This window comes from Trachypithecus francoisi, unplaced genomic scaffold (genome assembly GCF_009764315.1).
Source record: "Trachypithecus francoisi isolate TF-2019V2 unplaced genomic scaffold, Tfra_2.0 Lachesis_group1, whole genome shotgun sequence".
Taxonomy (NCBI): domain Eukaryota; kingdom Metazoa; phylum Chordata; class Mammalia; order Primates; family Cercopithecidae; genus Trachypithecus; species Trachypithecus francoisi.
The window spans coordinates 87,752,664-87,896,842 of record NW_022681454.1 but is presented as its reverse complement, the minus strand read 5'-3'; the positions used below and the strand labels follow the sequence as shown (position 1 = coordinate 87,896,842).

Below are 144,179 nucleotides of genomic sequence, written 5' to 3'. Positions count from 1 at the left end.
GTTACACACTCATGGAAAAAGTAACCAGGACACTTCAGTCCGTGAAGAGGGCTCCACACTCCAGGCCTCTGCCTCTAAAATAAGCAACATGCAACAGGCGCTACTACAGACCTTCAAGTGTGCTGCCTAAGTCATATTTTCCTACAGTGAAAGAGCTTTTAAATAGAAAAGACAATCAGCACTGTTTTCCTAATTCACATATTGTTTCTGTGTTGGGTTTTTGTTTTTGTTTCGCCTTAGTCTCTCTCTGAATGTGGAATTCCAAATGAATAAACCATATATGTCTACCAGATATCATCACCAAAGCAACTAGAGCTGAACCACAAGTTTGCATTCAGGTTTAAAATATTCTAACATGATGAGAAGAAATGGTCCATCTTCTCCGAGAAGATCATAATGTTTTAGGGAAATGTCTAAGAAACAAATGACTGGAGTTGCTGGTATTTCAATGCAAATGAGAGAGGTACGTATTTAGAAGTGGCAGTGCTGAGAAAAAATTAGTCTAACGTAGATTTTATTTTGATTCCGTTGGTTTTGGAAAATTTCCCAGTATGAAACTATAAAACAAGTCCCATGAAAGTTGTTTTAAAAATTCAAATGTGTACAAGGTGACAAAATATATGCTATAATGTGACCTGTAGTTCAATTGGCAATTTTAGTCAGGACACAGAAAATAGAGCAGAGCCCAACAGGGAAAGAAAACATTGTTCCTTTGCAGGTCAGATAGCATGGTTGGAGGCCATAGGGAGGCCTAGAAGGGAAATGAAAATAGACAGCTCTGGAAGGATCAGCATTGCAAACCTGCACCAGCCTTGGCTGCAGTCACTAGCTAAATTGGCTACATGTCACAATGCCCAATCTGCATTTCCTTATAGGAGATGATGTTGATGATATCCCTCATTGAACAATGTGTGTTCTGATATTCCTCACAAGACCTTCTGTAATATCTTCCCTAAGTTCTCTCTACCAAAGTTATTGTGATCACCATGCATATAGCTGAGGTTTGAGAAGCTATGCTGTGAATGTAAAATATACTTCCTTCAGAGAAAGACTTTCCTTCATTATTCACTCATTCATTTGCTAAACACATATTTATTGATGTGCCTTCCATGTGCCAGTTACTGTTGAAGGGTCAGGCATACAGAAATTTATGCCACAAACACAGCTCTTGACATTCTGGCACTTCCTTTCTTGATGGAGAAGACAGATATTAAATATTAACATGTAAATAATATAATTCCAGACAATGAAACACCAGTGTCAAGAATCAGATCCAGGCAGGCAGTAGTGCAGCTCAGACTGGTTAACTCTTTCAAATTCCGTAGAAGCCTTGCGGTCTCCCAACTTGCTCTAGCATGGATTAGGTCTCATTGAGCTAACTTATACAGAGTATCCTGAATGTCGCTGCCAACCCTACAAAAGAGCTGACACAGAGTAGCAATAAAAGGCAGGGAAAACTGATGACAGTATGATCAGGGAAGGAGACAGGGTGACCAGGAATCATGCTAAGAAAATAGACAGTGGTGTTGTAGAGAGTGGAGGTTGTATTCTAAGTAGAGAGGTCAAGGAGGGCTTCTGAGGTACTGATACTTGAGAACAGAAGTCTCATGGTGCAAAACTCTGGAGGAAAACTGATAGAGGCAGAAGAATCCTGAGCCCAGATACAGTTTCAGGTAGTCAAGGAACTGTAAGAAAGTCAAGGAGTTTAAATTATGATGAGCAAGGAGAACCAGCAAAAGAAGACGAGATCAGAAGGCAGATCACATAGGATCTTGCACACCATGGTAAGAAGTGGGGTGTTAATTTTAAATGTAGTGGAATGCCTTGGAGGGCATTAAATTGGAGCAAGTTGATGTGAATCAAAATGGTTAAACTCTTCATATGAAGATGGCACAAAAAGAGGACATAACCAGCAATCATTTCTCTGTTGTAAGTTGACATCAGCCCTGGAAGTAGAGAAAATTAGAGCAGGGAGCAGGCAGATTATGCAAACAGGCGCTGTAGAAAAGATTTGAGAATTATCTGAAGCCAGTGACCTAGGTCAGGTGATAGAGCAGTATTATGGAACAGACATGCTTTTTCAAATATGTAGCACTCAGGGAAGATAATGGACTATCAACATGTCATGAAGTCTGCTGGGTCTTGTCAAACCTCCTGGCCATTGCTCACTCTTGCTGCTTTTTGTGGGAAGAAATGCCACCTCCAGAAAAGACTAGAAAAACATCTTTAGTAACTAGGATATGTTGGGATCAGAAACTGAAATGTTTAGATTGAAAGATGTTGATTCTCTGGTTACCTTCTGTAGTAGCTAGGGTGGAGTTTCCTTGGACCTTCCTTCAAGAGATACTGCTGCAAGTTTCTCTCCTGCTGCAGTCCTTCAGGGTCCCCTGCAGAGACCCCTCTCTCTCACCTACTGTCCCCAGGTAACCCCCAGCCAATGACATGCATGCTAGAGGTACTGAGACCTGCCAATTTCTACCCAATGTAAGACTCCTCTAATGGGTACTTTCTGCTCTAGAGAAACTGCCCAGTGGCTGGCCAAAATGCTCTCAGACCTGGCACCACATTCTGAACTCCTTTCTACCCAATTCTTCTCCCATCACCCTTTCCTTTCACAGGATTCAGATCTGAATTGCCCTGTAAAGGTTTTTCCTACTCCTGTTGCTGCTCCTCTTTATCTTTCATGGACAAAACTTATAATAAATCTCTCATATCCCTAACTCCATCTTGGCATCTGCTTCTCAGAGAACCTGACATGACACAGAAATTGACATGCTTCCACTAAAAGTTGGAAGTGGAATGTGAATTGCAAGCAGAAACATGGCCTTGTGGTGAAGAGCCCACATGCCCTGTCTTTTGTCCCAAAATTTTGACACAATTAGTCATACTAACAGGATAGAGGCACAAAGCCAAATGTTCTAGGAGCTATAGGAGCTCTTAGAAAACATGTTTGATACGTTCAAGGGGATATGAGAAAGAGGGGCCTCTTAGGGAAAGAATGAATTCATAAGAAGAGAAAGGCTTAAGATGAAAACAGTTGTGAAAAAGGAACTGAATACAATAAGAAAATAATATGAAAATCCCCCAAATACAGCAACAAATTTAAAGTCAGCATTGGTGGCAATCAAAAAACAAAACATTAAAGGTGGAAAACTGCATTAAATGATATTAACATCCAAATTAATAGATAAAATAAAATAAGAGGAAAAACAAAGAAGCCAACGTATAAATCATGAATATTACTAAAGACCAAATATGAGAAATGGAAATGTAATAATAGTAAATAAGGAAATCTTTGCTGAACTGAATGGAAGCCTGTGTAGGTACAATGAAAACTTTCATTGTGTTCCATGGAAAATTAATTTTAAAATACATATATTATAGCAATTTTAATTTCAAGGATAAAGAAAAAGGTTAACAATCACCCAACCAAGGGGGAAAAAGAGAGATTTACCTACAAAGCACAAAAATTAGGCTGGCTTCAATATGTGTGGTAGTTAATCACCATACAAAATATAATTACTTTTACTGGTAATTAAATAAATTTGTAGCAAATAGCAAAGTTTTATGTTTCCTTATGTTTTTAATGATGGAAAGGAATATGTTAAGTATTTTCAAAACTACTCTTGAAAGTAGATTTTGTGACAAAATATTTTGGATTAATTTGGTTTCATTCATCAACATTTCACTTAATAATTTTACTTCTGGCAATCACATCTAATGAAATAATGTGATATACAAACAAATATTTAGGCATAAAGATGTTCATTAACTTGTTCTAGTAAAAATGGAAGCAATGTCAACATCCAAAATAAAGAAAACTTTAAATAAATGATAATACATGATTACAATGGAATACTTTGCAGCTTTTAAAATAATATTCATAAGAAATTTAAATAATAAGGAAATGTTTTAATATTATAATCTAATGATAAGAGAGAAAGCAGGACGTAAAGCTATCTAGCTATCTATGTACAGGCCTACTTCAGAGATACAGTTAATTGAGTGCCAGGCCACTGAAATAAGGCAAATATTACAATAAAGTAAATCGTGCAAACTTTTTGGTTTCCCAGTGCATCTGAAAGTTGTGTTTACACTATACAATAGTCTATCAACTGTGCAATTATGTCTAAAACAACAATGTAAATATCTTAATTTAAAAATACTTTATTGCTAGAAATTGCTAAAGATCATCTGAGCCTTCAGAAAGTCATAAACTTTTGGCTGGTGGAGGGTCTTGTCTTGATGTTGATGGCTGCTGACTGATCAGGGCGGTGGTTACTGAAGGCTGGGGTAGCTGTGGCAATTTCTTAAAATACGACAATAAAGTTTGCTGCATCTATTGACTCTTCCTTTCATGAAAGATTTCTCTGTAGCTTGTGAGGCTGTTTGATAGCATTTTACCCACGGTAGAACTTCTCTCAAAATGGAGTCAATCCTCTCAAACTCTGCCACTGCTTTTTCAACAAAGGTTATATAATATTCTAAAGTCTTTTTCGTCATTTTAACAATGTTCATGGCATCTTCGCCCAGAGTAGATACTATTTCAAGAAACTACTTCCTTTGCTCATCCATAAGAAGCAACCCCTCATCTGTTGAAGTTTTGTCATAAGATTACAGCAATGCAGTCACATCTTCAGGCTCTACTACTAATTCTAGTTCTCTTACTGTTTCTGCCATATCTGCAATTACTTCCCTATCTTATGCCCCTCAAAATCATCCATGAGGGTTGGAACCAACTTCTTCTAAACTCCTGTTAATGCTGATATTTTGACTTCCTCTCATGAATGTTCTGAATGGCAACTAGAATGGTGAATAATTTCCCGAAGGTTTTGAAAGTACTTTGCCCAGATCAAACAGAGGAAACACTCGCTATGGAAACTACAGGTTTACAAATTGTATTTCTTAAATAAGAGAAACTGAATGTCAAAATTACTTCTTAATCCATGGACTGAAGAATGGATGTTCTGTTAGAAGGCATAAAACAGCTTTAATCTCCTTGTACCTCTCCATCAGAGCTCTTGTTTGACTAAGTGCCTTGTTAATGAGCAATAATATTTTGATAGGTATCTTTTTTTCCTGAGCAGTAGGTCTCAACAGTATGCTTAAAATATTCAGTAACCCACACTATGAACAGATGTGCTGTCACCCACACTTTGTTGTTCCCTTTATTGAGCATAGGTAGAGTAAATTATCACATAATTCTAAAGAGCCCTGGGATATTCAGAATGGTAAATGAGCACTGACTTCAACTTAAAGTCACCAGCTGCATTAGTCCTTAACAAGTGAATCGGCCTGTCCTTGGAAGCTTTGAAGCAAACCAGTGACTTCTCCTCTCTAGCTGTAAAAGTACTGCATGGCATCTTCTCCCAATAGAAGGCTGTTTTGTCTACACTGAAAGTCTGGTTTTTAGTGTAGCCACCTTCACCCATGATCTTAACTAGATCTTCTGATAACTTGACTGCAGCTTCTACATTACCTCTTGCTATTTCACCGGGTACTTTTGTGTTATACAGATGGCTTCTTTTTTTAATATTCATAAACTAACCCCTACTGGCTTCCAATTTTTCTTCTGCAGCTTCCTTACCTCTCTCAGCCTTCACAGAATTGAAGAGAGTTGGATTCTTGCTCTAGATTAGGCTTTGGCTTAAGAAAATGTGGCTGGTTTGATTTTCTATCCAGACACTCAAACTTCTCCATATCAGCAATAAAGTTGTTTTGCTTTATTATAAGTTCCTGTGTTCACTGAAATAGCACTTTTAATTTCCTTCAAGGACTCTACCTTTGTATTCACAACTGGATTATTTGGCACAAGAGACCTAGCTTTTGCCTGTCTCAGCTTTTGACATATCTTGCTCACTAAGCTTGCTCATCTCTAGCTTTTGAATTACAGTGCAAGACATGTGACTCTCCCTTTCACTTGAACACTCAGGGTTCATGATAAGGTTATTAATTGGCCTCATTTCAATATTGTTATGTCTCGGGGAATAGGAAGGCCCAAGGGATGATGGAGAAGTCAGAACACATACAACATTAGTCAATTAAGTTTGCAACTTTATATGGACATGGTTTGTGGTGTCCCAAAACAATTACAATAGTAACGTCAAAGATCACTGATCATAGATCACCATAACAGAGATAAAAATAATGAAAAAGTTTGAAACATTCCAAGAATTACCCGAATGTAACATGGACACAAAGTGAGCAAGTGCTGTTGGAAAAATGGTGCTAGTTTGCCATAAACTAGCTTGCCCATTGCGAGGTTGCCATAAACCTTTGAGTTGTAAAAATTACAGTATCTATGAGGTGCAATAAAGTGAAGTACAATATAACTTGATGTGCCTACATATGTAAGGATATTTGTGAGTGGGTAAGTACATATATATTTTATCAGTGATCATTAATCTTAATCACAGAAAAGTGTACATCAGAATGTTATCCGGCATAGGAACAATAACTTTTTTGTTTCCACATTTTTATGCTTTTCTGTACTCTCGAATTCTACTTCTAAAATAAGAATGTGCTCATTCTGTCATCAAAATTTAAAATTTTGTACTTATTTGTTTTTTTAAGTTCCTTGGATATTTCAGAAAAGATAATACTGAAGTAGAATTTTCAAAATTATAAGGTAGAGGTTGAATCTAGTGACCTGTGAGTTAGATTTAGACTACAGATCTGTTTTCGTTTCCTTCATGGTGTGTTTTTGTAAGTTGATTTTGTTCCCAATATTGAAATGTAGAAAATTTTTTAATAAAAATCCAGATATCTGTCCTTTCTAGAAAAATGAGAATATCTCATGATGCTTGGCCTGAATGCCCACAGGGCAGCCATCACTGCTGAGTAGCAGCTGGTCCCTTTAAATGGGGCATGAGCTTGTTTGACCCAGTCTGTTTTCCTCATTCATGTTACGTGCCCTGACCTTCATAAGCTTTCGACTTTGCTAGGAATGCTTTGGAATTGTAAAGCATTATCAGCACCACTGTATTCTACATAGTGAATGCCACCTCCTGGCCCTTGACTACCAAGCTCAGCTGTCTGACAGCCTGGAGTGGAGCACATTCCCTGCCATGAGGGCTTTGCGTGTAACAGGTGCATACTCCTCATCTCAAGACTTCCAAGCTGCTCTACCGTCTGTCTCTCTTCTCCAATGTCAGTGGTTGTTACATATCATCAACATAACCAGTCCTAATCGGTGGCTAAGTCACTCCATCATGGCTGGATTCCATTACTCTTTGCTTCCATTTCTTTACAATGTTTCATTTTTTGTTTCTTAAGCTTCCAATTTCTTCTGAAGTGCTTTTTGATTTTTATGTAGACTGGCTTTTATAGAGCATCCCAGCCCTTTAAAGCATTTTTCCTTCATATTAAACTGTCCAGTTACACTTTATTTATTTAGTCATTCATCAAATAGTAACAGCATAGTGTTAGGACATAGCAGTGGAAAGACAGACAAGCCCCTGCTGTCCCCAGCTCTGGTGCAGTTACATTTTATGGGAAAGGAAGACAGACAACTAAGAAGTGAACAAATTAAATAATTTCAGAGTGATACATATGCTATGAAAATAAAACAGTATGATATAAACTAAAGACTATTTTATATTAAATGGATAAGGAAGGTCTCTCTGAGATTGTCCCCTCTGAGTCGAATGACAAGAAGCAACAAGTCATTGGAAGACCTGGAAGGAGAACATTGCAAGATGAGAGAAGAGCCAGTATGAAGGCAGTAAACTAGGTGCTTGACTAAAAGCCAAAAAGAGAAACAGAAAGAGGTTGCTGTGGCTGAATCATCATGAAAGAGGAGGGGAGGAAGAGATGAGGCCAGTCAGCTGGGTAGGGCCAGTTCAAGAAGGTGGAGCCTTGCAGGTACTGTTAAGATATTTAGATTTTTCTTCTGAATGCAAGGGGAAGCCATTGGAGAGTTTGCAGAGAGGCCATTTTGGAGGCTGTAGCAATTGCTCCAGTGAGAAATGATGATGGTTTGGACCAAGGTGGTATTAATGGAATTCTTAAGATTAATGGGATTCTGAATCTTTAGATTTTTATCAGGTATAGTCATTTTCCCCTGAGTCTTCAAATGCTATCTACTCACTACCAACGAGATTTTTTTTTCTTAGCTATTAGTCTAGAAGTTGGGAAAGTTATGAAAGGCTGCATTTTGAAGAGCTTATGTTTCACTGTACTTGAGGGAATAAATTACTGCATTTCCTTGACTCTGAGATGCCATTTATTAAAGATGAGCCATTATTTTATGTACTACTAAGAAAAAATGTTACCAGTTAAACTATAATACAAGGCTTGCTGATTATACAAAAATTTTGTTTCACACTTATTGAAAGGATCCTTTTAGCATTATTTAGACGTAGGTTTATTTTTCACATTTCTGTTTTCACTTTTCTCCACATGCACTAAATTCTAATTGCAAAGCTAAAGTCCACTGTAATCTTTTTGGAGACATTAGCAATGGCAATTAAAATCAGCGTGTGTGATATCAATAATGCACATAACTCAATTGAAGTGGCTATGAAAATATGTAAATCTATTTCCGCATTCATGCACTTAAAGGCAATGATAGCCCATGCTAACTGCCCCCCCGACCAACAAGGATTGGAAAACACTTTTATTTGTAAGACACATCCTGATCTTGAAGACGTTAAAATGTAACTAAAATATGCATCTTATGATTGATGATGCAGTAGTAGTAGAAAATTTTCTTAATAAACAGAAATACAAATAGGGCTGAGATTGAGTCTCTTGATTTATTGCTGCTTCACTCTGCAATTTATCTTTCCAATAATCATAAAACTTGCATCTACCAAAAATTTAAAAAACACACCCACCCACAGACATAGTTGCATCATATTGTGTACATGCTTGTACACATATATTCACATAATAATTTAAAGTGTTCTAAAAATGTGAGGATAGATTGAAAAAATAAATTTCCTAGCTGGGCATGGTGACTCACACTTGTAATCCCAGCACTTTGGGAGGCTGAGGCGGGTGGATCGCCTGAGGATGGTAGTTTGAGACCAGCCTGGCCAACATAGTGAAATACAAAAAAATAGCTGGGCATCATGGTGGGCTAGCTGTAATTTCAGCTACTAGGGAGGCTGAGGCAGGAGAATCACTTGAACCCAGGACACAGAGATTGTAGTGAGCTGAGATCACACCATTACACTCCAGCCTGGGCGACAGAGCAAGACTTCAACTCAAAAAAAAAAAAAAAGAAAGAAAAAAGAAATTTCCCTTCTTCCTCTCTTAGTGCAATAGCCAGTTGAGCCCCCACTTCAATGTTTCACTCCATCATTTATCTGCTCTGGTTCCCAGGGCAGTTTTCTCTCTGGGATTGAGAGGATTATGGTTAAAATTTTTTTTATTAAGAAACAATTCTGTCACTAGGAGCCCAAGCAAGATTTTTGTTTGTTTGTTTTAAGGGAGCTTCCTCCAAAAAATGCTAGACATAATAAGAAGAAAGTTTTCCTTGATAGCTAAAGAGAAGTTCACTGAAAAAAGGAGTCCTATCTGCTGTCAGCACAAAGCTCTTTAATGTATATGGGAATATTGTTGTAAATTAAATTACATCCCTGAAAACGATACGTTCAAATCCTGACCCCCGTACCTGTGACCATGACCTATTTTGGAAATAGTGTCTGCAGATGTAATAAAATTAAGATGAGGCCATACTAGATTAAGGTGGATCTTGATTCAATGACTCCAGCAGTTGAATTTGGCCACAGAACCAGGGAGAAGGCCATGTGACTAGAGAGGCAGAGAAAGGAGTGAGGCATCTACTAATCAAGGAGCACAAAGGATGGTCGGCACCCACCAGAAGCCAAAAGTCAAGGGAGGATTTGCCCAGAACCTTCAGAGGAAGCGTGTCCCTACTGAAACCTTGATTTTGGATTTCTAGCCCTCAAAACTATGAGACAACAATTTTCTGTTGTTTTAAGCCATCTGAATTTGTGGTAGTTTGTTAAGGCAGCCCTAGGAAATTAATACAGACTGTAAAGAAAGTTCTTTGCACCCAGATGAGAAGCCCAGCTGGAGCTCTGGTAGCACGGACCGCAGCCCTTCCCATGTGGTCCAGAGGAGTTGGCAGCCATTGAGGGCAGTCACCCTAGAGGAGCAAAGCTACTACACGCACTGGAGCGCAAGACTTGCAGAATGACGGGAGGCCGCTTTAATCACGTAATGGGTGACTTGCTTCTCCTCTCCCTTCAGAACTGACCTGAAACGGCCTCTCCCCAAAGACAACTTCATGAACTACCTAATCTAAGTTATATTCCCCACTTTCTGAATTACTGGCCATTTTTGCACCTGACTTTTTACTTAGGGAGTTCGAAATTGTAACTTTTTTTTTCTTTTTCCTCTTCTAGACTGAACTCCATGAGAGTCTAGTCCACCATAGATCTCTAACACAAAGAAAAATGTCTGATAATTGCCTGTACTCACAAGGTATTTCTTGAGTGAATGAAGGTACCCATCCTTTGGGAGGATCTATCTGGAAGACACAAAAGGAAGGATCACTCTTTAGCCCTGTGTCTTGGAAGGCGAAGTTCTGCTATATATTCACAATATAATGGAGCCTAGAGAATATGCTGATCAGGTCCTGACTGCTTGGACCATTCCTGAAGTCCCTGGAGTTCACACTAATCTGACCCAAATCCTTTAGAAAGACACATACAAAGTGGATTGTGTTTAGCAGTGGGTGCTAAGGGGAGACAGAGTAGTGCCACGGAATGCCACAAAAAAAGGAAAATCTTTTGAGAACTAAAACATTTGGTACTATAATAATTATCTTCAACTGTAAAAGGCATAATTGTAGAGAATACAGTTGTTTCTATATTTTTTTCCTGTTTCCTCGGAGGGCAAAACAGATATCAATGAGTAGAATTTATAAGAAAGCAAAATTTGGAGGAATTTTCAAGCAGCTAGGTGTATGTAGATAATAAAGTTTGTATCATTAGTTATATTTCAGTTGCAGCTAAATCGTCTTTTATCAAGGGTAGTATTAAAAAAAGATACAAATATCTAATGAGAGATGGAGACTAGTTGGATTAAATAGTTGCAGAAATCCCTTCCAATCATGCAATTTATGCCTGTATGAAACTGGATACATAAAGCTTAAGTATATTTAGGTTATTTTACTTAAAAGTACCAATAAAATCTGAGTGAGGTTTTTTTTTGTTTGTTTTTTGGGTTTTTTTTTTTTTTTTTTTACTTTTATCACATTGTTTTCAAACTATTGGGAGTTTAGTACTAGCATTGTTTTTTTTTAGTACTTTTCTATACCTCCACTTATAAAATTTGATTACTTGCCTCTGCTAACACAATTTTAATAGAGTTCTTTTGCACCGTGCTGCTTTATTGTCAAACATATTATTAGATACTTACAAAGCACAAAGTGCTTCAGGTTCATTTTAGAGGCCACATTGAGGTCAGGAAGTAATCCACTTAATAAATGAAGCCTCACTGTAGTTTAATGACTTACAAACGTGGCTTAGCAAGTCTTAAGTGGGGCAGGGATTACAATCTGTGTCTGCAGATCTGCTCCACAACACAACCATTCTTTGCTTGGAAAGGAGGGAGTTTGGTTTCCTGACTTGCCAATTTCAGGAGCTTACCACAATGATAAAGTCTCAGGAAAGAATGGCAGGAAATTTTAATTTATCCATTTTAAGAGAGCACATCTGGAGGATACTAAAAGTAAATCTGTCACTTGGCAAAATAAGGAAATCAAGATGTTCTGAGAAATGATGACATTTCATCTAATGCAAACAAAATTACGGAATAAAAATGATGGATATCTTAATTATCTTGAAATGGAGAACACAATGAATTGTAGGAAAATAATAGATTGAAGATACATTCTTGTCTACATCCACATTATATTTCTTGGATGATGTGTCATTTATATAACCACACATTGGTTGCTGGAGACAACATTATAGAAATAGGTTTAATATTACTTGGAATTTTGACATCTAAGATTGGCTACAAACACACATCATCATTGGGCTTTCTCATGTCTCAATTTCCATTTAATTGGGAAGGGACTTAACTCATCTTCACCAAGCTGTGACTGCAATTGAATATATAAGTAATTGTATGGCGTATGAGGTGCACAGTGCTTTATTAATGGGGAGAGAAAATGGAGGTAGGCAATGGAGGGTCATAGAAATAAAATTTGTAAAAAGCCATCTACAAAGTTTACACTTATCAAAAATTTGATTCATGAATCATATCCTGGAGATTTTTTTTTCAAACAAAAGTTCCCCTGGTTATATACTGATTTGGATTTTTTTAAGTGCTGTCAATATGGAATCAAGTCCCTAACAGAGACAGCCCCTCAGTGCTGCCCTGAACAGCCACCAGGAAACAATTATGATGCCACTCCTACCCATCAGCTAACCCACAGCATCCATTATCTGATTGGTACATTTCAAACAAAATCAAACCTTGGTAATTCCGTCAAAATGATTTATCACATAGAAATGATGCTGAACCTACATGAGGTATTTTCATTGTCCCACAGCAATGCAGGTCTGCAGCAGTTACCACAGCTTTCTAGTAATGATCACAGCAGGCCCATGTCAGTGGTACACAAAAGGTTATTTTGTTGTCTTCAATTGCTAAGTGAGTTTCTTAGCTACTTATGGTTCTCTAGGACCGCAGAGTAAATCTTGGGGGTTGAAGCCATAGCTGATAAGACTGCTGAGTCATATTTGTGTTTATTTCAAAAGCAATTATAATGATTTATGCTTAGGAAGAAAATATAATAAAGGGAGACTCTCCCAGTTCTCCATCTCCTCACAACCATAAATTTTAATTGCCTGGTTTTTTTTATTCAAAATGCAATCAAAGAACCTACGTATTTTCTCAAAGCTGAGGGCACATATCAGAATCTAAAATAACATGCTAAAATATTTGCTGAGGCAGATCTTTGTTCTAAATACACAATTCAATAATGTGATTAGGTCAAGTTAATTAGCTAACCAGCAGCTCAGAAACAAAACCTTTAGTTGTCAAGCAGATTCTTCTTATGTGAATACTAAGCTATTGGAGCTATTTAAATTTTTGTTTAGAAATTCAAAATGGTTATTTTAAAGCTTCCACTTTGCTTGAGCCATTTATACTTGGGATAGAAGAGAAATATTAAAATCATATTTTAAAAATATGGTTGATTCATTTAGAGAATAATTATTGAGTGACAGATATTTTACAGAAATTTTTCTCCTTACAGTATTAACAATGAAAATGTAAACACCTTTGGGGTACTCACAATCTAAATACAACAGACATGAGAAATTCTAGAATAGAGGTCTTTCCATTGTCCCACAGGAGCATAGCATTATAAATGAAAAAGAAAAGTGTTGAATATAGTCTGCAAATGGAAGGAACTAGCCTTAAGCCTCCATTTGGAGCAAAGGTACCTCTATGTACACCCTATTCCAAGAACGCTTAGTGTTCATTGGTCTAACTCCTGGGTATTAGAAATTAGAAAAAAAGGAAAAAAAATTGCATTAAAATTCAAAAACTAAGAATATTTCTCAGCTTAGTTTTGAAAATAGAAAGATGATATTTTGAAAAGTTAAAGCAAAATCACTATAAATTTTGAAACAATATGAGGAAGATTTTGGAACATTTACCTAGATAATTTGGAGGAGTTAATTTGTTTTTGAAAAAAGTGATTTTAGCTATTCAACAGTAAAAATACTTATTGTTCTCAGTCCTCTGGAAACTACAAACTTATGACATAGTTTTTCAGTGCATAGAATGTACTATCTCACTGAATTCTGATGACAGCACAGAATGCAAGGAAAGTGATGTATCACTCAGTTCTAAACTGTTGACTAAGATGTCTGGCTTTATCTCTTTTCTTTCAAAAAAAATCATATTACAATGATATGACAAATACTCAGCAATCCTGTCAAAATGTGAAATGTGTCCTCAGCACATGAGAACAGAAAGATGTTTCTGATGAGAGTGAACTGATGGAGAAAGGCAACAGTGCTAAATCATTAAGTAATCCTAAGTTTAAAGGCAATGGGGCCTAAAAGAGTAGTTTTCTTGTTGGCTGGGCCAATGTTTCCAGAAGCTGACTCTCAGCAACTGGCCTTCAGCTAAGACCACATTTAGAGCCTATACAATGGGAGCCCGGGAGGGAATAGGGAATCAGGATTGCGCCCCAGGGGACTTCGTGCAGCCATAAGGACATTGGGAAGAGAGAAACAGGATTGTGCCTCAGGGGACTTAGTGCAGCCATAGGACATAAAGGTCCTGCACTTAGAAAATGCATAACAAGTATTCCCTGAAAGAAAGCTAACCTGGCCATGCTTTTGCTACATGCACACACATGTACACACACATACACACATATAGACAAGGAGTGAAGTCTCTTGTTGAATCTGTGTTCATTTCCAGGAAAACGTAAACTTTCCTTTGAATACTGAAATATTCTGCTGCCAACAGCAGTCCAAAATATTAACTATAGGTAGAAAAGACTAACAAATATTCAGCAATCGTTTCAGCAAACGCAAAGACATGAAAGAAAGCTAACAAAATGCACAAACAAAAGAACTAATGCCCTAAAGCAACCAAGGAGCATTTGAAAGTCAGCAAAACCAGTAACTTCTGAAAGATTCAAAAGGTTAATTTATCCATTAAGAATAAGGCTGCTAAGAGAAAGAAATTATCAAAATGATCAATAATTGGGAAAAATCGAAATGAAACACAGTTGAAAAATCAACCCTAGATATTGCCCCAGAATGTTATGCAAATAAATAGAAAAAAAAAAGCTAAATCATCATAAATATGAAAGAACAGTTAGAAGATGAAGATGATGCATGGAGTATAGGTCTAAGAATTCCAATGTCCATCAACCAGGTGCTTCTATGAAGGGATTGGGAGGAAAGGGAGAGAGATAGGGGAGAGGGAGAGGAAGACAGGGGAGGGGGAGAGGGAGAGAGAGAGAGAAAGCAAGAGAGAGAGACGGAGAGGGAAGAAAGACAGCAAGCAAGAAAGAAAGAGAGAGAGAGAGAAAGAAAAAGAAAGAAAGAAAGAAAGAAAGAAAGAAAGAAAGAAAGAAAGAAAGAAAGAAAGAAAAGAAAGAAAGAGAAAGAGAGAAAAGAAGAAAGAAAGAAGAAAAATAAGAACATATGTATTAAACTGTCCTATTCTTCCAAAAATACTCTAGGTCTATAGTTTTCATGGCTCCAACTACTGTGGTCAATTTTAGACTATCAAGTCAATTCTAAAATGTATATAGGAGAATAAAGGACAAGGAAAATAGGAAATGTTGAAGAAAATCAAAATATGGGCTTCTCTTTTCAGATATCAAGTCAAGGTGGAGCAATTAAGATAATTGTGGTCTAGGACAAGGAAAGACAAACGGTGCTGTGGAACCTGGAAGAGAGCCCAGAAGGCATTTAGGAAAGCTTGATGAATAACTAAAGTGGTACAAATCCATGGGGAAGGAATGAGCTAATCAATAAATGGTGCTGGGGTTAGCCAGATGGGAATCTACCTCACTTTTTACACAGATAAAAGCATTCCCATGTGAATTAAAAACTTAAATGTAAAAATCAAAACTTTAAACTAGTGAGTTCAGAAAATATTTGTAATGAGGATATTTTTTTAAAAATAGAAGGTACATATGCTCTAGGAGTGAGTGAAAATTGGTTCCACCTTTTTGAAGAGCAATCTGGCCATATTTATTTAATATCTATTATTAATGATTTCAATGAAATGTGTGCATATACCCAGCAATTCTATGTCTAGATATTTAGCCTAGGAAACCTAAAACATACTCTCAAGAAGACATAACAGGGTTATTTAAACAACAAAATACTAAATAAAATGAAACAAAGTTTAAAACTGAAACCTCAATCAAGAGGAGCATAAATAAATGATGGCAAATTTCAATCAAGTTCATAAATTGTGGCTTAATACCTCAAATACTATATAATAGGTATAAAAACAAGCTGTAAAAATAAGCTGGAGCTACTTAAAGCAACAAAAATAAATCTCAAAAAAAAGCAAGCTGCAAAATTCTGTAATAGTATAATACCACTTCTTAAAGTATACAAATACACAAAACAGGCCAGGTGCAGTGGCTCACACCTATAATCCCAGCACTTTGCGAGACCAAGGCGGACAGATCATAAGGTCAGGAGTTTGAGACCAGCCTGGCCAACATAGTGAAACCCCGTCTCTACTAAAAATACAAAAAATTAGTTGGGCGTGGTAGTGGGCGCCTGTAATCCCAGCTACTTAGGAGGCTGAGGCAGGAGAATCACTTGAAACCGGGAGGTGGAGGTTGCTGAGTCAAGGTTGTGTCAGTGCACTCCAGCCTGGGGGACAGTACGAGACTCTATATCAAAAAACAAAAAACAAAAAAAAACGACAACAACAAAACACAAAACAACGTCGTGTGTGTGTGTGTGTGTGTGTGTGTTTCAAAATACTTAAAACGGCGTGGGAAATAAAGCACAGCACTGCATGGTGACAGGGCGTGGGTAAAGCAGTAGGACCAGGGAGAGTTACACAGAGGCTTCAGCTATGTCTAATTTTTTTTCACATGTGTAAGAAATATGGCAAAAATCTCAAGATTTTATAAACCTGTTACATAATTACTCAAGTCTGTCTTTTATTTTTCTCCACATTTTTCTGTATGTTTAAAATGTTTCATAATAGTCAAATACTTCACAATTAACAAATACTAAGTACAATATGATTTTAAAATAAACGGTGAGCAAATACATCTGTAAAATGTGTAGTTAATTCCAAATAAGGGTTAATGCAAGATATTTGAAAAATTATTTACAATCTGAAGAGTCTAAGTGCCTTTCCTAGAGACACACAGCTGATAAATGGCAGAGCCACAATTTAAACTGAACTTCTCACGAGGACCTCTCTCCTCTGCTTTAAATACTAGAACAAAATATAGGAGCTAATTTAGAATACTGATTGCGGAGGACATCTTAAATAAGATATAATTCCCCAAAATCATAAAACCAAGCAATGCAAATACAATTATAAAATGCAAATAAATCATGGCAAAATACTTGCAACACATATTTCTGAAAGGATTAATCTTTAGAATACCTAAGGAGATTCAACTCAAAGAAAAAGATGACACAATGAGAAAGCAAAACATATGTAGAAGCAATTTACTTTTTTAAAATACCAAGAGACAAAAAAGGAGGAAATACTTCAAAATAAAAAATAATAAAAATAAATAACAAATAATAAAACAATATTAGAGTGGAAGATTTTGAACTGTCCCTCCATGCACTGCTGGCCAGAGTGTGGGGAAACACTTTCGTATATCATGGTTGAGACTTCAAAGCTGTAGGGTAATTTGGCAGGATCTTTCAAAACCATAAATGTGCAAATCTTATGTAATTCTAAAACAGTTTTCCTACATAAACTCAAAGCTGTATGTATAGTATTGTTTGAAATAATGAAAAATTGGAAGTATACAAATTACCCATCAATGGAAAATGGCTAAAATGTAGAGTACTCACACTGTGGAATATAGTGCAGTTATATACAGTTGTAGATACTATCTATATATAGTTATAATGACCTTTTGGTCAATGAGGAACCACACGTGCAATGGTGCACTCATTAGATTATAATGGAGCTTAAAAATTTCTAACACCTAGTGACATTGTAGCCATCGTAACATTGTAGCACAAGGCATTAGTCATTTGTTTGTGATAATGCTGGTGTAAACAAACCTACTGCACTGTCAATCATATAAAAGTATGGCAGTATAGTTATGTACAGTATATAGTGCTTGATAATGATAATAGATGACTGTATCACTGGTTTCTGTGTTTACTATACTACTCATTTTATTGTTATTTTAGCGTGTGTTTTACTCCTACTTCCTTATGGTTAACTGTAGCAGAGCCTTGGGCAGGCTCTTCAGGAGGTATCCAGAGAAAGGCACTGTTATCACAGGAGATGACAGCTCCATGGGTGTTATCGTCCCTGAAGACCTTCTGGTGGGACAAGATGTGGTGGTGGATGACAGCGACATTGATGATTCTGACCCTGTGTAGGCATAGGCCTGAACACATTAGTGTATGTTAATGTTTTAGTTTTTAGAGAAAAAAATTTTAAGGTTAAAAAATTTTTAAAGCTTATAGAATAAGATTGTGAAGAAAAAAGTATTTTGGACAGTTGTACAATATGTTCACAGTTTTTTGGGGTTTTTTTGTTTGTTTGTTTTTCTTTTTTGAGAGGGAGTCTCGCTCTGTCCGCCAGGCTGGAGTGCAGTGGCGTGATCTCGGCTCACTGCAAGCTCCGCCTCCCAGGTTCACGCCATTCTCCTGCCTCAGCCTCCCGAGTAGCTGGGACTACAGGCGCCCGCCACCATGCCCGGCTAACTGTTTTTTATTTTTAGTAGAGACGGGGTTTCACCGTGTTAGCCAGGATGGTCTCGATCACCCGATCTCGTGATCCGACCGCCTCGGCCTCCCAAAGTGCTGGGATTACAGGCGTGAGCCACTGCGCCCGGCCAATATGTTCGTATTTTAAGCTAAGTGTTATTGTAAGGGAGTCAAAAAGTTAAAAAATAATTTAAAAGTGTATAAAGTAAAAAAGTTATAGTAAGGTAAGGTTAATTTACTATTAAAGAAAAAAGTAATTTATGTAAATTTAGTGTAGCCTAGGTGTACAGTGTTTATATAGTCCAAATAGTGTACAAGAATGTCCTACGCCTTCACATTCACTCACCACTCACTCACTGACTCACCCAGAACAACTTCCAATCCTGCAAACTCCATTCATGGTAAGTGCCATATGCAGACGTGTTATTTTTAATTTTTTATACTACATATTTATAGTACCTTTTCTGTCTTTAGATATGTTTAAATACACAAGTATTTACCGCTGTGTTGCAGTTGCCTGCAGTATTCAGTACAGCAACATGCCATACAGGTTTATACAGCGTATAGCTTAGGCTACGTAATCTAGGCTTGTGTAAATACACTCTGTGATGCTCACACAATGACAAAATGTCCTAACAATGAATTGTTAGTGTATGTTCTCAGAATATATCCCTGTGTTAAGTGACACATGACTGCATATTACTTTATATTTTAAAACAATTTATTATATCTAAAAATAATGAGCTATGTACACTTGTACTGCCATGGAAAGGTCACCAAGAACAAAGAAAGTTAACTTAAAAATAACAAATTATTTTTGTTATTTTTATCAAATAACAATTTATTTATGATATCAAATAACAAGTTATTTATGATAATTCTATTACCTTTAAAAATGATTAAATTATGTTATATGTAACAACTGTAAAACACAATCATGATGACATATACATTACAATTTAATTCGCACACACATATATACATAAAAGTTATTTTAAGAAACAATACTATCACAAGAGTGATTAAGGGGATAAAAGGGAAAATAATAAAAGGACTTCAACATTTTACTGCATGTGTTTCTGTACTATATGAATGTTTTTTATAATGTATGATTTGAATTACTTTTTCATCAAAAATTATAAAACATCCAAAAAATAACTTTCATGCTATGATTATTGATAGTAAACAAATGCATACTTAGCATTTCATTTGGCTTTGCCTTTATAGACATAGCCTTAGTAAAAGAAGTATGTGGGAGAATATTGATGAAGCAGTGAGGTTCAGTTTGGTTTGATCGTGTGGCTCGTTATAGAATCCACTTTTTATTTTAATTTCCTTGGATATAATTAGGTGGGCAAATAAATGCTTTTTATGGCAATGTTGATAATCTGTAAACATTATTAAACACTTACACTGTACCCTTTAAAGGCATTACATAAATTATCTCAGCTATTCCTTACAAAAACCTCCTGTAATAGGCACTCATTTAATCCCCATTTTATAGACAAGAATACTAAATTTGGAAAGATCAGGTGCACTTGCAATTTGAACTCAGGCAGTCAGGCTCTAGGACTTGTTTTTGTAACTGATTACCCTCTAAAGCTCCTCAGACTCAAAGTCACATCTTCGTCTTTTTGTCTCTTCTGTACCATGTGTGCTGCCTTTAGAGCAGCTGGATATATTCAAGATTAAATCAGTGTGTTATCAAATCACTTAAATCCTCAAGTTTAATAGACTCTGACAAAATTCAGAATAAGCTGGCCATGCATGATATTACTAATTTACTTGCTATACCAATAATAATTATTCTTTGAATAGACTGTATGTTACTGAGTTAAGACATGCTGTCAATTGTTATTGTGGTATTCTTTTATGTTATTGACTACTCTAGCAGCCATACTTCATTTAGAGTGACAGTAAGTACTACCTAGCTTGTCTCTTTTGCTACAGTGCATCAATATTGATCCTTTTCCTAGCTCAACATTCTTTATGTGCCTGAATATTTACTGCTAGTCTTGACTGAAAGTACAATAAATGATAACATATATCAAACTCTAAAAAGTCACAAATTTTAGAAAAGACAAAAGTGTATTTGATTTAAAAGCCTTTATTTTGAGGATTTACCTCAAATGGCTTGTGATCTGAGTGTTAGTATCCTCTCTCTTCCATTGTTACTTTCTTCTAGCTTAAGTTGGGAAAGAGGAGGTTTGTCTAGTATTTGTTCCTGAACCATCTTCCAACCAGCTAGCTGCTCATCCTTAGCAGATGCTTCTCCCCACCTGTTCCAGCTTGCTGGGGCCACAGTTCATTCATTGATGGGTCTTCCTTGAACTTCTGAGCTATAATAGGATCTTCTTCATGGATATCAGGAGAGAAGTAAATATGAGGTGTACCTGGTGTTTAGTTGCTGACACATCCCTTTATTTTCCACATCGCCATCAAAACTTCATGGTGTACCAGAATTTACAGAAGGGTTAAGATAAGTACATTAAATTTGAATATTGCAAAGGAAAACATTTATAACTGTGCATGTGATCTGATTTTTATTTTTAGTAGTCCAAGAAATAAGCATCAAAAAGTTGCCTTTAACATTCAGTCTTTTGAGTATCTTACCACCTTGTTTTCCTGTCCTCAGGTCACCAGCATTGGAAAGAATGGCAGATGACATGTATTCTAAACCATTGTGAGGAAACTCACCCTGTACCCCAAAGTTGGTGTTGTTTTAAAATCTGCTTATACCAGCAGATAACACATGAAAGAGAGTTGTACTCAACAACACATTTCCCAGCATCATGATTATTTAGTTTGGACAAACCTCTGGGCTGGGAAAAGTGTCATGCGCATCCGTGTGAAGAGACCACCAAACAGGAGCAACGTGGCTGTTTATTTCACCTGGGTGCAGGCGGGCTGAGGCCGAAAAGAGAGTCAGCGAAGGGAGATAAGGGTGGGGCTGTTTTATAGGATTTGGGTAGGTAAAGGAAAATTATAGTCAAAGGGGGTTGTTCTCTGGCGGGCGGGAGTGGGGGTTACAAGGTGCTCAGTGGGGGAGATTTTTGAGCCAGGATGAGCCAGGAAAAGGAATTTCACAAGATAATATCATCGCTTAAGGCAAGGACCGGCCATTTTCACTTCTTTTGTGGTGGAATGTCATCGGTTAAGGTGAGGCAGGGCATTTGCACGTCTTTTGTGATTCTTCAGTTACTTCAGGCCATCTGGGCATATATGTGCAAGTCACAGGGGATGTGATGGCTTGGCTTGGGCTCAGAGGCCTGACATTCCTGCCTTCTTATATTAATAAGAAAAATAAAACAAAATAGTGTAAAGTGTTGGGGTGGCGAAAATTTTTGGGGGGTGGTATGGAGAGAGAATGGGTGATGTTTCTCAGGGCCACTTCAAGCGGGATTAGGGGCGGCGTGGGAACCTAGAGTAGGAGAGATTAAGCTAAACGAAGATTTCGTGGTAAGGGGTGATATTGTGGGGTCGTTAGAAGAAACATTTGTCATATTGAATGATTGGTGATGGCCTGGATACGGTTTTGGATGAATTGAGAAACTAAACGGAAGACACAAGGTCTGAATAAGAGAAGGAGAGAAAACAGGTATTAAAGGACTAAGAATTGGGAGGACCTAGGACGTCTAATTAGAGAGTGCTTAAGAAGGCTCAGCATAGCCTTGCTAGCAAAGGTTATTTATTTACTTTAAGAGGGAATTTAGAGTGGCGGTTTGGGATAGCACCAGGAGATATCAGCTGTGATGGCTTGGAGAAACAGTGTAAACCGGCAGTGTAAACACGAGCAGGGCATTTATGAGTAGTTGAGAATGGTGAATAGGAGTATGACTAGACAGAAGATAGTAGGGATGACAAGTTTTTTGGGCTGCAGTCCAAGTTGGTCTGGTGTCTGGAATGAGACTGAGACTTAATAAAAAGGAGTGTCCACGCAGGAACTCAAATGGGCTGTAACCTGTAGCATTCTAAGGACAGGCCTGAATTCTGAGAAAGGAAAGTGGTAAAAGTATTGTCTAGTCCTTTTTAAGTTGGTAACTGAGCTTGGTGAGGTGTGTTTTTAAAAGACCATTAGTCCATTCTACCTTTCCTGAAGATTGAGGACGGTAAAGGATATAAAGGTTTCACTGAATACCAAGAGCCTGAGAAACTGCTTAGGTGATTTGACTTTTAAAGGCTGGTCTGTTATCAGACTGTATAGAGGTAGGAAGGCCAAACCACAGAACTATGTCTGAAATGACTGCAGTGGCCTTCTCAGACCCTGTGGGAAAGGCCTCTACCCATCCAGTGAAAGTGTCTACCCAGACTAAGAGATATTTTAGTTTTCTGACTCCGGGCATGTGAGTAAAGTCAATTTGCGAGTCCTGGGCAGGGGCAAATCCCGATCTTGATGTGTAGGAAAGGGAGGGGGCCTGCATAGTCCCTGAGGGGTAGTAGAATAGCAGATGGAACACTGAGAAGTGATCTCCTTGAGGACAGATTTCTAGGATGGAAAGGAAATGAGAGGTTCTAAGAGACAGGCTAGTATCTTGTAACCTACATGGAAGAGGTTATGAAATGACGACAGAATAGAATGGGCCTGAGAGGCTGGAAGGAGATATTTTCCTTGGTCTAAGAACCATTTGCCTTGTGTGTGAAGAGATTGATAGGTGGAAGTTTCAGTGGGGGAGTAGGTGGGAGTGGCCGATGTGAAGGAGGAAAACTGCCATGAGGGATAGAAGTTGGAACGCTAGCTGCTTTTTTAGCTAACTTATCAGCTATCAACTTATCAGCATTGTCCTGAGCAATGGTTGGCGGAAGAAAATAGATTTTGGAAGTTATGAGAACTGTAGACAGTTGAACATAGTTTGTGATTTTTAGGGCCTCTAACAGTACTAAAGCAGTGGCAGCCGCTGCACGCAGACATGAGGGCTAGGCTTAAACAGTAAGGTCAAGAAAGGCTACAGTACACGGTCCCGGCTACAGTACGTGGTCAAGGCTCTTGTGTAAGAATCCTGTCCGCACTAACCATGCCTAGGAAGGAAAGGAGTTGTTTTGTAGAAGGGATTGGGGTTTGGGAGATTAGCCGGACATGATCAGCAGGGAGAGTAAGTGTGTATTTATGAGAATTATGCCGATAGGTAACAGATGAGGAAGAAATTTGGGCTTGATTGAAGTAATGGGGGCTGTCCGTGAGGCCTTACAGTAGTAGTACAGCCTAGGTAATTTGCTGAGCCTGATGGGTGTCAGGGTCAGTCCAAGTGAAAGCAAAGAGAGACTGGGATGAAGGGTGCAAAGGAATAGTAAAGAAAGTATGTTTAAGATCCAGAACAGAATACTGGGTTGTGGAAGGAGGTATTGAGGATAGGAGAGTATATGGGTTTGGCGCTACAGGGTGGATAGGCAAGACAATTTGGTTGATAAGGTACAGATCTTGAACTAACCTGTAAGCCTTGTCTGGTTTTAGGACAGGTAAAATGGGGGAATTGTAAGGGGAGTTTACAGGCTTTAAAAGGCTGTGCTCTAGCAGGCGAGTGATAACAGGCTTTAATCCTTTTAAAGCATGCTGTGGGATGGGATATTGGTGTTGAGTGGGGTAAGGGTGATTGGGTTTAATTAGATGGTAAGGGGTGACTGATCAGTCGCCAAGGAGAGGTATCCTATACTTGTAGGTTAAGGTGGGGGGATACGAGGGGAGGATGTGAAGGAGGCTTTGAACTGGGGGAAAAGGTAGCAATGAGGTGTGGCTGTAGCCCAGGAATAGTCAGGGAAGCAGATAATTTAAAATGTCTCGACCTAATAAGGGAGCTGGGCAGGTGGGGATAACTAAAAAGGAGTGTATAAAAGAATCTTGTCCAAGTTGGCACCAGAGTGGGGAGTTTTAAGAGGTTTAGCAGCCTGGCTGTCAATCCCACAACAGTTATGGAGGCAAGGGAAACAGGCCCTTGAAAAGAAGGTAATGTGGAGTGGTGATTAAGAAGGTGACAGACTTACCCTCCACTGTAAGAGTTACCCAAAGCGTCTGTGATTGTCCAGGAGGCTTCCGAGGCGATGGGGCAGCATCAGTCTTCAGCCGCTAAGCCGAGAAGATCTGGGAAGGGGTTAGCCAGAGAGCCTTGGGCCAGAGCTCCAGGGGCTCTGGGAGTGGCTGCCTGGCAAGTTGGACAGTCCAATTTCCAGTGGGGTCCCACTCAGATGGGACACGGCTTAGGAGGAATCCCGGGCTGCGGGCATTCCTTGGCCCGGCACTTGTAGCAAGCTCCTGGGGGAGGAGGTTCTGGAGGAACCCCTGGCAGCTGCGGTTCAGGCATTCGGAGTTGTTTGCTGGAGATGTGGCTGGGGTTTTTCTCACAGTGGAGCCAAGGAATTGCAACTCAGAAATAAGTTGCTACTTGGCTGCCTCTACTCTATTATTGTACACCTTGAAGACGAGGTTCATTAAGTCCTGTTGTGGGGTTTGAGGGCCGGAATTTAATTCTGGGGGTTTATTTAATGTCTGGAGCAGGTTGGGTAATAACATAAAATGCATATTAAGAATAAGACGGCCTTCTGATCTTTCAGGGTCTAGGGCTGAAAAGCGTCTCAGGGTTGCTGCTAAACGGGCCATGAACTGGGCTGGGTTTTTCATATTTGCTGAAAAAGAGCCTAAATACTAACTGATTTGGGAGAGGTCGGTTAAAGAAAAAGGAGCATTAACCTTGACTACGCCTTTAACTCTAGTCACTTTTTAAAGAGGAAATTGCTGGGCAGGTTTAATCATCAAATTCTCAAAGGTCAAGGACAAAGAGAGGGAAGATCCTAAAGGCAGCAAGAGAAAAGAAGCTAATAACATACAAAATAACATACATCAATTTACCTGGCAACAGAGTGCTCAACAGAAACCACATAGGCCAGGAGGGAGTAGAACAACGTTTTCAAAGTGCTGAAGCAAACAAACAAACAAAAAACTACCATGCAAGAATATCTTATCCAGACAAGCTATCTTTAAAATATAAAGGAGGTATAAAGTCTTTTCTAGATAAACAAAAGTTGAAAAACTCATACAACGCTCCATCTCATAAGAAATGCTAAAGGAAGTTCTTCAATCAGAAGGGAAAAAAATCCCTAATGCGTAAAAAGAAAACATTTGAAGGTAGAAAACCCACTGGAAAACAATATAGACAATCCCAGAATACTCTCATACTGTAATTATGGTGTGAAATCCACTTACAACTCTAGTAAGAAGCCTGTAAGACAAATCTATCAAAAACAATAACTACCGCAACCTATTAAGAAATAGACAGTATAAAAATATATAAATTGAGACTGGACACTAGCTCATGCCTGTAATCCCAGGACTCTGGGAGGCCAAGGCAGGGGGATTGCTTGAGGCCAGAAGGCCAAGACCAGCCTGGACAACATAACAAGACCCCATCTCTACAAAATATTAAAACATTAGTCAGATGTGGTAGAATGCACCCACTATAGTCCTAGTGACTCAGGAGACTGAAGTGGGAGAAACACTTGAGCCTTGGATTTACAGGCTTCAGTGAGCCATAATCACACCACTGCACTCCAGCCTGGATGACAGAGTGAGACCTTGTCTCAAAAAAAAAAAAAAAAAAGTAAATTGAGGTGACAAAAAGTCAAATGGATTGGGGAAGGACTGGGGTGCAGCTAAAGAATAAAATGTTGTTGCTTTTTGTTTGTACCCTTTTTTGTTATCTAAGATAAGTTGTTGTATTAGGCCATTTTTGTGTGGTTATACATAAATATTTGAGGCTGGGCAATTTGTATAGAGAATAAGTTTAATTGGCTCACAGTTCCGCAGACTGTACACGAAGCACAGTGCTGGCATTTGCTAAGCTTTTGATGAGGGCCTCATGAAGCCTACAGTCATGGCAGAGGGTGAAGGGGGAGCAGGCATATCACACAGGTGAGAGTAGGTGCAAGAGAAAGAGGGGAGAGGTGCTACACACTTTTAGACAATTAGATCTCACCTGAACTCAGAGTAACTCACTCATCTCCAAGGGGATGACACTAAGCCATTTATGAGGGATCTGTCCCCTTGATCTAGACATCTCCTACCAGGCCTTATGTTCAACACTGGGGATTATATTTCAACATGAGATTTGGAGAGGACAAATATGCAAAACATATCAATTGTCATTTCTTTAAAATAACTTGTTGTATCTATGAGATGGTTTCTATAAGCCACATAGTATTCACCATGCAAAATTCTATAATACATACTAAAAATGCAAACTAAATAAATTAAAACATACTTAGAAAGAAAATCACTTAACCACAAAAGATTTCAGTATGAAAGAAATGAAGGAAAAGACTCGAGTTAACAAAACAACCAGAAAATGAGGAATAAAATAGCAGTAGTAAGTTTTTCTTTTTTTTTTTGAGACGGAGTCTTGCTCTTTCGCCCGGGCTGGAGTGCAGTGGCCGGATCTCAGCTCACTGCAAGCTCCGCCTCCCGGGTTCACGCCATTCTCCTGCCTCAGCCTCCCGAGTAGCTGGGACTACAGGCGCCCGCCACCTCGCCCGGCTAGTTTTTTGTATTTTTTAGTAGAGACGGGGTTTCACCATGTTAGCCAGGATGGTCTCGATATCCTGACCTCGTGATCCGCCCGTCTCGGCCTCCCAAAGTGCTGGGATTACAGGCTTGAGCCACCGCGTTTTTCTTATCAAAGATAAGTATCACTTATCAACAATAACACTGAATATAAACAGAATGAATCCTCCAATTAAAATACATAAAGTAGATGAATGAATTAAGAAAAAAAAAAACCAATTATATGGTGCCTACAAGAAACTCACCTCACCTACAAAGACATGCGAACTAAAAGTGAAAGTATGGAAAAAGACATTCCATGCAAGTGGAAACCAAAAAAGAGCAGGAGTAGCTGTATTTATATCAGGTAAAATAGACGACAAGTCAAGGGATAGAAAAAGAGACAAAGATAGTAACTACATAATGATAAAAAGATCAATTTAGCAAGAGGATATAGCAATTATAAATATGTATGCATCCAACACCAGAGCTCCTAAGTATATAATGTAAACATTAATAGATCTAAAGGGAGAGACAGACTGCAATACAATAATAGTAAGGGTTTTCAACACCTCACTCTCAGTAAGAGACAGATCATCCATACAGAACATCAACAAAGAAACATCGGAGTTGAACTCCATACTAGACGAAAAAGGCCTCACTGACCTTTACAGAGCATCTTACCCAACTGCTGCAGAATACACATTGTTTTCATCAGCACATGGAATATTCTCTAGATTAGACAAAATTTTAGGCCACAAAATAAGTCTGAAAAAATTCAAAAAAGCAGAAATTATAGAAAGTATATTTTCTGACCACATTGGAATAAAGGTAGAAATCAACAAGAGGGACCTTAGAAATGACACAGGCACGTGGAAATTCAACAACATGCTTCTGAATCATCAATGAATCAATAAAGAAATTAAGAATGAAATTTAAAAAGCTTTTAAACAAATTAAAATGGAAATACAACATGCCAAAATCTATGGGATACAGCAAAAGCGGTATGGGGAGAGTAGTTTATAGCAATAAACACCTACATGAAGAAAGTTGAAATACCTTAAATAAACAACCTAACGATATACCTCAAGGAAACAGAAAAGCAAGCACAAACCAAACCCCAAGTTAGTAGAAGGAAAGAAATAATAAATACCAGAACAGAAATAAAAGAAATTGAGACTAAATAAACAATACAAATCAACAAAACAAAAAGTTGGTTTTTTGAAAAGATTAAATTGGCAAACCTTTAGCGAGACTAAGAAAAAAGGAAAACACCCAAATAAATAAAATCAAAAATGAAAAAGGAGACGTAAAAGCTGAGACCACAGAAATACATAGAACCAATGACTATTATGAACAGATATATGCCAACAAATTGGAAAACCTGGAAGAAATGGATAAATTTCTGGACACATACAACCTACCAAGATTGAACCATGAAGAAATTTTAAAACCTCAACAAACCTATATAACAAGTAACAAGAACTGAAGCTGTAATAAAAACTCTGTCGGCAATGCAAAGCCCAGGACATGATGGCTTCACTATTGAATTCTAACAAACACTTAAAGAAGAGTTAATATCAATTCTATTCAAACTCTTCAAAAAAAATTGAGAAGGGAATACTTCCAAATTCATTATATGTGGCCTGCATTACCCTAATACCAAAACCAGACAAAAACACAACACAAAAGAAAACTACAGGCCAATATCACTGATGAACACAGGTGCAAAAATCCTCAACAAAATACTAGCAAACCAATTCAAGAATACGTTAAAAAGATCATTCATTATGATCAAGTGGGATTCATCCCAGAGATGCAAGGATGTTTCAACATATGCAAATCAATAAATGGGAAACATCATGTTAACAGAAACAAGAACAAACCTTTATGGTTATTTCAATAGATGCTGGAAAAACATTTGATGAAATTCAACAACACTTTATGATAAAAACCCTCAACAAACTGGGCATAGAAAAAGCATACTGCAAAATAATTGAAGCCACATATGACAAGTCCACAGCCAACATAATACTGACAGGGAAAAATTGAATGTATTTTCTCTAAGGTCCGTACAAGACAAGGATGCCCACTTTCACCACTTTTATTCAACATAATACTGGAAGTCCCAGCCAGAGAAATTAGGCAAGAGAAAGTAAAGGACATCCAAGTTGGAAAAGAAGTCAAATTAGCCTTGTACACTGATGACATGACCTTATATTTAGAAATATGTACAGACTCCACAGGAAAACTGTCAGAACTGAAAAATTCAGCAAAGATACAGGATATAAATTCAACAAAACAAAAATCAGTAGCATTGATATAAACCAATAGCAAACAATCTAAAAATGAAATCAAGAAAGCAATACCAATATACAATAGCTACAAAGAATATAAAATACTTGGAATCAATTTAACCAAAGATGTGAAAGATCTATACAAGAAATACTATAAAAAACACTGTTGAAAGAAATTGAAGAGGATGCAAACTAATGAAAGATATTTCATGCTCATGGAATGGAAAATTAATATTGTTAAAATGACAATACTACCCAAAGTGATTTGCCAGTTCGATACAATTTCTATCAAAATACCAATGACATTCTTCACAGCAATAGAAAAATTAATCTTAAAATTTATATGTAAAAAAAACTACCTTGCCTAGCCAAAGGAATTCTGAGAAAAAAGAACAAAGCTGGAAACATCACACTACCTGACTTCAAAATATACTACAAAACTATAGTAACCAAATCATCATGATACTCACATAAAAACAGACACATAGGCTGATGGAACAGAATAGAAGATAAAGGAAATAATCAACAAAATGAAGAGACAACCCACAGAATGGGGGAAAAAATTGGCAAACTAGCCATCTGAAAAGGGATTCATAAATACTCAGAATCTATAAGGAGCTCAAAAAACTCAATAGCAAATAAGAAAATTCAATTATCACATGTACCCCAAAAAATGTACATCTAATAAGTGTCAATATAAATAAAGTAAATAAAAATTAAAACAAAGAGAAACAAACGCTGTATGTTCTCACTTATGTATGGAATCTAAAATAGTTGACCTTGCAGAAGTGGAGAGAGGAATGGTGGTTACTAGTGGCTGGGGGAAAGCTGGGGAAGATGTTGGTCAAAGGTTCCAAAATTTCAGTTAGATGAAAGGAGTAAGTTTAAGAGATCTATTGTACAACATGGTAACTAGAGTTAATAATAATGTATTGTATTCTTGAAAATTGGTGAGATCAATTTTAAGTGTTCTTACAACAACAGAAAAGATAACCGTATGTGGTAATGCATATGTTAATTAGCTCGATTTAGCTATTCCACAATGTATACATATATTAAAACATCATGTTGTACATAATAAATACACATCATTTGTATTTGTCAATTAAAAATAAAAAAATAAATTAATTTGGCCAGGCATGGGGGCTCATGCCTGTAATCCCAGCCAGAACTTTGGGAGGCCAAGACAGGCAGATCACTTGAGGCCAGGAGTTCAAGACGAGCCTAAGCAACATGACAAAACCCCATCTCTACAAAAAATACAAAATTAACCGAGTGTGGTGGTGTGCACCTGTAATCCCAGCTACCCGGGAGACTGAGGCACAAGAATCGCCTGAACTCAGGAGGCAGAGGTTTCAGTGAGCCAAGATTGTGTCACTGCACTCCAGCCTGGGCGACAGAGGGAGACTTGGTCTCAAAAACAATTAAAACTAAAATTAATTAATTAATTAATTAACATAACAATGTTTGCTCTGTCCTCCCCTCTTCTCAGCTTTTGAGTTGTTAATTGAAAAATCACAAATGCAAAATCATCCAGCCACTGGTTCCTAGAGAAAAAGCACTCACAGTTCCCATTTTTCTATCTCTCATCCCATTCCTATTTGCATATTACTCTCTGTAACAGAATGAAAAGTAAATATTTATAAGTGTTCTGTACAACACTGAGGATGGCAAGAAGGAGAGTGGTCCTTTCTTCTACCTAGAGGAATGAAAGATGGCTTGATCATGTCTTTCTAGTGTATAAAGGATGTGTGCTTTGGTTTGTTTAAATGATTGGCATTTTAAAAATCTATCCTTCTATATGTTGACTAAAATGTTTAATGAATTTTAATCTGTAATTTTCTCAAATTATTTTAATTCCTCAGATTTGCAGATGATATAGAATTAAACTCTCAAAATATCATTTTATATACATAAATACCTCTCTATGGAATTCAAGTTCAGTTATGAGTTTTGTCGAAGTAATTTTTTCTAACATTAATGTTAAACTCATAGATACTGTCAATGAATATAGAACAGTGACCTAATACCTGAATGGCATTTTTATATCCTAACTGAATAATTGCTGTAATCTACTCTTCCTCTGAATTCATCTACTTTCTTAACTTCCACAACTATTGCTATGCAGATAATTTTCTGCTGGAAATAATATAGGTATACACATTCCATTTTTTTCTTTTTCTGTTTCTTTTTCTTTTTTTTTTTTTTTTTTTTCTTTGAGACAGGGTCTTACTCTGTCACCCAGGCAGGATCTCCCAGACCCAAGTGATCCTTCCACCTCAGAATTTTGAGGACCTGGGACCACAGGCACATGCCATTGTGCGCAGCTTTATTTTTAAATTATTTGTAGAGATGGGGTCTTGTTGCCTAGGTTGATCTTGAACTCCTGGGCTCAAGTGATCCTCCTGCCTCAGCCTCCCAGTGTGCTGGGATTACAGGTATGAGCCACCGCATCCTGCCTCAATGTATAATGCATGGTATTTTGGAGATAATTAGAAATGTGTATTTCAGAGTAACTTATCTGCATATCTAAGAAGAGTTGAGGTTTCTAAGCAAAAACCCTATTATTTACAAATAAACATTTGAGGACAATAAATCAGGAAGGAAGACAAGCTCTCCATAACTTGAAGATTCTCATGTTCTAGCTACCAGGTAGGAATATGAGTAAACTCCATGAGGACAGGAGTCATTGTTGTACTTACCCATGTATTCTACCTGACTGGGAGAGGGCCCAGCACAGAATTGGTTAGCAATAAATACTTGTAGAATTAACGATTTAATTGATTAATTAATTAATTTAAGGTCCATATCTTTACTTTATATGTAGGGAATTACATGGACACTATTTGCCATTTAGCTTCCATATTACAGCGTAAGGTCTCATTTGCCGAATTACACACTATATTATCTAGGTCTTTGTCCTTCTTGTTCCCTCATACATAATTACGGGCAGATATTACAAGGCTGGAGGTAAGATCCTTGGGTAGAAAAGGGAGCAATTATAAAATTAGGAGAATTGGAGTCATTATGGTTTGAGGGTTGATTTGGGGACCATAAGAATCCTTTAATGTCTTGAACTTTTGGTATTTTTAATTCAACATTCACTAAGTAATTATAGAAACTTACTGTGTGCCAAGCACCACTTAGGCACTAAAAGCATAGCAATGATTAACACACATGAAGATTCTTCTTTCATTCATTTGCAGTTGGGAAGCAGGGAGACAGGTCAGTTTTCTTTAAAAAGGATAGAAAAAAGTGATTAATTGATTGATTAGTTGATTTCAGAAGTGATAAATGCCAGAAAGTAAACTTTAAATTGTCTGATGTACTGGAGAATGACAAGTGGAGCACACACATGTATACGTACGTACACGCACACACAAGAAAGGGAAGTCAGGGACTTCCTGAGGTAAAGCAGGATCTGCGATCTGAATGATGATGATGCCAGCAGTGGGAAGACATGGAACATGTTTTCCATGCAGAGAGTGAGTAACCTCAAAGGCTCCCAGACAGAAACGATCCTGGCAGGTTCAAGGATCTGATCCTATGCCAGCATAATCAGAGGATATCAAGCCAGAATGGATGAAGTAGTAGAGAATGAGATCAGAAATTAAGGGCATGTAGCCATGGAAATATTGTATTCCCAGTTCATTGGGAAGCCACTGAATATTTTAAAATTGGAAAGTAACACAGTCTGACATTTTTAAGAAGATCATATTAATTGTTTGTTTTGTTTTCCTGTTGGTGGTGTATCCTCTGCCTGGAAAATATCTTCAGCTCTAGAGACTTAAAGAGATGAGGCCAAGCTAAGAGAAAAGAAGAGCTGAAAAAAGACACTTGGGAGAGTTCCTTACTAGTTGAGAATTCCTAAGAATCATCAACAGGGCTTGTTTAAAATATAGATGCCTAGAACCTACTTCTAGGAGATTCTGATTCAGGGAGTCTCAAGCAAACCCAGGAATTAGCATTTTAATTAACAATTACCCCAGGTAATTCAGGTGTAACTGATTGACAGATCACTTTGGTTAAAGAATTAATTTTAACTGAAAAGAAAAGATTTAAGAGTCTTTTAGGTTGACCAACGCAGTTCAACATTAGAAGAAAATAGCAAGAATTCTGGGAAGGGGCTTTGTCTGGAAAACAACTATACCCCTGACTAGAATTGGATCTCCAATGGAAGTAAGTTTTTACATCTTCCTTCAAGAAAGAGAGAAATAAAAAAAGAAAGAGAGAGAACAGGAAGGATATACACTTGGTATGAATAAAGTCCAACCTTACCTGATGTTTTAACAGGACATCACAATAAAACGACATCCAGCACATTTTATTAAATGACTTCATTTCCTAATCTGCCCCACATATCCCATACTTCAATCCTTGCCCCAATTCTCTTCACAATTGTGCTTACATTTGCACTCCTCATTAAACTCTTGCTTCTTCTCCCTGAATCACAGCTAGTCTCATCTCTCATGGTTACAAATATTTGATTCCAGCTCTTGCATCTCTCTTTCAGCAGCACACAAAAAAAGCTACTGTGGATAATGAGCACCCTGACTCTCCCCAGATTTCAAACTGGCTCTTCTGACTCTTTTATACTTGAGAGGAGATAAAATGATAATAATAAGCCATTTTACACATGTGGTTGGGGATCACTTGCCTTTAAAACTGTACCCATTTCATTCTGCAACCTTGGTGGCAGAAATTGAAACTTGTCTCTTGACTCCTGAGAAAATAGATAGGGCTGGGCATGAGGCTCATTGTAGAATCCCATGTACTCACAATATGTGGTCTAAAAGAATGTTGTCCTGAGCATATGGCTTCAAGAGGGGATTATGAAATATTTTTCTACCCAAGGTATGAAGAAGTTATTCTTTAACTTTCACATTTAAATCTATAATTCACCCAAAATTGATTTGGGGTTGGTGTTAGAGAGAGATCAGCTAAATAGCCAATTAGTTCAGCACCACTTATTGAATGAAAAGCATTCTTCTGCCTATTGTACTTCTATCATTATCATATCATATCATAGTCACTATCATCGTTATCATCTTCATTATTTGTTTATAAACCTGTCTTCTCCACTAAACCAAGACACCTTTGAATAAGACCATGTTTTGTTTACCAGTTTTCCTCTGTACATAACACAACTGCCAGTTAAAAGCCAATGATCAATGACATGTTTATTTGATAAGTATGTCATGTCAATCTAAAATATAGGTAGAGATCATGTAAGAAATCACATGATTATTTTCAAAGTTCCGGCATCCTGTCTAGTATATCATTTTAAAGCTATTAACAGAGTGTGGCAGACAGTGAAACACTATTGAAGATCCACAGAGAACAGGAAAACTGCTAAAAGACTGGCAACAGCCTTGTTTTAATTTTTTTCACTGCATTCTTGTGAGTTTGATGTGGATTCTCAGAAATACAATCAAATGAATTTTAAGAACATAAAGAATGGAACAAAGAATTCTAGGAGCTTAACTGAGAACAAGTCATGACAGACTCAATTTAATTGCTCTTTTATAACACATTTAATTTGGTAAAGTAGGAAAATATAGTTTACGTATTTTAGAAACACACTTGATATGCCCTGTCCTGATATCTTAGTGAAATAATAACTGTGACTCCTGGACAATAAGTCTCTTTGAGGACAGAAACCATGACTTTTTACCTGAGTACTCTGCCTAGCCTCTAATACACTATAATAACTCACTGTTAATAAGTGATTTATAATACAGTTAAGATTATTCTTTTACAGCACAGTGCCTCTGTTGAGCATAAACTTGGACTCAGAACCTGCCTGTTTGATGAACTAGTAATCTATCCTATTTGCATGATTTGATGAGCATGGGGGTTTTTATTTGGGGCTGAAATGGAATGGAGAAGTCAAAGAAGAAATAAAGAAGAAAGATGAGGGGGACAGGGCTGGATAAGATAAGGTGACTCAGATCTACTTCTCTCTGGCTTGAGGAGCTAAATTCGTGCCCTGATGATGAGGAGAATTAAGGTCAGAAGGGTCAGGAGATGTTTTCATGAAAGTCACCTGAGACTGTGTGCATAAATGTTACTGCACTGGGTCCTCCAACTTTGTCATTGATCACTGAGGGGGATTTGGCAGTCTGTGGGCTCAGAGAAACCACCTTGGGGGATTCCTATAAAGAATACCAGCAGCAAAGGACGTGGTGATGTGACTCAATGAAGAACATGAGCCACCATGTGACACACCCTGACATCCCAGAAATAACTACTGATGACTTTACCAGGGGATGGAAGAAGTCCTTCAGTATCAAAGGCAGAGGCTAAGTCACTATAACTTGGAAAATAATACTAATGTGACTTCATTTTAACATGCTACTAAGACTTAGGGAAATTCTATAACTTGTAAGTACTAAATGAACATATATAAAAGTAGTGATTTATTAAAATCTAATCTATCTCAAATTCTTGGCATGCAATACTTTATTTAAACTTGTATAACCTTACTAAGTTTTATTAGCAATAAATTTAGTTGTTTTTGTCTGTCTGTTTTTCTGGATAAACATTGTAAGCATTTGCAAAGTTGATTTGTAATCCCATTTGAATATTTATTAGTATTACATTTGTATATATATTTATTTAGAAGAAAAAAATTGGCATATACAGACTCCTCATATATAGAGGAAGCCATGTTTCTCCAATTCTCTTCTAGGTGTATTGCCTATTCATTTAAAAAAATTAGTTTGCTTCATATAAGCCTTGCGGTATTTGATAAGTTTATTTCTATCTTATTTCAAGTATTTTGCCAATACCATGAATGAGCTCATCTTTCATTATATTTTCTAAATGTGAATTGTTGGAATAATCCACATTTATTGTTACGTAGTTTTCATACATATCATTTTACTAAACTTTATCATAATATTTTTTGACTTTAGTCATATGTACTTTCTAGGTATATCTTCCTATCTACAAATAAAAATAACGTTGTCTTCACTTTTCCAAAACGTATGCACAACTTGCTTCTATTTGAGTCTTACTACCTTAACCAGAACTTGCAGAACATTGATAAATGATCATGTGACTGTGAGAAGAATTATCTATCTTTAAACCCTTCCATGTGGTAAAATGGAAAGAATTTAGATGCTTCCTAACTCCTTTATAATTAAATTGAAGACAAGAGGAGAAACAATCCTAAAAGAAGGCTGGAAGGTGATAGGGAGACAAGCATATTTATGAATCTACATATGGGAAACTGAGAAAGAAGCTATAAGGGGCAAGCTGGGATCCAACGGCATTAGCATGAGTGAGTCTACAAGACTCATCCCTGCAAGCAGATCTTGGAAGAAGGAAGTAAAGAATGAATGTGAATGTAAGATACAGCTTCGTTGGTGAGATATAAAGATGAGGTGGCAGGTGGAGGGAAAGGAGGGAGTGGGCCATAAAAAACAAATTTTGTCTTCCTCACAATCTCACCTAGGATTAAGATTGAAATCATATGACAGATTGTATGGTGCTGGTTTTCAACGTTAGCCAGAGCAATGAGTTCATATATTTGATGTCTGTATTTCCATTCTGAAGTAAACAAAATTTCATTGTCATCATCTTAAGCATAATCAATTTAACCATTTTCTTGAGGAATTTGTGATAAGAATAAATATGAGGTCTTCGAGTCAAAGTAACAAATATTTGGAGAGAGATGGAATGATGTTTTTCCACAAGAATTGCCTAAAAGAGGAGAGTTAATTAGAATTGACTACCTTCCTAGTCATATTGAGATGTCAAACTTGCAGATGGAACCAGTACCCTAGATTCTGATGAGGTTGAGATTTCTCTTCTGACAGAGAAAAGGCTTTGAAGGTTCAGGAAGATGCTCCCCACAATTGGTACATTCCCAACTGATGATGGAAACCTCTTGACAGAAAATGCTGTTTTCCAGCAGATGCTTTTCGTTCAGAGAATTAAACTTTAGAGAGCAGGGGGTGGGGTACCAGGAACAATGAGTGGAAAGACTGTGTCCTTGGAAGCAAAACATCAGCTCGAATCATAGCCTACCCCTTATCACACCATATTGTTTGAGTGGTAACAAAACTCTACAAACCTTCGTTTACTCACCAGTAAAATAAAACTATGCATATAATAGGTGGTTGTAAAGATGAAGTTAACATATATATATATATGTTTCAGTTAACATATATACATATATGTTTCATTGCCTGACACCTGGCACTTTTGAAGGAAATTTTAAATATTGGTTCTCCTTCATTATTATTTGTGTGGCATTTTGAAATATGTTATTACTTTATTTACTGCTCCTTTTTCCATCTTTGCTCATGATCTTTCTCCTTTTAGCCAGCAGTGCCTATTGCCTCAGAGAAGTTTAGTATCTTTATAGCTGGGATGCATGCAGAAGCTAAAAATCCATGTTCATTTCTAGACTTCCAAAATAGGCACTTGAAGTCCATCTCAGGAACAATAGTCCTGAAATCAGGGCTTTTGAATGTAACTACTTAGTCTTTGAGATAGAAAAGAATGTTCTAAATCCCAAAAGCTTCTTTTTAAATATCAGAGAACAAAGCTTGAAGGCCTGACCACATTGTTTTCACTATAAGTCATAGGCCAGAAAAGAGGAAGAATATATGGTACAAGTGCATGTCCTACAGTGAGGTGATTATAAGTGAAAACATACACACTTTGTATTCCAAGTAGTTTGCATATATGAACTCATTCATCCTTATAGCAATCTTTTGTACAGATAAGAAAACTGAAGCTCAGAGAGGTTAAGTAATTTACTCAAGATTATACAGCTTGTAATTGATAGTGCTGGTATTTGACCCCTTTGATTTATCACCATTTTGTGCTCTTAAAAATTACACCACAGTGCTATAAAAACTGGTCCTGAAGTTGGGAAGAGGTGCTTGGAGAGTGTTGGTAGGAATAAGATTGGTCTGCCTTCTGAGAGCCAAACACTTGGAGGGGGTAGATCAACAAATTTCCAGACATGTTTAGCAATTCCAAAGCAAAGGAGGCTGGGTCAAGATGGCCTCACACTTATAAAATGTTCCATATGGTGCAAGTGTCTCTTTCTTGGTCATCATGATGTGATTACTTTGTGGTACTAAGGAAATGTTTCTGATTCTCACTGAGTCTGATTCCAGGGACAGAAACTAAGTGCACAAGCCGACTTCAGAGCAGGGGTCACTTTCTTCATTCGTTCAACTGCCCTCTCTGCTCTGGAATTCTATTTTATATACTTCTCACAAGTCTGACACCTCTGTTCAATGTGTCTTGTCATTCTTGGTTAATAAAATTGGTCTTATGCCAAGTCAAGCATTCTCTCAAAACCTAGTTGTCCCATCTCATCATGTCTTCCTTTCATCACTGAATAAAGTGCAGCCCTGTTTAACCAAAAAAATAGATGACTCCACAAAGGCTCTCTGGGCCCACCTGCACCCCCACCAAGCACACGTGCACGCACACATCCTGACACTGGTGAGTGCTCTGACATGGAGTGTTTGTTCTGAAAGGGGCCTTGGAGTCGCATGCCCTCTGCTCCCCACGTTTCACATGCCCATGATGCCAGTGGGGCATCCTGAATGTCACTGAGGCATCCAGTGCTTCTGAAATTCAGAAATGGACAGAGGTGTGCTGAAATGCTCCTGCTCAGGGACCACTGACCAAGACATTTCTGGGATCTGGACACTGAGAATGCAGAATGAGCTGCCTCAGGCTGGGGTCCAGGGCCCCTCATGTCAGCACACAATGTTCACTGATCAAGGGACATACAGAAGGCCAGGTCAGGTCCATACAGCCTGAAGTGTATAGAATTTTAGGAGCCCACTTTAAGAAAAAAGTATACAAAATGATCAATATCATTCTAAGAATGAAAGTGAATATTTATTTATTTATTTATTTTGAGATGGAGTCTTGCTCTGTTGCACAAGCTGGAGTGCAGTGGCACCATCTCAGCTCACTGCAACCATCACCTCCCAGGACCAAGCAATTCTCCTCCTGCCTCAGCCACCCGAGTAGCTGAGATTACAGGCATGTGCTACAATATCTGGCTAGTTTTTGTATTTTTAGTAAAGATAGGGTTTCACCATGTTGGCCAGACTGGCCTCGAACTCCTGGCATCAAGCACTTCTCCCACCTCAGCCTCTCCAAGTGCTGAGATTACAGGCCTGAGCCACTGTGCCTTGCCAAAAGTGAATTGTTTTTTAAATTGAGAAAAAAAATGTAAGAAAGCTTACAAATACTACAAGTCTAACAAAATCTAGGTAATATTTTTATTAATTATTTGTTTATGCCTTAGTAAGACATTTTTCCTACATTTTGGACTGCATACTCTTTGATCACCTCGGCATAGGATAATTATTTTGTAATATTTTCTATAGAGAGGATAAAAAGGTAGATAATTCACATTTTCCTCAAGTATGCTAAACTTTTTTTATTATTGATAATTGGAAAGCATAAAACCCATGACTTCACACATAGATATACCTCTGTCCTACAAACACAGAAATTCTGAGTTCCATTTTGCATGATTTCCATCAGAAAAAATATATGTATGCATGACATTTACAAGTATATATGCTACATTTTTCAGTATATTCCTGGCCTGAGAAAACTTCTGTATATCCAGTTGTCAGTGAGAATTGAATCCTCTGTTACTATTTTACCCCTCAGATGACTGGAGGAAACTTCTATAGGCTTCTCCCAAGGCTTTTTCTCCTCCACTCCCAACACACTTCTGGTGCCAGGCATTCTAGGCAGTATATCCTGATACCACTCCAGGCCTGCACATTGTAAGTAGGTATAGCAAGTGACAGGAATATTTCTGGAAGCCATTATTACCAAAGGTTGTCCAGCATATAACTTAACCATTTGTGGAAGTGACTCCAAACCATATAAATATATCACAGTAAATACACACTGAGGGTATCCCCATGTCACCTTCCCCTTAAATGACCAATATTCCTACAGCCACTCGAAAGCCACTTTATACGGCGGACAGTTTTAGTGAAGGGGAAGTCAAGTGGTGAGCAACAGTGTCTCAATCAATTGCTGTTAAAGTGTTTTACTTTCATTAATGTGACAAAAACTATGACCATGTGAATCCATCCTTAAGGCCCTTTCTAAGAGCCTGCAAATGAGAAGCTCTGTAGTTTGAGCTTCATTAACCACATGGCAAATTCAACCCTGGGCATGAGACACCTCAGGGAATAGAAAGGACAAGAGGAGAGAGAGGATTAGGAGCCTTCCCCCTGGCTTCTCCATCCAGGGTCTGGATCTCATCCTGGGGAAGGGAAGGAAGCAGAAACACTGACTCACCCTGGAAAAGAAGAAGATTTAAACTGAAAATGACTGAGGAAACGTGGACGGGCAACTTCAACTTTTTCCTCATTCTTGACCAGAATCGGAGGTCTTATGGGTAAGGTGAGTTCAGGTACAGAAAATAAAACTACATTTCTGGATTTCTAAGCAATAACTTTAAGTAACCACCCCACTACATATGAAAATAAAATGACTGAAACAGGAAAAGCCAAAGAATATAACCCTCTGTTTTAACAGAATTGTGAGTTAATATGAACACTTAAAAAAGGAACAGATAACAGCTTGGATAGCTTTAAATAACTTTCTGTGATAACTTCTAAATCCCCAAGTTTCTATGTAACTTTGACAAAGACATGGACCCAGAATGAACTGATCTTATCTTGGTGTCACTATGGCACTGACTAGTGATGGCAAGGTCTGGAAATAACACCTGGTGTCTGCAAGGAAGTTTACCCCTATGTTGACCCTTTTCTCTGGGTTTGCCAGGAAGACAGACAGTTGCAGCAGGAACAAATTACTCCACCAAAAGATAATGTAAAACAGTAAATTTGGTTGATCACTGCTCTGGGCTAGATTGCATCCCTGCAAAATTCATATGGTAAAGTCTTAACCCCCGGCATCTCAAAATGTGACTATATTTTGAGATGAGGTTTTAAAAGAGGCAAATAGTTTAAAATAAGGTCATGTGGGTGGGCCTTAGTCCAACATGACTGGTGTGAAGAGGAGATTAGGGATGCAGACAGGCACAGAGGGAAGACCAGGTGAAGGCACAAGGAGAAGACAGACCAAGGAGGAAGACCTAGAAAGAAACCAATCCTACTGTCACCTTGATCTCAGATTTCTAGCCTGTAGAAGTATAAGGAAACACATTTCTGTGTCTCACTACCCAGTCTGTACTACTTTGTTAGGGAAGTCTAGTAAACTTATACAACCCCTAACTGGGGTCTGGGTAAAATGGAAGATTCATTTTATGCCCGTAAATGACCATGATTTTATAAAAGTTTAAAAAATCTCTTGTTCATATCTACCAATTTTTTCTTCATATCAGACAATCCTTTCTGGGCATTAGTAAGATCTTTTTTAAAAAAGGAAAATGTCCTAAATATTAACATGTCACAATAGGACTCATACCCTTGTTGTTGTGTGTTGTAAGCACACACTGAGGATCCTGGGGACTGGTAACAACTTCTGCGCAAAAAATTATTCTTCCTCTGTGATGTTTCTTGGTTTCTCTTGTAAGGGGAATTTAATATTTTTGCTCTTGAATTAAATACCTGAGCCTATATTTGGGATGGGGTGTGGTTGGCTGAATGAGTAATGCCCTCCCACTAAAGATGCCCACATTGTAATCCCCAGAACCTGTGGATATGTTACCTAACGTGGTAAAGAAACTTTGCAGATGGGCTTAAATTAAGGATGTTGAGATGGGAGATTACCCTGGACCGTCATTATGATATTATCACAAGGGTCCTTGTAAGTGAAAGAAAGAGGCAGGAGAGTCTGAGTAGGAGATGTGATGATGGAAGCAGAACTCAAACAGAGAAAGGTATTTGAAGATGCAGATAAGGGGATGGAGTGGGCAGGAAGTGCTGTGGATGGAGTGGGCAGGAAGTGGCCACGGCCAATGAACACAGTTGGAAAAGGCAAGGAAATCAATTTTTCTCTTCGAGCCTCCAGAAGGAGCACAGCCCTGCCAACTCATTTTAGACTTCTGACTCCTGAACTGTGAGATAATAACTCTGTGTTGTTTTGAGCCACCAAATTTGTGAAAATTTGTTACAGTCATAGGAACTAACACTCAGTGTGTACTGCAGGCTGCCCGCAGCCCTGAGCCCTTTCTTGACCCTGAGAACATCAGGATAAGGAACAGGAAGTGTGTCAAGACCTTCAGTTCCACTCTCTACTGAAACATAAATTAAGTTGTGTCATTATCTGCCCAATAACTGGCCCCCTCGGGGAGAATCCTGAGCAAATCTCACAGCACTTGAATCCATAGCACTTCCTGCCCACTCTGTCCCCTGATCTGCGTGGGCCTAGTCTCCATGCACACAGACTCACATCTTGACACCCACTCCAGCAGCCTGCTGCCCAGAGCATGTCTCAGGCCTTAGCAATCTTACTTTTCAGTAGGAGAAATTATTCTGTAAGAACTGGAATTGAGAAGAGAGATATATAGTTTCAGAATCATATGCCTCTTGGTTGATAAAATAAAACTGGATTTTGATGAAGAGTAGCAGTGATAGAACACCTCAAAAGGATGTGAATTTCATGTCAGCAACATTGTCAGTCCAACTTCACTTTGCCTTTGATTTATGTGAAAGAAAAATTAACCTCAGTCAGCATTGCTCTGTTTAAGACTTCTGGGGTTTTCCTCAGAGCTGAATCAATAAAGAAAGGCCTAATGGCTTCAGAGCAAATTGATAGAAGTTTTATTTCAAGTCTGACAATTAAAGCAAAGCCATTATAAGTGGTTTATTTACCCTCAAGGAAAACTTAGATATAGACATGTGGTGAGTTCAGACTGTTCTTCAGGAATGAGAAAGGCTGAGATTCATTAAAATAATAACCATAATGATAATGATAACTGCCATTCATCGGACATCAACTACAATGCCAGACACAGAAGTGCATTCCTTACAAGCATCATCTTGAGTCCTTGCAACAAATCCAAAAGGTAACTGATATTATCTTTACATATGAGAAACTTGAGATTAAATACTTTACTTAAAGTTGCACAGATAGAATATGGAAGGGTGTGTAATATTTACATGACAGATAAAAGTCACTTTGTTTTATTCACATGAATAATTTATAGTGTGCATTTTTCTAAAGACTACCTACTACTTCTGTTTTCTCTTACTTCTGCCACTTATATTTTCATCTTCAGATGTTACATGACTATGTGATGTTTCCCCAAAATTCCAAGAAGCAATGGTAGACATCTGTTGTTCTTGCCTATTTGGCATTCACACCCACTTCAGGTAATAAATAGCACCTCTGTGTACCCTCATTCCAGATGACTAAAGTGGGCCTACCCCATCTCCTGGCTCCAGAGCTGGGAATTTTAGTTAGGATTTTGGGTCTGGATTTTGACTGGGTCTAGCCAGTCAAAGAACTGTATTACCCTGGCACAAGGTGACTGTTTCCAAGATGATCCTATAACCTTGCAGGGTAAAATAATTGTTACCCAAACTTTTGATGGAATGCATAAGAAAAAGAATCTGTCTTTCCACTGGAATTACGCAAATGATGAGGCAAAAGCGCCTACAGACAAAGAGATAACCTACCTGAATTTGTAATTAGCACAGAGAAAAGGAGCACCAAGTGATGAAAAGAGGCAAATTCCTGAAGATCTGTTTGAACCCCTGGATCTACCTGTGCCTAAAGTCACCTAGACTTCTTCATTTAATGTCCTAATAAATATCTATTTTTTCTTTATCTCAATATATTAATCAAAAAATTCTAACATGGAGTATACTTTCCCTTTGAAGATGAAGGAAGTGGGCCATGAGTCAAAGAACGTGTGTCCTCTAGAAGCTGAGAATGACTTTCAGCAGGCAGGAAGAAAATGAGAACCTCAGTCCTCCAACCACAAGGAACTGCCAACAACCTGAGAACCATATTCTCCCCTGGAGCCTCCAAAAAGAAACAGACTGCTGGCATCTTGATTTTAGTCTAATGAGACCCACACCAGGCTTCTGACCAGCAAAATGTAAGATAACAAATTTGTGTTGTTTCAAGTCACTACATGTGTAGTGATTTGTTACAGAAGAAATAAAAAATTAATATGGATTTTAATCACTATATTTGTCTTGGAGAGTCTGGAGACTCAGACAATACCACCCAGAGTTCTTTTGGAAAGATTATCTGGGCTTTGGGGAAGGAAACTTTGGTCCTGAACTTCAGGTTGATGATGTTAGCACACTCATACCAAAAGGGAGGCTAGGAGGAGAGGCTGCAGAAGTACAATATAGAGAAGGTAGGGGTCTTAGGCTATCAAAATATGGCAAACATGTGCCCATTTTGTGTTACTCAGCAATCACTGGCGAGGAATATGTTTGCTGTGTTACTCTTGGGCTTTGGCAATTATGTTCGAAATTCCTAATGTGGTATTAGTAAAGAAAAAGCAGGACATTGGACCCTTAGAGGTCCAGAAAGCATTCATTGGTAATGGAAATACTTCCCTCCGACACTGTTGGTACCAACAGCAGAAGTTCTGATGGCAAGTCAAAGTATTGATAGGGAGAGAGAGCACCAAGACTACTGAATGGAAGTAGCAGCAGCAGCAATAACAGTGACTGGCCTGGGGTGATCTAAGCTGAGTTGTGGCAGCCACTGAGAAAGAACATGGGGTCCCCAGGGCCCACTCAGTGAGAGAAGAAGAAAAGAGAGTGCTGGGATCCCAGTGAGAATTCTGGAGAAGGGACGGGGAAGGTCAAGGAAATAACTATTGCAATTATTGTAGAAATTCTAAGTGTTCCCAAGGGCCCCACAGTCTGGCAATATAAGGGTTACCATGCACACTAGTTTATATCCACTGAGAATTCTCAGAATGTTCTAAATGAGCTTATGCCCCTTTCTTCAAGGATGTTGTTGCCCTCCGGATGATGCCTCAGAGGCCCTATCAAGGTCCCTCATTCAAGGCTCGTGATAATGATTTTATACTACAATAGCCAAACACCAAGGTTTAAAACACACGACTCACTTGGCTGATTTGACACAATGCAGAGAAGGCCTAGGTACTTCTGGCAAGATATTCCTTCTACTTATCCATTTACCTGGCTTCTGATGTCTTCTGAAGGCAATTAATCAGGGATTCTGAAGAGACTTAATCATAAATCTCTAAAGAAAGTACTTGAGAAAAAGAAATGGAGTTTATAAAGTGGATATCTCCAGAAAGATATTCTTTTCTTCATTCAAGGAAAGTTACATTTATTACTAAAGCACCCAAGTCAGCTTTCTTTCTTAAGTAAATCACTGTTTCTTTTGTTTCTTTTTTTGTAATGAGCTAAGTTTATACTTTTAAAATAAAAGGTGATGTCTTTAGAAAGTTTGTATTTTTGAAATCCTAAGAATAATTGAATTATTGATTTAACTTTTTAAGAATACCAGAACCCTATTTAAAGGTACTTCTGGCCCTGGTATGTGATCAGAAGCCTGTCGGGGGATGGGGGCAAGAGGAGGGAGAGCTTTAGGACAAATACCTCATGCATGCGGGGCTTAAAACTTAGATGACGGGTTGATAGGTGCAGCAAACCACCAGGGCACATATATACCTATGTGACAAACCTGCACTTTCTGCATATGTATCCCAGACTTAAAGTAAAATAAATAAATAAAAGGAACTTACAAATGAAATGCTCCTGGTTTTTCCCTGTATCATCAGCTTTAGCGCTTATTTTATGTAATCAGTCTGTAAGCTCCACGAGGACAGTTTTATTCATTGCTGTTATCTTCTAGAATTGTCAAATGTGTGAAGGTGAAACAGATAAACATTAGTATCAAATATAGCAACTTGAACAGGGGTTGGCAAGAGGCTAAGTATATTGGATAAACATATTGAATGGATGGCCCTTGTGTTAAGAAAAATTTCCAAGAAAATAATTTAAAAACCATCTTTCACCAAAGTGTTTAATAGGGGAAGCCTTTCCTATGTCAACCTTCCTATCATTAATAATGACTATGAAATTTCACTGGGTCCCTGGATGTGTTTTACGTACTTATAAACAGTAAAGCATTATCAAAAAAAAATAAAGACACTTCTAGCTATTCATACTTTGATATTATATGTGTCAAGACAGAAACAACAGAGAAATTAATAATTGTGTTAGAAAAAACCAAGAATTCCTTGGGACCTAAACATACTGTATACTGAGGAATCATAAGGAATTCATAAGGATAAATACTATGGTTTTAAAAGTCATAGCTTATCTGTTTTATTCACACATTCTTTTTCTTATTCATACACAGCTACAATGCCTCTACCCATTAATGACTCAATTGAGCTGATTGCAGATAATCTATAAAATGGAAGCTAGTGGTCTCTTGATATACACAACTTGGAAGAAAGGATTCTAGTTCATATTTCTTACAGCAGCCTGAGCTTGGGATATTTTGAAGAAGACAACGAAAAGAGTTTTTTCTACAAAGCTATATTTAGTTTTATTTGGTTATCTTCCTTGCTACTTAATTGAAATGTGAACAGAAGATAATTCGATTCCTTATTTACCAATAGATGTCTACCAAACAGAAAACAATGACAGGTCCTTCCCAAGCCACAGGGTTCTCTGAGTTGAGAAGGGCAGTTAATTGCATTCGCATAAATTATCCAGTGGTAAATAGCAATGCACAACCTTTCTTTGATCCCTAAGATTAGTTGTGCTTTGTGATTCTGAGAAGTAGCAATCAATAAGGCTAATAACATACAGTAACCCAATATGGGTTTTTCTGCTCTTTGCTTTTCTTAACAAGTAAGGGCTAGAATTTAAAGTGACATTAAACAAATGTTGCTCATTAAACTCTTGCAGTAGAGACAGATAAGAAACAATTCTGCAGAGAAATTCTGTTCTGTGAATTGCTTTGATTCCTGGGTTTATAAGAAGTCCTTTTATATGATGCCAGGAGATTGATTTTTAAAATATTTTAGGAGTCGTCATTTTCTTACCAGCCAGCCTTTCTTTCTACTTGTGAAGAGTTGCTAACAAAAACAATAAAACTACCACAGAACAATAAAAAAACAGGAATTTGGATTTCATGAAATCTCTAATTTCAGCTTTGGTTGCCTAATGGTGGAGAGAGTGTCTAAGATGACTCAGAGAATTCAAGAAGTGGAAAGGACATTGACATCATCTGCCCTGTGCTCTCCCCCCGACACCCCACAGGCCTACTCTCTGAGCAAAGAACTTGCCTTGTTTGCTCTTCACTGAACTTCATTACAAAAGACGAAGTCAAGGCCCAGAGAGTACGAGGTGACCATCATCACTCCACTGACTACTAAGACAACAGGACTTCTAACTTCCTGTTCAATTTTCATTTCCTGCATCTACGGTCCCTGGAGGATGCGAAGGGTCAGATCAAGAATACAAATAATGATGCTGATATAATGTTAGGACTAGAAGGAATGTAGACATCTAGTCCAACTCCCATATTTTTGGGGTGAAAAATATGAGACTCAGATAGACTGTGACTTGTCTGAGATCACATGCCTTGTCAGAGGAAAAGCAGAACTCAGTGGTACTGTCCCCCGACCACCATCACCATCAGTGGTCAACAGGCTCTATGTAGTGTGACCTGAAAAAGTGAGGCCAGCTCCAGGGACCTCACTGTCTCTGTCATTTTCTTGTGTCTCATAGAGTTCTCTGTAGGTGACTTTCTCCAAATGGAGTAAGGCAAACTATTTCAAAGGTCCAAATAATGAAAATCTGCAAGACATTCCTAAATTCCTTAACTTAATAATGTCATACAATTGACCTTTGGAAAAAAACACAGTAACCTGCCTGTCATGTCCCCCTGCCTATGGTACTTGAAGGAACAAAGCCATCTTCTGCCCTAACTTGGGGTTAAACCTCACAGTTACTTTGTAGATATCCCAACAGAAAATAGAAGTTATGATGTACCATTGGAGTACAACTCCAATAGGACACTTTTTAATTAAGATAGAAAACATGTCCCTGAGGAGAGGCAATTGTTTAATGGATCAAGAGAGGCAGACTGTTGCTTTTCGTTGTGAATTTTATTTAACCTATAGTCTACATTTTCAATAGGAAGAACAGTTAAATACACATTACTAGACTCTCAAACTTGGCAGGGCATTTGGGAGCCTTGGTGAGAAAAATATTAAGTAGATTTAATAGGGATAGCTTTATAATTGGGTACTAAAGACTACCCTTGTCACAGCCAAGCTCTTTAGGCTCCCTGCCACATTTACTTGATACCCCAGGATAAGTATATGTTTGCCACAATGCCTCTGGAAATTTTAATTCTTTCTTAATTCATTTACAAGCCCTGTTCTCTGCAAAGCAAATAATAATAACAATAACTGCTATTAAATGAGTTCCACCTATATGCTAGGCACTGGGCTGTGTGCTATTTCCAGTCTCACAAGAATAAGACCAGTCATAAGACCTACACAATAGGTCTTATGATGCGCCCTTTATAAGTGATAAGTCTCAGAAGTCCAGAATTTGCCCAAAGTCACACAGGTAAGGTAAAGACAGAGATTACTTCTACTTGTGTCTCAGTTGATTCAGGATCTTTACAGATTTCTCCTCTCTTCTAATCCTGTTTTGGCTTACAGTCCCCATCCTCTGGCTACATTACACCTAAATTGAAGGTTTGAAAATGACGTCCACCCTCAGAGAAATTGCTGTTGCTCTGGCCTTGGAGATAGCTTGCCTTCTTTTTATTGTTCAGGTTGAAATAACAAAGAGCTGGGGAAGTTGTGCGTTTCACTTAAGCTGCAGCCTACATTTTCAATAAGAAATACAGCAAAATCCACATTCCTAGACTCTCCAACTCAGCAGGGCATATGGGGACCCTGATGAGATAAGCATTTGAGTGGGTTGAAGAAGATGTTTGAGCAAAGGAAAACTTAGAGATTGAAGCTTGACACTCCTTAATCAGAATAATATTCAAATCCAAAAAAAAAGTGGAGCAAAAATAAGTACTAACTTTGGGATAGAGTGGGAGAAGGAAACAATAAGATTAAAAAGGTTTTAGAAATACGAAGTAAGATAGAAGGAATGTAGGAGGTGATGAGGGTAATAGTGTGGTTGGCAGGGTGGAGTTTTGGTATAATTTTAAGTGTATACCTAATAAGATTTAAACATGAGCTGTCAGAGGAGTCATTTCTAGGTTAGAATAAGGTATATACAGAGACTCAGGATCAGAGATTTATTACTGTCTCTTAACTCCTTTTAAAATATTACATAATTATGTGGATTCCCTCTGCTATAGAAATTGACCTACCCTTCACAATAACATAGAAGTTAATCTTGTCCATGGTTATTCAGCAATCTTGTAACATTGACACATTGCCCAAGAGAAATTAGGCCTTATGTTTTTAGTGAGATTAATCATTGAGTTGGTTCATATATTAAATCAGTGAAGAAATGGTATTTCTGAATCCAGTGCCTTTTCTCTCTGATTCTAGTGATGCATTAAACTGTTATCTTTACCCTTACAGGAGTGGGCCTATTGACTCTCAAAGGCAATTATAGATTGGAATGGACTAAAAGGTAAAGAGTACATGCATTGTAACCTATGAGTGAAAAACGTATAATGTCTGTTTCCTGGGTTTCAACTATTAAGCAACATATTAAAAAATATTGTTACTGTTCACTCTAACGTGTACAGGTTTCATTACTCTTGTAACCATGGATTTTTTTGTCTGTTGGTTTGTTTTGAGACAGGGTCTCATTTTGAGGCCCAGGCTGGAGTGCAGTGACACCACCACGGCTCACTGCAGCCTTGACCTCCCAGGCTCAAGGAATCCTTTCATCTCAGCCTCCTAAGTAGCTGGGACAACAGGCGTGTTCCACCACATCTGGCTAGTTTTTTTAAACTTTTTTATTTCTTGTAGAGACAAGGTTTTACCATATTGCCCAGGCTGGTCTGGAAACCCTGGGCTCAACCAATCCACCCGCCTCAGCCTCCCAAAGAGCTGGAATTACAGGTGTGAGCCACCGCATCCAGCCTGTAATTATAGTTTTTAAACTATGCATAGTTGTCAACAATGCTCTGAAATTGATATTTGCTATAGAGTGATAGATGATTAGATTAGATTAGATAGATAGATAGATAGATAGATAGATAGATAGATAGAAATGGATAGGCAGGCAAATGCATGCATTTGTGTAAGTCTCTGTGATATGTGCATATTTTATTATTTTGATCAAATTTTGATTAACTAAGATATATCTAGATTTTAGAATTTTTAAATACTCATCTCCAGGTTCATATCTGGCTATTTGTCATCTTTAGAAGTTTTTAGTATTAAAATCTCTTGTGAATTACAAAATTAGCCCATGTTGCAACAATCATGAAAAAAATATTCAAAAGAGAAAACAAATAAACACTCTTGCCCCTGTGTCCCTCCATGCCTACCTACCAACCATCCCTATCCTGAGACAACCTTTCTTGTCTTTTTACTTCTTTGCATAGTAATCAGCTCAGGTTTGGGAAAAGTCCATTTTTCTCAGTGCCCTGACAATTTTAATGCTATTTTGTATCCATTTTTTGACAGAAACATGTTACCTCACAGGTCCCAAAGGTTTACATGTACGCTCATAAAGTTCTGAAATTGAACAGCAAAGAGGTCCCTTTACAGTCTAGGAAGCCCCATGAAGCTTCCATTTCTGTCACAAGAGCAATAGAATGTAGGAAGAAATAGGTTCATCGGTTTTAAGTCTTCCTCCACTGACAATATAGAGGATGAGGAGACCAACTCTTACCATGGTTAAAATCTGGAGAGGGTCCTGAAAGAGAAAAAATTTATAAATCCTTTGATCTCATGGATCTTAACCTCTGTGGGTTAATAATGTCATTCAACCAGTCTGGAATAAAACATGTATTTCTTAACACTGCAAAGTAAGTACTCTGCACTCATTTATATGTTAGCAGGGTTTTTTTTTTTTTTAGATAAAAGTTGAAAAATACTGCTCCATGCCACATATATTTTCCTTTCCTTCCTGTTATTGATTATTTAGTTGCTGGACAATACACACACAGTCATTAAAAGTTCTACAGAAAATCAGTGTTATTTTACTGTTATCCCTTTGCATAATTTTCTCATTGTATTTTCCACAATGCCATTTCCAAGCTTTTTGCCCACTGTGAAGACTCTCCTTTAATAAGCCCTGAAGCATCTATTTGTACAGAGGCTTCTAAAAGTGCAGGTAAATATCTTTTAAATAACTTTAGGCTCTACATGAAATACCTGCAGGAAAGCCTAGAGATGACCACAGACAGTAAGATATTTGGCCAGATATTTAGAGAACGTACTTCACACAAGCAACAGTGACTGAGTTCAGTTGAGGATGCGAGGTAAATGTGACTGGATTCCTGTCATCAGGGGCTCACATCTATTGTTCTTGGCTTACGGAGAGTGCAACAATATAGCACTTGATATAAGTGGGGATTAAGGGTGAGTTGAGAAAGAATTAAGAAGACGATTCATATTTAAGAAAGTAATCTGAACAGGAGGTAACATGGCTGGGCATTATCGCATACATTAGCAGTTGGAAAATATTTTCTATAGAGGGCAAGATAGAAAATATTTTAGCCTTTGCAGTCCCTGTCATAACTACTCAACTCTGGTGAGTTCTAATTAAATTTCACTGACAAAAACAGGTGGCAGCTGGAGTTGGCCTGAGAGCCATAGTCTATTGACCCCTGACATAAATTATCACAGTTTCAAATTAGATGTCTGTTTAGAGGGTGATGCCATTAATAAAGAAGAAAATGGAAAGTAAGATAGGTTTCCTGAGGAAAAAAAAATGGGTTTGAAATTAATAAATGTTTTATTTAATATGAAAAAATATTTCCTGAGCTCTTCTAGGCATGAAATCCAGTGTCAAGGATAAGGAAGTAGACAAAATATGAGCTCCACTCTAACGAAACTTGCAATCTATCATACAATGTGGTAAGATTATAAGATTATATCATACTGCCATGGTTTTAAGGACATATCGTGTACTAGAGTAAGCAAGCCATGAACAGGGACTCAATGAAGCACCTCCATTCAAATCACTTTAGTCCACAAAGCCACTCATGATTCAGTGAGTTGGGGTGAGTAAGGCAGGTAGAAAAATATGGCAGTGAGTGCTGGCAAAGTGAGGATAGGAAGACTTGATGAGTTTTGAAGCATGCAGTTGGGAATGTGATGAGTAATCCAGGCAGATCAAGGCTAAATTGTTGTCAGTGGTGAAAATCATACTTATCCCCTTCAGTGGAGGAGTGGAAGTTGGAACAGGGCATAAAACTTTAAATGCAACAGTATCGTGGGGATATTGATGTTTTCGGTAAGCATATCATTTACTTTAAACAGGGTGTGTTCTGTGTTCCAAAATTTACCATTGTAGGAAGAGAAAAGGATGTGCCACTACGGTTTCCAGATATTAGTGTTCAATCAGAAGAGTTTCCCTACATGTCAATTTTGTGGTTTTGATGAAGGAAGGGAATATAACTATCCCATTCCTAGAGAAGTTGAAAGAAAAAGAGAAATGTCATTATAATTATCCAGTGCAATGATTTTAGTATTTGAAAAACATGTAGACTCAGAAAATATAATGAAAAATAGAGATAATATTTCTCCCATGTTCACATATATGAACAAAAATTGCATGTAAATCCAGAGAATCAAAAATCTATTAAAAACTATTAATTCCCTAAAAATTTGCATATGAGAGTTTGAGAAACTCCACCCACAGTATGTCAACTGGTTTTCATAGTTATCTCAGTTGATCTTCAGACAACAGACAACAGTTGACAGAGGTACCATGATCACTGCTGCGGAAAGATGAAACCAAGGGCCACAGAGACTAAAGAATTTGCTGGAGATCACCAGACAACAGTGTATTAGAGCTGAATCTCTGAACACCCTGATCCATAGCATAATGGAACTCACACTTGCCTTCATGCTATAGTGGTCTACCTGCAATCTGTGAGAAAGATAATGGAATCATTCTTCTATAAAACAATTTGTATGACATTTTAACTGAAGCTTTCCCAAAAAGAAAATACTTTCTTTGATCTTAAATATTGAAAAAGTGTGGTAGCCTAAACAGCATGCTCCCTTTCCCCAAAAATATCTATATTCTAATCCTCAGAGCCTGTGAATATGTTATTTTCCATTGCAAAAGACACTTTGCAATGTGATTAAGTTAGTGATCTTGTGATGAGGTTATCTGGGATTATTCCAGTGAGCCTGAATAACATCCCAAGGCTTCTTTATAAGAAGGACACAGGAAGGTCAGGCAGAAGAGAGGGTCATCTGATTATAGAAGCAGAGATTAGAGTGATGTAGTCACAAGCCAAGGAATACTAGCAGCCTCTAAAAGCTGGAAGAGACAAAGCACAGGTGCTTTCCTGGGGCCTCCTGAAGGAACCAGTCTTTCCAAACCCTCGATTTTAGCGCCATAGGCCTCATTCCAGAACTGTAAGAGAATAAATTTGTGCTGTTTTTAGCCACTAAGCTTCTAACTATGGTAACTGGAAATTAATACAAAAAGTAAAACCAAACTAAGTCATATTATTTAATATAATCAAATGCCTTTTTTTTTTTCTGAGCTCCGCAAGAGCAGGGAGTTTTGTATTCCAAGTACCTAGAAGACTGCCAGAAACAGAGTACATGCGCAATAAAAAATAAAATAAAGCACCCAATTATTGGTAGTGACATGGCACTTCATTTTAAATTTGCCAAAGACGGCCGGGCGCGGTGGCTTATGCCTGTCATCCCAGCACTTTGGGAGGCCAAGGCGGGTGGGTCACCTGAGGTCAGGAGTTTGAGATCAGCCTGACCAATATGGAGAAACCCTGTGTCTACTAAAAATACAAAATTAGCCAAGCATGGTGGCACATGCCTGTAATTCCAGCTACTCAGGAGGCTGAGGCAGGAGAATTGCTTGAACCCGGGAGGCGGAGGTTGCAGTGAGCCGAGATCACACCACTGCACTCCAGTCTGGGCAAAAGAGCAAAACTCTGGCTCCAAAAAAAAAAAAAAATTGCCAAAGACAGGCAAGTTTAAAATGCAGCTAGGGGACCATTTCCACAGGGAGAAAAAAGAAATGTTTTAAAATATTGTTGGGAACCACAAAAATAACTGTCTTAGCCACAGGTCTGCACCAAAAGATGAAGAGGCAGGGAAAGCATTATGCAAATTTTAAGGTGAATTTATTAATTAATGAGCCAAATTCTTCCATACACAAGTACTTTCTTCATACGATCTTTTTTTACTTAGAAAGGAGGTGATCCAACTTCAGTTCTAATAGATAACTATATTTTTCTTTTTCTGATTTGTTCTGATCATTCCTGCTATTCTTGTTGGAACTGGTCAGGAAAAGAATCTCGTAGAGGCAGTTGTGGGCAGAGGCTGCAGCTGAGAACCCTCGCAACCTGGAAGTTGATGTCTGCACCTCTCCACATCACTAAAACAAAGTAGGATGACCATCCCTCTTCTCTTTAAAACAAAAACTTTCAAATTGATCTTCTGTGGCCACTTTGCTTCCCTAGGGTTGTCTAATCTAGGGGATATAGGATAAAGAATGAAAAAAAAAAAATAAACTCAAGGGTCAGCTTTATTAAACACTTCTTTTTAAACCGTAATTATTCCAAAGCTTTATTAGTGAGGGCCCCCACATTTTGGTGCCTTAGTATAATTAACTGTATTATGTGCTTATACAAAGTCCAATGTAAATATTCCTAGTTAAGTGATCGGAGACCCAGGACTCCCCAGAGCCTTTAGGTCTTCTGTGGGATCCTGTGCATCTGGCAAGCAAACAGAAGAGAGAATCACACACAACACTTATATAAGTAAGTCTGAAAGTGATGCATTCCATTAGGCAGAAATATTTCATGTGTCTACATACCTAACTGCAAGGCATGCTGAGAAATACAGTATAGCTACCTAATTAGGAAGTAGAAAAAATAGCTTTGGTAAATTCAAAGACTTTGCATAAGCTAGCCACTTCTGCCAACTCATTTCCTGTTATTCGTCTACTCATTTAGGTTGCTCCAGACACTCTGGCCTCTTTGCTGATCCTTAAGCATACCAAACCATGGTCCTGCCTCAGAGCTTTTGTACAGGCTGTTCCTAGTATCTGCAATGCTCTTCCTCACTAGACAGTCACATGGCTTGCCCCTAACTTCATTCAGGTCTCTGCTCAAAACTGCCTGTTTAGAGAGGATTTCTTTAACCTCTTATCCCTCAATTTAAAATAGCACCCTGTCACTTGCCAGGCCCTGACCCTGCTTTTTTTCTTTTATGACATTTATTATTCTCTGACATTGTGGCATACATTTATTTGTATGTTCAGTTTTTATCTGTTTGCCACACTAGAGTTTAACTTCCAAAAGGTCAGAGATTTTTTATTGTTTCATTAATCATCATGTTTGCAGCACCTAGAACCTATTGCCCAGTACACAATAAAACACTCAGTAGGCATTTTATTTAATGAATTATGTTTCTTAACAAGCACTTCAAATATGTGCACATTGCAATGATTCTGTTTTCTGATGACCCAATCTTGAGCAGAGCTTGAATTACCCACTCTCTAAATTATCTCTGTTCATTCCACTTCCTCACCTCACTAACCCGTTTTTATCTTATATTTAAATCCTCATTTCAAGGATTCTCTCTTTTCCCAAAACTCTAGCTGCCCTGTACCCTATAGAGCCTCATGCATAACTCATGCTTGTTTGGAAATCTGCTACAAGACCAGGGCAAAGCTACATATTACTCAAATTTGCATCTTCATTGCCTAATATACTGTGCCTGGCATACTGTAGAATCTTATTAAACGTTTGCTAGTCAGAACTTTTCAATAATTTTTAAGGCTTCTTCTTGCTTCAGGAAATCAAGAAAAAAAAGTATGCAAACTTCCCTAAGCAGTTTCAGTGCAAATATAACAAAACATTATTTCCTCCATCATCTTCTGAATCACAAGAATACAAACAAAATTAATCCTTGAATCATGTGTAATTAAAACAATGGCTATTAGAGCTAGAATATTTGTTTTAAATAAGAAATGTGAGTGTGTGTTATAATTGTTAAGGGTTATATATGTACATCTTGGTACAATGAGTTTCCTTGAATAGTTGATGTACACAACTTTTTTGTATTATTTTTATAGATTTTAGAACATAACCTTATTTTAAATGACTGCAGAGATTTTAGTATTTGTTTCTATGAAACGGTGTTAGTTTTTAAACTCTGAATTATTTTATTATTGTATTCATGATCAGAGAAGACAGGCCTAATTACAACACTATTGCTATAGGGAAAAAGAACCCACTTCACACTGATATGCATTGTGATTCAACTTCTACAAACATGGGGATTTCCTATAGTAAATGGATAATTAGAGAGACAAGCCATTCCTTGAAATAACAAATTGAAATGATTTTCAATTAGATGATTAGAAAAATTAAGTGTTTTTGTTAACTAGACAAGCCTTTTTTGTATTTATCTTTCATGTGTATAAAAGATTTCCATAAAATCTGGTAGCATTTAGACAAATGCATCAGAGACACCTTCAATCTATATAGAATAAAACATATTATTTTTGTATCTAGATTTATGGATCCATATATATATATATATATATATATATTCTGTGTAATAGGCAACAGAAAAAATAGGATATAGAGAACCATTTTTTTTGAGGTTCCAAATTTCTTTGAGGTACCATTCTAGAAGATTTATTGGGTGAATCAGACTTCCCATCTTCTACAATCTAGAAGACACTACATTTGCAAAGAGCATAATTCAAGTCATACTGATTGAGTGGTCCAATTTCATTATAACCAGACAAACTTAACCAATCTGGGGCAAACTGAACACATTCATCAATCCATAAACATTATGCTTATGGCATGAGTTCATTCATTAACTCAGTCATTAACTGATATAATGGTGGTGCTGAATGCCAAATCACTGTTTATTCTTGCTTTGTTCTCACATCCATTACAGAAAACAAAATCTAGAACTATATTTTAGTTTTAATTTATTTTGCTTTATTTTTCTCTTGTTATGTGATACCACATGTTTCCACCAGAAATATTTATAGTTCTGCATTGAAAAAATAATATCCAATTTAATATATGGCAGATTAGACTTGTCAAGAAGAAAGAACAAGAGGCCAACTGGTTGGTTCATGGGCTATTTTAAGCAGGGTTCCTTGGGGATGTAGTACCTGTGCGAGGTTAACACAGGCCAGGTGTTTAGTTGTGTGGTTTGCTAAAGTCAATTCTATCAGTTCACTCCAAGTGTGATCACACTCTGGGGAAATTATTTAGACTGGAAAAACCTGTAAGAGAAGAACATGAAAACCGGAGTATCCATTTATTTATATAAGTTGACATTTTGGCAGGATAAGTGTCATTGATCAGGGTAATACAGCAGGGAAACTGAGTTAGAAATAAAAGGTTGCTCAGTGAGCTCAGCCTAAGTGTAATGGTAGTTAAGAATTCTTAAAAAGTATTCTGTCAGACTAAACTAGTTGTTCAAATATTTTTAAGCAGTTTTATTGAAATATAACTCACACACTATACAATTCACCTTTCTAATGTGTACAATTCAATGGCTTAGTTCATCCACAGGGTTGTGAAACCATTACCGTAATCTAATTTTAGAACATTTCATCTCCCCAACAAAAATCTCATACCCATTAGAAGTCAGTTCCCATTCCCTCTTTCCCTCAATCTTACTGCCCTAGGCAAACACCAATCTACTTTCTGTCCAATAGATCTGACTATTCTGGATATTTTATATTAATGGAATTCTGCAGTATGCGGTCTTTTGCGACTGGCTTTTTTTTTCTAACTTAGTGTAGTGATTTCAAGGTTCATCCATGCTATAGCATGTATCAATACTTTGTTTCTTTTAGTTCGGAACAAAATTCCATTTTATAAATATGCCACATTTTACTTATCCATTCATTCATCAGTTGGTAAATATTTGAGTTGGTTATTCTGTGTGGATATCAGTTATAATGTTGCCATGAACATTTATGTACAAGTTTTTGTATGGACATATGTTTTCATTTCTCGAGGGTATATACTCAGGATTGAATTGCTGGGTCATATGGTAACTGAAGTAGCTTCACCATTCTTCATGCCCATGAGTAATGTGTGAGTGCTCAGTTTCCCCATATCCTCACTAGCACTTGCTAGTTTCTGGTTTTTGATAATAGACATCTTAATGGGTATAAGGTGGTACTTTACACTTTATTATGGTTTTGATTTGCATTTCCCTGATGGCCAATGATATTGAGCATTATTTTATGTGCTTATTGGCCATTTTTATGTCTTCTTTACAGAAATGTCTGTTGTCTATTTTCAAACTGGAGCATATATTGATATCATTATTTCACTCTTTTGTTGACAAATTATATATATATACTGCATTTTATGTTTCCATTCATCAGTTGATGTCCTGAATAGAATAAAAAGGCGATGGAAAGACAAATGTGCTCTTGTCTTGAGCTGGAATATCCATCTTCTCCTCGCCTTGGACTTCAGCACTCCTGGTTCTTGGACCTTCGGGTTTGGATGGGAACTATGCCACCAGCTTTCCTGGGCCTCCAACTTACAGATGGCAGATCATGGGAGTGCCCAGCCTCCATATTCACGTGAGCCATCAACATCATACCTCTCTTTCATTATATCTCTGTATCTCCTAGTGGTTCTGTTTTTCTGCAGAACCCTGAATAACAAAAGTACTATGAGGAAAGGGAATTTCAGGAGGAGATAGGGTGGAGCACAAATAACAAATTCGTGTTGTTGTGAAACAATATATTAGTGTGTTATAAAAACTACTATTGCAGGAATGGAACATGTAAAATTAGGAGCCGCAAAAGATGAGGCAGTAGGACAAGGAGCGATTCGAGTATCTATTATCCAATCAGTTGAACAAGGCTATGTTAAGAGTATTCCAGATGGAGACAATCTAAACACTCAACAATAGGGCATTGATTAAACGTACAATGGAATACTAAGTATGGCCAAAAATTGATGCTGGAGAAGCCTTATTTAATAACAAATAGAAAGGGGTGGAGAGAGAAGAAGGGGAGGAAGGAAAGAAAAAAGCGAATAAGAGGGGAAGGGAGGCAGGGAGAAAGTAAGGAGTGAGGGAGCGAGCGAAGGAGGGAGAAAGGAGGTAATAAACAGGAGCCTGAGTTATACGCTTGCCATGATCTTCCAGAAATCCAGACACACTCAGGTAACATCAAAATGGACTTTAATGTGAGCCTTCAGTGTTTCTCCACTGATTTTCTGGGAAAGACACTGCTATGGGATGATCCTACAACCTGCCTTCCTTCTGCGTTACCAACACAAGCTCAGTTTTAATTGAGGTAGCAAGATGTCTAGCCTAGAAAAAGCAAGGCAACACCATGGCTGCATGCTTGGTGCTTATTTCCACAGCCTCCTTGAGTGATCTGGTGACCACCTTCTGGTCAATGGCTCGAGGGAAGGCAATGAGTTCTAGAAAATACATTTTCCTCCATGAAAGACAAATATATATAAATATATATATATAATATATATACACATATGTATAATGTTGTTTTCACTGAGATTCTGTTTCTTCCAGCTTTGTGTGCAGTTTGTAAAGATACGATTTTTAGGAAGATGGCAGCCTTCTTATAGTCATTCAGTGACAAGTCTATTTTGAGTCCAGTATTGGGCAGAAGGCAGAGATATAAAAGAATTAGAAGTGATGGTCCCTGTGCCCAGAGAACCTGTAATACCAAGTGTCAAGATGTGCACACACAAATTAACTTGAAAAAATTACAAAGCAACTTACAGTATTGCTCAGTGCCAAATAACTCAGAACCAATGGCAGCCCTCCAGAATCCACTGTTGGTAACTCTGTCCTGCCAATTCTTCTTGCCAATCCAGTTAAACTGATGAAGTTTTTAGGAAAGATGTGACATTTAGAGAAGATTCTAGTCTCAAATTCTTATATTTTAAAAATTCATTGCTGCTGCTGTTTAAACATCACTAACACTTTCACTTGGAAAGGAAGCACATTGTTCAAAAAGCACTGGGCTGGACATTGGATTTTAGTCTTCTTAAAGTCACTGAATAGCTGTAGGACATTGTAAAGGTTCACTTAAATATCTGGGATTTTGGTTCCCTAATTGGCAAACTGAGAGTAACAATTCAGTAACAAATATTACTGAGCATTTAATAAGTGTTGGACACTGTTTTAGGCAATAGAAATACAGCAATGAACTAAAGAGCCAAAGATCTCTATCCCACTGAAGGTAGACGTATAATAAGCAAATGTATACCAATCAAGCTGTAGTACTAAGTTCAACAGAAAAACATAAAGCAGGATAAGGAAGATAGAAAGTATGCCAGGTAAGTGTTGAGGGGAGCTGCTACTTTATATAGAACAGTCAAGAAAGTCTCTGATAAGAGGCTCGCATTTCCTTTCCCACGTTGGGTACATGTGGGTGTGTGTGTGTGTGTGTGTGTGTATGCACTCCCACATGCACTGGTCTGCTTGTCTAGGGGGAGAGAAGAGGAGGTTAAATGACTGAAAATACATAAAAAGCACTTAGTAAATTACTTGGCACTATGTGAACATAATGTATTATTACCATTGTTATCACTGTGGATTAAGTCTAAACTCCTTAGCTTGACATTTAAGATCCATACAACACAACCTTCCAATCTACGTTTCTAGTTTTGTCTCCATTCCCCTGGATAAACCTAACTTGCAAATGAAATGTTCACTTAATCTACCTCACTTGTCAATTAGCAACGTACCAGGTCAAGTCGCTTCTATTGTTTTTTCTGTTTAAATCCTTTATGATTTCATTTTTTATAAATTCTGTGTTCCCAATGAAATGACAAACTTCCATATATCAGTCTTTCTACAAATGCTTTGAGTACAAAAGGCATTCAATAGCATTTATTGATTTCGTTTGATGGACTCATTTAGTGTGTATCATCACTCTGGAAACTATGACCCTGTTTAGAATTTGGTGCTGTACTCAATTCTGCATGAGTTTTGAATCACCTTATTCATCATGGAACTGTGTACTGTTTGAGTTGAAGAATTTTTAAAACCTTTGTATTCCTAAAGAGGTCCTTTAATTGTATTCAGGATGTCCCTCAAGGATCATCTCAGAGTCAATCAGACCAAAAGCAGCTCTACATCTTATATGTCTTTTTCATGATCATAATCCTATGTATCCTTTTCATGATTTTTTTCATGACTTTGGGGTATTTCTTGCCAATACTGATTTGTTATTGTTGTATCTTGAATAACTTTCCTGTGTATTTTTGAGGTGTAAAAACTTCCCAGCAGTCTGAGAAATGAAACAGCGGAGAAGGATGAATAAGGTCTAGTAGAAACTACAGTGTAAGTACTAAATGTGGTTTTGATAGGCAGAATAATGACCCTCCCTAGTGATATCTACACTCTGGGACCTATGAATATGTTACTTTACACAACAAAAGGACTTTGCAGATGTGATTAAGAACATTGAAATGGGGAGATTACTCTGGGTTATCCAGGTGGACCCCATGTCATTACAAGGGTCCTTCCAGGAGGGGTGCAGGAGGATCAGAGTTGGAGGAGATGAGGCAAGAGAAGTAGAAGTTAGAGTTCTCCAATCAAGGAATGCAGGCAGCCTCTAGAAGCTGGAAAAGACAAGGAGGTAACAGGTGATCCCCCAGTCTCCAGAAAGAGTGCACAGCCTCTGCGGGCCTTTGATTTCAACTCTAAAAGATCCATTTTCAGACGTCTGACTTCCAGAACTGTTCGCTAATGAATTTGTATTTTATTCAGTTAGTGGTACTTTGTTGGTAGCAACAGGAAATGAATACAGTAACATAGTAAAAACAGCCCTAGACAGAGCTAGAGCTCGGTCACAATCTAGTACCTACAACACATATAATATATTCATTGCATAATCTCAGGAAAATCACCCTATCTCAGTTTCCTTTCCTGTAAAGTGAAATTATATCTGCCTTACAGTGTTGTATAAAGACAAATAAAATTATTCACATGAGCACTTTGTAAAGGGTTTCATCCTATACAAATGTTAGGACTAAAATTTTGGCTTAGTTTGCTTAATGAGGGGGAGAACTGGAATAAAGACATATGTGCTTAGCATATTTATGATATGAATACGATGATGACATAGATATTATGCCACAACCACTCCTGTAATAAAAATGTCCTTTGAGAAGCAGCCTAGTGTAGGGAAGATGACCCAGCTCCCTTCATCTTCAACCAAAATGAACATGGCTAGCCCGAGAACCCAGACGCAGCCTAAGAATCCTTCTTAACCCACCTTCAGGAAGCAGCTGTCAATTAACTACACCTGGCATAAAAGAAGAAACTTATTTAAAATCCCTGATCTAGTGGCTTAGAAAGTTTGATCTTTTGGCCAGTAGCATGGGCATTACATGGGCATTGCCTATCCTGAGCTGGGTGTGGCTCATGCCTGTAATTCCAGCACTTTGGGAGGCCGAGGCGGGGAGATCACCTGAGGTCAGGAGTTCCAGACCAGCCTGGCCAACGTGGAGAAACCCTGTCTCTACTAAAAATACAAAAAGTAGCCGGGCGTGATGGTGGGCGCTGTAATCCCAGCTACTTGGGAGACTGAGGCAGGAGAATCGCTTGACCCCGGGAGGCAGATCTTGCAGTGAGCCGAGATCGCGCCACTGCACTCCAGCCTAGGAGACAGAGTGAGTCTCCGTCTCAAAAAAAAAAAAGAAAGAAAGAAACTAAAGAAGCGTTTCCTCAGTGCCTACCCTAGACCTATTGAATCCCAATCAGCATTTTAACAAGACCCCCCAGGTGAGTGCTGTGTACTAGTTGAGAGGATATATTTTGGATTAGTTTGAATCCCAGCTGAGCAGGTTACTACTGTGTGACCTCAAGCAAAGTGTTTAGATCATCTAAGCCCGTTTCCTAGTCCACATAGTGAGGCACCTCAATGGGTTGTAGTAAGAATTAAAGAGGCTGAGGCTGTATGTAAGGCATTTTGCACAGAGCCTTCCAACAAATACCCAGTTAATAATGAAGCTCTTTTCTTCATATCATTTCGCACCATCTACAGCTGCTAACCATACTACACATCCATTCAGAATTCTGGAGCTGCTCAACAGGGACGATTTCCAAAGCCCATAAAGCCCTCCAAGCCCATGGGGTAGGGGGAAAGGGGTGGGGACGGGAACACTGTCAGCAGTGCCTCTCGGAATACGCAGGATACTGTCCATTTGGAAAACATATTACTCATCGGATGATCTTGCTTTCAGATCTTCACTGCACGTGGCTTTATTGGAAACCTTCTGCTAGAGTCTAGACTCAGCCATGGAGTCTGGTGACCTGTGGGAGGGAGCAAGGGCCAGAATGCCTGTTAAATCGCTCTGGGCCCCCAGCCCTCTTCCTTAATCCCTTCTTAACTTTCCATCTGTCTCTGGTCTCCAGGGGTGCAGAACCGCAACCCAACAGCCCTTTCCCAGCTCTCCGGCCCGGCGCTCAGCAGCCCAGGCTGCAACACTTTCCCCCAGGACCGGGAAGGCGGGGGAGGGGGTTTGGAGGGGGCGGAGCTCGGCCTCCTGCTGCCGCCGCTGCTGCTGCCGCCGCCGCCGCCGCCGCCGCCTGCAAAGCTGTCACCCCTCTCTCGGATGCTCAGGCTGGGCAGCGCTGGACAGATGGGTGCACCCCGGGCCTGACGGATGAACAGTAGGGCAAGTGAACTCTCACCTCCAAACTGGCTCTGCGCCCGGCTGGGGCGGCGGCGGCGGCGGCGTCTGCAGCCCCGCGGTGGGGGCAGCCCCCTCGGTCTCCGCCCGACTGCTGCGCGCCTCCTGTGCTCTTGGCATAGTAATTTCAGTTCCTGAACGCACGGAGCTCGCTCCGGGACCGGGCTGAGAAGGACCTCAGCTCGCGGGCCCGCCGGAGCCATCGGTGTGGCGCCGAGAGACGGTGCTTGGGATATGCGACGGGGAGCCCCCGCCACAGCGCAGGCAGTGGCCCCGCCGCGCCGCGGAGCCGGGAAGACCAGGTAGGAGACCCGCGGCCGTGGGAGAAGACGCCCCCTGCGCACCTACGCCCGGCGGCCAGCGCCGGGTACCGGAGCCTGGTGGTGTGCTCTGTAGGGATTCGGAAGGGATTCGATCCCACATTTTGCCCAGGGATCCTTTGCCTGTTGCTCTTGTCTCCGTCCCATCCTGCGCTCTAGGAGGGGCAGTCTTTCTGGCAGGTGATGAATTTCTCTGCAAGGTCATTGCTCTCTTAGGCTCTGGCTTTGAAGGTAAATGGGAGAAGACGCCTGCTGATCGTGGGCAGGGGGATTTATAATCAATCCGGTCTGCACACTGCGAATATTCGAATATGGGGTGTGCGTGCGTGTGTGTGTGTGTGTGTGTGTAACATTTATCTCATTTTCCTATGCTTATCCCCTTTAAGGTCAAAACACCATAGAAATATATATTAAATATGCATTTATGTATGTGTGTGTATACACATTCGTATATATATAGGTTTTCTTGAGGTAGGCAACAAGAAGAGGAAGGGCGGGCAGGGGTTGATAAAGGGAAATCGTTGTAGAGACCTGTTCACTAATAGAGGCGAACTTTGGAACCACATTAAATCAGGGTAGAGACTAGAGGCGATAAACAGTTCTTTCAAGATGGGCTTTAAAAGAGATCTGAAGGAGCCTGTCAGCCAACACACACAGAAGATCTTCATGCTCTCCAGGCAGATGGAGACGATGTAAGCAACATTTCAGACGCAACAATGGATAGTGAAAGAGGAAAAAAAGGAGAGGTACTTAATATGCCACTGGGAAGTGATTTTTGGGTGGTGGGAAGGCATCGAATCCAGACCAGGTTTCAAGGGCTTGCTGGAGGGGCGTTGGGAGAAATCACCGCTTGGGGTGTAGACAGTTCAAGGTTAAGATGATGTGAATGTCCACAAAGCAGCCGAGGAGGTGAGCAAAAGGCTTGAAGGGGGAGGGGAGAAACGGAGCTCTGAGCAGTCACTCAAGAAGCACCCACCTTTGAGTAAGGTGTCTTCTTCCTCTGGGTTAAAGCAGTACGTGGATATGCGCCATCTAAATATTTTCACAACACATTTGTTTAAAGATCCATTGGACTATGTTTTTATTTTGTTTTTGCAAGGTATCTGGGTCATGGTGGGACTGGAAGAAACTGAAGTGTTTACAACACCAGCAAGATTTGGGAGAGAGGGTTGATTAAGGCTTAGCTTCATGAAATATTTACACATCTCCTGCGTGGGCTTTTGTTTGCTCTTGTTGGTGCTGCTGCATATTTTACTTTGATAATGCTTTGAGTGTGCTTCTCCCGTATGTGCTTATTTTCCAGTTATAAACTACTCTTTCTTTTCCCATTGTGCTCACCATTGGCCTGCCCTGAGTAACAATTGTGGGAATAAAGGTACATGAGTCACAGCCCAAAGCAGAAAATCTCTGCTGCTATCTGCAAAAGACAGGAGTTTGCATTAGAGAATGTTCTTTTGAAATAGAAGCAGGAAGAACATTTTTCGAGTTTTTGTGTGTGTTTAACTTTTCAAGTTTTGTGTGTCTTTAATCAGGGGAATAGGTTATTGACTCAAAAGAGAAAAAAAATCCAGTAATTGCAATTGCAAGTCTAGATGTTATATGATTGAAATTTATTTTGGAAACAGTAGAGGAACTCATGGAGAGCTATGTACAGTGTATTGTGGTGTGGTGAGCCTTCACCTAATCACTAACTAGACTCCTACGAAAATGATTAGGACAAAATCACAAGTGCATCAGCTTCACATGGGAAGTAGAGGACTGAAGCGTTATATGAGTCAGATCAGTGTCAATTGGAGGGCAGGCTGGATTCCAGCAAGTTGTTTTGAAATTTGAGTGTTTTAATTGCCTCAAAAGAATTGCCCAATATGCTTAATTATTTGTTCCTGCAACATTTTCTTAATTATGCCTCAACATACTTAAAAGACTATATTTAGATCTAGCTATCCTTCACCGTTTGCATTTCCAGTGGCAAAATCTGCAGCCTGCAGGAAGCATGGAAATATTGGTCCTGGAATCACTAAATTATAAAATATTGGGCTCAGAGAAGCCACAGCTCATATTTGAGCTCTTTCATTGGCAGCTGCTCCTGCCCTTTATGCACTCATTTATTCACTTTTTCGTGAATATATGTTGATACATTCAACATATATTTAATCCTGGACTAAACATGGTCCTAGATTGTGGAACAGAAGAATAAACAAGACATAGTCTCAGCCTGCAAAACTTGGGAGGGACACTGCCAGCAACCGCTGGTGGAGTGCCCTGACGGGGTGCTGTGGAGGCCGGGGTAGAGGTGGAGAGAATAAGGAGAGTTTCCCATGGACCTGAAAGATGAGAGGACCTAGTCCAGTGAAGAGGAGAGGAAAGGACATTCTTGGCATGGGAACCAAAATAAGCAGAGACCAAGGAAAATACGCAGCTCCAGGTGGTTGAAAAATAGTGTGAGTACGTAAAGATGGCAAGATGAGAATGGAAAGGGCAGCAGGATCCACCTACAAACTGAAGTCCAAAAGGCCTGCCAACTCATCTGGTCAGTAAACCATTTTATCAGGGTGACTTAGGTGAATGCATTCATTTTAAGGATCTATGGTATTCAGATTACCCAAATTTATATTCTTCAAATATCTGAAAACTGTATTTACCTTAATTTACAATAGGCTGCTTAAACGGGGAAAAGTCTTAATTCTTTTTGGCTCAAATATTTCATCCACCAATGTCTACCACCTACTTTGCATATTAGAAAAATAAGAGAGAGAATGAGGGAGCAGAGGTTTGAATTTTATAGAAATGAGTTATAAAAACTCAAAGATTCTTACTTTTATGAGAATAGAGTTCAGGGGAAAAGAATTACAAATAGTATATATTCTAAGTATTTACATGTCCTAGATGACTCCAAAAGGCAAACGTATGATAGTGTAAAAAACAGACTGAACAAACAAGTAACTCAGAAACACACGCTAAAGAGACCCCAAAGGCCACAAACATTTTTAAAAATTATTTTTTAAATGAGAGAAATAGTTATAGTAATCCCATGGTAATCATTAAGTGCCCTTCAAGAATGGTGCTTTTCAAACCAACACACTGTGAAGTCAGTTTAGTGGGTCTGATCAGCATTTTTATTTTTGAAAAATAAAAGAGTGAAACAGAAGAGGAAGTATTGTTCATGAAATTCCTTAAATATATATACATATATGTGTGTATGTATGCACACCTGCATAATGGACTGTGATGTAAAATTTATACCTCATTATACATTATGTTCCAAAAAGTCTGAAAGCTCCTGCTTTATGTGATACAAAGAAGAGATGCTCCCAGTTTGCAAGATGCCAAGAGCCGACCAAGAGATCTGACAGATCTGATAGACAAGCATTTTCCGCAGTATTCTGAATAGCATAATTGCCTGATTGAGGAAGGCAAGACTTATGATTTACTGACTGCATGACAGTAAAGTCAAAGAGCAAGATCCTTGGGTACTGAATTAGTCTGGAAAGACTTTAAGGAGGAGGGGAACCTTGAGTTAGTTTATAAAAGACGGATGGATCTGGATGGGCAATAAGGAAGGGGTGCTGATTTTGTGTCTATAGAAGGAGGAAGCAAAGAATGAGTGGAGTAATGGCAGTTATATCGAAGAATCATTAAGAAAAGAAAAAATAAGTATCAAGTTGGGGAAAGAGAATTGCAGTAGAATTTCTGATGGACTGAAATATTACGTGAGTTACTTTTTAAAAAAGTAAAATTCATTGTGTATATTTAAGGTATACAACATGTTATAAGATATATACATTATGTGTATGTGTGTATATATATATATAGTAAAATGGTGACGTGTCTGTAGTGGAACCAAATAACATATACATCATCTTTTATATCTACTACTTTGTATCCTTTGACCTGGATGTCCCCTTTTCCTCCCTGACCATTTTCACCCTGGTAATCACTGTTTTAGTCTCTGTCTCTGTATATTTGATCTTTTTTGAATTGTTAATTATTTTATGACTAAGATCTATTTTCCTAATACTGCTACTTTAAGAAAATCTAGCCAGAGTGGCCATAATATCATAAATCTGCCATTCCCTGCCATCTTTTTATTTATTTTGCAGTAATTTACTGGTTAGGCCTTGTTCAGTTGAATCTTGCTGTTGAACTATTGACATTACGATATACACCACATTGTGGCGTGATTATTTCATTTCTCAGAATGCAACTACAATAGTTGGCACAGAAGGCTGAGGTGGTCATGTGAGGAACTGACAGGCTGTGAAGATGAACCAGATCGCTTGGTAGCCATGAGCTCCTGAAGGAAGGGCAGCATCTGCCATATTTTCTTTTCGTCAGTTGCTCTGTGACTTGTCCGTCTTCTTAGTTAGATATTTAAATATGTTTGTATGCATTTTTAGACATTTTATTCTTGTGTTTTGCTGTCCCCTAAAAGTTATTCTGAGGAAAACAGTTATTCTGAGGAAAAGTTAGAGAAGAAAACCTTTACTTGTGTTCCTGAACATTTTCTTGGTGGGCTTCATTCAGCTCTCACTGTCTTTTCTCTGGAATAGAACAATTTTGTGATATTGACACCCTTTTATATGAAGCTATACCTTTAAACAGAAGAACAGTGCCAGTTAAGTCAGAGATTCGTCTGCTTGAATTAGTTGGAGTGCAACCAAATATGGCACTTTGCTTTTAAAAAAAAAATTACTTGGACCTCTTTCTTGTCCATATCAGCGTGTTCAAATTAGTGATAAACTAACTTTTTTCACATAAGCATCAAGTCTGGAATAATAAAAACATTTAGAGTCTGCATTTGGATTGAAATTCTGAAATTACTGAATTTCAGGGAGAAAATGTATATACCCTTACAATTTAAATCACGTACTGTCTTGAATGCCAGTGAGAAAAGTTTTCACAGCTTTTTAACTGGGCATATTGGAGTTGGCAACATAGTAACAGCTTTCTAATTGTTCATGTCGGTAATTAAATTATTGGCTTTATTTTGAAGCTAGCAGCATAATCTGGGACCCCAATTATTATTACCAGGCAGTTATAAATGACCTTAATCTGAATCTGAATCTGGAGGTGGGGCTTAGAAATCTGTATTTTTATAAAGGTCCCAAAAGGATTCCAGTACCCAGATTTGGAAACCACTGCCTTTATTTACAAAGAAATAAAATGATTACAGATGAGTCCCAAGGAAGTTAATAACTGTTTCTAGTCACTAATAGAGCTGAAGCTGAAAATCCAGAACTCCTCTTTCTAATTCCCCATTAATTCTTGGCTAAGGGGAAAATGACCAGGACCTGAAGACAACGTCCAAGAGTCCTCTCCATGGTGAGGGAAGAGAATCAGTTACTATGCACCCCTTCCTCCAAAATTGAGAGTCAATTCAGTAAGTCTGCCTAAATGACAATGCCATGATCTCATCTCTGTCCCAAGGGTCTAGTGTAGCAGAAATATCGTGGGGATCAGCTGGGTGATCTAGGACAAGATAATGTATTGGCCTTACACACCAGATTCCATTTAAAATTTTTAATTCTTGGATCCTAAATAGTGTGGATACCAAGCCACCTCTAGAAGATTGGTTTAGTCAGGATTCACAGCCTTGTGACCCTTACAGAAGCAAGAGAACCCTAAAAAAAATTCTGGAGGCTAGAGAGTAAAAACTCAGTGTCAGGCATCTCCGGGGACCTCAGCATTGTTGCTAATTAAGTAATGGACAGATGGAGATCTATCTCCAAAGCTCCTTTGACAATCACGTTTGCATCTGTTAATTTTCTGGAGGAAAAAAGAGTTACAGATAATTTTTTTAAAACTTGAATTGCAAATAGTCCATCCAAGTGGGAGATCTGGTTTATGAAGAATAATCAGATGCTTTATGTTAATAGATTCTTGATTGTTTTTCAGAAATCAGTTGTTAATGATTTCTAAATAGCGTAAAATTAAAATAACCATATTTTGTCTATGGGAGACTCCTCTCTTTCTTTATAATGTATAACTTTGGTTAAATGAAATGCCTGAGGGAGTAAAGTGTTTGTGTGAACTATATTTTCTGAGTAATCAGAGCATTTTTTGTTTCAATTCTTGTTGACAGTTTTTCTAAAATGTAACAGCCTGCAAATATTATCAAGATTCAAAATTTTGCATTGCCTCTGTGTCTTTATTCTGAATTATGACTGTATAGGACAGATATGCTGAATAAAACACAGAAGTTTTTCTTGTATTTCTTCCTTTTTACTCTGTAATGTGAATGTGCTTTCTCAGCATACATTTTTTTAAAAAATTGTTGTTCAAAAATGCAAACGACATTTGACTTGTTGTGAGTTCCACTTTCTTGGAGCTTGCTCTCTGCTTTTGCCATGACATCACTTTGAAATGCTCATTCCTTCACTCCAAATTAGTTTCTCAATCCACTCAAAGCATGGCTTACAGCTCCATGATTGCAGCAAAACTTTCGTAATCCTTAAGACCTGTTTCTAATTTGTTTTATACGTAGCATGATTCTTAAATTTATACTTAGTCATATTGTTAATTAAGCATGCCTTTCTTTGAATTGTTCTACAAGGTATTTCTCCTTGAAAAATGCAGGTAAAAATGAAGCAGCTAACATTTTAATTGTTAATTAAAATTAAGAATTTTAAATTCCAGTAAAAATTTTAGTCGGGGCTAAAGTTAATAAATGCATGTTTGTTTTCACCTGCATCCTTGGTTGAGTAAAAATTGCTGATGACAAGTGGGTATGGATGATTGTTCTTATTTTCATGTCGAACATGTTCTGAAAACAGTCAGAGAGCAGAAGTCTATTATTGTCAGGGTAAGGGGCTGAACTCTGATTAAGTTAGTGAAAATGCACTTACAGTCTCCTTTCACATGAGGGACTGTCTACCCAAGTGGATTCTCAGAGTAGAAGAAAGCTTTGCTGTGAGCATCTGAGAGACCTGGTATACTTCACTTTACCTGTCTGGGCCTCAGATGTGGAGATGTACGTACCAAATCAGAATTGAAAATTGGCAGTCTGTGCGCCCAGCAGGAAAACTGTGACCTCCAGGTATTTATTTTTTAATTAAGCCAGTGTTTACACATCAGATCTATTATATAAAAAGAAATGAAGCCCTCACCCACATTCTCTAGGCTGGAGCTGAACAGCAATATATATGCTACTTCATTATTTTGCTGTAGTCCCCACTTCTCAATGTCTCACTGACATTGAGCATTTATAGAAGTCTCTTGTGCCTAACAGCTTCAATTCATTGTGTTACTACCTCAAACCTGTAGGTATTGAGTCTGTAAAGTCTGGACTACTTAGGTGTTCTCTAAGTACCATTGAGCTCCAAAATGCTATGACTATACTCATGAAATTGATGTGTCTACAAAGCCGAAAGGTAATGGCACCAAATATAGTTAACGCCCGTGAACCATAGTGAGGGTCTCAAAATTTTACAATATCAAAATATGTAGAGTCTATGAAAGTTTAATAAATTAAAATTGAGTTAACGTAGTCTGTTAAAGAATAACAGAGTTTTTCATCTGTGTACTTGCTTGCTTTTTACTGTACCACAAGTGGTGAATAAAAAATATTAGCAGTTTTAACAATAATGTAATTTATTTTTTCTTTACCATAAAGACCAGTGACTGAGATCTCACATTGGATTGCTTTATGTACTTTTAAATGCACCATATCTTTATCTTATGTATAATTTTTAACATATAGGCCAAACTTGCATAGCTTCCTGAAAGTCCAGAGTATATCTCAATCTTTCAAGTAATGCTGCATTTTATTTAGCAGGCCTGGCAGTTGAGATGAACTTTCACGAGTAGTATCAACTCGTGCCCCAGCTTGTATTTCTGTATAGCCTAGAAATGTTCAGTTATTGATTGCAGTAGGCAGTGTTTGCAACCCCTCTCTGAGGCTAGGCAGATCACTGCACAGTCTGGCCACTTGTGCTATGTTAATATGGCTAAAAAATGAGATGACTGCATCGGGGTTGATTTATTCATGTTGCAAACAAAGACAAATGCCCTTTTGAGGCAACAAGATGGAAAACTCAGGCAGATCTCTTCCATAGGGAAAGCTGTCTTCATAGCGCTCTGAAATCTCTCATGCCTTCTCAACTTCTGCTGCCACTTTCCTTCCTCATGCACACTTCGCGGCATACCACCCCCACTTCGTGCCTCCTACTTTATTTCTAAAAACATCCCCTCATCTAATTATTAATCCTAAAGTGCCGGTGCTTCAGCAACTTCACTTAAAGACAGTGCCGAGAATAGTACCGATCGAAACTAACAGAGGACACAGTGCCACACTGACTCTACGCTTTCTTTGGAGAGAGTGGCATTTCCTTATAGAATGGTGACCGTGTTTAAGTATCAGGCATCCTGTCACCTAAAATGAATTGATAATATATAAAAGACCATAGGTGTTAAAAGTCTTTAGAGTTAAAGTTATTTTTCTGACAGTGCCATTTAAAACACAAATTTAGTTCACTGAAATGTTTATGTTCTTTTATGAAGAAACTGTTCTGCTATTCCCCTGGTGGCTATTTTGATGTTTAGAACTACAATGATAGGTTTTTAAAAAATCCTCCCTGTGGGGTTTGTGGCTTTTGAGTGATGAAATCTGAGTCTCCGAGAGGGAGGGGAAACGATAATAACCTGAGCTGGACTGGATTGAGGGCATGTCAGCTCCTTTTACTTTGCAAATTGAATCAAAGCTTTCCTCCAACTGAAATAGGAATTTATTTAGGAGGTGAGAGATAGAATGTGAAATGGGGTTGGCAGAAGGCGCTGGTTTAAGAAAGGTGAATTCTTTGGATCATTTAATAAATCTGTATCGAGCACTTTATGTGTGTGTGTGTGTGTGTGTGTGTGTGTGTGTGTATCCCTGTTCTGTGTGCTAGGGACTCAAAATTGAATAATACATAGTCTGAACTCTCAAATAATTCCCAGATGATGGGAATAAGCTTAGTAATAAATGTAGTTCAACAAAATTAGAATGAGCTGTTTTCCTGGTCATGATCTCAGAGAATTCCCCTGGTAGCCTAACAACCTGGGTCCCTCCTCTGTCCTAACCAAGAAGCCCTGTACCTCTTTCTTCCTTCCTGTATGCTGAGCAATTCAGCTTCATTTCCGTTCCTCTTCACAGCTTCACCACCTGCTTGCCACACCTGGGTTCCTTTCCTCCCTGCCAGGCTAACTTGAAAAGTATACATCTTTCCCATACTCCACTTCCTTAATGTTGTAGAAAATAAAGTCACAGACACGTGCATTTTTGACTTAATTCTGTTAAAAACAACTAAGTAGCAGAGGGTAGCAGAAGTGACAAAAATGGAACAGATAGAAGATGTAGAATTCTTATTAAGAGTCTGCTGGTCTGTGTACTACAAGAAATTTCTTTCTCCTGAGGATACCAGAACCTCAGTGTAACTTCATTTCCATTTTTTTTCCTATTCAAGAAAATATCCACACATGCCAGTGAGATGAGTGAGAGTGACATTATTATAGAAATAACTTGATTTTTGAGGTTAATATAATTCATTAGAGAAAACGGCTCTAAATTATACTTTAATAATTTGCTGTCATTGGTACTTTATCATTGCTCATAAACTCTTTGTGATATACGAGTGTATTTTAAGACTGTTTAAGGGCCACTGTTTTAGATAATTGCTTAGACTCTCAGGAAGCTCTTCCACCATTGGGGAATGATCTTGAGTCAGATCAGTATTGGAGAATGTACCCATTCCAATGGTACTGTAAATACCCAGCTGTTTACATAGCTACTCTGTGAAATACCCCATGCCTTCTTGCTATCTTTTTATCCTGAGGAGGTGCTCACCACTCTCCATTGGTCTCCCTCTCCAGGGCTTCAACTTTGGAAGTTTAAGTGGTAATTCATGCCTCTGGAATGCCTAGTAAGTGATTCCATCTCTGTTCCCCGACTGGGAGGAAAGCCTCCTTTGCTTTGGAGCACAGAGAATGGTGGTGTAGGGGAAATAAAATAAATGGAGCATCCATTGTAGAATTAATGATGATGAGTGGAAAAGAATGAAACACCAGCTAAACACATGCAGAAAGAGGGTTTAAAATTCATTAAAGAAGGAACAAGAAACAAAACAAACAAAAAAACACTTGAGGCACTTTGCCATCTTGATTCTAGAGCATAAGAGAACCCTAACACGTGTATCCATATATATCCATCTACTTTCCAAAGGAAATGGGTGAGGGTTAGACTGTAGATATGTAAAAATCCTTCAAAATTTTATTCTTCAGGCTTATCTGCCACTGGCATCTTGCTAAAACTACTTCTCCTTTAAAGAAATCTCTGAGGTTTGTACTATTAAATAATAGCACATTAATAATTCCCCATTCTAGAGATGAGGAAATAGATAACTTGCCCAAAGTCCCACAGATGGTAATGGAGCTGTGTGAATTCAGTTGTCCAACTTCAAAGGCCATGAGCCTCACCACTATGCTGCACTGCAGGACTCTGTTGGTGATGCAAATCACAGTGGGTCAAAATGTAAGGACTCAGTATGATTTTATGAACTTCTGTCTTCTATCTTGGATTTCATCTTGTATTGCTTAAAAAACAAATGTGAAACTTCTAAATCAGCAATAAGACATTAAAAAAAAACAGGATGAGTTCAAGGACAGGTATTTTAGGTTAAAATTTTATAGAGCATCGCATAGGTGATAAAATTGGCAAACATAACTTTTTATCAAGATACCAGGTAACACATGTGTTCAGCAAACAACATTTCTTTGTTTCTCAAAAGAAAAACCAATTGCTTTTCTTATGACACATGTGCGTGCACACCCACACACATACATACATACACACACACACACACACACACACAAACAAGAAAAAACAAACATGTGTCTTTGTTTAACTGCCTATGGACTTTGGACCTAGAAACTATTTATAGAACTAGTGTTTCCGTGATTGATGTTTTAATCATAGACATTCATTTACTTATGAAAGTTAAGCGATTCCTTATTATAGCTTACAGCTAAGTGTTCTCATTGCAAATGGAATGGAAAAAAAAAAAAGGTAATCTACGCACAGGAGGCCCATTTGAGACAAATTCCTTCTTAAAACTATAGTTATAACGAATTAATGGTACTTGGTAGGAGGAGGACCTGTCTATCCCTTTGGAAGGTGAAAATCCAATAACTGAAAAAAGCCATGATTTCTGCCTTAGTTTTTTAGTTCCTTAATAAGCGATTGATTTTTTTTTTCTAGTAAAAGAAAATGGACAGAAGTCACCTAGAGGCATTAGTCTTATAACTGGATCCTTTCAATCATTCTGGAATGTCTTTACCACCTCATGTCATTTCAGAATTCAAACTCTTTGTTTCCAGAGGTAACACAGTAGAGGGCACTGCTTTTCAAAGTGCAGATTTCCGGCAGCGACCTGTGAGAGGATCTCAGGTAGTATACAGACTTCCTTTTGATTTTAATACTTATGAATTTATTTAAATGTAGAAATATGTTCAGAACACATTTCAAAATATATTTTTAAAAATTTTTGCTATGAAAAATAATATAACCAATACATCAAACCTGTAATTTCACATATATTATTTTTTAGGACAAGGTTAATGTTTTCAACCAGTGCACTAGTTAAAGTCAATTTAATGGAAAATTGAGTAAAAGAAAAAATGGTTTAGATAGGAAGCACATGAGGCTAAAACCATGAAATGGGTACACAAATGTCACAGTCCCTGAGAGTGGTACCTGAAGTCATCTCATTGCCCACGGCACCTCAGGTTCTCTCTAGAAATGAGAGGGCTGGTCCAGAAATCCCTAAGATCAATTCTAGCTCGGATGCCCCACCACTTGTTTTTTTAAATCTTGCTTGTTTTCTTCTTCATTCATGGGCTTATTTTCTGAATTTTAGGCCCCTTCTGCTATTGTTGGAACCCAAACGGGCCCTTCTTATCTCCCCCTCTTCATTATCACCAAGCATGTATGCCTTCATTCATTAACACATGTAGTCATTTAGCCCTATACCCTAGGGAGAGCTTATGGGCTAGGTAATGTGGGCATGCAAGAAAGCTACAGAGTTCTAGACCTCTGACTTCTGGGTAAAATGAGTATATTTGTCTATGTTTCACATTGAAGTTAGAGCACTTGAATGAAAGGCCTGGACTTCTGCCATCATCTTGTCTTTGTAGTTCTTGGACAACTAAGAGATCTTCAATGGAAGGCCCCTTCATTGATAAAATGCATTATCAAGGCTCATGTTACAAATTTAAAATGTATGTTGAGGTACATATGAGTGCATAATGTGTGAGAATGGAAAAAAGGGGGTTCTACATTTCATAGCTAGAAATGTCTAATTCTTGGGTCATTTTGAATACAAAAGGAAAAAATTAGTACTTTCGTTATTTTGGAGTAGCTGTTAATACATCTTTGTTAGAAATCTTTATAAGTCTGAGTCATATGAGGAATTTTAACACTTGTCAGTTTTTTGGGCTTTTTGTAAACATCAGCTACATTGAGAGGGGAATCAAGTTTCAATAGTGCTTATTGCTTTTTCATATAATTAAACTCCAAACACGTGGTTAAGGTACATGATTATTTTTCCTTGAGAATTTGTCCTTAAGAAACATTGTTAAGATGTTTTACAGCATTTGAATGTGGTGAGTATAAATTGTCACAAACGTTTATGTGCTGTCAATGGAACTGTTTTATGCTTGCCAGCAATTCATAAGATTTTGCTATAGTGGTGAAAAGGATATAGCAGTGGTTTCCTGCTGGAGTTTCTATATAATAGTGAGAAAAGCATCAGAGGATGTAGTTGGTTGTGGTTGTTTGCTCATACCCTGCTGCTCTTTTCTTTTTTGTAAAAAACAGGAAGCTGAAATGTGTTCTTTACTTAGTTCAATTGATGTTTAATAAGGGCTTATCTGTGTGCCAGTATGGGAGGATGTAAAAATGAGAAGATGCATCTCTGCCTTTAAAGACCATAAAATCTTCAGAAATTATATAAAACATTAGGAATTTAAGTAAAAAGTTCGAAGTGCTTCATGGCAGTATTTGTTTATTCTCAATGCACATACATTATGATAAAAATTGATTAACTGAAATTGGTTTCAAATTTCTTTCTTAGAGGAGGTGGGTCTCATTTTGTTGGCAAGGCTGGTCTTAAACTCCTGGGTCAACTGATCCTCCCACCTTTGCCTACCAAAGTGCTGAGATTACAAATGTGAGCCACCATGCCCATCCTGTTATCAAAATGTTAATGTTTAGATTTCATCATGAGTGATATAACTTTCCAAGTGTCACATTAAAACATATTTCAAAGAAACAGCTAATTCACTCAGGTAGTTTTTAACTCATTTTTACACTGAAGTTCAAATTAATTGTTAGTTTTTCTGTATTCTCTGGTTATGGAGCAGACTCCAAATTCCTCAGCTTACCAGTTTCGAGAGGAATTGTGTGAAAGAGCATATTCCAAATCCCTATTCCCAAAACAAGAGAGAATAAAATAACATACTTAGGCTCAGTACATTAGTGCTATTTCATTTGACAGTATCATACATTTTAAAAAAAGAAAGGCATGCACAAAAGAATATTTGTAACCCAGTACGTATTCTGAATAGAAATGATTTAATGGAATCCCTATCACTTAGAGAAGCAGAACCACTATGGTAATATGGAATAATGGATTTAGTTTCAGTTTTAGACCTTGCACAGTTGTGGGAGCTTTGCAGTTGCTTTCACATCTGGTATGGAGCTAAAGTCATCATAGGTTAGCAGAGCTGGCAATTGGGAAGAAAAGCTGAATTTGAAGTAGAGCTGAGCAAGGGCAAACTAGAACCTACAGGAGAAAATGAAACCCATAAAGATAAACTGGAACTTGTATTTGACTCATACTTCTCCATCCTCAATGACCCTGACTTGAACAGCCTGAAAGGGACTGGCACTCTTCACTGCAAAGCCATTCGTGCACCTGGCCCAGAAACCAAAAGAGGAGATCTGTGGGGAACCAAAGGTCCGGCAGCCTGGCTGCTGCCTGACATGGACAAGGTGAACTGGGAGGTCAGTGAGCTGCACTTGTTGACTACACTGACCTTCAGGCAAGAATGCTGTTGTTTCACTTTTACCTTCCAAAGGTCACACAAATTTCCCTTGTAGCCAACTGGAATGAAGAACGATTTAGGAAAGGGAATTCTGGGAATGAGTTTCCATCAGATCTAGACAGTGATACAAAACCAACACAGAGGATGCTAGCCCATAAAAGGAGAAATGTTTGCAGTCAGGAAATCCCTTACTTTTAGTTCTCCAAGAAACCTTCCAACTGAAGGATAACTAATCCATGCTGCTCATGAACTGTGTTTAAGAAGTTTTCTTCTGTAGACTTCTATAGACTTATGCAAATTTTCTTCTTTACACAACTAGAACTTGTTGGTTTACTTCCATTCAAAAACTGAAGTTTCAAAAGAAGTAGATATTAATGTAAAGAAATTCCAAGATTCATGTCATTTACCACTGAACTCATCTCTCTAAAGTATGCATCATCCTGTGATATAAAAGTTAATGAGATTAACTCCCATGTGGCTGGTTGATGTAGTGACAAACTTATTTTCTGCCACAATAGATTCTAATCTCCATTTTTAGATTTCTGTAGATGCTACAGAAAGTTTACATAATATAAGGTTACAGAAAAATGAAAGTTCAGTTAAGAAGTTGCCTCCCCCATGTTTCTTTTATTTATTGTTTTGTTTTGAGTCTCTTGCTTGTAAGGATGTATGAATTGGTGCTGTATGAAGTGGTGAGCTTACCAATGGTGGAAGCCAGATGCTATAGTCAGGATTCTTTCAATAAATGGGAGGTTGGCCTCTGTATCTTCTGAGAACCTTTCCATTTTCAAGATTCTTTGAGTCTTCATCAGTGACTCTCAACCTCTTTTTTGCCCCAACTCACTTGACAAATGGTATGTACAGATCAGGTCCCCTCTGTAATTCCAATTCCTTCTCTCTCGCCTAAAAAACACATTGAAATATATGTGATCTAATTTGTGAAGTTAATTAATTAATAATTCTTAATTTCTTACTTAAGTACCAGTGATAGCAATCTTGTCTTCTGTATAAGCACAAGAAATTTGTTACACAAATATTTCACAATCCCAAATATATTTCCAATTTAGCCCTTGGTAAAGCAAGAAAACAGAAATCTGTTTTTTCAGACATATAAATGAAAATGGAAAAATTCATGAAAAGGGAAGGAAGTATACAGTTTTATTAAAATTCTTTTGGTGTTCCACAATTGACAAAATTAGCCAATGCTAGGTTAGCCTTTGGATGTATTAATTATGTCACTGTATGTATTAAGCTAATCTGATCACACAGAAGCATTTATTTAAGTAGCATGTGTTATTTGCAAAACCCTGCACTTGGGATGGGGTGGCAGAGCTTCATGTATACAAAGATGACTTACCCACAAAGAAACCTTTAGTCTAGCGGGAGAGCTAATACAAATAACCAAATGAAGGGAGAGGAGGAAAAACTGAATGTGGGCTGAGTATCAAAGTAGAAATATTTTGGTTCTAAAAAGATGAAATGTTAAAATTCCATCCCACGCTATATACTAAGAATGGCAGAGAAAAAGCAAAAAAAGCCGGGCGTGATGGCTCATGCCTGTAATCCCAGCACTTTGGGAGGCTGAGACAGGCGGATTACCTGAGGTCAGGAGTTCGAGACCAGCCTGAACAACATGGAGAAACCCCGTCTCTACTAAAAATACAAAATTAGCTGGGCATGGTGGCGCATGCCTATAATCCCAGCTACTTGGAAGGCTGAGGCAGGAGAATCACTTGAACCTGGGAGGCAGAGGTTGAGGTGAGCCGAGATCGTGCCACTGCACTCCAGCCTGGGCAACAGAGCGAAACTCTGTCTCAAATAAATAAATAAATAAACCATATACTAAAAAGAAAAAAAAAAAGCCCTGACAGTACCAAGTGTTGGTAAGGATGTGAAGCAACTGGAATGCTACTATGTTACTAGTGAGAATACAAAATATGGTAGAGAAACCATGGAAGATATTTTGGCAGTTTCTTATAAAGTTAAACATTCACTTACTATATGACCACTCTTATTTAGCTAAGTGATGAGAAAACCTATGGTAACATAAAAACCTATTTATAGTGGCTTTATTCATAATATCCAAAAATAGGAAATAACTCAAAAGTCCCTCAACTAGTAAATGAATAAACAAACAGTGGCACATTCATGCAGTGAAACAATGTCCAGAAATAAAAAGGAACAAAGTATTGATATGCACAATAACAGGGATGAATATCAAGTACATTATGCTAATTAAAGAAGCCAGACTGAAACAGCTAGGTGTTTTTATATTTATGTGACATTCTGGAGAAAACAAAACTATACAGGTGGAGAAAGAGGTCCGCATTAAAGGTGAGGAGAGTTTGACTACAAAGTATCATGAAGGGGAATTTCTTGGTGGGGGACAGTGGAAATTATTCTGTCTTGATTGTGGTGGTGGTTACACAGAAGCTTTTGTCAAAACTCATAGACCTGTACACCAAAAAAGAGTAAATATAACCGAATGTAACTTGTGTTAATTCTTAAAGAAAAAAAACCAGTCCCAAATCATGGTCAGGAATATAGCGAATTCCTAGTTCTGAGGTCAGAAAAGCAGGCATATGGAGGAGATGTTAATCCTGCTCTCTGTTTATTGACACAGAAAAGTGTACTCTCTGAACAGATTTGCACTCTGATATCCAGAAATCTTGGGTTAGTTTCTGTCTCAAACGTCTCTTTAAATGGATGGAGGCAAGTATCATGGGACCCTGGATGTCAGCTGACAGTTCTGTTGCCTAAAATAATGTTATGTTCACCATCTGGTGAGCGTGTGTGGGAGTAGTGTGCTCACTGTGTCCTCTGTTGTTTGTGTGTGAATGGAGCATGCGGCAGGCTCTCCCCAACCTCATACTCATAGAAGCTGAGAGAAATTATTTATTCCAATATTTGTTTATTGAGGTCTTGTTAAATGAGAAGTCCTGTACTACATGCTGTGAAGGCTAAATAGGGAGATCCATAGAGTCGCTATCAAAAATGGAGCTTATAACACAGTATGAGAGATAAGACATATGCCTCAATAACTGTAATCCAATCAGATTATGGTAAATCCTATAATCGAGGTTTCCTCACTGTTCTATGGCTGTTGAGAAGAGAAAGTCCTCACTTCCGGCCGAGGGTATCAGGAAAGGATTATTTTGTGGAGAGTATGGCATTTGTTCTGAAACTTAATGCTTCCAGCCCTTTGAGAAGTGGATCCTTCCTGCCTTATTCACCGGCTTTTTTCTGTACCTAGCCCAGTCCCTGATACACTATTGCTCCATCAATGCTTTGGTGTTAATTAATGAATAAAAGAAAGAACAATCAGCATTTTCAAAGGCAGAGAAGACATTCCAGGGGGCATGGCATAAGCAGAGGAATGCAGGCAAATGCTTCAAGCATATTTGAAAAACTAAGAGTAGGGCCAAGTGCAGTGGCTCACTCCTGTAATCCCAGCACTTTGGGAGGCCTACGCAAGAGGATAGGTTGAGCCTCAGGGGTTTGAGGCCAGCCTGGGCAACATGGCAAAACTTCATCCCTACAAAAAAATACAAAAATTAGCCAGTCATGGTGACACGCGCCTGTGGCCCAGGTCTCACTCTGTCCACCCAGGCTGGAGTCTAATGTGCGCCACTACCCTCCAGCCTGGGTGTCAGGGTGAGACCCTGTCTCAAAAATAAAACAAAAACACCGAGAATAGTTCAGCCTGGCTGGTGTATGGGAGGATATGGGAAGCAATGTTTCAAAATGGTGTTGGAAACAAACTGGAGAGTCCCAGGTTAAGTGATTTGAACATTTTTCAGTCTAAGAAGCTACTGACAGATTTTTGAACTGAGAGTGATGTGATCAGATCTGTGTTTTAAAAAAGATGTCATTTAACAATGATTATTAGACAGTCGCTATTAGTGATTACGTAAGCTGCATTGGAGCAGTGGAAAAACTGTGTCTGAGGCAGCTGTACCTGCTGTACCTCACGCATGAAGGTACAGGCAGTTGTTGGACTATTACACCTGGAAACAGGAATCAGAAGACCTGGGATCAAGTCCTCACTTCGCTTCTACACTGTATAACAAAATTCATACGTTTCTGAAACCTCGATTTTTGTATCTGTGAGGTTAGTGTGGAAATTATAAGAAATAGTATCTGTGGGAGCTTCTTTTATTTTAAAGAGCTATATAAACATAACATTTATTGACATTTGAGTCTCAGATGTTGGAAAGATAGTTGCAAATGTTTCTGGAGAGATACCATAGGAGTCAGTGACTCTGTGACTCTAGGAGCTAAGGGACAGAAGCTGTCAAAATGACTTCAGGTTTTGACTCGGAGAACGCTGGTGCCATGAACAGAATTAGTGATGTCAAGAGGGAAAGTTTGTTTTGTCAGAATGATGTTGAATCTAGTGGTGGATGTTATTTGGGACCCTAGCAGAATATGCAGGTCAGATATCTGGTCCGCACTTATTATATAATAGAAGAGGACCAGGCACGTGAGGAAAGGGAGATGCCTGGATTGAGAGCAATTAAGGTCAGTACCATTAGCTATCCTAAGATTAGACGAGATTATCAAGGACAAGAAACAAGAGGCCTAAAGGAGAGAATTTTCAGTAAAACCGACATTTCGGGTCCAAGAAGGGATTAGTTTGATCTAAGGCTACAAAGGGATGATCTGAAAGTGGAAAGAAAAGTCGACATAGGAAAATGTCAGAGAGGTAACCGGTGGTAAAAACAATGCCATGAGTTCAAGGTGGATGAAGAATAAAATTCTTTTTATTTCTTGATCTTAAAACTGAAAAACTAATGCCTGCCTGTTTCTCGATCTTAAAACTGAAAAACTAATGCCTGCCTGTGGGCTTGTTGTGGAGAGTAAATAAGGGACAGTGCTGAGTGCCATCTCTTATATACAAGAGGCCAAAAAGTAGAAGCTATTATTAGTACTGTTATTGAAATGTATTCTCATTTTTAATGTTACCCAGCTCTTGTGAGGGTTATATGTGATGATTCCTTTTTATTTTAAGATAAATCATAGGCTAAATTTGCTGCATAATAATATCACCTGGCCTTAAAAGGGTAAAATGTAGTTCAGCCCCAGTTTTAGAAGAACTGCATTCTGTTCTGACAAGAGCATATTGTTTTTCGGAAACTCTCATGAAAGTGCCCTGCATGGAAAAACAAATTCCCCTCATCCAGGCCAAAGTTGAATCCTATCAAGGTACACAGAATAAGCACAACTTGCTCATCAGCTGCCTGCTGCCCTCATGTAGAATATATTAAACCTGAATTTCACTCCTGAAGGTGGCAATGAGATGCATTTATGCAAACTTAATTGACCCAGAAAATCATTTGTGAAAAGGAAAAAAGTGAAAAGAATACACTTTCGACAATTTCTTATAAGTGGGTGAACAAGACAGCATGGAACAACCATCAAATCTATTTATGTCATATTGATTATATTTTATTCTTGATCTAGAAAGCCAAGCAAGAGCTAGTTGGCTTTGCAGAGAAAAAAATTAAAAACCTCTCTTTGGGATCACATGTGTTTTCTCAAATCGGCCACCTTAAAAATGTATGTAGTTAAGATGTCACAGAGAGAAAACAGACATGGCTCAGGGACAGCTGTTACTGCTCTGGGAAAAACTATCCAACACCAGGAGCAAGATTCTGTGATCTGCACGAGCCCTCGAGGCACCGAAATTAGATAGTACCTTATTCCACGTGTTCAAATGATCAGTCAAAACTCATGAGCACTCCCAAGAAAACTGATGAAAACAATTTTTTTTGTCATTATCTGGTATAAGTTTGCTGGCCTGATGCTGAAAATATGCAAATTTTCTTCCATATTTGCAGGGATCAGGAAAAATCAAGATTATCATGGCATCAGCCTATCAGTCTTTCTTAACTTTAGGATTTATTATGATTTTCCTGATATTCAATAATGCTTCTAAACACCCCCAATATTTCTCTCTTCTCTTTCATTCCACATTTTATTTAATGGAGTCATTCATGTTTTACTCATTTCAGGGTTAGAACTTTGAAACAGTTTCTGGAATTAAATCCATTTCCTTAACCTGGTATTGAAGTCTATTCATAACAGGCTTGTGTCTAGAACTGAATTTCCTAGTGAGTATCCCAAGCCCCAGCCCATTTTCTCCCCACCCCAGCTCTTCCTGCATATACTCTTAAGTTCCTGGTAACAATGTACCACAGGGACCACAGTAAGTCTGTACCTGCCTGCCTTTGAATCTTTCCTTAGCGTCTTCCCTCTGCCCAAAGGCTCAGCTTTTAAAACCCAACTCAAATATTTATATTGTGCTAGGAAATAGCACACAGTTCAATTTGGTCAGTTTCATTGTATTAACCACAGGCTGTAACATACAACCCCAAAATTTCAATAGCTTAAGGAAATAAAATTATATGCATTTTTAAAAAATCTCTGCCAGATACCTCCAAAATACCTTTTAAGTTCATCCTAATGTTAATTAACTATTTGCTTTCTTACTCTTTCATGGCATTTTTCTCTACATGTCTAGTACAAGAGTTATTTTTCATGGTGTACCTTCTCCGAAATATTTAGTTTTGGAGGCCAGTTTTGTATATCTTGTATATATCTTTGTATAGCCCCCACAGAATTTAGCACAATGCCTTATACATAAGAAGCCTCAATAAATAGTTCTTGAATTCATTTCAGTTTTCCATTGAGTTCACTACTGAATTCCTCAAAATTCTGAGGCCAGAGTTTTTTAGAGACGGGGTCTCCTTATGTTACCCAGACTAAAGTGCAGTGGCTATTCTCAGGCATGATCATAGCTCACTATAGCCTCAAACTCCTGGGCTCAAGTGACCCTCCTGCCACATCCTCCCAAGTGCCTGGGAATACAGGCACATACCACTGGGTCCAGCTGGAGTAGTAGAATTCAAAAATAATTTGCTTTCTAAGTATTTTGGGGGTACTACCTTCTAAATCCGTGTAAGATTAATAGTTGTTTCTTTTTGTGTGTTTTAAGTGTCTTGGTGTCTTTATTATAATGGGAGAAAGAAAATATTTTCCCCATCAGTAATTGGTGACTTTTCTTCTTTGAGAGTATTATTTTCTCAAAGGAAAAAGAGAAAATTAATGTATAAAAAGGTATGTACGTAAGAAACAAAAAAATTGAAATTGGAGTCACATTCTAAAAAACACGAAGAAAAAAGGCAAGAGAACTATAAACTTGTTTAAAGTAAGCTTTCTGAATATGATGAGGTAGATTCTCTGATGAAAAGAAAGACCCGCTGTAATAAAGACACAGTGTAGGAAAGCACCAGCGAAAGGCAAACTTGGCTGAACGGGAAATACCAAAGCTGTTTCGAAGCAGGTCCTAGACAAAGAACAAGCAATCAAAAAGTTGAGCACAAGATTTTGGGGACCATCATTACACCATAGTTGTAATGAACACCGTCCGCCTGATACCATCTGTACAACTTTAATAAGACCATCAGCAAAAAACATAGTTTAGTTGAAACATTCTCACATTTTGCAAGTTGTTGTTCCTGCTAACTTCTGCCTCCATTCACTACCATTGTTAAAACAGTCAGAGAATAACACAACTATTCAAACATTATTTTTCTTCATTTTTATTAACAAATTAATATGTCATCTTAGTTTATGTATATGTACATACACATGTAGTTGAGTAACCTCTGCAAAAAGGAAAATGTTTAAAATTTAAAGAAAAGGACATGGTCCACAAAAGAAAAAGTGAGAGAGCTGACAATCTGTGCGACTGAGGAAGTCAAGCTAGAAAATGACTAATCCAAATGAAGAACTAGTGTATGGCTTCTCTTTCCCCTGAGGATAAATTAAGCAGTTGGAGGAGCAGAGTTGGAGATTCAGGCAAAAGAATGAACATTCTAACAAGCTACTTATCCATTGTAATTCCCTCCCAAACACCAGTTCATGAGCCAGTTCTTCTTGGATACACTGATTTACTTTACATGCCTTTTCCCCATCTCTCTCAGTTTCAGTTTGTTTACAGAAGAATATTTTAGGGATAATTATGGAGAAAGGAGATAGTAAAATTTGGGAAAAGTAAAAAGAAGTGAACTGGGTGACAGAACAGGAAGTTGAGATACTTGTGATGCAGCCTGAGGCGTCCAACACATTTTCAGAATTAAAATGGCATGTTATAAAGCATGATCTTTGATCTTTTGGTTATTCTATATTGTGGGATCGATGAGGTTAAAACCACCAGAGGGTTCTTCCTGCCCACTGCACAAATAAAGACCATGGCACTGCAGTAAAGAAAGAGTTTAATTGATGCAAGGCTGGCCATGCCACATGGTAGACAAAGTTATTACTCAAATCAATCTCATAAAAGCTCATATGTTAGGGATTTCTCTTTTTTTTTTATTATTATACTTTAAGTTCTAGGGTACATGTGCACAAGATGCAGGTTTGTTACATAGGTGTACATGTGCCATGTTGGTTTGCTGCACCCATCAACTTGTCATTTACATTAGGTATTTCTCCTAATACTATCCCTCCCCCGCCCCGGTGTATGATGTTCTGTGCCCTGTGTAGGTTAGGGATTTTTCAAAGGCAGTCTGGGGGAAGGGGTGGAAGTGGCTAGGAAATGGTGCTTGCTGCTGATTGGTTGGGGTGGAGATGAACTCATAGGGAGTCAAAGCTGTCTGTCCTCTTGAGCTGAGTCACTGCTCTGTGGGGCCACAGGAGCAGTTTGGCAGGACCAGGTGGAGCCATCAGTGTCAGACATGCAAAAAACCTGAAAAGATATCTCAAAAGGCCAGTCTACATTGGTGATGTATTTGCAGGAGTAATTGGGGAAGCTGCATATCTTGTGACCAGCCTATTAGCAGAATTCAGGCTCCTCTCCTTCCCCTGGCCTGATGGTCTCATTATTCTCATTTAAACTATAACCTAAATGTCTTCCAAAGTTAGCTAGGCCTAGGCCTAAGTCCAGAAATACTTAAGGCAGCTTGAAAGCTAAAGGCAAGGAATGGGGAGTTGGGTTGGCTAGATCAGATCTCCCCCACTGCCATAATATTCTCACTGATGTAATTTTTGCAAAGACAATTTCAGGATGAGAAAAGGGAGCTAGGGAAGGGGCAGTGAACTTGGAAGGTAGGCCTGATGGTGAGTTCCTGTTAGTAAGAAAGCCCAAGTAATTCTACTACCATGATCACTAATATCGCTGTCACTGCTAGCTAATCTGTGTGCAAAGCTCTCTTCTAAGCGTAACAATCCTAGAGGTAGGTGTTATTTTCACTGCTGGGTGGCCAGTGTTACAAACCTTAGGCACTGGGGAGTCAAGTAATTTGCCTGAGGCTACACAGCTTGCAAGTGGCCAACCAGATGTGAACCTGAATAATCTGATCCTAGAGGCATTGTTAACCACCATGCCTCTCACACAGAGAAATGTTTCCAGAAGGTAAGGGACAGTAATTCTGAATGGCTGGCAGTCCTCCAGCATGTAGTCTTCAGCCTCCTGTCTCTGCTCATGCGTTCATTTGCTTTAGTGGCCTCTTCTACCCACCCATTCCTTCACCTGGCTGACTCCCCATCCTTCAGGGCTCATCCTGCCCAGCACACCTTTCCAGAATCCTGCTGAGGCTCTTACCTCACCAGCTTGTGGTGGGTACCCTGTGATTCCATCTGTCATAGCATTTACCTCAGCACAGTTACTTTTCTGCCTTGTCTTAAAACCTTGGATCCTTCCATTCTTTCATCCTTCACATTCAATCAGAGGGCACAGCTGATTTGACCTCTTCAGTATTTCTAGGTCCATCCTTCCCTCGGTTCCTGCTGCCAGTGCCCTACTTCTCACAGTTCCACTTACAAAGCCCCCCGCAGTCTTACTTTGTCACTCCCTTTAACCCTATATCTTGCATCCGGAGCTGCAGCCATGCCAACTAAATATTGTTCCAGCCCCACCCCACCTTCAACCACTTCTCCAGCAGCTGCCTGTATATCTGTTCATGCTTTGTCCATATGCACCTGAAATGCCCTTTCCTCACCACTGGTGAAGTCGTGCTCAGTTTTCAAGGCAGCATTGCTGTTGCTTATACTAAGAGGCCTTGGGTGGGCCTTCTCTTAGATGTGCCAGCATTGTGCACTCATAACACCCTATACCGAGCTCTACCGAAGGGTTCACCGTTATACTGTAGTCCAGTCTCCCTTTATGTTTCTGCCTCCCCCACTAGACAGGAAATTCCTGAAGGTGAGGACTGGCAGATTCCACCCACCTTGTGTGTACCATGATCTGTGTGATTACTTACTCTATTCCTGGTATTTTTTTCCTTCCCTGTTTTACAGCAGATCTCCACTGGTTCCCCGGAAGCCTTCCCTGATTGCAAAAGTTGGGATGAGTCATTCTTCTCTTGTGTCACCATTGAAATCTGTGGCAATGAAATCACCTTTCTCCCCAGTAGATGTGAGCCTCTGAAGGCAGGGATTGAGTCTTTGTGGCTCTCTAGTACCTACCACAGGACTGGCACATTGTATATGTTAAACAATTTGGGATAGCCTAAAAAGTAATGTTTTATGTTTGTGCTACATAGGCCTGTTGTTTAGCTGCATGAGTTGAGTGAATAAGAAAAATAATTACTCTGAAGGCCTGGCTTTATACTTCATCTCATAGCCCTCAGTGAAGCAAGGGATTTTACAAACAAAACACTAAAGGCCTTGGCTATCTTTGTTAATATTAATAACAATTGGTCTTTTAGGCCCAAACATATGTGCATAATGTTCTTATCACTTTCAGAAAAACAGTCCTCCATTACCATCTGAGGGTAACATAATTGCATGTGTGGCAAGTCATCAAATTAGTGAATTCTTACACGTCCAGCTTATTATATCTTTATTAGGCAAATTTCCACAGATTTGTGAGGTCTTCAATGTAAACTCTGAGACTGTGATTCATAGTTCCCATGACAGCAAAGTGGGGACAGCTCACTGAGCCACCTCGGGCCACGAAGAGGTAGTTTTTACTGTGTAAAAATCCCATACTTCTGAGAAGTGATTTGTCAGACTGATATTCTACACCAGGGTTGTCCAGTCTTTTGGCTTCCCTGGGTCACATTGGAAGAAGAATTATCTTGGGCAACACATAAAACACACTAACACTAACAATAGCTGATCAACTAAAAAAAAAAGAAAATCACATAAAATTTCAAGAAAGTTTACAGATTTGTGTTGGGCTATGTTCAAAGCTGTCCTGGGCTGCATAAGAACAAGCTTGTTCTACACACTTTGGATCCTTCCTTTCCTAATGAGCCTTATAAACCTGTGAGTTTATCCCAATAATAGATGCACACTGCTGAAGCAGGTGACAGATTATAACCCCTTGAGGGTCAAGGTAACAAATCATGTTGGAAACATTCCTGACTCCCAGTATCTTATTGTTTACAAAGGATATTTCTGTTATTTAGATACTCATATGACATTGATTTTTGTTATAAACTACTATTCAAAGCAGTAAAATAAATTGGAAGCAAATAATTCATGATTTGAGATAGCATGAACATAATTTTCATCATTGCTAGTGAATATAATTAACTTCAGTAATAGAAACAGCTATTCTTTTATGTTACAGTAATTTTATTGGCAATGCATTACACTCATTGGCCTTACATGAGATTTTATTTTTCCTATTAACATGTCCACTCTACTTAATGATTTGTAATACTCCATTTGAATGAAATAAAAATGACACTTCTTTTGAGGCATGTTAACATTCACCAAACAGTAACTGTACTTCTTTGTCTTCTTGCCAGTGCCATGCAGGATACTGAGACTACCAGGTAGGCACCCACTCACTCTCTACAGTACTCTTACTAAAGAGACCAAAAACAAAATAAAAGCTGACAGCATAGCAATGCATTATAATAAAGATCTTCAGAATGCAATGAGACAACAGAGGAAAGACTTGTAAATAAGGGGGAATAGTTTAGGGATGGGAAAGTGCAAGGAAGGCTTCCCATAGAAGAAAATGCTGAGTCGTGTTGAGATTATTAGCAATGCAAGAAAGAGTAGGGAGGGTATTTTAGTTTCCTAGAGCTGTCATAACAAAATACCACAAACTGGATGGCTTAAAACAACAGAAATGTGTTCTGTCCTTGTTCTGTGGGCTAATGATCTGAGATCAAGGTGTCAGCAGGGTTAGTTCCTTCCAGTGGCTCTAAGGGATAATTTGTTCCATGTCTGATGTAGATTGGATCTGTGTCCCCGCCTAAATCTCATGTTGAAATGTAATCCCCAGTGTTGGAGATGCGGTCTGGTGGGAGGTGATTGGATCATGTGGGCAGATTTCTCTTGCATGGTTTAGTACCATCCTCTTAGTGCTGCCTTCACAACAATGAGTGACTTCTCTGTGAGAAGTGAGATCTGACTGTTTAAAACTATGTGGTGGCTGGGTGCGGTGGCCACACCTGTAATCCCAGCATTTTGGGAGACTGAAGTGGTCAGATCACGAGGTCAGGAGTTCAACACCAGTCTGGCCAACATGGTGATACCCAGTCTCTACTAACAATACAAAAATTAGCCAGGTATGGTGGTAGGCACCTGTAATCCCAGCTACTTGGGAGGCTGAGGCAGGGGAATCACTTGAACCCGGGAAGTGGAGGTTGCAGTGAGCCGAGTTCACACTATTGCACTCCAGCCTGGGTGACAAGAGTGAGACTCTGTCTCAAAAAAAATAAAAAACAAAAATAAAGGAACTATGTGGCACCTTGCTCTCTGTCTTGCTCCTATTCTGGCTATGTGATGTGCTCATCCCCGCCTTCACCTTCCAACATGATTGTAAGTTTCCTGAGGCCTCCCCAGAAACCTAGCAGATGCCAGCACCATGCTTCCCATAAAGCCTGAAGAACTGTGAGCCAACTCAACCTCTTTTCTTTTTTTTTTTTAATTTTTTTTTTTTATTATACATCAAGTTCTAGGGTACATGTGCATAATGTGCAGGTTTGTTACATATGTATACTTGTGCCATGTTGGTGTGCTGCACCCATCAACTCGTCAGCACCCATCAATTCATCATTTATATCAGATATAACTCCCAATGCAATCCCTCCCCCCTCCCCCCTCCCCATGATAGGCCCCAGTGTGTGATGTTCCCCTTCCCGAGTCCAAGTGATCTCATTGTTCAGTTCCCACCTATGAGTGAGAACACGCGGTGTTTGGTTTTCTGTTCCTGTGATAGTTTGCTAAGAATGATGGTTTCCAGCTGCATCCATGTCCCTACAAAGGACGCAAACTCATCCTTTTTTATGGCTGCATAGTATTCCATGGTGTGTATGTGCCACATTTTCTTAATCCAGTCTGTCACAGATGGACATTTGGGTTGATTCCAAGTCTTTGCTATTGTGAGTAGTGCCGCAATAAACATACGTGTGCATGTGTCTTTATAGCAGCATGATTTATAATCCTTTGGGTATATACCCAGTAGTGGGATGGCTGGGTCATATGGTACATCTAGTTCTAGATCCTTGAGGAATTGCCATACTGTTTCCCATAATGGTTGAACTAGTTTACAATCCCACCAACAGTGTAAAAGTGTTCCTATTTCTCCACATCCTCTCCAACACCTGTTGTTTCCTGACTTTTTAATGATTGCCATTCTAACTGGTGTGAGATGGTATCTCATTGTTCAACCTCTTTTCTTTATAAATTATCCAGTCTCAGCTATTCCTTTATAGCAATGCAGGAATAGCCTAATATAATGCCCCTCTTCTGACTTCTGATGGTTGCCAGCAATCCTTGGTATTTTTTGGTTAATAGATGCATCACTTCAATCTCTGTTGCAGTTTACATGGGACTTTCTTCCCTTCTTGCTTGTGTGTCTGTGTCTGTGTCTATGTCAAATTTCTTTCTTATAAGGACACCCGTCATGTTGGATTTAGGGCCCACCCTAACCCCGTATGACCTTGTCCTAACTTGATTATATCTACAAAAACCTATTTTCAAATAAAATCACGTTCACCCATTCTAGGTGGACCTGAATTTTAGGAGACAGTGTCCAACACAGTAGAGAGCATTCAAGAAACAGGAAGCAGCATGGAAGAAGGCAGAGAGGCTATGACATATTTGAGCAACCATTGATCCTTCCTTATGGTTGTATTAAAAGACTCTGGGGGACCTAACAAGAGGCATGAAGCTTAAGAGGCAACAGAAGCCTCATCTCACTTGTGTGCCAAACTCAAGAATTTGAACTTCATCTTGAAATATGTGGGTACCATAAAAGGATTTTAATTCTGGGACTTACATGATCATATTTGCATTTTAGAAAAATTTCTCTGGCAGCAATGTAGAGAATTGAAGAAGGTACAAATCGGAGGCAGAGAGATCACTTAAGAAGGCTTATTTCTGGCAAGAAATGATAGAGCCTACATTACATCAGTAGGAAGACTAGAGAGGAGGTGGGTAAATATAGGAGATACTACAAAGGAAGGGTCTATAAGACTTTGTGTTTAGTTGGATGTGAGGAATGAGAAGAGAGAGGCGAGAATGGCTTTGAAGTTTCTGGCTTGGATAGGAGAAGATGAAGATGACATTTGCTGAGATAATTAAGAAGGAAGAACATGCTTAGAGGTGAAAACGGATCAGTTTTGGACATACTTAATTTGAGATATCAATAGGACTTCTAAATGTGGAGTTGCTATTTTGGATATCGATAGGGAGCTCTGGCTGGAGATGAATTTTGAGATTTATGAACATGTAAGTAATTAGGTCCTCCAGGTTGAGTGTATAGAGTGAGAAGAACAGAAGGTCTGGAAAATGCCAACATTTAGGAAATGAACTGAGAAAAAAGAACTGAAGAATGGTGTTAAGGAGGAGACTTCTGTAGAGAAAAGAGGAAAACCAGGTAAAAGCCTAGCACAGATAAGGGCTTCCAGAGGACAGAGTGGTCAGAATATCAAGTGCTGCAGAGAAGGCAACAAAAATAAGGAGAGAAACATGTTCATTTGTTTTGGCAAAGTCCAGTGATTGGTGGCTTGCGCAAGGGCAGTTTCAGTGGAATGGAAGAAATGACGAAGAAACAACATGATAGTAGATTTTGGAGTGACTGTGCAAGAATTGGTGAGTTTGGGGGATTGTAGACTGTCTTTTTAAGAAGTCGAGTTGTGAGGAAAGCAGAGCTGCATAGAAGTCGGTAGCTACATGGGCCAGGAAAGACTTTTCCCTGACGATAGAGGCTTGAGCACCCTGTCATCCAACTGGGGTGGGAACACATGGACTCTATGGAGTGACCATGTTGGCGGGGCACGGGTGGTGAGACAGGAAAAAGTTGGGACATCTCTTCCAAATAAAGGAGTCTACTGAGGACACGTTTTAAAGGCAGTTGAGGAATGTCTCACACAGCTGTCATTGTAAGCTATTTGTTAATATGAAATAAAAATCTCCTTTCCTTCATGCTCCATGTAATGGGCAATGTTTTGCTGTCCAACCTCCCAAATTCATTGTTTTCTTTTTATAATCCTCCTGTCTTCTCTAGGGGAACCGGTTCTTCCCTCTGCGCTCAGCCTTTGGTGAAACTGCCAGTCAAGGTGCCCTGCCTTCTCCTCGTCAAGGCTGAATTGGGCCTCCCTCCCAGGACTTTGGATCTGGAGCCTTTAAATGGAATCAAGGGTTTGGGAGATGAGAGTGATTAAAGTTTCTTCTAGTGACAGGCCTCTACCATGACTTGGTTTCTACTGTCTTTGAACCTGCTTCCATAGGTTTCCCCTCAATTTTGTGACTGCCCCAGATCCTTGGACAAGATGTAGTGCCTAAAACTCTGGAGCTACACATCTTGGGTTCAGATCCATATTTAGCCATACCCTAACTGCACAACTTGGAGCAAGTTACTTAACTTCTATGTGCCTTGATTTCCTCATCTGTAAAGTGGGGCTAATAGCAGTACCTACTACACAGGCATTCATCTAGAAATTAATGAGTCCAGTGCTTAGAATGGTGCCTAATCAAAGAAAGTGCTATAGGTGCTGGTTATTGTTATTCTAATAAATTCTTCTTGTCTGTATGCTAGCCAGGATATTTTCTTCTGTGTGCTGCCAAAGAATCCTAATGGATGCCTCCTTTATTCCAAATTAGTAACATTTTATTGTACTGAACTTGAAAATGTAGACATAATTAATAATTTTATAGAAACTGATTATTTTTGACAATTTGGAAAAAGAAGGAGAATTTAAATATGTCATTATAGCTGTGGCAAATGAACGAAAGCTCTCATTTAAGAATCAGATAAAGGCAGTTAACGAGAGACACTAATGGCATGTTTTTACAGAATTTTGGAGAACAAAAATAAGAGAGAGATTTTTGAAAAATTTTTGAAATATGGTAGCTCATTAGCTGTTCATAGAAATGAGACAGATAATGATCGATCCTTTCTTTAAGTTCAGAACACAGTAGAAAATACAGTGAACTGGAAATCTGATTTAGAACACATGTCACTCATGTCCCCGAGAAGTTCATTTTTCTCACTGAGCCTCACTTTCCTCACTCAGAAAATGCCAACTTCTGTCTGACACTGAGTTTCAGGGTAGTCGGTTACATAGCAATATTGCAACAATAGCTAACTGATACATGGGGTTATAAAGCGGTGGGATTAGGCGAGAACACCCAGAGAAAATAGAGGGTAGTGAAAAACACCAAGGAACAGATCTAGCTGAGGAGCAGGAACTACCCAAGATGAACCAGGCAGAAAGACAGAAGAAAACAGATAGGCTGTGTGGGTCATGGAGGCCAACAGAAGCGCATATTTCTTTTTTTTTTTTTTGAGACGGAGTCTTGCTCTGTCGCCGGCGCTGGAGTGCAGTGGCCGGATCTCAGCTCACTGCAAGCTCCGCCTCCCGGGTTCACGCCATTCTCCTGCCTCAGCCTCCCGAGTAGCTGGGACTACAGACGCCCGCCACCTCGCCCGGCTAGTTTTTTGTATTTTTTTTTTTAGTAGAGACGGGGTTTCACCATGTTAGCCAGGATGGTCTCGATCTCCTGACCTCGTGATCCGCCCGTCTCGGCCTCCCAAAGTGCTGGGATTACAGGCTTGAGCCACCGCGCCCGGCCAGAAGCGCATATTTCAAAGAAGAAACATGCACATGTTGCTAAGAGGTCAACTAAGATGAGGGCAGAAAGTCCTTTGCATCCCTCCACATGAAGGTCATCAGTGACCATAGCGTGAAACTAGATGGACTCCAGTGATGAAGGCTGGACTTTCTGAGTGAAACAATGGGCAAGTGGTGACAAGACAGTGAGCCCAGAAGGCTCAGACACCCAAAGGCAGAGGATGAAAAAGGAGTTTGGAATTACTAAGATGTTCATGTCAGGTGACTCAGCAGTCAGCTGACAGGGCAGACATGGCAGTCTCCTTGTTGCAGACAAGCAGCCTGAAGGTCAGCATTGTCCACTGACCCTATAAGGTCCTGTGACAAAAGAGGCAAAGCTAAGCTGTAGACCTGGTGGGTGGAATGAGGGTCAGCAGCCAGGGATAGTGAATAGGAAACATTCCGTCCTGCTTTCCCTGGAGGTCCTGGTCCCTTCCCTGGCATGCCCAGTCTGTGGACTGCAGACCTCTCCTTGGGGATGGACCTTCTGCTCCTACACGTCACTCATGCCTCCCACCTGGACAAATTCTGTCGGTTTTCTTGTGAATTTAGCCCACAAATGAAGGGAATACTGGCCACTGTGGTTACCATTTGGGCCTGGATCTAAACTATTTTGAGCAGTCAGTCATGACCCCAAAAGCTACTACAATGGAAAATAGATTGTTCTAAGGCCACAGCACCCTCCAACTAGGAGAAAAATTCTTTGTTTGTACTGAAGACTCCTCCCAAGATGTGTATGAGAAGCTCGTGTATCAGAATAAATAGTTGAAAAGTTAAAAAAGACATTAAAAATTATCTTTTTAATGTAAATTATTATACATAGGTCCACCTAAACCAGCATATTTGACACATATCTTTATGAGCTTTCATTTCATAGGACACATCCTCCTCCCACCCCCATATAGGAATATTAATTATGCGTTCTAACTAGAGCTGCAGGAGCTCATCTCATCCTGCTAGATTCTCAGCAGGTGAAGCACCACCCAGCCAACATGCCCCCTCCACAAATGAGAGTAGGAGAAACGATGCCATCAACTTTGAACTCCCATCATGGGGTAATAGGAAAGTGGCTGGGAAACACTGTACTGTGCTAATAGGCCTGACAAGAATAATAGTCTCTGACTTCTTCCTTCATTTCTTAATGGTTTGCAATGCACTCACATTATCTTCTTCTTTTACTTTTCAAGGCTTTCAGGTGAGGGGAGGCTATATGTCTCACGTGTAACAGATTACCTGTATTTTCTGCAGAGGAACACTAGAGAGATAGCTAGTTTTTAAAAAGAAATTGCTGATGGTGTCTTTTTCAACTAGTCTGTCTGTGCATATAAATGATAAGCAAAATTCAAAATCTAGGTGATAATTGAAGTGACTAGTGCAGTACTAACTAATAAAAGGGGTCTGTAATTATGAAAGATTCCATTAAAAGATGAATTAGAATATCATCAGCAAGAACTATAATAATCTTACTAAAGTAAATATTTTAAAGACACCTAAAGAGCAGTGCCTAGACAAGTTGCAGAATAAATAAGAAGAGAAGTAAAAATTATATAAAATAAAATCATACATGTTATCTGGTGCATAGTAGGTACTCAATAAGTATCTGTTAAAGAATGGCCGGTCTATTCAAAATTCACTGTTATCATCAAAAAATACTGTATATTATTTGCTGTGTGGCAAGGGACAAGATGGGCTCTGGGCTCAGAGAAAAGTACTGCTGTTTATCCCAATTCTACTAATTATAGCAAGAATTTCTTGGAATTCAGTTCTCTTGAGGCAGGTAAAACTCGCAGAACCTTTCCTTGAAATTAAATCGGCCTGGCCTAGGTTAATTGTAGACATTATTCATTATGGAACTGGGAGCTCCACATAAAACTGGCCCCCGTTAAGGTGAGTTAGGCAGATTGGAGTTTTTTCTTTGCGAAATGTGTTGGCAAATATTAACCCATCTGATCAGTATCCCAGATTGCATTACCATGACGGCATTACAGTTCGTCATTGCTGGTGACGTGGACAAGGTGGCAAACAAAGGTCTACTTCATTAAAGGAAGGAAAAAATAACAACTGAGTCAAAGGTTACACAACCATTTCTTGAGCAGCTCTGTGCAGGGCTGGTAGGAAATGGGTGAGAGGAGGAAGGAGAGCTGCATTGTGCTCCTCCAAGAGTGGATGCAATTATTATCTTGTTAGCCAGGGCACCGAACTGCCACAGCAGATCTTACCCAACTGTCTGGGAGTCTGTTCTGAAGAAAGAAGAGGAAAACTATCCTTTTGTCTTTTATGTCTGTTTTGATTCTCTTTTTCTACTGATTCCAAGATACCCACATAACCTAAGGTCAAGGAATGTGCTAACTCAATCCAGCATTGACTGGCTGCTGGCTCTCGGCAGGGTACTATTATTTTAACATCGATTAGAGTATCTTGACTAGCAAAATATAGACATTATTGGTAAAAATTTCAAATTAGATATGCAGCTTTTGTTCTATTACCCAAATCACAGGGCCAAACCTGTCTTGCAATTGAGCCTTCTTTGCAAACAAAGTCATTGCTTTACTCTTAGGGTAATTGCTTCCCACCCATACCCTATGTATGGGCTCACATACCATACACTGTGCACATGCGTGCGCTTGCACACACACACACACACACACACACACACACACACAGAGTTACTTGGTCCATTACTGGAAAATATAGAAGCTACCAGAACACTGTGCTTGCCAAAGAGGCTGAAGCTCTTCTGGCCACATCCACAGCTCCTATCCCCATCCTGCCTCAGTGTTCATATTTGGTGCCAAACACCAGTCATCCACGCCTCCTCATTTACCTCATTTACCTGTCAGTAATGAGTCTTTTCCAGAGTAGGACAGCAGCTACCTGTTGTCATTCCTCTACCTCAGTGCCAATCTTATTAGCTCTGAAAGATTTTCAGGAAGGCAGGCAACACTGGAAAGACAAGGGGTTGGGAGAGAATTGCTGACAAATGCAGTCGTTTCTACCCTTTCCCACCCACAGCATCATCCCAGAAGGCCCAATCTCTGCCTCATCCTACAAGTTCCTGAAACTTGTAATTTTTTTAAAGCCTTCCAGATCATTCTGCTGCACAACTAAGTTTGGGATCCACAATCTAGGCCAACCTTCTCATTTTCCAGATGAAGATACTAAGGCTCCAAAAACATCAAGTCTGTGTCTTCTGAATAACAGTGTTTTCCCCATTGCCCTGTGCTGCCTTGCTGCAAGTTTTCTTTTGGACATGCCTTCAGGGACACTGTGAAAATCAAGATGATTGCTATCAAATAATTACCTTTTTGTCCAGTCAGTGCAAATATCAACATAGTCAAAAAGGCAAGTAACTTTTAGTACAATTATGAAAGAAATTTTGACCTCACAAACCCCCCGAAAAGAGACCCTGGAACCCCAGAAAAGCCCAGGAACTGTACTTTGAGAACTTCCAAGTAGATAATCAGCTTCCTTGCTGTTATCCTACACCTTAGTAAGGATAGCAGCAACAGGCAAAAATAAACGTGTTTCATCTCAACAAGCACAATTAAACACAAACATACTTCACCTTGACAACAGCACAGTTAAGTAGCACTTCGGGGTTATTTTGTCTTCTATCACCAATCGTTTATTTGGTGTGTTGCTGTATGTGTTAGATTCTTTGTCATGAGAAAAATGACACCACTCATCGGGCAGAATCTTTGTCTTAGTCAAGCCCTCTTCCCCCATTTGTCTCATCCTCTCATTGTCTGCCTTTCCCACTCTGGAATTATCATTTGTTTAGACATCTGCCTTTCTGACTTCATAATACGCTTCCTGAGGGCAGAGTCTATGTTTACTCATGTCGTATCCTCAGTGCTCTTAGTATACAATTGCTTAATTAATTGGACTAAATTAAACTGACATTGGATATAACAGTGAAGATGATCTACCATATGGAAGGAGGGACACATACCATAACATATTAAGTCATGGGTGTTTTACACACAGGTCATTTCTAGGGGGTTCGTGAGGTCATATCACAGAGATTTGCTTGCTGGAATAGAGCGCCTGTGAAAAAAGTGTTTCTGTAATCATGAGGCATGTTTTTGTTTGTTTGTTTGCTTATTTGTTTTTTGAGATGGAGTGTCACTCTGTCGCCCAAGCTAGAGTGCAGTGGCCGGATCTCGGCTCACTGCAACCCCTGCCTCCCTGGTTCAAGCAATTCCCTGCCTCAGCCTCCCGAGTAGCTGGGATTACAGGTGCCCACCACCACGCCCAGCTAATTTTTGTATTTTTAGTAGGAACAGGGTTTCACCATCTTGGCCAGGTCTTGAACTGGTATTGAACTCCTGACTTCGTGATCCACCTGCCTTGGCCTCCCAAAGTGCTGGGATTATAGGTGTGAGCCACCATGCCCGAACCAGGCACATTTTTTAACATTAGTATATGTTCTAGCAATTACCGAGGCAGGAATGGTGAGATTGTGTTGCCATACATATATTTGACTCCAGATTAACTACTTTTTGCAGCTTGTTGAAATTCTATATCAATTAATGTTATGTTCTAAATCGATGTAATATTCTGCTTTGTCATGAATATGACCTTCAGGAGATGTAAACCCCAATTTGTAGATTTAAGCTCCAATTTTTAGTGGTGATTGGATTCAAGTTATAACTGAGGTTATCAATTAACTGGAATTTGGGATTGGGAACAAATTTACTAAATTTTCAGATGGCATAAACTTAGTGAGATTGCCGTGTAATGTATTTACTGAATGTTTCTTAAATTAAGAAAAATAAATGATCTACAAAAAAAAATGTGGCTCACTCCTTCTTTCTTGTTTTCAACACTTCTAAAGCTCTTTGTGCCAGTTTCTGTGATAGCAGAGAGCCCAAGCTGAACACATGGTTGCCTACTTGGATGGAGCTCTGAATTAAGCTTGCCATTTTCAATCTGTGGGTCACTTTGGATGTCAATTTGGAGAGTTTCAGTGAGCATTTTAAAATGGAATAGAATTGAGTAGAAAATATGAGAAGGTAAGTGTTGTTTTATTAACACTGGATTTTGGTAAAATAGGTAGGTGGTTGAATATGAATGTGTGTACTGAGTTGTTATATCATTTTTTTTTACACTGGATGGTGTCAGAAAAGCATGAAATCCACTGGTATAGCTGATTAACGGAGAAAGTTTGTGATAGCCTAAATATTCCATTAAAGCAAAAGTTCTACTAATCACAGTCATTTTAAAACAATCAGAAACATACCATCAGAAAAGTACCAAACAAATTCAGGGGAAATGGAAGTTTGAGTTAAACGCTCAAAGAGTAATGGAGAATGTCAAAAGAAATTTCATTTTCATAAATTCTAAACTGATAAATGCAGTGATCATCGTGATTGCCACTCTGGTATGACTGATCATGAATCTTCAAAAGGAAATTGCTTATGGAGTCAGCAGAGATGTATGTGATATGGTAGGCATGATCCCACTCAGTACCCAACACCAGCAATCGCCATTTTGTGAGTCCATTGCCTTCCTCTTTCCACTCATTTCCTGCAGTCTTTTTCTAGAAACCCAACTTTTACAGCCTTCCCACTAAGATCCAGGCCCCGTCTCCAGGTTCTTGTTTCCTCCACCACCCTTCAAAACCCGTTAGTCTGTCTTAGTTCTTTCAGGCTGCTGTAACAGAATACCACAGACTGCACAGCTTACAAACAGCAGAAATTTATTTCTGGAGGCTGGAAAGTCCAAGGTCAAGGTGCCAGCAGTCAGGGTCTCGAGAAGGCTCCCTTTCTGGTTCATTGACAGCTGTCTTGTTGCTGCATCCTCACATGGTGGAAGGAGGTTTCTGAGGTCTCTTTTACAAAAGCAATAATCTGAGAACTCATTAGGTCCCTGACCTCGTGACCTAATCACTTCCCAAAGGCCCCACCTCCAAATAACCATCACATTGGGTTTGAGGTTTCAACATGACTTGTGGGGAGACACAAATATTCAGTCTGTAATAGAGAGCAAGTTCCGATCATTCTGGCTTCAAAACATGTATTGCACTCTTGTCTTTCTGTCTTTACTGCCCTTCTCATTGCTTGTCCAGGGACTATTGTTTTAACCACTTGTCCATCTCCTTTACTCCACTATCCCCAATACAGCCAGCCCTCCCTATCCATGAATTTCACATCCATGGATTCCTCCAACCATGGATCAAAACTATTACTCAAAAAATAAAAATAAAAAATAGCAATACAACAATAAAAATACAAGTTTTTAAAATACCATATAACAACTCTTTACATAGCATTTACATTGTATTTGGTATTATAAGTAATATAGAAAAAATGTAAAATACATGGAAGGATGTATGTAGGTTATATGCAAATACTATGTTTTGTTTAATGGGCTTGAGCATCCGTGGATTTTGGTGTCCGAAGGGGGTCCTGGATGATGGTATGTCTGTACCATGCACTGTCAATGGGTCTTTGATCCTGCCATTCCTATCATAGTACCACGTCAATAAGCTTACAGAGAATGCAGGCTCTAAAGTGAGTAGTATTTCTTACTAGCTATTTGACTTTGGGCAAGTTGGTAAAATTTTCTGAGCTTCAGTTTCATTGACTATAAAATATAAGTTAAATGAGTTCTACCTCCTAGGATTATTGTGAAGTTTCAATAAAGATAATGCTTATGAAATCTTTAGAACATAAAAGCACCTAGAGCATAGTAACTGTTCAACAAAATATGTTCCCACATCATAATATATTGCTAACCTCTAGGATGGGGTGTATACTCTTCAGGCCACTGATCAGCTTCCCATAGTCTGACACATTGTATTCAAAACACTAGTCAGATCCTTCCGCTTCACAGCCTGACCATGGTACCTATCCCTCAGCATTGTAGCCTTTGACATGTTTGTCTTCTCTTTCAGTCGCCACTTACGCAATGCATATTTATTCTTTTAGGCTGCACCAAGCTCCAGTTTCTGCATAGCACTTTTTGTTTTCTGTCATTCACTTGGCCCTTAGCAATATGTCTGATTAGTTATTGTTTCCCCTATGTGTATCTTGATGCATGAAATTTATAGCAAACCAGCCTTGGCAACCTGGTGAAACCTCCTCTCTTCAAATATGAAAAAAATTAGCCAGGTGCAGTGATGTGCCCCTAAATTACCAGAGAGGTATACATTTGTGTGACAACTTTGATAAGTTACTTGATTTCAGTTAACTCACTTTTGTTTTTTTGACTTTTTTGTTTGTTTGTTTGTTTGTTTGCTTGTTTTGGCATAAAAGAGAATTGAAGAGAGACTGACTTCACCAGATTTTTTATACAGACCTTACAAGTCATGAACATTAACCTTATAAGGTTAATGAAGATCTACCATCTTTATTTCTGAGAAGCTGTGGCACCACTAGACAAAGGGAAGCCTTTTTATCTTTATTTCTTCTGTTCCTTTTGCCCTTTTTATGGTGAATAAATTCATCATATCTCTCTTGTCACTTTCTTTATATTTTTTAATGTCACCATGTATTCTGTTTTGGTAACTTTAAAATGGTAATGAATTGACAAATCATGCTAAATATTTTCTCCTTAAATGAGAATTAAAGATACTCAAGCTAAGAGAATTAATACTCAAGATTTGCATATTATTCATTGAGTAAATTAATCCAACAGTTGAAAACATTATTTTAAGTTAAAAGGGCATTTATTCTCTTAGTTCCTCAAATATTTGATATAAAGCTTAGTGTAATGGAACCTTACTGTTACAGGAAAATATTCCAGTCTTTCCATAAACATTTCTGAGCACCAGTTATGTGCTCAAACCACACAGCAAGATATTGGATTACTTTGTAGCACCTAATCATCTTTCTTGAAGATGAAATGGAAATTCCTATTGCACAATCCTCACTTTTTTTCAACAGTTGACCAGGCTTGAAGAACCATATTTTGTCTTGTATAGGAGAATATGTTTCTAAATCATGGTATCTTAACCTTAATCCAAGCAAAACATCAGTTAGATATAATCATCTCTTGTATCTTGCCTGCTCTAGTGAACAATTTCTGTAATAAATTTCACAGTTGAAGGATTAAGCCTTAGAAATGATTCATTATGAAAAGAGTGAGTACAAAATACACTAGCCTTTTGGAGGAGGTAGGAGAAAGACTGTGCAGATGGGGCTTGTAGAGGGGGCGGTGTGGACGTTGTAACACAGATCTAGTTCTGAAAAGATACCCTGAAAGAGAAGTTTAGTATTATACTACCATGGTGATTTGCTATCTCCTTCATAATTGCTTCCCACATTCAGCAGGCTAGCCTGCTGAAGAAATTCATTATTGCTCAATTTAAGTATTCATCTAATTTGTAAAGGAAACCCAGCAGGACCATTCTAACAGGAAGAATGAGAAGCAGGAACAACGGTCATCTTTGAAAAACATTATTTGTACCAGAGTATCAAACATTGTTTAAAAAATCAGAGGAAATTTTTTCCTCGAGGTACCAATGACCAACCTAGAAATATTTGGAGATCCCTTCTGCAAGGGAATAAATTTGCCATCCCACCTTTCATGAACTTTCATAGCCATGCATATCAATCATACCTCAAACACATGAGCTTCTCCTTTTTCTCCTTCCAGCTGATATTCTTAAAGTTTACCTTAAGAGTCATTCAAGGGTTATGTAATACTTCACTATTTTTCTCGCTTTCATAGCCAGTTCCTCAAGAGAGATATAAATATTTAGCAACTGTCTTTCTGGGGGAAAAGTGCCTGAATTTAGAGGGTTTGCCAATTTCTGGGGTGTGAATATTCCCACAGTGGCCCAGTTTCAGGCTACCTACAAGATGTCACTGATCATGGCGTTGGGAAGAGATGAACACAACCAGCTCTGTGAGCCAGCTCCACCACACAGTTGGTTGTGGGCCTGCTATTCCCATCTTTCCACACTTGTATACTTTAGCAGTGGCTTCGGAATTTTTACATAAAAGGGAATTTCAGGATCAACTCAGTTGGAAGGGGAGGCTTCATAGGAAGTACACTGCTTTTATTGGATTATACATTTATTTGAAGTGAGTTGTGGGGGGATTCGGGAGGGGTAGCAGAGCTGCCCAGCCTGTGCTCTTTGCCTACCCTTGGCATAGCTACTCATAGACGTCTTCTAGTCTAGCCTTGTTCCCTGAGCTTGAACCATCTTTGCAATCTCTCCAGCATTCTCCTAATCACTCTGCTTTGAAATCTTAGAATCATCCCTGATTCTTTTTCTAGCCTTGCTTCCTACATTCCACCAGTCATTAAATGCTGCCAATGCCACTTCTGTAATAATTTCTATATCTCTTCTCTATGTATTCTTACTAACAACACTGATGGATTCTTTCCTATCTCTTGTATGGAAATAGCCTCATGGTTGATATCTCTACCTGTGTACTTTCCCCTGCTAATCAGTGCAACTTTAAATCTGCTTCCTTTGTAAGTTTTCTAATTGTTTCACTGGTCTGTTGGAAAACCTCTAGTAGCTTCTTATTGCCCACCACAAAAGCCCAAACTTGTTGAGGCTATTAAGGCTTTCCAATTTTACTCAATCTAAGATGTTTGTTATCTCCCAGTAATAGCCACTTTTGTGTAACTACATCCCAGTATTATGGTTTTACAAATATCACCCAATCTGATAAGTCAGGCACATCTAGGTGTATGCTAGATGATAAATGTTTCTAATGATACCTCTGCTTATGAATATACTATGCTGAAGCTTTCAGGACAACCCACCCTTTCCTGAATAAGTGGAATATTCCTCTAACATCTGCACCTTTCTTTGTGTAGGTTTCTCTGATGTTCTCCCTCCTGTACAGTTGAAATCTTCCCTATTCAAAGTCCAACTCAAATGCATGTAGTACTTATAGACATTAATAACAAAAGAAGAAAAAATAGATCCTAAAATCAGAAGTAAAACAGACTGTGGCATCTATATGGCTTACACCAGAAGCCAGAGATGGACTGGGGCCCAGACAGGAAAGAATGTTAAGGACCAATGAGGAGCAGTGAAAAGCAACTCCTAGAAAAGGCATTTTAATGCTGTTAAACCAGGGGCATCATGTGCCTCCATTGTCAGGGTGACAGTGAACCTTCTAAAGCTGGCAGGTCTAATCCCAGATTTCTTCCCAGATATCTAGTAGAGCCTAATTATATACTTGATACCTGTGTGTAGAACTGGTTTAAACAAAGTAAGAACGGGTGTAATACTGGAAAACCCAGAGAGTGTGTTGAGATAAAACAAGATTCAAAAGTGCAATTGCAGAGAGGAACGCCCTTCTCAATTTTGCACCATGAATATTCTTAGCGGTGGTTAACTTGGAAGATTTAACAAGGGTTGTAAAATGGGAAACCTCTTGGCTATGGGGTTCAACTTGGTAGGAATCTTGTTTTCCCAGTCTTACCCTTCTTTACATTTTGCTACATTTTACACAGTTGAAATAAGACTATGTTTCCAGAGTTTTTCAAATACAAAAGAATAGTTTTAAAAGTCACCCATAACCCCACCATATGGTAACCAACTGACATTTAGTCTACTTCCTTCCAATATTTTTTCTACGTATATATTTCTCTACGTGTTATGTTAGATATAAATTTCTTGCAGCCTGTAGCATCACAATTTATTGATATACTTTATCAAAAATTAGTAAAAATGAAGAATTATAAAAATGATACATATATTCCTAAGGTTTTTCTTTCAACTTAAAACACTTGAATTTGTATCATTCACTAACGATTTAGTGAGTTTATATCATTCACTAAGCATTTATAAGGCCAGATGTCTTCTTCAAGAATGGATCCATTGGTTGGAGTTTTGGTTCATCTTTCTTACAGAAACTCACTATGGAACGTCAGTATTTTTCTGCTTCCATTTTGTTACAATGGAGAGAGGCAATCATAATTAAGAGTAAGAATGTTAGGTGTTCACAACGATTTTCCTATCTTTTACAGCTGTCTCACTCACCCTTAATTCAATAGCAACTTGGTTTTAGCAGCCCACCTTTGTCAAGTTTTCCCAAACCATTCAACTTCATTTCAAAGGAACAAGCACACTTTTTGAACCCATACTTCATCCTCTTTATATAATATAATTATAGTCAAATTATGTGGTGACAAGAACAAGAGTAAGTGGCATGCATAAGTTTATGAAGAGCCACTTACTCTTGGTCTCATGCAATATCGGTGACAGGTGCTGGGCCAGCCTGCCAGAGAGAGGTCCACCAGCTACCACGATTCCTTGAGTCATGGCCTCCTCAGGAAGTCCTACCTTGGGAACAGAAAGCTTGTCTGTCTGTTAGGGGCAGGTTATTGAGAAAGTTTCTTCTGTACAACCCTGTAATGAACTTGATTGTTCATAAACCCTAACCAATTATTTCGTTAACTATCTTAAATTCAATTCCAAGGGGTAGAATTACTGGCTCAAAGGGTATAAATATTGGTAATAGTCTTAATCCGTTGGTTAATTTGTGTTCCTATAAGCAGTACTGAGAACACTTCACTCCACCCTTACAACAACTGAACATTATTCTTAATCTTTGACATTAAATATACAAAAATACAGAGCTTTGTGTTAATTTACCTGAGTATGGTATTACATAACATGGTGGAGCTCACCCATGGGTGCATTTCAACTTCTCCTAAGAAGTGGCTTAAAAATTGTCATATCTTATCATTTCAGTTACAAACTATATTACATTGTAACAAAGTAAGTAAGGAAAAACAGCATATTGATTCTGTTATAAAATATTGGCAAATAAATTCTATTAGGCCTATGCCAAATAAAAAGGAGGGGCAAGGGAAGAAGGGAAAAAAGGAAGGAAGGAAGGGTGGAAGGAAGGAAGGAAGGAAAAGGCAGGCAAGCCCAATAATTCATGGTATAGTATAATAAATAAGCATCAGTTGAAATTTTATTGGAAGGGAAACAGTATTTTAATGTTTAGCTTTGTTCTAAAGCATAGTAGTCTGCAAGGTCAACATATGTTCCTAGCCACTGCTACCCTAATGAACTCATCACAAAGTTTTCAGTGTTCCAGAAAACGTCCAAGGAGCAAATATAGTTGTAATAAGTATTCCCTAGGTTAGAAAGACAAATTTGAAAGAATATTATTTAATTTGGGGTATTTTTCTGTAAATGTATTTATTATTACATTTTCCAAAGTATTTTAATCAAAAAGGGGTATTGTAATCAGTTGCTTACAAGTCCCCAAATAAGATGTACGCTATCTACAAATAGAATTAGAAAGTTCCTGTCTCCATAGCAGATGACTTTAGAGGAATAGAATTTATTATCTAAATTAGCCCCCCAAAACACTGATCTATATCCCTTTATATTAAAACCATATCTTAAGTGAAAATTGAGAGTAGTGTAAGAATACTTATGGTGGCAGTATTGCTTAGTGTTTGAACTATAATTATCCCCAAAACACCCAGAATGTATGATTACCTCACCTATATATGTCCTCAGAGAAAAATCTATCTTTGAGTACAATTAGTAAAAGCTAACTGAAAACCATAAAAACTGTAGCGTACTACAAATGCAGGCTAAAACACAAAAGGCAGTATTTATTCATTTAACAAGTGTTTGCTGAGAGCTTATCATGGGCTGTTCCCTCATCTAGGCACTTAGGGTATCAATGAGCAAAAAAGGATGAAATCTTGCCCCCTTGAAGCCTGCATTCCAGCAGGGGAAGATATTTCACATATAATATTCACAATAAATGGGTAAATGTTTTGGTATTTTAGGTGATTAATGTTATGGAAAAAAATAATAAGTTCAGCTGGGCTTCAGACGTGGCAGAGAGTGGAAGTCAGTGGACTTGCAGTTTGAAATAGTTTGGTCTGCAGGAACCTCTTTGCAAATGGACGCATGCGCAAAGCCCTGCATAATCCTTCCACCTTGTGTCTCTAATCTTGCCCCTTATTCGTTCCTCACCTGGTTGGCTCCAGCTGCCATTCTGAACTCCTCACTCTCCCTCATGAGCCCCTGCACAGGGCCTTTGCACTAGCTGCACCCTCTGCCTAGAACTCTGTTTCCCAAGCATGCACGGAAGAGAAGGCAGCCAAAAAATAACCAAGTATAAGGCTTAGTTTGTTTGTGTTGTTGTAAAGGAATACCTGAGGCTAGGTAACTTATAAAGAAAAGAGGTTTATTTCACTCACAGTTCTACAGGTTGCACAAAAAGCCTGGCACCAGTATCTGCTTCTGGAGAAGGCTTCAGGCTGCTTGCACTCATGGTAGAAGGCAAGAGGGAGCCAGTGTGTGTGGAGATGACATGGGGATAGAGGAAGGAAAAAGAGGGACAGTAGGTGCCAGACTCTTTTTATCTATCAGCTCTCATGGGAACTAATGGAGAACTCATTCATCTTCAAGGGAGGACATTATTCACAAGGGATCCACCCCCATAACCTAAACACATCTCACTAGGCCCAACCTCCAACATTGGGGATTAAATTTCAACATGAGGTTTGGAAAGACAAACATCGAAACTACAGAAGAGGCAATATGTACAAAATGTCCTGAGGGTTGGTAAAACAAAAAACTGATATAGAAGAAGAGAAATGGAACAATTGCTGCTGTTTGGTGTTATCAGAAAAGATCTTGGGGCGAAGTTACCTTTCAAAAATGCTTTTGAAATTTACCCCTTTTGTCTGTATTTTCTTTTATCCACATACATCATGAGTTCATGTTTATTTCCCATTCTGTACTCTTGGAGACACTTAACATGAGTTTGGGAGTCAGACTTGGTTTTGAATTTCAACTCTGCTACTTAGTAAATGCACACCTTAGATGAGCTGAAATTCTCTGGGCCTCAGTTTCCTCATCTGTAAAATGAAGACCATAATCCTTCTTTGAAGCTTGTTTTCAGATACGTAAATAACACACAGAGTCTGACAAATGACAATAATGCTGCAGGACTTTTTCCTTAGTTCAGCTAAAGATGGAGTTCTTTGTCCAACAGCCACGAAAATTCGGGCTCACAGACAATTTGAATGGTTAGTAAGACAGGGTTTTATTGAGTGAAAAGGAAGAAAATGGGGAAAAAGGGACTCTCCCAAGGCCTGAGTCCCTACTAGAGCACTTCCTGCCTGGCGTTTGAATCCCAGGTTTCACACAGGAAGAGGAAGGGCCAGGCTCCTCCCTGCGGCAAATGGTGCAGACTTCCTGGGGCTCCACCCCAGTGCACGTTCCCTGCAGTGTACAGGCTGGTTGGAGATTCTCTGGAGACCCCCTTCCCACCTGGCTACCTCAATAAGAGAACATACCAATCAGAAAATGAAATGGATCATATAGTGAAGGACATTTTTTAAACTGTGCCAAAATATATACATCTTATTTTGTAGATGAACGGGGAACCATTAAACATTTTTTTTTTGTACAGACAAGTGGCATATTTGTTTGTTTTACAAAGGTAACATTAGCAGCAAGTGGAGGGTAAGTGTTTAGCATTGACTAAATGAGGCCAGTTAGTATAATATTGCACTTTCATGAGATATGATAAATTCATTTAAGCCCAGTACTGACAGAAGAGGTGGATATGATAACTGGCAATTAAAATATGTCTTTCTAAATTTTGTATGTTGACATTTAGTCAATTCCCAAAATACAGACTAGAGAAATAAAAATAAACGCATTTTTTTCTTAATCATTTTTATTGATGTTTTGACTTAATTTCATAGTTGTTTGTCTAGGTCATCTTTGGATTTATTGTTTGAGGAATGTATGATTTGAAAACCAACTGCTAGAGCTACCAGGAATGGGAAAGTAGGCGGGTGGTGGAGAGTGGGCAGGGCAGAGAAATCAACTAATAAACAGGAGTCAGAAAGTCTGGGAAAAGTAACTTAAGTAAACTTTTACTTTGTGACCTAACAGACATTACTTTAAAAAGCATTTCTCAGCTGTTGACTTTGAAAACTACTCACATTGCCCAGCTTGGAGCTTTTAGATAACCAAGATGGATAAGAAAATTATGGTTTCCTTAGTTGCATGGCCAGGCTGACCTCCCCGCACAGCAAAGGGCAGACGGAAAGGGTGTTGAAGCATAGACCAGCACGAATCCATCATCACTGACAGAAACTTCGGAGTGCATGCTTGCTCAGTTTTGCCTAGGTGAGGAGCACCAGATCTTAAATTTTTTATTATTTTTGAGTAGGTAATAAGTTCATATAGTTTAAAATTCCAAAAATACAAAAGGATGTTAAGTGAAAACTGTTCCATCCATTCTGTCCCCCAGGCACCATTTTCCTTCTCGATAGCAATTTTTTATTAATCCTTGCAGCAATATTTTATATATCTACAAGCAAATATACTCATTTTTCTCTTCTTAATACAAATGGCAGCATACAAAATATGCCTGTATCTTGAAATTTTGTTATTATTTTTGGATTTTTGTTTTGTTTTAGCTGCTGTTTTACTTTAAAATGTATTTTGGAGATTATTCCATATCAATAATTTTTTTTTTTTTTTTTTTTTTTTTTGGAGACGGGGTCTCACTCTATCATCTAGGCTGGAATGCAGTGGCACCCTCTTAGCTCACTGCAACCTCTGCCTCCCATGCTCAAACAGTTCTGCCACCTCAGCCTCCCAACCAAGTAGCTGAGACCACAGGTGTGTGCCACCATGCCAGGCTCATTTTTTTTTTTTTTTTGCATTTTTAGTAGAGACGGAGTTTCACCATGTTGCCCAGGCTGGTCTTGAACTCCTAAGCTCAGGTGATCCGCCCCCTCACAGCCTCCCAAAGTCCTAGGATTACAGCTGGAGCCACCTCACCCAGCCCTGGATCAATTCTTAAAGAGCTTCCTCATTATTGAATATGGCTGCTTAGTATTCATTACATAAAAATTGTATAATTTTTATAACTAACTCTTATTAATGGACATTTAAATTGCCTCTAATCTTTTGTTATTTCATGCAGTGAAAAACTTTGTGCATATATCAATTAGCACATTTATTTATTTTACTCACAACATTAGTACCTAAGGTGAAATTGCAGAGTCAGTGTGTATACAACCTGGTATTTTTGATAAACATTGTCGAGTTGTTCTTTATAGGAATTATACTAATTTGCATTCTCACAGGTCAAATATGAGAAGTGCTCTCTTTGACTGGAGAGCCGAAAACTATATCATTAAGTCATATCCAGCTGGAGTAAGTTCTCTTACATCAACTCACAGGCATTCATTCTAAGGACGTTTCTGTCTATCAAAGGTGAATATGCTCACCTCCTGGATCGGTGGTTCTCTCAATCAGGGACAATTATGTCCTACCAGAAATGCCTGGAGACATTTTTGATTGTCACAGCTGGAAGTGGGGGCACTACTGGGATCTAGGGAGAGGTCAGGGATGGGCTGCTAAACATCCTACGGTGCATAGGACAATCCTCCTTTCTTCCTTTCCCCGCCACAAGCTATCTGGTCCAAAATGTCAATAGTTCCAGGGTGAGAAACTCTACCCTAGATTAACATCTAGCTCCTCTTGATCATATTAAATACATCTCACAAAGCTTAGGATTCTCCACTGTAATTTAAGATCTATGCTGAATGAAATGACAAATCCTCTGTACTTCTATAGTACATTTAGGGGGGTTGTGTTCTGTTTCTTTTATAACAGTTTAATTCTGTTTAATGCAGGAAATGTGAGCTCCTCATAGTCATAAGTGTATTTTAGTTATATTTGTATACTGAATGTCTGGCACAAAAAGGCAGTCAGCTTCTTAAATGAATGAATGGATGTCAACAGTATTTCTTAATTGTCTTTGTGTGATTTAAAGGGTTATTTTATCTTTAATCAAAGACCATTCTTTTTCACCCTTACTTAATTCACCTTTCTCTTATTTCAAATGTTCACTTTTCTTTAGACTTACATGGGGCAACCTTTTCTAGCCTACAGAATAGCTCTACAAGAAACATCAATTGAATTAGAAATATTGGCCTTTTCCCTGATTTGAACATCTCTAAAGTAGTTTATTACCACCGCATTAAGTCACTTAATTATATACATTCTTGCTCACTTATAGCTTCTGATTGAATTTGTCTTGTCTCTTCAAAAAGATTGATATCTCCTTAAGGGCAAAAAGCAAAACCTTTATGTACTCGCGATGCCTAACTTCATGTTTTACAGACTGTAAAGCAAGAGAGTGACGGGTTCTTTCCTTCTCTCCCTTGCTTTTTTAATCACAACTGACAGACCAAACCTGAAGATTGTGGCCCCAGCAAAGAAGCTGTTCATTCTCAAGAGCAGAGCACCCCAAATTCTCTCAGGCAGCCTGGTTCTCCTTGCAAACAGCAAATGGGGAGCACAGAGCAGGTATAGACCACAACACCCTGAGTAATCTGCTTCACAACTTTGCCTATTCCTGGGTTTCTCCGTATTCTCTAAGAGTGGAAGAGCCCCAAGGCACCATCTCAGTGAACAGCTCCCTTTCCACCTCGATTCCTCACTGCATATATATTGCCACCAGACATTTTTCCATCCTCCAATGTGATTAAAGACCCAAGTAGGGCCAGGCGCAGTGGCTCACGCCTGGAATCCCAGCACTTTGGGAGGCTGAAGCGGACGGATTACCCGAGGTCAGGAGTTCTAGACCAGCCTGGCCAGCATGACAAAACCCCGTCTCTATTAAAAATACAAAAAAATTAACAGATGTGGTGGCACATGCCTGTAATCCCAGCTACTCAGGAGGCTGAGGCAAGAGAACTGCTGGAACCCGAGAGGTGGAGGTTGCAGCGAGCTGAGATCACCCCACTGCACTCCAGCCTGGGCGACATAGCGAGACTCCATCTCAATTAAAAAAAAAAAAAAAACCCAGGTTGGGGAACTAGAGGAAAGACTTGGTGGTATCTGATGTGAGCTAAAAGCAGAAATCACATATAAGTTCTCAGCCTGTTACAGCATAGCGGGGGTCTCCCACTTAGGTGTCCACCTCTGCATTTGGAAGACGCCTTTGCCAAAAGGCAAGCAAGTGGAGTGCAAGACTTGTTTTAATGAGTACCTGGAATAGTTGGGGGTGGTAGAAGGGGGCAGTGTGGCAGCCAGGGAAAAAGGCAGCAAGATCAATAAGGTCAAGAATGCAGCAAGGACAAGAATACTTGTTCTTAAGGCTGAATGGCACTTTACTGGTGCTAAATATATCCTGTAGAAAATTGGGATGCAGAGCAGCTTTGATCATATCTAACACAGGATTTTAAAATGCAAATGCAAAAACATGCAAATGGAGGCTGCCTAGTTTACTTCTATTAGCGTGTTGTTTAACCACCACTTAGCCCTGAGATCCTGTTGCATTCTCTTTGCAATTAAAATAAGCTTGCAATTGAAGTCCTTCAAAGCTGAGCTGCAAAAGAAGAAAATATTCAGATCTGAATATTCGTCAGGCAAACCAAGTAGATGATAAGATCCAGCTTGATTAGAGAAGGTAAGAATAACAAACCTAAATGTTTTAATCACCTCTTCTGGAGAAGAGTTCAAGTTTAAAAAAAAATGTTTCTGTTGAAAACGGAGCAAAAAAGTCTATTCCTCTCACCCGATTGAAAAAGAATAAAGCCCATTGTGGGTTAATTTTCAAGTTAGCTAAATGTTACCTCTTCAAGTGATAGTCTTTAGATTGGGGTTTGGGGGAACATGTAGTACACTTATTTAAATGTTGGACCATGTAAGATGGACTCTGCAAAATATATAGCATAATTCCTGCCTCCATAGATAAATTATGCCAAAATACTAATTTTTAGGAATAATAACTCATGATTGTTTATTATATTCTAAGCAGCATGCTAAGTGTTTAACTTATTTCATTTGAGCTCACAACAAGTCTTTGAAGCAGGTCCATTTTATTTTGTGACATTTTCCAGTGCCACAGAGAAAAGGATACTAATGTACAACAGTGGAAAGGCTGCCAGTGGCAGGGCTCAGAACACATTACCCCGAAATAGGGCGCCTTGGCAGAGTGACTATTTTAAGCTGAAGAAATTTGAGAAATGGCAAGTACAGGAAGGACTCTCATGCCCCTTTCTCTCCAAAGCAGGTCATAAGACCCTCATGTGAGGGGCACCCTGCCCGTAGCCAGAGGGAATCCAAGTGAAGGAACAGGCCTTGCTAAGTTTCCTGCAGTTTACTACTCTTAGCCTCTGCTCATTTGTCTTATCACATTTTTCCATGATTTTCCATTCTTCATCAACCCTACTATAAAAATGTGCAGGTTTGGCCGGGCGCGGTGGCTCATGCCTGTAAAATCCCAGCACTTTCGGAGGCCGAGGGGGCAGATCACGAGATCAGGAGATGGAGACCATCCTGGCTAACATGGTGAAACCCCATCTCTACTAAAAATACAAAAATTAGCTGGGTGTGGTGGCGTGCGCCTGTAATCCCAGCTACTCGGAAGGCTGAGGCACGAGAATCGCTTGAACCCAGAAAGTGGAGGTTGCAGGACGGCGCCACTGCACTCCAGCCTGGTGACAGAGCAAGACTCTGTCTCAAAAAAAAAAAAAAAAAAAAAAAAAAATGCTCAGACTTAACAATTTCTGCAAGTCTTCGTTTCCTTATGAAGGCATCTATGTCACATAAAGCTTATATTAAATACAGTCATATGCTTTTCTTTTGATAATCTGGCTTTTGTCTGGAAGTTCTTTTTCCTACTACCTTCCTGCGTTCTCAGGGCTCCAGCCAGAGAACCCAGGAAGGCAAGAGGAAAAAGAATTTTCCCTCCCCTACAACACCAAGAGTAAACCTTCTAAAATGATCTGCAAATATGTGTGTGTGCACACGTACATGCATGTGATTCTAGAGGGTTCATGGTTTTCATCAACTTCTCAGAAGAGTCTATGGTTCTTAAAATGTCCAAATTGGATTAATCGTTATGAAGAGCAGGAATTTCTGTATTGCCTAATTGACCTTTATTAGGTTGGGTTAGTAATAGGTTTAAAGGAGTGTTCCTCTACCGCTATGCTTCTTGAGTTTTCTGTTACTGTTCCTATTGTCTGATGATGCTGCTTGCCCAAGTCATTGAGCTTGCCTCCACAAAAAGTAAAAATAAAAAAGGTCTCTCTTCCCTGTGTAAAACTGGTGGACAACATGGACTCAGGGGCCAGCTGGTCTGGATTTAAATTCGGTCTGCACAACTCACTAGTGGTGTGACCTTGCCTCAGATTCCAGATCTGCAAAGCAGGGCACGCAGTAAGACCATCCTTATAGAGTTGTTCTAAGGAGTAAATGAGTTCACATACAGAATAGTGTCTGCAATAGAGAAAGCAAGAAATAAGTGCTTGCTGTCCCATGATTCTAATCTGTTGTGAATTTAGAAGCCATCTGTTCAAATTGTATTTGACAAAAGAGGGGGGATATTTAGGGTCATCATGCTTCTTAAAGCCCTTTTTTTTAACCTCTTAGTTTTTATCCAGTCCTGCTTACAGTGGAATTCAGTAAGATAACAGGTCATGCACTCGTTTTTCTAGAACAATGTTGAAAAGACCAACTGGATGGGGAGAAGGGATGCAGCTTGTTTCTCGTGACCCTTTGGTTAAAGTAACCATTATAATTGAAAGTCTACATGACACTGTTAGTAGCACTAAGCAAAGCAGCCTTCCTTTCTCTTCAGCCATTCTGACTTGCTTTAGCCACAGTCTGAAGGGACAAAACAATTTTTCAGCTAGTGTCTTCAAAAAGTGCATTTTAGAAAGCTGTTAGTGCCAGGGTATGATGTTTTTAAAGAAAAAAGAAGGGACTGCTCTTCCCAGCCTGTGAGTGTTTCCTGAGATTGAATCACCTCTCCTTGAAACTCTGCACTGGCACAATCTGCTGGGTTCAGAATGCAAATGACCCAGGCAAAAGTTCCCAATTAAAGGGAGCAATTAGATCAGATTGAATAGGATGCCAGATGATGTTTTTTCTTTCCTCTTTTCTTGAGGATTAGTAATCTCTTACTTTTTGCCTTGCTGTTCTCTGGGGGTCTTTGCATGAGCTATCTGATTACTAAAAACGGCTATCTAATGGCTGGAAAGAAAGATGCTCACTGAGGTCCCTGTAACTCTTATTTAATATCAGTAAAGAGGCTTGATGACATCCCGGAGCCCTTGTTCTAGCAGTGCAGTGGTTCTGAAGTGGGCTAAGGTAATTGCTGCCCACAGGATTATCATCATGACCTGCACTGCATCAGCCTCCTGTCAGTCCAGGGCCACCACGCCTCTCCCCATCCTTTCTGCTTAATGCTCTTCCCATCAGCGTGGCTTTGGGGGAAGTCACAAAGGGTTCAGATTCCCTGCTGCCTCTCTTATTAAGTGCAGGTGTCTGTTATGAAAATAGGCAGTGTGGCATAGTAGCGGAACTCATTATTTTCAGAATGGGCAATGGCAGTGTCAGCTTTCAACAAGCTGGCTGGACTTTTCCTAAGGTGACCAGTTATGAATGTCACTGTAGTGGATGTTAATGCCATCTAGGCTGCCCCTGGATTGCAACTAACTTGCAAATAAAAGGTTCCCTCTCCTCTAAGGAGATATGTATAGATATATAGATATCTATAAAAATTTAAAAAATTTTTCTTTCTTTCCATTTTCTTCTCAGAGTTACAGTTAATAAGGAAGCAGCATAGGAAGGGCCCAGGCATTAGCATCCATTAGAATTCAGTTCAACAAGAATTACAGGTATTCCACCTTGAGTGGGTTACTTAGCCTCTGGGCCTCAGTTTCCCTCCCTGTAAAAGGTGGATAATGTTTACCCTGCAGTCTCGCTGTATTACCAGAACAAGGCTTTAAGTCTTTGCTCATGATTTTAAGGATAGGTGCCAAAAGAGTCTGCTGTTAAGGAGACGGTGCCCATTAAACAAAGATAAACTCACTTAGCGTACCATTAGCTTCTGTGTGATTTCTGCTCAATTCAGGAAGAATTAATAATGTTACAGCGAGTCTTTTAAGAAAATCCTTATTTGCTGAGCCCTCTTCTCAACCAGGTCTTGACCTTAGGCATCTTTGTTCATCTTTTGCAGAGTCCAGTTTTAACAAGAATCTTGTTAAGCCAGTTTAGAGAGAATTCCCCATCCCTGACATCTGATCACTTTGGTCAACCATGCTTTCAACAAGAATTTGTTAAGTGGTTTAGTAAAAATCCCCCTTCACTTGATGTCTCCTCTTAGTAATTTTAAATCCACTGACACACCTGCCCCCCACCACAACCCTCTCCTTGGCTACATATCTCTACTTGTTCTTGTTGTTTTTGAATTTGAGGCCCATCTCTCTACCCTATTGCAATATTCTTGATACCCATCACAAAAGTCCTGAATAAAGTATTCTTACCATTTTAACAAGTGTCAGAATAACTTTTTCTTTAACACAGATAAAAGCTTAAATCACCAAGGTTTCTAAAAGAGGCTAACACTTATATGGTGCTTAATATGTGCCAAGATGCTCTTTGTTCTAAAGGCCAAATCTATTCCTCATGACAACCCAGTGAGGCAGTACTATTATTACCCTCAGTTTATAGATTAAACTGGGGCCCTGAGAGGTTGAGTTACTTGTCCAAGCACACAGAGCTAAAGCTAGGTAGTGAAACTGATATTCTAATCCAAGGAGTCTTCCCCAGAGTCCATGTTCTTAAACACAATGTCAGACTGCCCTCAGAGGCCTGAAAATTAGAGTGGAAAATCTACTTTGTCAGTACTCTTAGCGCAAGGTCTTCAAACCCAGCTGCACACACAACCCCAGCTAAGTAATGTTAACAAGTGTAGCAGGACCCCTGGGGAATGGGTCACTTGGAGAGTCCCCGCCCATCAAGATGGACAGTTCTTCTCAGTGCCACCTAGTTGTTGCCATCTGGAAATGCAAACCTTACAATAAATAGAAGCAAGGGAGAAATCTGGATTTGTATGAAAGATCTCTTCAATTCAAAAGAAAAAGAAGGAAAAGAAAGGGAAGGGAATAGGGAAAGAGCTCCATCACTGTGGAAAACAGTGTGGCGATTCCTCAAAGACCTAAAAAGAGAACTACCATTCAACCTAGCACTTCCATTATTGTGTCTATTCCAAAGGATTATAAATCATTCTGTTGTAAAGACACATGCATGTGGATGTTCATTGCAGCACTGTTCACAATAGCAAAGACATGGAATCAACCTAATGCCCAACAATGATAGACTGGATAAAGAACATGTGATACATATACACCATGGAATACTATGCAGCCATAAAAAAAGAATGAGATCATGTCTTTTGCAGAAACATGGATGGAGCTGGAGGCCATTATCCTTAGCAAACTAACGCAGGAACAGAAAATCAAATACTGCATGTTCTCACTTTTCAGTGGGAGCTAAATGATGAGAACACATGAACATATACAGGAGAACAGCAGACACTAGGGCCTATCAGAGGGTGGAGAGTGGGAGGGGGAGAGGATCAGAAAAAACTAACTAATGAGTACTAGGCTTAATATCTGGATGATGAAATAATCTGTGCAGCAAACCCCTGTGACATGCGTTTACCCATATAACAGACCTACACATTTACCCCTGAACTTAAAAAAAAAGTTTAAAAAAAAAGAAAGAAGGAAAAAGAAAGGGAAGGGGAAGGGGAAAGGAAAGAGGAAGAGAAAACCATGCAGCACACACACTCCACACACACACACACACACACACACACACGCACACTGATGCAACACACCCTTCTGTAGAAGGGACTCATTCAGTCTGGGAGCCACCTGTTTGCATCTTATTTTTAGTGCAAGTTATTAAATCTTACCATAATGGACTCTGGTTGATGATAAAGACATATACTCCCCACTCTAAACCAACAAGTAGTTATACTTTTTAAATGTCCGATTTGTCTGACCTACTGGAACCCATAGATTTCTGACATTCAGTGAGGGAGGGAAGGAGGGTTGGTTCAGAGCTTGGGTGAGTCTCTTCTGGGCTCGGGGAGATGCTGTGACAATTCCATTAGCAGACAGATTGGAGAGTACTATTGATTTGTTATCTATGCATAAATACAGAGATTTCGAGTGTCAGGTGTTAGCCAAGCAATTTGGGCTTTTCTTCTTGATCTTCAACTGATGGACAATTAAACCTCTATTACCAAAGCAAATGAAATAAAACACACTTTCAAAGTTAAAGTAACAGCTGTGTGTTAGAAATGGAAGTGAACACAATGGACTTCTGAGAGTTTTGTGAAGTCATCTTCATCTAAATCTTTTAACTTTCAGTTGCTGAACTTTGAGCTGCTCATGTTTTATAGTCCTCTTTGGCGAACAAGCTTCCTTGACACCAGCCTTACAACACAGGAGATATTCTGTGTCCCTGGCTTTATGAGACCTTCCAACTTTTCATAGCAGGTGTTCAGTGTTCTTGGTTTTAGTTATCTAAACCTGGATTACAGATACATAAAGTTTAATAAGTAAGATAACACCATTTTCTCACTTCCAAAAGCACTCTTTTACATTGTGTTTTTGTTAACATTTCATGCCATGGATCAAATTTTCCTGTAAGTTTGACATTTGGCAGAGCTTCTATAATGGCCATTTTGGAGGGTAACAGGATCAATTAACAACGTTTTATACACAAGACCCTGCACTGTGTCCTGTAGAGTCAACAGAAAAGAATCAAAATGCTTCTTTCTTTTCCTTCTGGGGCTTGCAGTGTTTTTGGAAAAATGAGGCATTTATGTAAATCACAATGGTGCAAAAACAGTGCATGAAAAGAACAATGCAGAGGACACAGATGACCAACCAACCTGGAGGAGTTTTTTTTTTTAAGAAAAGAGAGACTTCATAACTTGAAGGCTTTAGAGGGCTTCAGAAAAAAATGGGATTTAAGTGGGGCCTTGAAGAATGGGTAGGTTTTTTGAGGATGAGGAGGGCAGACAGTGGGAGGAAAAGTATAAAAAATGCAAATGCAAAAGAGAGTGAAAGACTGGCTGAGGCAGGGCAAATGATTTTGCAACAGAATACTGGGGTAAGGAAGAAACAGAAGAGAAACCTAGAGAAATGGTTTGAGCAGAAAGCAGTTGAGACCAGGCATGGGAAAATATTCAACCTATTCATATAAAGAATGAAGTTAGAAGGAAGAGCTTGTGTAGAGGAGAAAATACATTCTATTATTGTTAGGTCTTATGTGATAGTAGGTCTGCTGGATTACATTGAGCTAAAAGATAAAATTATGTATTTTCAAAATCTGGGCCCAACCGGATTTGATTTTGCCTTATTTTGACACTTTGTAGCCTGAGTGAAGATCATACAGTTTGATGTATTATTCATCATGTGCAAAGAACTGGAATCCGTGAATTTTGGAGCTGGAATGATCCTCAGAAATCATTTAATTTATTTTGCCAGTGAGTCAATTTGGGGTTCAGAAAGATTAAGTGATTAGCCTGAGGTAACATGGCTTATTAATAATAAATATTAAAACAGAGTCATCTACTAATTTCTGATCCATTGCTTTATCCACATGACCTAGTGTACAGTTACCTTTCTAAAAAATGCTTATAGGTCAGGTCCATGGGCTTACACCTATAATCCTAGCACTTTCAGAGGCTGAGGCAGGAGGATCACTTGAGTCCAGGAGTTGAAGACTACCCTGGGCAACATGGAGAGACCCTGTGTCTACAAAAAACTTAAAAATTAGTTGAGCATGGTGGCATTTACCTGTAGTCCCAGCTACTTGGGAGGCCGAGGTGGGAAGATAGCTTGAGCCTGGGAGGTGGAGGCTGCAGTGAGCCATGACTGCATCCCTGAACTCCAGCCTAAGTGACAGAGCAAGACTCTGTCTCAACAAAAGAACAAAAGTTTATACATAAACACACACATATAATTTTACATAATCCTATGCCCTAAATCATTTCAGATTTTTTAAATTCAGCATTTTTCCACCTTTAGGTACTTTCATCTCCCCTCTCTGTCCCCAGCTTATCACTTCCCCTCTGTTTAATAAAACCTAATATGTCTCATTCCAATGTTTTTAGAATTTATGTTACCATACACAAACATATCTCTGTGTGTGCCTGTTTGTGTGCACACATATGCATTGTTTTAGTCATTGTTTTACAAAAATGAAAATGTATATGCTGTTTTCTGGACCTTGTTTTTCTCATTCAGTCATACCTTGAGGAAATCTCTTCCATGTGAAAAGTTATAGCTGAATTATTTACTTTACTGGTTGCCTAATACTCCGTAGTAGAAATATGTCATGACTTATCCTATCATTCCCCCTATTTATAAAGACCAGTCTGCTTTTCTTCTATAAATAGTACGTCAGGAAACATCCCCATATTCATATATGTTGGCGTTTTTATTTCTGTTGATAGAGTTGGTATCACTGAGTCAAGGAAATGTGTATTTTTAGTTTTAAAAGTTAAACTGCCTCCATAAGAAAGCTATAACAATACATATTTATTTGCACCTACAATTAATAAAAACACTTCCTTTTGCTAGGTCTCCCTAGGGCTTACTATTAAAAGTCTATTGTTTTTTAAGTTTTTGCAGATGCAACTTGTGTGAAGTAAAATCGCATTGTTACTTTATTTGCATTATTTGACTACAAATGAATTTGATCGTCTTTTCATAAGCTTGATGGTTATTTAAATTTCGTATCTTGTAAACTATCTTCTTATATTTGTTATCCATTTTTTCAGTGGATTATTTGGTCTCCTTGTAAATGTTCAAGAGCTCCTGCTATATTATAGGTATTTTTGCCTGCCCTCTAGGGTTATACACTTTTTATTTCCCCCAAACATCTTGTATTTTTTATGGCATCTGTTGTCATGCCATAAAATTCAGGTTTTGAATATTATTTAGTCACCTATGTTTATGTTTTCTCTTACAGTGTGTCTACCTTCTCAGAAAAAGCCTTGCTCACCTGTCTCTAGATTACATGTATAATTCCTAGGTTTTCTTATATGAGTTTATTTATTTATTTTATATTTTAACCTTTAATCCACTGCATCCACCTAGGATTTATTTTTGGAATTGGTATAATATAAAGATCTACTTTTCTTTTCTTCCAGATGAATAAACAGTTTGCCAGCTCCTTCTATGAAATAGCTCAGCCTTTCACCACCAAATTGTAATGCCTCTTTTGTCATAGATTAAGTCCCCATTTGTATTTGAATCTGTTCCTAGATTTCCTATTTCACATATCTGTTTATGCCTATTTCAATACTTATTGATTTAATTAGAGTGGCTTTACAGGATTTTCTGATATCTGCTAAATCAGATTACACCAGTAACTTTTGAGGTAGTTAGCAAACTTAGGTAGATACAAGAAAAACCAATTTGCTAGACATTAGTGGGATGCAAGCAGAAACTAATATATCAGAATAATATTTTTGTAATTATAAATTTTTTCAAAATCTTTTTCTCAAGTCTATTTTTATTTAGTTTCTTCTTCTCCCTCCCCACAAGGCCTATTTTTATATCAACAGATATAGGAAGAAAAGTTTTTAATGTGCTCTTATAAAAATGACAGTTTGGTTTATTTTTCAGTCCTTAAGCGATGTACTGTATTAATGATGCTCTTTCCTTGATTCACAGACTGGTTCTTCAGAGGAATCACCCCTGACTGTGTCATCACTCTGAGCTTTGACTGCACCCCCCCTCCCCTACCAGTGGGAACACTACCCAAGAGAGAGCTCTGGAGTGCTCCTGAAGAGAAATTCCATGGGGACTGTACCTGACCCTCTCAGATCAGCTAAAACTTCCCTGATTGCAGTTTCCGGAAAAGAAGAGGATCTAGGAGAGCCACAGGCTGCCTCACCTCGGCATCAACCAGCTCTCCTGTGTAAGAATGCCAATGGCTTTTCAAGTGCCCCTGCAGAACCAGACCTCAGCCCCAGGGCAGCTGCCGAAGCCCTGATGCAGGTTTGTGAGCATGAGACCACCCAGCCAGGTATGTCTTCTCCTGGTGTCTTCAATGAAGTGGAGAAAGCACCTGTCACATTCAACCCTCCCGGCAATTCCCAGCTGCCAGGGAGCAGCCAGCCCGCAGCGCCAGCCCCGAGTTCTGCAGCAGGAAGGGATCTTATACACACACCATTGACAATGCCTGCCAATCAGTACACCCGCCAGTCCATCCCAGGTGATCAGCCCAATGCCATCACCTCATCTGCACCTGAGGATTCCCTGATGAGATCACAGAGAGCCTCAAATAGAGAGCAACCTGAGAAACCAAGTTGTCCTGTGGGAGACATCCTCAGTAGCAGCAAAGATCAGGTGCCCTGTGAGTTTCCTTCCCCAGAAACAATCCAGGGAACAGTGCAGACTCCAGTGACAGCAACCAGGGTGGTCAGTCACTCATCCTCTCCTGTAGGTGGACCTGAAGGGGAAAGGCAAGGAGCCATCTGTGACTCTGAAATGAGGTCCTGTAAACCTCTAACTAGAGAATCTGGATGTTCAGAGAACAAGCAACCCTCTGTCACTGCCTCAGGCCCCCAAGGCACAACTTCTGTGACACCTCAACCAGCCCCCCTCACTAGCGAACCTTCGGCATGTCCCCCAGGTCCAGAGAAGGTGCTGCTGCCAGCACAGCATCCGATGTCAAGGTTCAAAGAAGCCAGTACGATGACCAGCCAAGCTGAAGGTGAAATCAAGGAAGTTCCCAGCAGGGCTTGGCAAGATGCGGAGGTGCAGGCAGTGGCGAGTGTGGAGAGCAGATCCGTCTCCACCAGCCCCAGTATCCTCACTGCATTTCTGAAGGAAAGCCCTGCTCCTGAGCATTTTGAACAAGAGCAGCTGCGTGTCATTTGCCACAGCAGTGGGAGCCACACACTGGAGCTCTCTGATGGCACGCTAGCCCCCCAGGAGTCCAGCCAGTGCCCTGGCATCATGCCACAGGTGCACATTCAGGCAGCTGCAGCTGTGCCCACCGCTTTCCAAAGGGAAAATAAACTAGTGAGCCTACCAGGTGGGGTCCTTAAAACCTCGTCAATCAATTTGGCCTCCAGTAATGCCCAGCATACGTGTAAAGAAGATGGGACGTTAGCAGGAATGACGCCAACAGGGGAAGAATCAACTGCTAAAAAGCTCGCAGGTACTAATTCTAGCTCCCTGAAAGCTACCGCCATTGACCAGATTTCTATTAGTGCAGGCAGTCAAGCTGAAACAAGTTATAGATTGGGGAAATCTGAAACCAGGCCATCTGAGTTTGCAGAGAAAACCACAAACGGCCACAAAACAGACCCAGGTTGCAAACCATCTGACTCTTGTGGCTCTATCAGCAAAGCTGACCATTCTGGGAGCTTGGATCCCACTAATAAAGGAGATGCAAGGGAAAAGAAGCCTGCATCTCCTCAGGTAGTAAAAGAAAAAGAGTCTGCTGGCACTGATACCTCGGATACCAAAACCCTACTGCTCAATCCTAAATCTCAAGAAAGTGGAGGCACAGAATCAACTGCTAATCCTACACCCTCCCCAATTAGGAAGAACCAGGAGAGCACCTTAGAAGAAAGCAGACAGACCAAGACAGCCACCAGCCTGAGCCTGCCATCTGATTCCATGGGTGACTCCAGCCCAGGTTCTGGCAAGAAGACCCCATCTCGCTCCGTCAAAGCCAGCCCACGCAGGCCCAGCCGCGTCAGCGAGTTCCTCAAGGAGCAAAAGTTAAATGTGACAGCAGCTGCTGCTCAGGTAGGACTCACTCCGGGAGATAAGAAAAAGCAGCTCGGTGCAGACTCCAAGCTCCAGCTGAAACAGTCCAAGCGTGTCAGGGACGTCGTGTGGGATGAGCAGGGAATGACCTGGGAAGTGTATGGTGCGTCCTTGGACGCAGAGTCCCTGGGAATTGCGATCCAGAACCATTTACAAAGACAAATCAGAGAACATGAGAAATTAGTCAAAACTCAAAATAGCCAGACCCGGAGATCCATTTCCTCAGATTCTTCTTCAAATAAGAAGCTCAAAGGAAGGCAGCACAGTGTTTTCCAGTCCATGCTGCAGAACTTCCGACGCCCCAACTGCTGCGTCCGCCCTGCCCCTTCTTCTGTGTTAGATTGAAAGGGAGTATTTATGGGAATTTGTGTATAAATTTACGGTATTCACATGTGTCCCTCTATGTCAAAGCTTGCTTAGTTTTTTGCTGCAAGACTAGGAAGAAAAAGCAAGTATTCGCTATAGGAAATTGCTATTAAAAATTGTTAGATCCTTTGACCTGGAGCTCTATAAACAAAAATGTCATTCCAATTTGAAAGAAGGAACAAGAGAAGAGAAACAAGCTTCACTGAAGGTTTGCAACCTTAATAAATTGAGAATAATACTCACTGGGTTTTAAAAAATATGATGTTGTTCATAGAAATAGCATTATTATAATATCATTATACATGTATTATTTTGTATTACTGCCTCAATTTAACACACAATAGTATTCCCATTAAAATCCCTGCTTCATATTGAAAGAGCAAAAACACTATTGGTAAAAACATTGTTATAATTTCTAGTCCTATTGCAGTAAGAGTGCTGTAACCACACAAATTTTAAATAGGTGATAAGAACCAGAATGAAAAAAAATGAGAACAAATTTGACTCATTCCTAGGCCAGACAACATTAAATAAAAGCAGCTAAATGTGTAAAATATGAAATCTGAATTGATGTTTGTAAACATCTGCAGACAACTCTTTTTATAAACCTTCTTATAGCTGTTAATATATATAAGAAAGTTATATTAGGAACATTAGCTAAGCTTTTGACTATGAAAACTGCCTACATTAAACATGGATTTATATAGACACATTTTCCTGCACTGAAGGCAAGGCGCCTCTCTGTGATTCTGACCAAATATATTCATATTTTCTTACCCTAGAGGAAGTACATGGGACTGAATTCTTGAAAAGCATCATCAAATTAGGGATAATACTAAATTGATATTGTGCAGGTGTTCTCCATTCTACTGAGAATGCTAAGGTTCTGGTAAGGAACTATAAATAGCAGATTACCAAACACTGCTTTTTTGTGATGATAAAAGCCTCATAAGTAACAACAACAATGTTTAATTTAGACTCCTGTAAACAGGATGCAATTTGTGATTTTTTTTTAATTGGTTCAGTAACCTCCAGTAACAAATGTGATCAACACCAAATTAGAATGTGAGCTTCTTTACAATTTTTGTACATAGACTACTATCATCTAATTGCTTAAGTGTATACTCTGGAGTAAAAAGGTAACTTCTGCAAACTTACTGATTTTAAGAGAAATATCCATAATATCCTTCAAACCCAATGAAAGAAGAGGCCTGTACGAAAACATGGCTTGTGATTTGGGTGGATTATACTTCCCGGGACCCCGGCCCTACCATGTCTCCAAAAGAGATGAGTGTCCCAAGACACATGAGTGTCCTCCAAGGCACTGGCCTGGATGAGCAGCATTGGCTTGAGAACTGGGGTAGTGTGGAAAGGAAAAATGAACAACGGCCCTGGGAAGGCTTCCCTTCCTGCAGACGTTGTTGGGGGGTGCTGGTCTCCATGTTGCATTTAGAAAACCAGACTTAGATGCTGGAGGGGCACCGTTGCCCTCTTTGAACTCATTCCCCGTAATGAACTAGAAAAGAGTATCTAGCCATAGGTATTCTCTCTAGAGACTCATGTGTCCCATGGGTACAGTCAATTCACAGTATCTGTTCTGGCTTTTTTCACTTTAATTCTGTTTTGCACATTCTGAACACATGCAGGAAAAAAATCATTCCTGAACTTTAACAGCACAACTTACACTCGGCACAACCTAAAAAGCCTTTGATTTATTCTGAAGCAGTTTAACTGCAGACAAAGCTTGCATACGTGGACCAGTATTCCTCAGAGCCTGAGAGTTGTTACAGTTGTTATATTTGGAAATTAGAAGGAATTTTTTAATAAGGCACATTTTTCAGTTTCTTACTCATTGGTGTCTATTAACAATACTATGTAATGCAAAATTTCCATCAAATTACCAAGCAAATTACTATTAATGATTAGAGATTCAGCCTAAAACTCTCTCTTTGGGCCTTAAATACCCATTTGTAGTTGTGTTCGTGTCACTTCTGTCTCAGATGCCTCTGCCAGGACATAACCTCTCTGCTAGTTCTCGCTAGCTGGCTTCTCCCTCCCACATGGGCATACATGCTGTGTATACACAGAGTACAGCCTGTGTACACAGTAGCAGCTGTCAACAGTGCCTACTCCAGATGGGTGGCCCCAGGTAATCCTCTGCTGTGAAGTGGCTAGAACAGGCTGTCCCTGCATTAAAATAGGCGAGAATAAGGAATTTCGCATCTAGTAATAATATTTATTTTCATGACTTTAGAGTAACCACATGATTTGTAAACAGTTAAATGAAGCAGAGGCCTGAGATAGTTGTAGGCATTTGTCTCACATTAAATACATTAAAACTGCTAGCTTTGCTATTGTGGTTATGCCTCTCAAAACTTTAAGAAAATTTGTTTAATGTACTAAGTTTAACTGGTTTTCTTCGGTGCTAGAACCAAATCATTCACTTGTACAACACTCAAGACATTGTCACAAAATATTACAAAAATATTGTTTGTTTTGTTGCTCATTAAGTCCTATAGAACTAACAGCTTTTAAGGACAATAACAGAAATATATCTTCAGATGGATAAATAAGATAGGGACCTACTCAAGACAGCAGCATTTTTATATTGTGATACCTCCCCTAAGTTACTCTCACAATAAAACCTTATTTGCGAATTTTCCTTCACTTCCATCTAGGACATAGCATTAGGTATTTAGTATACCTTATTTGTAAAACCTAAGGTTCATTCGACAGATGAAGTTGCAAAACAGTTTTCGTGGCAGACTCTTTGAACTTGCTCAGTTTTTTCCTTACTTTACCTGCATGACACACATTGGGTTGAAAGTTGTCTGGTTTTACCCTTCATTTCTCTTAGATATGATTTGGTTCTTTTTCATGCATTTTGTTTTGAAATATATGGAGGAAATACTTTATTGAATCAAGAAATAGAAAATATTCCTTAAACCAGTAGTAAAAAGATGAGTTAGAACTCCATGTCTGGAAGACAATTCAACATTTAAAATATTAAGATGCTCTGCCACTTAACAAGTGAATACTAAAATTTTTAATTTAAAGATTGATTGTTCTATTTTTATGACCATGAGAAAAATGTGACAGCTTTAGCTGTCATTTGTTTATCTTGAATGCTTTTCTAATTATGTATTTCTGGATTATTGACTTTGAATGCCACAGACCAACTACTTTACATAGAGTAAAATATTGATTAACCTTTGTGCTTTGGGTCACTGGCAAAAGTTGAACAGATTGATAAGTCAAAGTTAACCAGAAACCTTTTTGTTCATGTCTGAAATGAAATATTTATAAAATGTGTTAGTATGTTTCCTGCCTTGATAAGTTCATCTATATTGAATGTAATTTGATCTTTGATGATTTTTTTAATCTTGAGAATTCTCTGATACTGTTTGAATACCAGTGTTCACCGTGTTATACAGTTAAACATAAAAATTGAAATAAATTGAACTAAATATGCACGTGTAACATATACCTTAGAGGCTGGATTTCAGAACCAAATTCATAATAGGAGCTTACTGTCTTAAAGTAGAAAGCAGAAGAGGAAAATAGCATTTGTTTGTATTATAGCGTATTGAGGTTTCACTGTTCCTAGCTTATACTAATGTTTTTCCTCTCATTTCTGGGAATGCCTGTCATTCTGGGAATCCCTATATATAGCATACCAAGAACAGAGTAAGATGTTACTTTAAAATGTGTTTACAGAGGATATATGCAAGTGTGCTGTTAATATAAATTGTTTGGCCTTTTCTGCATCCACTTTGTTACTGTTTTGCTGCCAAAATGTGAGAAATGTGTGTCTCCTCTTCCTCCTACATATTGTGCCAAGTGTTTAAAATTTTTTCTACTCCTAGTAACACACAATTCACCACATCCCTTGTCTACTTTTATGAATCAGTATAAAGAAAAAGAATACATTAGGATAAGGTTTGCATATATGTATATATGTTTTTATTGAAAACTGGGCACTTGGAGCCTTGTGTAGACCTCTCCCTGCGTGATTTACTAATTATCTGTAATGCTGCCATGGAGATGATGCTGTTTACTCTCTCCTGCTTTGTTCTAAGTGGTGTTTGAGAAATGAGGCCTGTGAATCTCCCTTTGTGATAGAACAGTGAACTCAGCAGTATCTTGGATAAGTGAGCCAACTACCTGATTCCCACACTGTTTTTGTCTACATGGTGAAATCAGAAGTCAAACACCCTCTTCAGTGTTTGTTATTTTACATATGTATCTGAGCATTTTGTTTTCTGTTAGCAATGCTTCTTGATGTTGTGCGTGGCCCTTTTTGGTTGATTCTCTCCAAATTCGGGTCAGCTGCTGCCACCTGGCAAATAACAGGGGATATACTGAATCTCCTGTCCATCCTTGTAACAATATCCTTCTTAATGAAATTCTTCTACTGGCTGAGCAATTGCAAATGTCATCTGTCCAGATACATGGGCTTAAGGATGTCTATAAAATTTTAGACATTTTTGCAAATGGGAAAAAATAGTCTTGTAAATACTGAAACAGATTTCCATGAACTTTATCCTACTCTTGGAAAGAAAACAATTCTCCTTGGCTGCAGAAATCAAATAAGCTGGGTTTGCAATGTCCAAGGACATAAATGAAGATGGATTGAAGTGGAAAAATTCTGTCTCCCAAGTGATCAGTGACATCTGCCAGAGGTCATTACAGCTACTTTTAACTGTGAACAGTCACCAGCTAAACTACTCACTTGCCACAACCAAATAACCTCTCTCAAAGTAAATCCAGTACATCTGTATATATGTGTAGAAAGCAGCAACAAACAATCCTGAAACATTACTTTTGGCTGTTAGGCAAGTAAAAGCGATGATAATTATAAACAACATTCAAATAACCATGGACCTTGGTTGAAATGACTTGTGGTGGCCAGAATGGTGCAACAAGATGTTATTTACAAGTTTTTTTAAGACACAAATATCTCAGATACTAATAATGAGAATAAAGACTGTTGAATATGAAATTAAAGTCAAGCAATAATGTGCCAAAAAGAGGCAGTTATACCAGCAAATGCTTCTATTATGGGCACACCATTATATAATGATGGTTTGCTTTATGAAGACTGACTGTAACCCACAGGATAAAATAAGCAAAGGCATAGTTTCTGCTTTCTTCCTGGAAAAACTTGTTTAGAAGCTTCATAAAGAGGTACAGCACTAATGATCATTAGTAAGGATACAGTTGGCATCTATGTTTTTATGCGAGCCCAGAGTGAAGAGGAGCCACTCAAAGTCTTGCTGGCTTAAAACTCAAGACAGCTGCAACCAGAAGTTTTGTTGAAATGGAGACTTTAAACTTATGGTAATTACTCTTTCTGGACACTAGCATGTAGAAAGCAATTCAATTAACTCTGCCCAGGGGATTACCAGCTTTAGCTGTGAAAAAATGGGCTCCCGGATGTAAAATCACTAAAACATGAGTACTTGTATCCAAAGAGGCTTCAAATGATGCCTTACAGAAAATGATGCTCCAGATGGGCACTTCTAATGCTAACTCTTCATCAAGTATCTTTCTGGATTCAAGCTCAAAATTAATTGGCTGCAAAATAGTAGGAATAAAAAATTTTACACTTTAGAAAAAGATACTGATGATCAACCTGCATGGTAATAATTATAATGAGATGCCCCAGTGATTTAATGATGTTAGAAATAATTAAATGGGAGAGAAATGCTAACAACTTTCTTTATCTCTTAACTATGGAGATGTCATTCATTTATTTCTGGGGCGAAAATTATAGCTTGCTTTTTGACATCGCTGCTAGTATCGTTCTTTGTTGCTTTAAAAATTGTCTTTCTTTAGAAAAACTCTTGAACAGTTAAACAATTTTTTTCTGATTCATATCATTACTTTCAATAACATGTAAAGGCTGTGTGTAGAGCAAACTATATAAAATGAGTAGAAAGGGCTTACTCATGTTAATGGCATCCTTAATGATTTTAGTTTAGATTCCTTAACATTTATTTTAGATCACATCTTTAAGTAACTTATTTTTCCTAATGTTTTCCATCGTGTCTTAAAATGATGCTGATATATCCGGAGATTGCAGTATTATAGTCATACTCCCCAATCCCTAGAGGAGAGGAGAGACTAATTCTTGTTTTAAGGGCCCCTGGAGATCCCTTTTATTAAGGTTGAAAAAGGTCAACACAGCCTGAAAACAAGAAAAATATATACTAGCAATTACTAAATTTCTAAATGTGTGTATCTCTGCTTTACTAATGTGTGAACAATATGTCATGCCTAATACTGTAGCTGGTCGTGGTATGTCAATACGTTCTGTGAGTTGTACAGTCTGAGTGATCAGTTTTCTATTTTTATGTGTAGAAAAAAATCACTTGTCATATCCCATTTAAAGGCCAATTTCTGTATTCAGGCAGGCACATGTAAATACATGAATAAAGCCAACAAAAGTGTGCACATGTATTCAGTAACAGAATTTGTCCTTTTATTTTTGAAGGTCAGAAAGGGCTGTTTGATCTGTTGTTTTTTTTAATTGTCTCCTTGAGTAGGTAACATAATTATCACAAAGTCTGAATATAGTAATCAGTACATTGGCATATTATTAAATATGCCAGGGCTAAGTAACCATGCCATTAGTCACAGGTAAGGTCAGTTCTTTGACCACTGGGATAATTTACATTCCTCACACATCCTCTCTGTGTTAAGTGTGTGACTAGGATGTACATACTATGGGTGTGATTGTGTACATACCTTGTATGAATTATCTAAATCCTCAAAGCAGTTGCAGGAAAGAAGGAAGATGAAACAGTTGTTCAAAAGCCTCAAAAGGGCTAATCAATATATATTTTCATTTTCTACACATAAAAATGTAAATAGCTTATTCACATATATATGCACACATAATACATTTTATTTATACTAGTATATTCAAATAAATCACAAATTAAAACCACTAATTGAAAGCTACATATTTCCATGACTGCTCTGTTTTACAAATATAATTATTGGATCAGATGCCCCCCATTTAATGATGTTACTCCCTGGTAGCAGATTTTGTGCTTAGAAAAGTCCAGCCTCTGAAGCACAGACTGGTAACTGAGTAGCTACAGAGAATTAATGCTGTTCTTTAAGCACCTAATTTTATATCTGGAAATGGCAAACAGTGATGAAAACCAATTATGTTTTGGAGACTCCTTTTGGACATGTATCAATGTGTTGATTTGCACAAACCAATAAAAACCCTACATTTTTTGGAAATGGATCCCTAGATTTCAAGCACGTATAGTCACTCGAAGTGAATATGATCACAGGCATTCTTCTCTTGAGCTCAGCAAAACTATGCACTATGCTTACCAACACCGAAGAGAAGTCAAAGATTTAAATGGAGAAAAATGGCAGATGATGTTGGTGAGATAACAGGATATGAGCAATGAACCCATGGGTGGGGTTCCAGGGCACTTAAATTGCCTCATGTCTTGAGTTCCTTAAGATGGACTCAAATAAAAAATTAGTATTATCAGTAACAGGTGATACTGTGTGGACTAGGTAACAAAGTTAGAATCATTAGCTGGCAAGTGTCAACTCTGGACAAGATTTGTCAGCTTATCACAATTCCAACCAGTTAATTGATATTGTTCAAATTTATCTCATTTCTTCTGAAAGGAAGTGCTCGATTAGGGATCAAAAATTCTGACCTGGTTCTTAAAACCTAACACAATTTGACCTTGAATCCTTGACACTAAAAATTACGTTGGCTGGGTATCAGATTGAAAATATGCATGGACGCTGGGCACAGTGGCTCACGCCTGCAATCCCAGCACTTTGGGAGGCCAAGGTGGGCGGATCACCTGAGGTCAGGAGTTCAAGACCAGCCTGGTCAACATGGCAAAACCCCGTCTCTACTAAAAATACAAAAGTTAGCTGGGCATGGTGGTGTGTGCCTGTGATCCCAGCTACTTGGGAGGCTGAGGTGGGAAAATCACTTGAACCTGGGAGGCAGAGATTGCAGTGAGCCAAGATCATGCCAATGCACTCCAGCCTGGACGACAGGGCAAGACTCCATCTCAAAAAAAAAAAAGAAAGAAAATATGAATGGAAATACCAGAATCACCCCTGATAGAGAATTCCATTTGGCAAAGTACAAACAACCACTTCTCAGTAGAAAGTTAAGAATGACATTTAAAAACATATTCATGTTTTAGAGAATGAATGTGCCATCTTTGTATATTAAATAAAAATAAGAGATTAACCAGATATAAGAACACTACAATTACAACTAGAGTGGCAGTGTTTTTTAACTAATAGAAGTATAGATGTTTATAAGTGCAGCATACCTGAAATCTTGATGTTTGTCAATACTTATGGTTGCTTAAATGATAAATTTATGTGATTGTTTTTGGAAGATGTGTATTAATTTAAATAATACCAAGAAAAAATATAACTTTAAAAATTACAGTTTTCAATATGAGAATCATTTATGTGTGTAAATATTCAACTAAGAAAGATCAAAAGTGTGGTATAATATTAAATCACTGAAGAAAAAATATTCAAAATGGAAAGTCCATTTATGAATGTATTAATATTAAAATCTAAAGTTTTTTTTTTATAATGTCTACATACAAAGGTCATAAAATCATTTCAGAAAGTTCTCATCCTCCAGATATTGACCAATAAAACTTATTTCCTAGAAAAAAGAAGAAATGTTATAATTTATACAAAGATGAAATAAGATTTTGGAATGGCATATACTTACACCTTCATTTTGGATTTGATTTTTGAATGGATGCTTAAAATTCTGAAATTCAACTAATGACTTAGTTTTACCCTCAAAAAATTTAGAATATGATTTTTTTGCATCTCACTTTTCATAATAAATGTAATGTAGATACAATTTATTCTGGGTTTTGTTGATGTTATTGTTGTTTCCATTGCTATTGAAATCGTTCTTTTAACCATGGATACGCAGAATCAGTTGATTTTCCACGTGACACGCTTCTGCTAGGAATCTGCAGTGGAATTGGAATTATTTGCAATGAAAGAACATTTTTCTTTAGTTAAAATAGAATTCCCATAGAATCAACAATGCCTCCTGGTCATCAAAAGCGAGGTTTTTCCTGTACTTGGCAGAGCAGAGTGTGTGTGTGTTTGTGTGTTGTGTGTGTGTTGTGTGTGTGTTGTTTGGTGAGCATCATGAGAGCTGAGCATTGTGAAAATACAGGTGGGGGTGGGGTAACAGGGCTGGGTAGGGGTCCAGGGCACTTAGATTGCCTTATTGTCCAGGCTTAGATGCCTCTTACCCAGAGCCATCAGGTGTCCGCTGTGTCCAGCCTTTCTGCTTACTCCTGAGAAGATAAATTGGGATCTTGCAGTCTGGATTCCTAGAAGGAGATGGAAAGCCCAGCCATATGTCCCAGTTTGACTTGACCAGTAGTAAAACTAGCACTATAATTTGATCCCTTTTACCTCCTTGAATGTCTTCAATCCGTCAAGGGTCTATAAAGAAGGAGAGGTACAAGATATATGAAACCCAAATCTCAAAACAATGATTTAGTGAATTTTCCATGAACTTTAAATAGTGATTGCTTCAAAATTTTCAAGAACCATATTCTCCCTCCAACTGCTGTGTGTGTGTATAAATGCACACTATTTTAACCTAAAATGGTGCCCTGTGGCTGCCATTCTCTAACTCTTGCATACTTAGACATTTATTCTTGGCCAAATTAAACCTCATCATTTCCAATGATATAAATGCCATGCATGAAGAAGTTAGATCCTGCAAGTCTCAGGAGGGCTGAGATAGTTTGTCTTATGCATATAGCTGTATATGTCCCACCAGCGGGTGTTTATTTCATTAGGTGCCATTTCCAGCCAAATGTTCTCATTCTTCACATCTTCAATGTTGAGTAGCAAACAGAAGAACATCCTTCTTAGCATAATCTTGCTTCACTGGACTGATGGTGAACTCAAAATACCTCTTGTTTCTTGTGAAAGGTTTGCCTTTCGTAAACAATATAAGATCACTTTCGGTCAACCACCCTATCTGAGTTTATAGCACCCTGGGCTGCTATAGTAAAGGATCATAAACTGGGAGGCTTGTAAATAAATGTATTTCTTATAGTTTTGGAAGCTGGGAACTCCAAAATCAAGGCTAATTTGGTGTCTGGTGAGGGCCTACTTGCTGGCTCACATGCGGTGCCTGTTTGCTGTGTGCTCACACAGTAAGAGGGATGAACGGTCCCTCCCGGGCCACTTTCAAAAGGACACTAATCTCACTCATGAGGGCTCTGTGACCACCATCTAATCACCACCCAAAGCCCCCACTTTCTAACACCATGGGAGTTCAGATTTCAACAGGAGTTTTGGAGGGATGTAGACATTTAGACCATAGCACACACATTCTTAATGAACTTCTGAATGCCAACATTATTAAATTTTCTTCAACACCATTCTACACAACCACTGAGCTAATTTACAGAGTTCTGAAATGTTTAGACCCTTGTAACTACCTTAACAATGTTCTGAAGCTGGTTTTTCTAAATATATCACAGAAGTCTAACATAGTTGAAATTCAGATTGTCTGGATGGAAGCTGAAAGTGCTTGCAGAGATTTCTGGTTGGGAGTACTGGTATCTCAAGAATGGTATTTCTCTATACCTTTTTTAGTCCTGCTTGACACCTCTCAATCAAACTACAAAGGAGCCTTGACCTGCCATTAAAAGTAATAACAAGCAGAACATCGTTGCCAAAGATATTATAGGTGTTTAAAAGCAAGATAAGACTTCTTAAAGGGCTCAAAAGCATTTGCTTGTAATCTATGTTTTTTTAGCCCAAAGCCAAAACAAAAAATAATGCCTTTGTGTCAAATGGTTTTCTGGGCACTTCCACCTATGTCTCAACCTTTGGAGGTATAATGTATACATGCATGGTTTCTCAGTTTTTCAGTGGCACAGATACTTGAGACATATAAATTGGATGATCACCGAGATATTGTGGTAAATATCTGGGCTTAGAATCAAAGGACCCTAGGTTCAAACCTCAGCTTCAAATCAAACAAGCTAAATTCTTTGGCTGAGTAAACCAAAACACCTCCATCCAGACCCCACATCCAAATTTCAACATGAAATTTGGAGAGGATAAATATCCAAATTATTTCAGTGCATTCATCTGGAAACTAAGAATAATAATGCTCACTTTGCAAATTGGTGGGAATAAATGGCACAGGCAAAATATTGTTCTTTTCTTCTCTTACTCCTCTGAGTTTTGCTTTCTTCCACTTGGACTTTACCACTCTACTGTTAAAAGCCTTGAATTTTGCCATTTTATTCTATTTAATAAACTTAATAAATCTAGATAATACTAAGAATTTTTTTCCCCCTTCAGAGTCTCGCTCTGTCGCCCAGGCTGGAGTGTGCAGTGGTGTGATCTCAGCTCGCTACAAGCTCCACCTCCTGGGTTCACACCATTCTCCTGCCTCAACCTCCTGAGTAGCTGGGACTACAGATGCCCACCACCAAGCCCGGCTAATTTTTTGTATTTTTGGTAGAGACAGGGGTTCACCATGTTAGGCAGGATGGTCTCGATCTCATGACCTCGTAATCCACCCGCTTTGGCCTCCCAAAGTGCTGGGATTATAGGCGTGAGCCACCACGCCCAGCCTAAGAATGGTTTGAATGTATGACTGTGAGACATAAAATGTGACTTTAAAATTATTTTCTCTTTTGTTTAAAACATGAGAGCAATACATTGAAACATGTAAAATTGTCAGACCTTTAAGAATTAGGAAAACATTTTAATTAAATTTAACTAGGTCACATTAAATGTGATTTCTAAAATATAAAGTTAAATATTAATAAAATATTACCAATTCAAAAAGGGAGGAAAGGGGAACAAAATTGGTAAATTTACCTACATTAACATTTAAAACTTTGATAAAAAGTCTTCATAGACAAATTGAAAGGGAAGTCATATACTGGAATCTAGAAAATAGAACACCTACAAATTAGTTTAAAAAGATGAACAATAAAATAGATTACTCAAACTATATAAGCAAGCATCATAAACATATGAAAATATGCTAAACTTCACTAACAAATCTCTAATCCCCACAGTTTAATGTTGCTGGGGGAAACAGTCCAGATTCATGGGAGTTGAATTAAGAGCTTTATGTGCAAGAGTTAGAAGAGAGTCCTTCGCCTGTATTAAAAGATCTTCCAGTTGGAGATACCTGGTGATGTGGGAGTGTGTGTATTAGTCTGTTTTCATATGCTATAAAGAACTACCCAAGACTGAGTAATTTGTAAAGGAAAAAGACTTAATTGATTCACAATTCAGCATGGCTGGGGAGGGCTCAGGAAACTTACAATCATGGCAGAAGCCTAAGGGGAAGCAAAATACCTTCTTCACAAGGTGGCAGGAAGGAGAAGTGCCCAGCAAGGGGGAAGAGCCCCTCATAAAACCATCAGATCGTGTGACAACTCACTCATTATCACAAGAACAGCATGGGGGAAACCACCCTCATGATTCGATTACCTCCACCTGCTCTCTCCCTGGACACGGGGTTATGGAGATTACAATTCAAGATGAGATTTGGGTGGGGACACAAAGCTTAACCATATCAGTGTCTGAGTGAGGCTGTAGGGGGAAGGTTCTCCAAAGAGAACCTGGAAGCCCATGAGAAGAGTTCAATGTAAACACCTGCCACAGGCAGAGTACAGCACTCAGGAAAGTGACCTTTCCAGACCCTCCTTCTTCCTCTGCCTCCCTGGTCTCCAACCAGATTATTTGGCAGAAATGGAATCTCTAGGGATGGAAAGAGAAAAGAATCAAAATCACAACCCTCTCCCCAGTGTAGGTCTATAGGGCTGGTAAGGAGGGAACCCTAAATTATAAGCAAATATTACAGTATTACTTACATGATTATTACATGAGAGTTGGCATTTTAAATTTGAATTGAGACTATATTTGCAATTTTGAATGACCTGTGGCTGAATGAAGAAGTGTATTCAAAACTGAAATAGATGTTGTCATTAATGATGATCTTACCATGATTATGAGATCTACTTATCCCCTAAAGGCGTCTATATTTGTGGCTCCTGCTAGTCTAGAGACCCCAAAGTTACCGTAGGTTTTAGAGGTCAGCAACAACATCAGATCCTCCACAAGGAGTGGAAAGAAAGAGTGCTGCAATGTTTTTAAGGTCCACTGTGGTAGGCAAAACCTGAAGATGCTCCCCAAGATTCCCAGCCTCTGGCGTACACACACCTTTTCCCAGTTATTCAGTCACTGCTGGATGTAATACAGGTTGTAACTGGGAAGATTATCTGGGTGGGCCTGACATAATCGCATGAGCCCTTTTTGTTTTTTTTTTTTTTTTTTTTTTTTTTTTTTTTTTTTTGAGACGGAGTCTTGCTCTGTCGCCCAGGCTGGAGTGCAGTGGCCAGATCTCAGCTCACTGCAAGCTCCGCCTCCCGGGTTCACGCTATTCTCCTGCCTCAGCCTCCCGAGTAGCTGGGACTACAGGCGCCCGCCGCCTCGCCCGGCTAGTTTTTTGGATTTTTTAGTAGAGATGGGGTTTCACCGTGTTAGCCAGGATGGTCTCGATCTCCTGACCTCGTGATCCGCCCGTCTCGGCCTCCCAAAGTGCTGGGATTACAGGCTTGAGCCACCGCGCCCGGCCGCCCTTTTTAAAAGACAGAGTATTCTCCCACTGGTTCCAGAAGAGGAAGTCAGCGAGATGCTTCAGCTGGCCTAGGAGAAAGCAAATATCCTTGTGAACTGCCTACAGAGGCCACATTTGCAGGAATTGCAGACCACCTCTAGGAGCTGAGAGTGATCTTGGCTAATAGCTAGAAGGGAAAGAGGAATGCAATTATACAATTGCAAGGAAATCAATTCTGCCAACAACCATCTTGGAAGAGGACACCCAAGCTGAGATGAAGACTGCAGCCCTGACGGTCACCTTGATTTCAGCCAGACAAAACCCTAACCAGAGAATCAAGCTAGCCTGTGCCTAGACTACGGAAATTGTGAGATAATGAATTTATAGTATGTTAAGTTGCTAAGTTTGCAGTAGTTAATTGTGTGGTGGTCACAGAAAACTAATACAACACCATTCAACTCAATTAGGGATTCAAAATTGCTAAAGATCAATTTTGTAGTAAAAGACTTGCTTATATCTATGCTACCCAAACCAGGACACACAAACCCTTCTATCCTGATGCATTAATTTTACTGAAAAATGTGATGGTAGTTTTAATGGGTAAATGCTGAAGTCATTTTAATATTGTAGCAAACATAAATTTATTGTACTGGATATCTTTCATTTGTTCTTCTCTATCCATTCTTCACCCTTATTCATCTTGTCCTATGCACTTGGAGGCTGACTTGAATAGGCAGATTCAACAGGCTCCCTTGCCATCTTGCTATCTATTGCATTCAACCATTCAGAAGTGCTGACTAGAGATGGTGGCAGGGAGAAGAGTAAGGTTGGAGCATTTGTTTCCTGAATCACCCCCACCCCTAATAGGATGCCTCATGTTGGCCATGTCAAGCTCAACAAAGTCAGAACCCCTGCCAGGCAGACCTATACATTAGGCTGGGTCCTGGCAACTCCTCCTTCCCCTTGATTCGTCAGACCTAAGAGTGATGTGCCTGACTCCAGTGTGTTGCTAGACAGTACTGTGCTATCACTTTGTGATTGCCCTAAAACCTACCTATACCTTTATAAATAATCTCTTTATAACATTCTCCTCAATTACCCAGTTTGAAAATGACAGCTGTCTCCTGCCAGAAGTTGACTGATACAGGCGTCAAAGGACAAATTCACAGTCTTCAAATGATAAAACATGAGATTTTAGACAGATTTTTCTTTGACTGTCTTTTTTCATCAATTCCTCTTTACCCTCCAGTTTTATTAGTTTACTATTCTCACCTACCTTTAGGGATAATACTATATAAAATTTGAAAAGCATTTCTCTGTGTAAATAGTGTAGATCATATGTATATATGATTTTCGTTACTATATAATAAAGTGTCATTTTCAGTAAAAGAGAAGCTACTGATGTAAAGTAGGTACTAACTTGTCACAGATGTCTTCATGTATAAATATTTCATGAAATTGTATGCCTCATTTTCCCCATTCACAAAAATAGGACAGTTAGTATTATTTGTCTCTGGTCACAACTAAATTTATGTATAAATTGTATCAGTCTGTTTTCCCACTGCTAATAAAGACATACCTGAGACTGAGTAATTTATAAAGGAAAGAGGATTAATGGACTCACACTTCCACATGGCTAGGGAGGCCTCACAATCATGGCGGGAGGCAAATGAGGAGCAAAGTCATGTCTTACAAGGAGGCAGGCAAGGAAGAGAGCATGTGCAGAGGAATTTTCCTTTATAAAACCATCATATATCATGAGACTTATTCACTGAGAAAAGCACCAGAAAGACCTACCCTCATGATTCAATTACCTCTTACTGGGTCCCTCCCATGACACATGGGAATTATGAGGGCTACAATTCAAGATTTGGGTGGGGACACAGTCAAACCATATCATAAGTGATTATGCTTTGATATTTTGTCCAGACTGTTTCAATTATTACTAATAATGGCCCAGGCATATTAAGTGTTTATTACACACTAGACATTATTCTATGTTTCTCACACATAGAATGCTGGGAGGGGCTGCTGTGAAGGTCACTGACATGCCCGTGCCCTGGAGACATTTTCCTCATAGTCTTGGTGATTAATATTTGGCTCCTCATTACTTATGCAAATTTCTGCACCCAGCTTGAATTTCTCCCCAGAAATGGGTTTTTCTTTTCTATTGGATTGTCAGGCTGCAAACTTTCCAAACTTTTACACTCTGTCACTTTTGAATGCTTTGTTGCTTAAAAATTTTTTCCACCAGATACTCTAAACCATCTCTCTCAAATTCAAAGTTACACAGATCTCTAGGGAAAGGGCAAAATGCCACCAGTCTCTTTGGTAAAGCACAGCAAGAGTAACATTTACTCCAGTTCCCAGCAAGTTCCTCATTTCCATTTGAGACCAATTCAGCCTGGATTTTGTTGTCCACATCACTATCAGCATTTTGGTCAAAACCATTTAACAAGTCTCTAACAAGTTCCAGACTTTCTCACATCTTTCTCTCTTCTTCTGACCCCTCCAAACTCTTCTACCCTCTACTATCCGGCACTGGATAATTTATAAAGGAAAGGACTCACAGTTCCACACAGCTGGGCAGGCCTCAGGAAACTTACAATTGTGGCTTAGGTGAAGGGGAAGCAAGAACCTTCTTCACATGGCAGCAGGGGAGAGAAGTACAAGGAGAGGAAATGCCAGATGCTTATAAGATCATCAGATCTCATCAGAACTCACTCACTATCACAAGAACAGCATGGGAAAACTGTCCCCATGATCCAATCACCTCCCTCCCTCAACATATGGGGATTATAGGTCACTCCCTTGAAACATGGGGATTACAATTTGAGATGAGATTTAGGTGGGGACACAGAGCCAAATCATATCAATTATCTTATTATGCTTCACAATAACCTACAATGTAAACACTATTCTTCTTCTTCTTATTATTGTGCCTATTTTATAGATGTCAAGCCAAAATGCAGAGAGGAGCATATAGTGAGTAAATGGTGGCACCAAGACTCAAACCACTCGAGCCTGGTGTTATCATCCAGGCACCTAACTAGGCACTGCATTATTGTGTATCGACATGCTGATTAAAAACAAAAGTAATTATCAGGATGTTAAATACTACCTGAATAAAACCTAATGGTTTTCTCCTTGTGACCTACCTGATACATTCTCCTATCAACCATTACAATGTTTTAGTAACTCAATGTTTTATTAACTCAGAGAATTATTTGATGTCACAAATATAGTAACAACTTTCCCTAAATCAAGGTCAGAATATAAGAAGGGGAATAATTACTTTTAGAAAGTAAATAAGGATCACTCAGATATAGTTCCTCTAAAAAAGTGGCAGAAAAGAAAAAAAAGCAGATTAAGCCATCAAAATATCCACTTATACTCTATGCAAACCTTATATTCACATTAATAACAATTTTATGTCATGACTGCATAAAACATAGGAAAACACTAAGAAATGATGTAAAGATATAGAGAGAAAGGCTATAAAATTACTTGTCCTTTTCTTGGGAAAAGAAAACAACATATGAGTGTATGAAGGGATTTTATGTTCAATCTGAAGTACAATTGTACAAATTAACTAAAGGCTATGTATTGTCTCATGTAGCAAATAAGATTGTGGCAAATGGGATTACTTTCTACCCTCACTAGTGTTTTGATAATTAAGTTAAATTTTTATAAACTTTATACATGCAACCTATAAAATATATGAACAAGCCTTGAGCATATTTGAAAATAATTAATTAAATTATTGGAAGGTATAAATAAATTTTGAATTTTACCGCTAGGCTCCCTGATGAAAGAACCAAGACCTAATGTAATTTCCTTTTTCCCTCGAAGGTGAACCACTCATTTAAAGATACTAATCTTAGTAACATTGGCCAAAGGTAGGGCTTTAAAGTAATTATGAATTTATAGGTGATGCAATCATTTCATTTTGTGACAATTTTTTATCTATTTTCAAAGGCGGCACATTGCAACAAAACAGGAGCCAGCAACACATCTGACACAGGTGAAGAAGGAAGATTTGATTGCGGTCATCACATCACAATGCATATGTATCTCAAAACATGGTGTGCACCCTTAAGATATAAAATTTTTATTTGTTAATTATATCTCAATAAAGCTAGGGAGAAATGTTTAAAAATAAATGTTTTTATAAAGGAAGGAAAGGAAGTCACAAACACAATGCACTAATATTCTTTGGGAAAAGTATCAGAAACACTAAAGAAATAAGCACTGACACAGATGACTTGCTAGATAACTGGTCAATTTAGAAAAAACAAGAACAGATCATATCTTCTTCTGAAAACTTTCCAGGGCATAATAACCAGCTCTGCCTATATTTGGGAGAATTTTTCTACACTAGATCAAATGTCAACCTGAATCTGAATTCTAGAACCCAAAATGGACTCAAACTAAATGAAATCAGAAGAACCACTCTTTTACTCAATAGACATATATTAAGCACCTGCACTGAACATGTGTTAGGAATTTGAATGACCCTCAGCTCTTACCCTTCTGAGGCTCCCAGATACATAAACCACTAAACACAGCAATATGAGAAAGGCGATGGCAGAGCCATTATCAGTTACTTTAGGAGCCCAGAAGATGAGCACTGGCCCTGCCTATAGAGTTTAGTCATGAAAATAAAGAATGGAAATAGAAGAACACAGTACATACTGTCTGTGTGTATATTTGCACCCCTATATATTTATAGTTTCTTGTATTATAATGTCATAAATTATTTGTCACTGGACACATAATACCCACCACATAGATAAATTTTTACTAATGTAATTTTTTTAGGTCACACAATTGATTAGATGTGATACTTTTAAGTGGACTGTAATGTGAAAAATCATTGCATGAATGAACACTGAAAAGAAAAAAATTTATGTATTATACAATATATATATAATATGAGGAGATGATACAGTATGATATATGACATGAAGAGATGAACCTGCGTTATTCAGAATCCCTAACTCATATTTGGAGCCAGTAGTTGAGGAAGGTGCTTTTTTTTTTCCTACAAAACGTATAAGGCTCATTGTTTCCTTTTGCTTTCACCTATTGTGTTTGTGAT

General features: G+C 38.7%; 1 protein-coding gene across 3 annotated transcripts; it reads left to right on the top strand.

Annotated features, from left to right (window-relative positions):
* Positions 1-64,099: 64,099 nt before the first annotated feature.
* On the top strand, positions 64,100-134,311 carry GPRIN3 (GPRIN family member 3). Of its 3 annotated transcripts, none has more exons than XM_033214814.1 (2): positions 64,100-64,285; positions 122,944-134,311. In XM_033214814.1, exon 2 carries the CDS (start codon positions 123,070-123,072, stop codon positions 125,398-125,400), a length of 2,331 nt encoding a protein of 776 aa, XP_033070705.1. In that variant the 5' UTR covers positions 64,100-64,285; positions 122,944-123,069; the 3' UTR covers positions 125,401-134,311. The 3 variants fall into 3 exon arrangements, 2 of the variants coding, with proteins under 2 accessions (XP_033070705.1, XP_033070706.1); XR_004438047.1 differs by lacking the exons at positions 64,100-64,285; positions 122,944-134,311 and adding exons at positions 64,402-65,049; positions 93,858-95,116; XM_033214815.1 differs by lacking the exon at positions 64,100-64,285 and adding an exon at positions 64,466-65,049.
* Positions 134,312-144,179: the final 9,868 nt, after the last annotated feature.

Bases quoted from the DNA above. Each gene is read 5' to 3' on its own strand.
- GPRIN3 (XM_033214814.1), top strand. From the start codon at position 123,070: ATGGGGACTGTACCTGACCCTCTCAGATCAGCTAAAACTTCCCTGATT.